Below are 114,826 nucleotides of genomic sequence, written 5' to 3'. Positions count from 1 at the left end.
TTAATTGTATGTTCATAATTTCAATTCTGATTATGTTTCTTTTACAAAATATATATATATATATATATATATATATACATATGTGAAAGACATCTTTGAAATTATAAAGTGATTTTGCACACCAAAGTAACTGTGTTTAATATAGTAGATAGATAGTGTAACACCCATTCTCCAAACAAAAAAGTTTTAAAATTTTTCTTCTTATCGCTTAACTTAAATTTTTTAATAAAATTAATGTTAAGGTTGGTAATCAAAAGTAACAAACGGACCATATCCTATATTGTAATTAACCTAATGAAAAAGTACATAATTTCAAATATGTATTCATTTAAATATAACTTCAAAAATACATCAATAAAATAGAGAGTTTCATAACTATATCATCTAAATCGAAACATAAACGAAAGTTAAAATGATATGAAATTATAAAAATGTCCCTTGTTACTAACTAGTTGTTCACCTGACATATGTAAATATGTTACATTAAATGGTGAACTATTTAATGAAAGTTCAATTTTTTTTATTTTTTTGGGAAACGATGCATGAGTATGATATGGCTTAACGTAGTCATAAAGATCAATTCTCTAATACTATTAATCATGATCAAGATTGTAACGTCCCTTTTTTTCAAAGCATGCATTAATTTGAAATTTTAAATATATATATATATATTTTTTCAACATACGTTGAACGTAAATTAAATCCCGACAATTCCGATCTACCATCAGGGCATATTAACTTGAAAAAATAAGTTAAGACTAGTAATATCATCACATCAACGAAAACAAAATTAAAATCTCAATAATACATGACCGTAATTCCTTTATTCATAATATAATATTCATACCATCAATATTCAATATGACATTATTAAAATAATACATCTATAGTTGAATATCTCGCACGTAATAAAAGACTTACAAAAGATATAATATGTAACTATTAGCTATCTCTCGAGAATCTCATTTCATTTGGCGACGCTACTTTCACCTGGAACGTTCGAATATTCCAATAACAAAGTCAAAATTAAATGATAAATCATATAAGTAAGAGTTCAAAAATATTTTTATGAATATATGCAAAATAATGAAAACAAACCAACATATTTCGACATGCCCCAGCCCAAGAGAATCTCACACAGCACTTAACCATAACGGGGGAAAATGCAATCTTTATAAGGCAACACAACCTCATTGACACATTGGCATAACACAATCATGCTTAAGGGGGACAACCTCAACACATGAACTCGGGTATCACCCCACTATCACGTCAGGCTTTACTCTCACTTAAAAGCATTTTGAATCCCAACATAACCCTAGCCACAAGACGATCAGCACTATTCCCGAAATCAATATCCACATAGGCAATAATGTTATTTCTCAAAGAAACTTATGGTGGTGTTCACTCTCAAACCCGCCATTTGAGTACCATAGAGTGAAGTTCGTCTCAGTCCCGTCCCAAATAGGTCACATAGCATTAATCCTTGGCAAACATCCCGAGTGCTTTCGCTCAAGTGCCACACACAGGTTAACAATCCACATCCCACATGGACCACATATAAACATGTCAATGCCACAACACAAAGTTCAATGCACAGGTATAAAACAACTTAGGAGGAACCTCCCACATAAAACTAACCTATCGCACGTCAAATTGTTTGTATAAAACAAATTAAGTATATGGTCGAACCACCCAAAATAAATTAGGTTTTCAAGTAAGAACACTCATAGTAAGCCAAGTTTTCGGTAGAACGACTTACCTCAAATAACGTGTCTGACCTCGATTTTCATGTCAAACCTCAAGTAATCATACTAATGCTCAACCTTGATCCTCCCCGATCCCTAGATATCATATTCATTCTAAATAATATCAACATCTATTTTTCATAATTTTTCTCATAATTTCTTCTTTATTTTCTTTTCATTTTCTCCTCGAAAATTTCAAAATAAATATTTTCTCAAGGTTTTTCTCAATTTTTTCTCCACCATAAATCATAAAATATGTTTATAAAAATATTAAAAAATTTCAAACTCACCCTAGGCCTCACATGCCCTCACACGCTGGGTTTCGCGCGTGTGTGATGCACGCGGGTCTTCTTCTCCAACAGCCCCTTCTCACCTGCTGGCAACTGAAATTCTTCCGATGGTGGTTTTGCTTCCACCATTTGAACCTACTCCACGAGGCGACCTCAATGATACCCTTTGATACTCGAATCAATGGCCGAAGATGCCTCAATAGAGCATTTTAAACCTCAGTTTCGATGATCTTGGGTTTTTCCAGCCATGCCCCAAATCACCCTCAAAACATCTCGAAAACCCACCAAAACTTTCATAAATGATCCCCAAGACCTCTAAAGCAAAAGCCCTTTAGCAAATCTCTCAAAACACAGACCAATTGATGTCAAAAATCTTTTGAAACCCTTGGTCGAATTCTTGACTATTTATAGTTGATTCCAGTCATCCTTCTGGCCAATCAGAAGCCTTGCTTGCTTCCCAATCTCCTAGGCCCATGCTCGGCCATACCCTGGCAAAATTGATCGTCCCATCTCCGAATTTTGGCTCCTATGGGCAGTGATCAAACTACCATGTTGTTTGGTAAAAGTTTTGGATTTTGCACTTTGTCCCCCTTGAAATTTCCTTTTGCATTTTCGTCTTCTATTTGAAACCCCTGAGTTATCCAATAATTTCACTAAGCCCCATAAGTTCCAAACCTTCATCTTAGCCCCGAATATTCATGAAAAACCATCATTTCAATCTCATTTGGCCAAAATTAATAAATTACACTTAGGCCCAAATATACGTAAGATTGTGTCTTGATCGAAATTACTTTTGTTTCTTCCTGAAACCATTTAAGGGTTGTTGCTTATGCTAAATATGAATCTAATCGGGGTCATGTTGACTCCCCATAAGTCTCTTACTATTATTCAGTTTCTCAAGTCGAATCATAGTTATATCGAAAATTGTATATAATTAATCTAATTTCTTTCTGTCATAAATCTTGCCCCGAGACGCTAGTTGATGACATACTCTCATCTTTAGATATCTAAGTTTTAGGGTATTCTTTACAATTGATTCGATGACTTATTTTTACTACACACTAATTTTTAATATTTTAAGCTCGCTTAAATGACATGACAACCTCATGCCAATATGAGGTATTACAAAGATATTATTAAAATGTCCATCCCATTCATTCATTACTCTAGATTAATCCAAATAATTCTCCATACTTACTTTCTATTCCCAATATGATCAAATAACGACACATGCAAATATCCAAATAATCATAGGGCAAATACATAGATTTTGATGTATCATAAGCCATAATAAATTTATGTAACAATGCACATGAAATAAATTGATTTTTTTGAAAAATCACTAACTTGAGTCGCTATCTAAGTAACCAAAACTCATTTTCTTGATTTGCGCCTCAAATGATGTGCTCGTAATGCTTCTTTAACCTTGCACTTACCAAGCATGTGCCATATTTCAAAATGATTTTTAAAAAAATTTCTATATTTTTATTTTATATTTATTATTATTATTATATTTTTTGTCTTTCTCATGCATGAGGATCATGTTCCTAACTCATGTGTTGGCCATGCTTTCATTTTCTTACCATTGTTGCCCAGATAAATATCCAAAATTGGGTGATTGTAATGGTATTAGTTAAATGACGATTGTAATAATGATATGAATAATAAGATCAATCAACCACGATAACACAAGGAAATTTTTATAGAAGTTTGAACTCTCATAAGCCTACTACTTTCTCAAGACTAAGCTTGAGGATATCGCTAAGGAAAAGATAACAATAGCTTTTGGTTTGAGCTATAACCAAACATACAATTCTTTCTCTAAATAAGAACAATCACTAGCACACAACTAACAAAAACCCCTCACACAACAAGTAAATAAAAATAATAAATTTACAACCAATAAACAAAATCAAACAAATCACCACTTGAGAGTTCCATTAGCCAGCAACACTTCAGCACTTCAACATTCTCACTCTTATTTAAACGCTCTTTCAATAGTTTATTATTTATCTACTACTTTCATACTGACCTCATATTTATACAAGTATCTTTAGTCAACTAACTATTACACAGAGGGGTGAGAAGCATTTTTGAAATTTAAAAATCTCTTTAGCTTTTCCAAGTTGCAATTGGAATATTTCAACATTTGTTGGGATCTTAGCAAACAAATATATTAAGAAAATATTTTTGTGCAAAATAAAATCATCCTGAGAAAATCAATGAGACAACCTGGTAATAAGATTAATCATTAACTTTTCAAAAACAAAAAGACAAGAGAGTTAGAGATAACCAAATCATAATATGCAAAAACAAAGTCAAAAGCACATTTTCTCAAAAAGAGATTTAACCTTTTGCATTGGAACATCAGGCTATGATTTTGAGGTGCAAGGTAAAAGCATATTGTAAAAATGTATATTTTGTGTGCAACAAAAAAAGACACAAAATGCAATGTACATGCATAAATGACCGTTGAATTTCGGTCGATGAAAGTTTCCACTTCGATCAACCTAAGTTATTCGATAGGTTAATACCTAACGTCGATTGAAGAATTGGTTGACGTAAGTCAATAAGCCAACATTCTGGCCTACTTCGGTTGACATAAGACACAACTTCGGTCGACCAAAATTGTCTTGTAACCAAAGCCACAACTTCAGTCGAAGACTAGGTCGACTTCAGACATGAGGCTAAACTTTCTAGCTAATTTCAATGGATCGAAACTAATTTTTTATTTTTTTTACCGAAATTGAATTTCAGTCGATCTAAATGACATACAAAAAGATTTAAACATTATGCCTCATTTCAATTTACTTAAGCTAGATCGCAATCAACTTACGATACATAGACACAAAAAAATAAAATTTTTACTTCACAAGAGGCTAATAAAATATATTGATATCATAAAAGCATTTTTATTATCATCAAAATTATATTTTTTTGTTGTTATTTTCTCTAACATTACTTATTTATTTGATTACGTAACTATTTCATTAATTTTTATTAAAATGTTTCAAAATTTTTAAAATCATCAAATTCACCCCTTATGCGGTGTGATTGTCACATCACAACATTCGGCGCCCACCTTATCTAGTTTGTCGTGTCATTGCCGATGAGTATGACAATTTTTTTCTTTGTTATCTCTTCCTTATTTCCTTTTCCTTGTTATTCTTTTTCCAAATTTTTAGTCAAAAAAAAGTCATTACAACTTCAACTTTTCATTGCCAAACTATTATTATTTTTTTTTTTTTAAGGCCCCATTTATTGCCGAGCCTACGACAACTTCAAATCTCAGCCATTTTTTTCAAATTTATTTTAAAACCTTCATTCTAACTTCTTGAATAATTAATGCCACTTAACCAGAATAACATTTTGTCCCTTGTAGATTGGTCCTTCAAGTTTAAAATGTTAGATTTGAAATGTTATGACACACACTAAGAGGGGATGTAACGACCCGCTCCCACTTGCGAATGTCACCGGTGAATAATTGACTGGATTAGTCACATGACAAACCATCAACTGAAGGGTTGAACTATGTTTCAACGGGAAACGCCCTAGATGGGCATTAGATTTCGTCATTCCCTTCCTTCCACTCGAGAAATCGATCCCAAACACAGACAAAAAATACAGCAGAACGGAACCCAAAACCCGAGTAAGCTACACCTTTCTCTAGCTCGCCTCACAATAAGTCAAAGGTGACCTAGGCACAAAGCTAACATAACAAACACTTCGCTGAGTATTGGAGATTTATAAGAACATACATTTTGAACTTTACCTGATCTGAGACTCAACTCCACCAACTAAAGCCATATACATAAAGTAATCTCACAAACACCAACCACACTATGATAAATTACAACAGCTAGAGACATCTAGCGCTCAATAACGATGACATTCAGTCAAATGAATACATACAGAGGATAATACAATTTACAAAATCGACAACAATACTAGTCACCATATCATTCTTCCGACGCCATCCTTGCTCGTATCTGGACTCGCACATCTACAACATGAGGTAAAACCTTATGAGTTATAAAAAATTAGTAAGGGTACAATGTATGTAAATATGAATATAAACATGATTATGTATGTTAAGTGCATGCAAATGAGGCTATGTCATTTCATCCTCACAATCCACCAAGGTTTGAGGCATCAACCTACCTCTTTCCCCAACACTAGTCCTCCATATGGCCATAGATACACTAGAACCCATATCATGCAGGTGTTAACTACTACGTGCAAATGCTACATAAAAACTTATAAACCATATTTACCAACTTGCAAGGCCACCTCCACATGGGGATGTCCCTTACCTGGCTTGAAACCTCTCATACCTTGGCAAAAACTCTAAGTTCTTCTAGGATCACCGCCTCCCCGGTCGAATCTAGATGTAACCACACAAAAACCCAACAACAGACATTAAACCAATACCTCAATTTTTATTTTTACTTTACCATGCACCGCAAACCAACCCATCGACAACTACTTCCAACCAAACTCAGCCATAGGTTTAATCCAACCAAAACTTATTCCACATTATCTCAAATAATGGAAATTAATTCAAAAAGAAATTTAATTAATTACCTTAGCCAATTTGGAGGAGAAATCCGAAAAATGCCACACTAGCGCTGCCTATTTGACTGCCATCTAGCTCCCGAATTCCCATATCAAAGCCTCTAGAGCCTCGAAATAATTTTCAGAATTTTTCTCGAAATTTTTAGAATTTTCTAACATTTTCCTATTTTCTCTCCATTATTCCAGATTTCTTTATATTTTATTTCTTTTCTTTTCTTTTTCTTTTATTTCTTCTCATTTTTCTCTCCACATTCTTCTTCTCTTCTCCCGTGCACTGCGCACGTAGCATACGCATGGCTGGCTGCTGACCGCCGCCGCCTTGCTCCGCCGTTGCCGCCTGCCAGCTCGCCTCCGCCGGCCGCCTTGACCGCCGTGCGACCACTGCCACCGCCCGTCCGCCGTTGGGAAATGCCGATTAGAAATTTTATTTAATATATTGCATACTAAGCCCCTCTTCAACTCATTAATTCCACTTAGAAATTTTATTTATTGCACTTGGGCCCTTGAAGCCTTAAATAATTATCATCAAGCCACACAAAAACTTGATTTCTCCAAAATTAATAACCAATATTTACTCAAAAATGTCGATTTCGTCCCTACGACTGCAAGGGATCTCGATCCCACCCAAAAACACTTCAAGGTTGCCTTACTAGCAAAATCGGACCACCCCTAGGATCCTTTCAACTTCTCAGAGCTCCCTGCAACCATTCGGTACTAACACCAATTCAGGCTTATACATAATTTATTCTGAAAATTATTCCTGATCGGACTGCTTCTAGCGTCATCAGTCTCACCTTGAGATTCTTACCAATATCATGCCCTCTTCCTCGGACAAAGAAGTCCCGAGGTATTTCCTGTCGTTGATTTGATAATTTTATTAATTAATTTCTCGAAATTGACTTCCGACATTCCGGGATCACCCGAGGTCTTTTCCAAATCACTGTAAATTATTTATTTTCCAATACCATGAATACGGGGTATTACATGGGGTGAATTGGTATAATAAAAATTTGATATAACTTAAAATTCTTTTGGTTGGAAATAAAAATTCAAAGCAAGTGAGGATTGGATAGGTGCTTGACAATTAAGAACACAAGCACACAAGAACACCAAGATATATAGTGGTTTGGCTTAACCCAAGCCTCATTCATTTCCTTAGTTCCTCACTAAGAATTTTCCAAACAATCCACTAAAACCCCTACTTAAACCAAGTAAGTCTTCTAGTCATTGACTAGGAAAATTACAAAACCTCTCACTCAAATGGGCCCTCTAGCTACGCAAGCTAGGAAATATAAGAAATGTAATAAAGAGAGCATCTAAGAGATAGATAAATCTCTTAATTACAATATCTCTCAAAATTAGAAACAAGGCTTGAATGAATTAATACAAATAAAGATTAAAGTCTTGAAGAGAGAAAAATAAAACACAGTCGATGTAAAGACAAATAAGAATAACAGTAAGTTCAAATTATCTCATTCACGTCCATTAGCCTATTCTTGGTCTCCTTGATTTGTATTTACAAGTATCCCAAGAGTATTGCCCAAAACTAGCCGTTTTGTGATCGTTGGAGACTAAGAAACTAGCCGTTATAGCTTTATACGAAAAGAGTTAGTCGATAAAAGACAATAGAAAATCGACAAATTCATAAATAAAACAAGATATAGTCGACAGAATATATGTGATAATCAACAGAACGAAAATATGAAGAAAACTTCTAACAACTTACACACATATAGTCGACATCATAATTTTCATAGTCGACAGATACTTGGACATAGTCGACAGATGCACAACACATAATCGACAGATGCCCGGCATAGTCGACAGAACATAAACACATAGTCGACTATTCACTTAGAAAAACTTAACACTTAGACGACAACTTTTAACTTTATTTTCCAATCTCTTAAATCATAAACAACACATATATATTGGAAAATACTTTGACCACAAATATTTGAGATTGCTTAAAGTATCATTTAATTTGGAACATTAAGATAATAAACATTATCAAAATACAATGGTTTTTTATTAACAAAACTATATCAAAGGCAAAACATCAATGAATGTTACTTGGCCCACCTCAATTTTTCTGATTTTATTTTCATCCCATATTCTCTCAAAATTTACACTAGCATCCTATAATCTTTGAAAAATTACATATGCACCTCAAAACTTTTGATGAATTACAACTAATAGTTCAATTTACACCGTTACCAAAATAGCATTGGGATGGTAATCCAAATTCCAAGCATCCCTTCTTTTTAGAAAATTTGTCATATCTATTTTTCAAGGAAAGGAAATCTATATAATAAAACAAAATGATTTTGAAAATGTCTAAGATACATTTTTATCCTATGGTTGAGAAGAATTTTGAATGTTGATCAATGCCTGAGATCAAATGCCAATATATTTTTTCCTCCCAAAATCATCCCATCCTCCCTTACTGCCTCTCTCTTTTACAGACCCACTTGCCTACTCCCTCACTTACTGTTTCTCTCTCACAGACCTCCACCCACGCCATCGCCAACCCCCTTGTCACCCCCAAACACATACATACATATATACACACACATACACATACATATATACACTCACATACACATATACACTCGTGCGATCACCAGCCCATCGCCCTCACTCATTGCTTCTCACATACGCATACACACACACACACACAAACACTCTCTCTCTCTCTCTCGATATATATATATATATATATATATAAAGCAAGCAGTGGGCTAGGTACGACGATAGTGAAAGGGGTGGGAGAGATGATGGTGGGTGGGGGCGAGGTGCTTGTGGTCTGAAAAACGGTGTGAGAGAGGAACATTAGCCATGGAGGTTGCAACGGCCAACAGCAGGGCGGTCGCGACGTCAGGCGATGCGACAACTAAGGCGACGCGAGGTGGCGCATGGAGACTACCAGTGGTGGTCGCGGTGACCAGTGAACGGTGGCGGTTGCCCACAGTAGCGGTCCATGCGTGCTGGTAGAGGCGCAAGAGATGGCCCACGGCAGCGACGATTGATGATGGTGGTGGTGTGACGATTGGTGGAGATGGTGTTGGCCGCAACAAGGGCCGACGGAGCCCAGGTTAGCGGGTGGCTGGTGCTATGCGTGGGCGGTGGCCGTGCGTTGCAAGAAGAAGAAGCGGGAGGAAGAAGATATAAGGAAGAAAGAGAAAAAAAAATGAAAAAATAGAGAAAATGTCAACAAATTGGAAAAAAATTTAGAAATCAATTTGGGCCTCGAGAAGGAGGCTTGACTCCAAACATTTTTTAATTTTTGAAAAAATTAATATATATATTTTTAATTTTTAAATATCGATACTTAATTTTACTTAAAAAATTTTAAATAAAAAAACACCAAAGTGTAATTTTTTTATATCGACTCTTTTTCAATTTTTTTTTAATTTTAATTTATAAAGTTTTTAATACTTAATTTTTAAATATTTTAAATATCAACAGTGTAAGTTTTTGAAATATCACGTATGTTTTAATACTTAATTTTTAAAAAAATTTAAATAAAAAAAACACCACCCGTGTAAATTTTAATGTATAAGAATTTAACATGGATGATCAAAAAGAAATAAAAATTTCTTTTTTAAATCATTAATGATTAAATATTATTTTTAGTGTAAAACTTTATTCAAAATATGAAACTTAATTCAAAATTTAATATTTTTATTTTTAGGTGTTGAATATTTGATACTTAAAGAAATATGAAATTGGTTACTCTGTTCTATTGAATTACTTAAAGGTTTAAATATTTAAAAAGAATTTATTTTTATAAATTTTTTATTTTATTAATTTTTTAATTAAAATAATATAAAAATAAAAAAATCTCAAACGCATGGTCAAAAAACTCTAGGTTTGGGAACACAAGAGTTCTCGACCACTCACAGTCGAAAAACCAAGGTTCTCCAACACTGAACCGAACTCCCCCCATTGATGGTCACAGCCACGATGAATGATATATATTGTTTGATATTTAATTTTTAATTTAATTTGTTCATATTGTAGAATTGATATATTTTATTATATAAATTTAATAATTTTTTTTATTATAGAACGTTAACAAGTATATAATAATTTTAATTTCTATTTTTTTATTCAATGTTGATAATTTTTTTTTACTTATTCTTATATTTTGATTTGTAATATTAGTAAACATTATAAATTTTATATGTTTTGATTTTTATAGAGCATTTAATATAAATAAAATTATTATAACATAATATATATAAATTATAATTATATTTTAATCTTAATATTATTTATACCATATCTTTAATCATACGCTAGTAGATATATATGACACCATTGTGTAATTTTATTTTTCATACTTATTATCTTAATTTTTTATGGAACAATAATATATAAATTATTGTTATTTATTTTATAAAGAATAATTTGTTGGATCACATAATATGGAGATATTTAAAGATTAACAAATAATATTGGATAGTTATTTTTTATTAAATGAATATATAGTACTGATTTAATTAAATTTCTATCTCATTCAGAAATAAAAATTGATTTTAAATTTTAATTGGTGACATATATTTAAAGATTAACAAATAATATTGGATAGTTATTTTTTATTAAATGAATATATAGTACTGATTTAATTAAATTTCTATCTCGTTCAGACATAAAAATTGATTTTAAATTTTAATTGGTGACATTATATTTCAAACAAATAATTAGATTTCTAAATGGAATTAAAATTCCGACCCTGAAGGAGCTCCTGGCTCCAAACGGGCTGTCAATGTGTTAGGCTCGAAGGTCGTACCATTTCTATCTCTCTCTCTCCCTTCGCTGTTTTGAAGAAGGCTTCAGCTTTGTCTCGCTTTGCAGTCTTCGATCAACGTCCCTTGAAACCTGCCTTCTGGTTCAGATCTGGTTCTGAATAGCCCCGAGCAAAGCGGTTTGAAGAAGGCTTCAGAGCTGGTTTTGAACATCATCCAGCTTGATTTCATCCCGGAGCTGCGAACCCTAGGATTTACCCGGTAATCCCCCTCATGATTTCTCAAACAGTCCGTTGAGTGGGTTCGTGCATTCCAATCTGATTCAAGTTTCGATGGTTTTGAATAGCCCTAATGTTCTCTGTTCTTCATTCGAGTGATAGAGAAATTTCTTGCCCTGATTGAGAAATTTGCTTTATCCGATTGATGAATTTGTGAAAACTGAAATTTCTTGCATATATTCGCAGGAACGCATTTACGGCACGCAATCACATTTATACCCATATGCCCTTGTAGCTCCCGTCCCCCTAGCTTTTTTATATTTCACGACAGGGAGAGGAGAAATTATTTTCTACCAAACCTGAGAAAGCTCTCTGTCCATTGCGCTCTCTCTCGTTCTCGTTTTCTTCTTCAAAATCCACGATATCCAAGGTAAGCGATTCTTTCTTTTGAGATCTCTTTTCGACCGTTGCTACGGATATGAGTATATCATACATATATATATATACATATATATGAGTATCTACATGTGTATGCGTGTTTACCCGTTTTGACTGACGACCCGTTTACCTGGTAATTTCGGCTGCCTTAGGGTTTATGTTTTCATCATTATTCTGGAACAATTACACCTTTGTATTTATTAGTAAGCACATGGATAAGCTCAGAATCCAATTTGGACGCCTAGAAAATCCACAAAATGGGGATGGATTGGAGAAGAGAAACTGAAAACCGCTTTATATATTCTGTGCTTGCTTGTCAAAAAAAAATAAAAAATGTCTCAGGTTTGAAGGCTAATGTAACGTTAGTTGCCCCTGGAAGAGCTGAAATAGGAGTTTGTCTTCCTTGCTCTTCAAATAAATGAAAATTTCTGGCTCAGATTGTTTTGTTCTTCCTGTATTTCATGTTCCCTCTCCTTCAAGCTGTATAATTATTCTTCTCTTTTGTACTTGCACCTTTTGTTGTCTTGCTTGTCAGTATCATTTCTTGTTTGTGGTTTAATTAACAGCATTCAGTTAATTTGTGCATTAGTGGGAATGGGGGAAGAGCCATGTCTATGATTTTCATAACTTTGTCACTAGAGACAACCTTGACCTTTTCAACTGGGAGTTTTGTCAAAAGATATTGATTTTTAGTTACTGTGTTTCTTTTTGAGGTGTAATTCAAATTTACTGAAAAATCTCATCTTTTTTTATTGTTAGAATAACTTCCAAAAAATTAAGATAACGAGCATTTGTAGCTGGTATGAGAAAAAGGCTTTACATTTTTCTTGTTTACATATTTGAAATCTGAAACTTCTTCACGAGTGAAATTGATAATTTTATTTACTGAGGATTGGGGAATGAATATTTTACTGAACATGGGTTTCGAATGGTTCCTGATCCATGCCTTGTCTTGTGCCTGGCAGATGGAAAGAGACCAACATGATGAAGTTATGCAAGTAAATGAATCCACCATGACTGGGCAGGACAACACCACTTTGAATTTTCCTATGTTAAATGTACATTCTGAAAGCAACCTAGATGAAGTAGTGAGGAATCTGCAAAATGCCAATTGCGTTTATAGACAAGATGTTGTAAGGAGCAAAAGTAGTGGTATGTTTGGCATTGTGACGGAAGTTCCAGGTGATTCAGACTCAGAGTCTGAAAGCAGCATAACTGATGATGAAGATGAGGATGACGAGGATGATAATGATGGGGATGGATTTCGCGAGGAAGGTGGCAACCATGACAATGATAATGCTAATGGGAGCGATAATAACAGAAGTGGTGGCAGTTGGAATAGCAACTCTCTTCCCCCTGACCAGATTCGAGTGCTTTGGATGGATCAGTCTGAGACAACACAAAATCTTTGTGAGGTAATGGTTGTTGATCGGGGATTCTTACATGGGGATTTTGTGGCTGCAGCTTCAGATCCAACTGGTCAAGTTGGTGTTGTTGTTGATGTCCATATTTCAGTTGATTTGCTAACCACTGATGGGTCTATTATAAAAGGTGTATCATCCAGAGACTTGAAACGTGTAAGAGATTTTGCTGTGGGTGATAATGTAGTACTTGGCCCTTGGCTAGGCAGAATTGATGATGTTCTAGATAATGTGACGGTGTTGTTTGATGATGGCTCTGTGTGCAAAGTTGTGAAAGCTGACCCACTTCGTCTCAAACCAGTGGGCAAGCAGACTCTTGAAGATGGCCACTTCCCTTATTATCCTGGGCAGCGTGTGAAGGCAACCTCTTCATCAGTTTTCAAAAATTCAAGGTGGCTATCTGGTTTGTGGAAACCCAACCGGTTGGAAGGAACTGTAACTAAAGTTACAGTAGGGTCTGTATTTATATATTGGATAGCATCTGCAGGGTATGGACCTGATTCATCTACTACCCCGGCTGAAGAGCAGAGTCCCAAGAACTTAAAAATATTGTCTTGCTTTGAGCATGCAAATTGGCAATTAGGTGATTGGTCTCTTCTTCATACACCTGCAATGTCTTCTCTCCTGGAAAAGAATTTATCAAATCTTGAACTCCATGATTCTACCAAAGGTGAATTAGAATCTGCTCAAATGGGTCATGAATGTGAGTCAGATATGGTTGTTTCAGAGGAATCAAATGGAGTAAGTGAGACCGTGGACATGGATGTGGATGGTCCCTCTGAAAGAACTAGTGGAAATGTAGATGGTAATTCTTCACGAGCATCCAGTTCGTGTAGTAGTTCACTGTCAGTTTCAAAGGAGCCTGTCCATGAAACTTGGCCCCTTCATCGCAAAAAGATTCGAAAAGTTGTGGTTAGGAAAGATAGGAAGGCTAGGAAGAAAGAGGAAACTTTTGAAAGGGCTCTTCTTATTGTCAATACGAAGACAAGTGTTGATGTAGCATGGCAGGATGGAACAAGAGAATGCCAACTGGACTCAACTACTTTGATTCCTGTGGATAGTCCTGGTGATCATGAATTTTTTGCAGAACAGTATGTGGTGGAGAAGGCCACGGATGACAACAATGATGGTTGTGAAGTTAGGCGAGTTGGGGTTGTGAAAAGTGTTAATGGAAAAGAGCGGACAGCTTGCGTCAGGTGGTTAAAGCCAGTTGCCCGGGCTGAAGATCCTCGAGAGTTCGAGGAGGAGGAAGTGGTGAGTGTTTATGAGCTTGAGGGGCACCCTGACTATGATTATTGTTATGGGGATGTAGTTGTTCGGTTGTCACCTGTTACCATAACTTCAAACATGTCCATTGGAGATTCTGTTGAGGAAGAGAAGCAGCTGGCTTGTCCAAATCCTGTTAAGCGAGATTCTAAAAAGCGCTCAGGAAGTAAGAAACTGGAAAGTTCATCTACCAAGGAAGCTTGTGCCAACTTCTCAGATCTTTCTTGGGTTGGGAATATTACTGGTCTCCAAAATGGTGATATTGAAGTTACATGGGCTGATGGGATGGTTTCAATGGTATGTTTATTGCAAAGGCCTTGCGAAATGTTAATGCTTTATGCTTATATAGATTATCTTATATCTCTTGATTTTTGTTGCAAGTGTGTAGCCAGCTGGCCTTTTTTGCAATAACACCATAAGCATTAATGCTGATATTATCTTATGTCTCAAGTTTTGTTGCAAGTGTGTAGCCAGCTGCCTTTTTTTGCAATAACTATGCATAGAGTTTATTACTCCTTCAGTGTGATTCCCTCTGCAATTTTGATTGCTTAAAGTCATACTTCTTTGTTTGGATGTCTTTAATGAGATTTGATTTTCTATATTCTTTTTTCTCTTCTGAAAAGTTCTGGGTTTGAACTGAATTAAGAGACAAAGGTTGTTATTTTCAGTTCATCTGCATGTTTGCTTGTATGTTAACTGTATTCTTCTTGTAAGGATGCTCTTGTTTTGTAGTTTTTAGAGGGGTTGCTTCCTTGAGTTCCTTCTTGTGTGTTTTATGACATATCACATTTAAAAAAGAAATGAAAAAGAAGAAATATTTCTCCTGGAATTTTTGTTGACAATTACTCGTTCAAAATCCTTGTTTTTTGCAATAGGTTGGCCCTCAAGCAATTTATGTTGTTGGTCGTGATGATGACGAGTCAATTGCTGCTGGAAGTGAAGTTAGTGATGATGCTGTTAGCTGGGAAACTGTTGATGATGGTGAAATGGATGCCCTTGAGAATGCAGACGAGGTTGGTTTCTGCCTGGAATAATATTTTCTGTGACCTTTATTTAATATCTTTTAGCTTTAACAAATAACTTGAAATCGGGTATTGGGTGGTTTTGTTTGATGATGTCCTCAATGAAGTGAGGTAGTTTATTGTTTAGCTAATGGTCAAAAGGAAAAGTGAAAATAAAAGAAAATTAGCTGTATGTCAGAAGAAGCTGTTGCCATGTTTCCTGGGGTGAGGGATGGCAGTGATGCTGTCTGCTTTGGAATTTTCATATCAAATTTATTGAAATTTTCATGGGCTAGGTGATCATCAAGTCTGCTGACTGTTTTAATCAAGCTGCTTGTATGTAGAACAAACAAGTGGTTGGTTCCTCCCCAGATATATTATACATGCTTAACCATCCATTCGTGGATCATGCTGATAACTTTTTAAATACTAACTAGACAATCAACAGATGTGTAGGTTAGATTATGACGTGTCTCCTTGTGGTAAGGTGAGGAATTTTTCTCATCCATATTCTTTCTTCAGGAAAATGGGCTGGAAAATGTTGAAGACATCAGTCCTAAGTCAGAAGAGAGCACAATGATTGGAGAAAATTCCGGAAGTAATGGACCTCTTTCTCTTCCCCTTGCAGCACTTGGATTTGTGACACGTCTAGCTACTGGAATATTCTCACGAGGAAAAAAACAGACAGATGTATTTTATTTGGACTCTGTTGAAGAGAATGACCTTCAGTCTCAAGGGACAGATAACTCTGCCTTCAGAAGTGATCCTTTTGAACAGTCTAGCTCTCTAACATATAATCCTGGTGATAATTCTGGTGTGCAAACTGCTCATGGAAAAGGAGATGAAGGTGTTGACACCAAAGATTTATTGGAGGCAGCAGAAGCTCTTTGTAGTTTGAAGCCTGAAACACAGCACGGGTCTTCACAGAATGAGGATGATATTCCCAGTTTCAAAGGCTTTGATATTGCAAAAGATCCTTCTGACCATTATTTTCTTGGTGCAAATGGGCAGGTAGCTCTTATGAGCCCTTTTCTTAGTTAATGATTTCCCTTTGTATCAATGTTGCAAAAAAAGATGATTTTTGCAATTTGCACTCAAAAAAGATATCGTCTTTGCAGTAAGATACTCCTCTTTTTGTTATTAAGCGAAAAACATAAAGCAAATAAGTTTTGTGAGTTGGAATTGGAAAATCACTGGGTCTATCTCTGGTTTTCACTTTTTTGAAATTGGTTATGACCTAGCTTCTTTTAAGTTCATTGTTAAGAGGGGTGATATTTGTTGTAGGTTCTGTAAGTGCCTCTAACGGGATAAATAATTTTTAATATTCAAACTAGTAGGAATTTCCTGATAAAATTGATTTTGAACTTTGTTGCACTGATGGCTTTAATGATTTGACTTTGGATGTCTTAAAACACACGCAGAATAATGCTGGAAGGAAATGGCTGAAGAAAGTTCAACAAGATTGGAGCATCCTTCAGAACAACCTGCCTGGTATATATTTTTTGTTGTTTTTAAAATTCTTGTAACCAAATCAGCATAAGGATTGGTTAACTGGTTTACAATGCTTAAACAGAGGGGATTTATGTACGAGTTTATGAAGATCGAATGGATCTGTTGAGGGCTGTGATAGTTGGAGCATATGGGACGCCTTACCAGGATGGGCTTTTCTTTTTTGATTTTCACCTTCCACCTGAGTACCCTGATGTTCCTCCGGTACATATAATTGGTCATGTTTATTTCTGGATAGATTGTTTGGATTTGATAAGCTAAAAAACATCCAATCATGCCAAACTTGTATCTCTGAATTTGAGATAATGAGTAACTATTTATGAATCTTTCTTTGATATTGCAGTCAGCTTATTATCACTCTGGAGGGTGGCGAATAAACCCAAACTTATATGAGGAAGGCAAAGTGTGCCTTAGTCTTTTAAATACCTGGACTGGCAAAGGAAATGAAGTCTGGGATCCATCATCCTCCAGCATCCTTCAAGTTCTGGTTTCACTGCAGGGGCTAGTACTAAATTCCAATCCATATTTTAATGAAGCTGGGTATGATAAGCAAGTTGGGACAGCTGAGGGAGAAAAAAATTCATTGTCTTACAATGAGAATACATTCTTGCTGAACTGCAAGACAATGATGTATCTAATGAGAAAGCCACCAAAGGTGATAAACCATATTTGGTATATTTTCCCCCAATTTGATTCCCTTTTGCTTGTTGTCATTATGAAATGGAGGAAATCTGTAACAAAAGAGTTTGGAAGACCAAATAAAACTTCATGGAAAACTCTTAAACATGCCATTGGATATAATGGCCTCACAGAGGGTATTCCATGGACCCTACAGGAGGTTTAGAATTCATATTTGCCAATCCCACCTAGTGGGATTAAGGCTTGGGATTGTTGTAATAAATTTTCATCTTCTGGGTGTTTAATGTGAACGTGCTTTAAAAATGCTATGATTGTTAATTTCCGCTCATGTTATTATGTTTCTAGGACTTTGAAGAGCTTGTTGAAGATCATTTCAGGATGCGCGGTTATTACATCCTCAAGGCCTGTGATGCATATATGAAAGGCTACTTAATAGGCTCTTTGACAAACGATGCCTCGTTAAGTGAAAAAAGCAGTGCAAATGCAAATTCAGTAGGTTTCAAGCTAATGTTGTCCAAGATTTTGCCAAAGCTTTTCTTGGCACTTGATGAAGTTGGAGCTGGTTGTAATGCGTTTAAGCATCTACAGCAGTCCTAGCACATCATAGATGGGCTAATCTCATTGCTGCTTCAATGGGCAAACGAGGTAAGCATATTTCTTTTTATGCTATTATTTGAGATATTCCCAATCCCTTCAATGTAAAAGCTGTAGATGCTCTAGGATTGTTTCATATTTTTTCTTGGATGGGAAACATTCTTTTCTCATGTTTGAAAAACAAGGCAGCCTGAACTGTAAGAGCAAAGATGAAATGGTCTACTGAATATGCCTGCCATGTGAAAAGTTTTGTCAGGTAAGAAGGAAAGATGGGTATAAGTAAATACCCTGAATTTGCCTGCTCTTGTTGTATTTACCATTTACACTTGTGTTTCTATATTTTCCTCTCCCTCGGGGGATGAGGGGGCAGTTAGGTTTTGGATTAACTGTCCAATTTACTTTTATTGAGAAGTGAAAAATAAACTTCGCTGTCACAATTCTATACTTTTTGACAACTTCTTGTATATTAACATAAACTTTGTAAAGCACTTGCTTTATCACAACTGTTCCGTTTTAACAGATACCATGGATTGTGTGTCTTCTATGAATCTGATAGTGTCAGCTCTCTCAACTAATGTACACGAACTGTATAGTTTCGATCTGTTTACATCCAACAAATGGAAGCAAAAATACTGAGTTTGTTAGATGTTTTGATGGAGAGAGTAAACCCTCTATTGTTTTCGTTCTCTTCTCGTTCTTGGACCCTTTCTTATAGTTATGGACTTGCATAGGTTTTGTGCATTCTGTATATACGGTTAACCCATTAATGATGTCCTTTGTTTTAAGTATTACTCACCAAAATAAATAAATAATAGTTGAAGGGTTAGTGGAAATTTGCTCTGTTTGGTTTTGAAGGGAAATGGAAGCAATATGGAAAGAAGGTAACTTCTCCTTGTTTAGAACACTGGAGATGAATGAAAAAATAAAATTTCCCCCACCATTGAGGACCTTAATTCGAATTTGAACTTTCAGAAGACTGAGCAGCTCAAGGACATATTGTCAACACATGCGGAGGCAATGTTATGTAAGAATGCTCAGACTTTTCAGATTTCTTGTTAAGTGACAATGTGTAAAGATATGCAGAGAAGTTTCACGCTCCTGATTGCGCTTTAAGCACTATCCTCCATGATAAATATTTTGGAGAGTTCAGTTTTGGTTGGAATTGCGTTGACTGCAACTTTCCATGGCATCATCCTTAATCTTCCATTCATTTTTAGCTTTTCACATTAGTTTCTACTTTCCCAGAATAAGAAAAAGAAAAGTTCTAGGCATCAAATGGTTTTATTGTTGTCCTGAATTTCAATGACAAACTGAAAAATCCCAGAAGAATGACATGAACTTCTGCATGCTCTGTTTGCATTGTAGTCAGATAATTGTGTGCAAGTGATGAGACCTAATGGCTAATGCTGCTTATTTTTGTGAAAGATACCTGCTTCTTTGGAGGAAGTTTGTAATTGTGTGTTTGAGGATTAAGACCAGGGCGTCAAGTTGGGTGTGGCTTTCTTTGAATGGTGAGCAGAGTTTAGTGGATGTCATTGTGGACTTGCATAGGTTTTGTGCCTTCTACGCTTAGGGGTAGCCCCATCATTGATATACTTCTTGTGAGTCTACCCACCTTCAATATTTTCTCTTTCTTTTTAAATTTTTTTTGAGATATGAGAGAGACGTGAGAGAAACGAGAGAGATCTTTGTTTTAAGGGTAAAATATATTATTGTAATTTTTTTAAAATAAAGAGGTTTTCTTGATTTGCCTATATTTTTTCAGAGATTTGTGTAATTTATTTCTTAATTTATTCATATTATTATTTTCCTAACCTAACAACGTTGCAAATAAAATGACGTTGTCAATGGTGCGTAGGAAATAAAGGCAATATTAATTATAGTTTGACACTATATATATCGGACAAAGTATTATAATTCACTGCTGTGTTTCATTTCGAATTTAAAATAAATTAATAATATAAATTATAAAAAATATAAACACTAATATATATTCAACAAATATTAGCATAATTCAAACAAAATAATAATTTTTCCCAAACCATCCATTAAAGATTAATAACTCTGCATAAGCAACTAATTTATCATAACGTATAAAATTAACTGTATGTCCAAACTAAGTAATCAATAGAAGACGTGAAGAACGCGGGCATTCTAGCACAATTTAACATAACTGAACAATATAATAACCTTCCTCCTTGGGGTTTCTCTGCAAAGGACTTGATAAAATCATGAAATACACAAATTGAACTTAAGCAACTCAAAATTTTCAATGGCAAGAGTAGATAGCGAATATGTTGGTGAATATGTTTGAAGTTTTAGATTCGAAATCTTTTGAAGGTGTTATATAGAGATTAATTTATGATTTATTTGGGAGTGGGTTAGGGTAAGGTTCACCTCTTTTAAGAATAGTTGAGTGCAGGTTTTGATATTTAAATTATTAAAAAATATTTATTTATTTAATTTTTGTTCAGCTTGAGGTGGTCCAACGACATCCAAGAAGAGTGCGGGGAAAAGGCAGCAATGGAAAGAAACAAGAATTATATTATTGTTTGGATTAACAAATGCCTTATTATGGTGGGCTTTTTTCTTAAAATACAAAGGGTGATGGATAATTAGAGTGGCATTTTTTTTTTGGTTGGGTGTATTATGAGATTTATCTCACATTAGAGTATGTATAATTTGAGTTATAATTGTTATGTATAAAGATAAGTCTATTAATTTAGCTCTACTATCATATATATTATGGAATTTTATATTTTTTTATATTTATGTTTATTATCATACACAAGTTTGTGTTTAAATATATTATGATTTAATCCCTAACCACTAATAGCAATTGGGCTACCACTATAGTGGTGATATGGTGAGTTTTTGATAAATATCAATTCATATATTAATAGGAATAATATCTAAATTATTTATTATCATTTTATAAATGACACAGATATGAATAATTATGACATAAAGTTTAGCTTTTAAAATTAAGATAACTATTATCATTGATCAACATATTTGAGAGATATTTGTTGTTAGATTAAGATAGCTTTCAATTGGATTATTTGACTATTTCATTTGTTTTTTTGAAAATTAAAATTGTGTTCTCTTTATTATTTTCACTCCATTTTAAGTTTTTAACTACTTTGCTATTTTCAAAATTGTGTTTTTAAAAATAAAAAATATAAAGAAAATCGATTTTTTTGAGTGTTTTCGATCAAAATACACAAAACGTGAAAAAAAACACCCCCAATCTCGCACACTTAGATTCTTTTATCTCTCTTATTTTTTCTTTATTCTCTCTCATCTTTCTCTTATCTTATTTTCCTTAACCGTTGATCGTGCCCACTATCGCCATCTCCTCCGTCAATTGCGCTCTCTATGATCTCGTCTGATTCCTCGAATACGATATTTATGCTAGAGCAAAGAATCTAGATCTGGAAATTCTACCCGATCCGATGATCTTTGTGACTCACATGTCGTACTCGATGCTTCTGAGCTCCATTACCGAATCGAAATGTCAAATCATTTACATATTGGAACCTTCTGGATACAGTGATTTCAAATTGGCAGTTCACAGTGGCATTGTACCCCAGGGAAAGGGAAGGGAATATCGTTGGACAAGGCCTTGGAGATGTTTTGTGAATGGGTGGACAGGTTCGGGCCTTTTTGGGAGCATCTTCTAGGGTTTTGGAACAAGAGCTTGAGGGGGCGAGAGAAAGTGTTGTTTTTGAAATACGAGGAGATGCAGGAAGACATTGGGAAGCAAGTGATAAAGCTAGCAGAGTATTAAATTTATTGTTTTATTTTAATAGTATAATTTTATTATTTAGTAATTAAATTTATTGATAAAAATATTATATATATTTTAAATAATTAAGTAAATGTGTTTTTTAGTCTTTTATTTTAAGAAATAATTTTTAAAATGATAAAAAAAACATGTTTTCAAAAATTTCAAAACATAAAATTAAAAATAAATTAAAAATTAAAAATTAAAGCACAAAAAAGAATGCAGCTTAAAATTTTAACAATTATTTGGTTATTCTATTATTGAAAGTATTTGATTTTATATCAAAATTCGAAGTAAATCTGTACTCAAAAAATAAAAATAAAAAGCAGCCAAAAGAGAAGGATTATTTGAAATAATAAAATTAAAAATTTAAATATATCAAATTACGAATTTAATTTTAAATGTTGTCTACTTATCATTTAACAGAAATTCACAGCACAATTCGTCAAGCGCGTGCGAATTCCCTATAAAGGGCGAACATAAGCTGGCTACGGGTAAGATATACATAGCGATCAAATCTGTATCTTTTCTTCATCAATTGCATTCAAATTATACAGCGATCAAATCTGTATCTTTTCTTCATCAATTGCATTCAAATTACATAGCGATCAATCGCGATCTCCATGGAACCCCCGCCATTCCAGGAAGCCTCGAACTGCGATGTCTGCAATTGCACCTTTAACACCTTCAGGCGGCGGGTATTTGTCTTCGATTCTACCTTTTTCTTTCTTTTTCCCCTTTCAAGTGTATAATAACTGCGTCTTCTGCAAGCTACTTGTAATCTTTACATAACCGCTGAATTGAATTGACAGCGGAATTTGGGTATGGGTTGCTTTTGTTGGTCAATAATATTGCGTTTGCTCCCAAGTGTGCTTTAGCCCTAATAGGAGCATAATTGTCAGATCGGAATGAAATTTGGATAGGAAATAAAAGGTTCAGTCGGCGAGATTTGGCACTGCCCATAGATTGTTTTCCATCTTTGGCAGCATTTCTGATAGCGTTCGACTGTATGTTGACTTCCAACTGGGTAACTTGTTCCAAGACTTTGTTTCATTTCCCAACTATATTGCGGTGTATTATTTTGTTTGGCTTATTTACATCACAGCTTGAAAACCAATTGCATCTAGTTGTTTGGCTGTTGATTAGCTGTCCTCAGCCTGTGGAAAGTTAAATGGCATGTGGGTGATACTTGAGTTGCTTTGTTAAGGTCTCGAGTTCGATTATTTCCAAGTGGCAGGTTAACCCCCTAGCGCATGCGGCGGAATATGTTAAGACGTGGTATTGACCCAATTGATTGTTAGATGTCTAGCATTTGTTTGAATGTAAGGAGAAGACCGATAATCACACCAAACCTGTATGTATAAAGGATGGAATGCAAAACCAGCAAAACCCTTTGAACTATATTGTTTAAAAATAAGTAGCGTCCTCATAGCCTAAAACTGTTTGGAAAGGCCTCTCTCATGCGGTTGATGGGAATGCCATGAATCACCCTGAAACTCCACTCTACCACCATTACCTATTTTTAGTTAAATCCTTCCATGGAACTCAGTCTAAACCATCGTAAAGTTTTTTGGGTTTAGCAGCAAACTCACACAATATATGTATGCACAATTTCTCAATATATACTTCAACTCCTCATTAGCCAATGCGAGAGCAATATATAGGATATTAAGCAATTTCACCCTCCTAATTGTTCCTGCTCTTAGAGCTAAAAGCTAAGGGCTAGTGGATGATTTTGCGTTGTGAAATAGGCAAATAGATTTAAATTAAGGTTGTGGGTAATTGTGGCTCTTGAGTGAGTGATGTAATCCTTTGCCTCCATACCTTGGATTGCTGTAGAAATATCTGGAACAAGACTAGGCAAACACAATTACAGAACACTGAGAGGAACTCCTCTAACAATGTGGAAATCTTTTGAAATAAAGAAAAACTGAAGATTAGACAGTAAAGAAATTGCAGCCCACTCGGATAATCTGCCAGCTCATTCCAATAGCTGGCAGATTTACTCAATTAGGTTGATTGTATATTGAAAATTCTGCAGCAGCTCCTTGATTCCAATTTCCTATTGCAGAAACATTCATTTTCATTGTATAGATAATGTTTCTTATTCGGTCAGTTTCCTTAGATGCTTGTTGACTTTGTAATTAATTTCCTTGTAGAGGTTCCAGGATTAACCTTAAAATGCCATTGCAAAGTTTTTCTGATGTTGAGAAAGAAAGAATCAGAAAATTCCCACAAAATCAATAACTTGCTAAGCCTTTGTCTCTATAAAATGACTGATCCAATTTGCACACAAAATCTTGAAGCCCATTTTAACCATGCAAATGTGGATCAGCATGCATGTAAATGAAATTTTTTAGCCATGCAACAAGCTAGTTTTTAAATACAATAATGAAGCTTAATCCTTATTTACTGGAATGCTGATTCTGGAATTTAAGTAAACCTCTATTAGAATTAGCTATGAATTTGGTAATGACTAATGAGGTTAATCATGACTAACTCATGGCAGTCGAGGATATTGGCATAATAGTTTCTTCTTCTCATGAGTTTGTTTATCGATAAGAAAAAAGGAATATTTTTTTTTCGTAATCATTCAACAAGGGTCTATCAAAATAATTGCAATGCATTTCAATTACTAGCAAGAACGACTGGTTTAGTTTTTATGTTCTACTTATTGATGCTGTGATGTGATGATAGATATGAGATGGTGAAATTTTATGTGGCATAGATCTTGTTGTGCCTTGCACAAGTCAGTCCTGTTTAGGCTTAACCTACCCTTCTCCCTCTCTATGTTTCAGCATCATTGTCGATGTTGTGGTCGGACATTATGTGCTGAACATTCATCAAATCACATGGTATGAGCTATACAGAACCTGTATATATACTTAACTCAGTTATTTATGCTTCCTTTATCTATTCCTTCCCAGCCCCCCCCCCCCCAAAAAAAAAAAAAGTTGTTTTTTTTTCTTCAATGCAGTGCTGCCCATGAATTGGTTTTTAATTATGCTATTTTTTGTTTTCACTGTCATTTTTGTTTCAGGCCTTACCACAATTTGGTATTAACTCGTGTGTCAGAGTTTGCTCTGACTGTTTTAATGACGCCTCTGGGTAATTTGTTATGTTATTTTCTATCTGCTAGTACACATTTAGATATATTTTGGCGTTCTTATTAGTCCAATCTAAGTGGAAATTATAACCAATTGGAGGCATGCTCACAGAGGATGTTGGGATGTACATTGCTTGTGCTCACTTGCAGCGTGTTTCTGAATCAGTAGATAATTGAGCTTCTGCAATTGTCTGTTGGATGAATAATATATTGTTGAATCTATAAATAAATTGCTCAGTATAAGTTTTCTTCTTCTTGTGTTTGAAAAATATGCTGCTTGCAGCGAACTAAATATCACTTGCAACATTGATTTACGTTTCAAAGATACAGGGATGTTGATCAAATTATAATGGCTGAGATTTTGAATAATATAAAACCTCCAATGGAAAATGACAAGAATGGTGAGGTGCAAGATGATAGACACCAGATAAGATACAATAGCAGGCAGTTGGATGTATAAGTCAAAGTTCTATTAGATGCAATTTAGCCAACCATTTCAGTTATGTACTCATTTAGTTCTATAAAAAATTGTTTGAATGCAAAATTCTGTTATGTATCTTCACTTCCTGCCAAAAAAAAAAAAAAAGAAGCTAATAAAGCAGTGAATCTATTGTAATTAGGGCCGGTTGGCATGGGATGTGGTGTAGAAAAAATCGTCTTTACTGCACATTTTTGATAGTTGTATGACATTATAATGTGCCATGTACAATCAAATTAGTCCTTTGCTTGAACATGAACTTAATAAAACATTGCACACATAATTTGGGTCTTGATGCATGAGGTATAAGAAACAAAAAAGGTGCTTACAACTTTTCCTTACCCAGTCCTAAAAAAATAGACAATGAATAATGAAGAATGATTCCTTCTGAACAAAAATGTTTATTGGCTATTGAAGTAGCCTTCTCAGTAAATTTCCATCAATCGTCTATCTAGGTGTAGAAATTTGATTAATCAGACCAGACTGTCTAGGCAGAAATTTAATAAATCAGACCAGACTGTCTTACTACTGGTCAGTTGGTCACGTTTGAAAGAAACCGTTGAGGTTGCTGCTGCTTTCATCATTTTTGCTCTCCACTTTGTCCTTATTTCGCCTTTTTCATTTTTCTTCCAATGCTAAAAGTATCAATCTGATCAAGTTGTTAATTCTTGTTTATTTCTGAATTTTGTATTTGAGATAGATCAAAGAAAAATGATGGATCAGCTTCTTCCGCTGGAGTTAATATTGTTACCGACACAGTTTCAAGATTAGACATTAATGCAGTTTCAGAGTCCAATTCAAAACCAAATACTGAAGGCATTCCCGTTTCAGGCATTTTAGAGTGCAAATGTGGAATGCCTTTATGCATTTGTGAAACGCCATCTCCATCCAGGGATGCAGCAACCTTTCAGGTAAAATGTAATTGCCTTAAAAGGCATTCCCAATGGAATACAGGAGCCCTGCAGACTTTATTTATGTTTCTTGCAGAGCAAAAGTACTTTAACTACTGCAGCTCAGTCAAACTCAAAACCAAGGAAGGTAGATGCAATTCCAAAGAATAGAGGTTCTTCATCAAATAACAAGCAATTGTACGTTCTGAGTTTTCTTGTTCAAATTTATTGTCCATTCTATATGCAGACATAAAACTGGGATTGCATGTATGATTCAGCTGTATGTTATCTACAATTTAGGCCAAGGCTCAGTCGTTGATGGTGTTCAGGGTTTTATGGCCCATATCTTTCTACCCTTATGATGAGGCCTTGGATGGCTTAGATTTGAAAACCAAATTGAGTATTGAGTTGAACTCATTCTCACATACGAGCTTCAGAGCATTGTTAAATAATCCATCCTTAGCTATATCACTTGGTTCAATTCCATATTTCTTAGGTTTGAGATGAATGTTTCCAGGTTCTTGTTTCTGTCCTTTCTTTCTTGGTAAACATTTAGTCCTTGTTACTTTCTCTCATCCTGATAGAAAAAGAAGCACTATAACTTATATGCATTTAATTTTTCCATTTGTGCTTCGGTATGTTTATTACTTCAAGGGGATAAACTTCTCTGAACTAATCTTTTAATTATCTATCTGTCTATATGTGGTTATTTTCTGTGGTTCTGCTGCCATTGAGTTTTTTTGGAACTTTTCTTTTACTCCTTTTAAGTGTTAACAATTCTGTAGGCATTAACCTTGTGCAAAAATTTGCAGTGTAACTTTTGGGCTTAGTCAAGTGACCAACAGTAGTCTGGAAAAATCTCTAGTGGATTACACAGTTGATGGAGAGGTACAAACCCCAAAAAATGACATCATAAAATAGCAAATGGAGGTTAACACTTCCATATTTTGTTCTAGAAATCTTAACTCTTGAATCTTCTGTTGGTTTATTTGTTGCTTTAGGGGTTAAGAGAAGCAATAAAGAATGGTGACACTTTAGCTGTCAAGGAACTTTTGAGTAAGGTACTTCTTTTATTTACTTCATTATTTTGCTCCTGTTATTATGGCTGCAGTCTTTTCCCAAACCAATTAATGCTTTGATTGGTTGCATATCAACTGTTTATCCGTGGCCTGTTGCTACTTGGGCTTGGTGAGATGCTAGTCATGTTGTTACTTCAATATTGTCTATATAATTTTATGAGCCATAACAAAATTGGCAGGGTGTGGATGCAAATTACTGTGACAAGCAAGGAATGTCTTTGTTACATTTGGTACACTTCTCCCTTTTTGTCGTGCTTGAAATTACATTTGATTTTTTTGGTTACTTGTTCATTTCTTCTCTCAGAAGATACTATTTTCTGACTGTATTCGTTGGATGCAGGCAGCACTTTTTAATCGAACTGAGATAGTTTTTAATCTCATTGAATATGGAGCTAGCATGGATCACAGGAATCAACAAGGTAACTGGTTCCATCCCTGCCCTGACTATATCACATCCATTGTCTAGGTGAATTAATCAATATTGTGTATAAACTCCATGGAAATGTCTCGGCGAGCTTTTCCTGAGTAGTAGAACTCTATTTGACTTCCTGTTCCCTTGTGGCAGTGGTTCTGTAAAATATTAACAGAGAAAAATCAGTGCTTAATTCATCGATACCTTCCCCCCTCCCCCCTCTTCAAAAAGGCTATCTGATAAATAATATTGAATTTGTCATTCAATGGGTAGATTGCAATATCCCTCATTCCTGTAGTTCAAATCTGCGATTGCTAGGAGTCCTGGTCCATTTGATACTATTGGACTGATTATCCTCTTCCGCTTCAGGGGAAACGCCGCTGGATTGCGCTCCTGCCACATTGCAGTACAAGATGCGAACAAAGATGGAAGAAAAGGCGCAATCGGGCTCTGACAGTGCTAAACTATCTTGACTTGTTTGCTTCCTTTTAAAATGGTGATTGCTGTCTAGTTTTCTAGAGCTTTATAATAACATACATCTTTGCAATCTGTAATTCGGAGAGAGAATTTGGAACATTTAAACACACTCTTGTTAAGAGTCATTCGATGTGGGACATTATCCTTAACTCTCTCGCCTTGTTTACTTGTACTCTTATGTATGGTGGCCAACTACTCGAGCGATTTGATAAAGTTTTCAGTTTTTATTTTTGATTTTTTGTATTTAGTTTTTATTTTTATTAAAAAAAAGTGTTGATAACCCTGTATTCATTTTTAATTTAGTATTTTTTTTTTAATTTTCTTTCTTACTCCAAACGTTGCCAGCATCTAGAGAAGATGTCGGAGGTTATTAAAAACTTGTCTTCTCCGCCTTCTCCTCAATTGCTAGGGAGCAGACGGTAGAGGTTTTCGTTAGCTACATTCTAGTTGATGGTAATACGGAAGAGGAAAGAAATGAAAACGGTATCACAAGGTAAAAAGCATATTTATGATTTTTTAATTTTTATTTTTTTTATAGAATTTTAATTTTTTTATGATTTTAAATGTGCATCTGAATTTTGGTCAAAACTATATTTATATTTTTTAATTTTTACATTTTTTCTTGTGGAGCTTTAATTTTTTTTGTAATTTTAAATGTAAATTACTCATTTAAACACAAAAAATGTGTCCCTACTTTATTTGTTGTCTAAGTTTTTAAATGAGTAATATTACAAATTTAAGGGCATATTTAGAATTATAAAAAATTTAGGGTTCTGTTAAAAAAATTAAAAGTTCAAAAGTATAAATATGTTTTTTTGGCTAAAATTTAGAGACACATTTAAAATTACAAAAAATTTAAGGTTTTGAGAGAAAAAAAAAGTAAAAGTTTAAGGATATAAATATTATTTTTGTCAAAAACATCTTTTTAGAGTTTTAAAAAAATTTCAAACCAAATGCCATTTTTTATTTTTGTTATCAAAACGATTTTCTGGCTAAAAAAACATGCTTGTCAGTCATTGCATGAAACAAAGATTATGAAACTTTAACTTAAAGTTTTAAATTTTGATGAAAGAGTATCATCGCATAGTTGCCTCTTAGTTGATATTTATTTCCTTAGTTTTATGTTGTTTATTAATTGTAAGTATTACAATTGAGAAAGAGAGCTCTGTTGATAATCATGAATAAGGTTGCAATCAAATTGAGGTGAGTCAAGTTTCGTTGAGCTTGGCTCAATAGGTAAAGAAAGACATAGGGTGTGCAGCGGAAAGCGATTACAACAAATATTCGCAAAGAGGAAAAGGTGTATGAGGCGATAGAGGGTTGGGGATGTGCGATAACGATAAACAATGGTAGCGCAATGCTCAACTTTAGAGATATAGAGAATGTGTGACGATAATAAATGATAGTAATCAACAACAATTTAGCTTGAAGTTGAGGCTTGCAATGACAACGATTGTGGATTGGGATTGTGGGTTGCATGGTGTCTTCTTTGTTGCTTTCCTCTTCAATCTTCAATTCATATGTCTTGATTCATAGCTTGTTTTTTAGTTTTAGATTTTCTAATTTTAAGTTAACTATTTATATAGTGTGTTTAGCTAAATTTAATCTATTATTTTACTTTCTTATATAATATATATTATCATGTTAAATGATTAAATTAATATATATAATAATTATAAATATATTAAATTTAATAACATTATTAAAATAATTTAAAGTATGATAATTTTATATTAAATAATATATTTATAAAATTATAAATAAATTTATTAATATACCTATAAACAAATATATTCACGAACTTTTAATTGAATATGTTCATAAGCCTTTAATTAAGTATACTCACGAATTTCTAATCAAATATATTTATGAACTTAACGAGTTGAGTTTTATTAAAATAAAGATTAACTTATTTATATATTAGGGTTTAATGTTAAGATCAAGTTCGATTCGTTTATTTTAATGAATAAAGTTGAACGAGTTTTTATCGAATTAAACATTAAATCGCCTCTGAACGAATAAATTCATTTGCAATCTTAGTCCAAAAATATCAAAATTAACTTTGACCTAAAAACTTTGAAATAATTAGTAAACACATGATGTGATGATATACAATTATAATTATGCCCACCTCCCACTAAAATATAAGAGAATTTTTTCATGGTTATCCTAGCTGACAAATCCTTTAATTAAGTTGAATTAACCAAGTAATGTAAGAATACTTTCAAAGGCAATTGAAGATAACATTTAAGTTTTTATTTGAATTAACATCTCAGTAAATTGATAGCAATAACTTAAAAGATTTTGATTTCTCCTTTTTGTGTGTGTTAATTTTCTTATAATATATTTTATTATTATAAATTAAATTTAAAAAATAACGACATTATTATAAAAATTTAATAAATAATCTGCTCTATCAATGAACGTGACAAGTCGTCACCTATTATATTATTACAGTGAAAAAATTTGTTGACGTTAAATTATCCTTGAACTTGCATTTTTCTAAGATAGTTTTTATTAACTAAGATATATAAAAAAAAAAGATATAAAAAGTATTACAAACTTTTATGATTTTAATGTGTTTGTTAAATTTATATAACGATTTATAGAAAAAAGGTCACGTGATTTCTTATTTTAAATTTTTTAAATATATTTATTTATTTTTCCTCAAAATAAGCATATATTGGTTTGTATAGATAAAAAAAAAAATGCTCGTGTCCTTTAGTATATTTTAAAATTTTTAATAAAAATATTTAAATATTTTTAAATATATTTTAATTATTTTATATCTTGACTAAAAATTATTATAATCTTATTTTAATTATTTTTTTTTAACAAACGGTACCTAACCTTATATTTATTTAACAAACAATATAAAAACTGGGGCAAAATATAACCAACCCGAACCCGGTGCATTTTAGACTTTTAGAAGTACTACATACACTGCCTAGTTCCAAAATGGTCTCCCTTCCCCTTCCGTTCCCAGATCTCTGAAATTCTCAGCTCCACTCACCACCGCCACCGTAATTCCGTCAATTTACTCTTCCTCCGCCTCCGAAGAAGGTACATCTACATCTCTCGCCCCTTCCCTTATCATCTATCTCTTGCACACAAGCCTTCGGTGGCACAGCGCGAGATTGATCGTTGATCGATGGAATTCATAATCACGGACAATTGTCTAGACTTCAGATCTCCTGTAATCGCGTCGATACATTCGTTGCTTTGTCTCTGATCACATCATTGAAACGAGTCCGTCTGTTTTTACTCGACTTCAGGTAATAAGAAAGAGAGCTAGGGCGTGGGGATTTCATTTGGTTTCTGATAAGCTGAATTACGTTAGATCTTTTCTGCAAGAAGAAAACGATAATGGCTGGGGGTGCTGCGGGTGGTTTCGTTACTCGAGCGTTCGAATCGATGCTCAAGGAGTGTTCCGGTAAGAAGTACGCTGCTCTCCAGACTGCCATTCAGAACTATCTAGGTTCGTTCCCCCCTCTCTCTCTTTCCCAGATCTGATTGAAAATTTCATGTCTTACGCAATGAAGTTTAATATTTCTCCACGCAGAATACCGTGGATTTGCATTTTCATTTCCCGACTTCAGTATCTCAAAACTGCTCCTTTTTTATTTGGACAATTAAATCCGAAAAGATAAAAAAAGGCAGTGTTAATGGACTCGATGTCTGAATGCACAGAAAAGATAAGTATGCAATAGTTCTTAGAACCCAAGCCAACCGAAGAGGCTGTTTTTCCAACCAATTAAACTAGGAGGTTCTTCTAGTTTTTTTAAGCTAGGGATGCTATTTTATTTTTCTGTACACCATCTTCAGTCAAACCGCATGTCATTCTTCTTATCTCAGTTTAAGTTACACAAATCATCGGAGTAGATTTCCTTTAATTTTATTTTAGCTATATCTATATTCTCGTGAAATCATAGCTCATGTCTTCTTGGTTTACTTCCAACACATCAAATCTAATTTTAGCTGCATTAGGTTTGTTAGCACTTCATTTCTTTGCTTGACACTCTCGTAAAACATGTGAAACTTGTGAGACTTAAGACTATAATCTCTTTATTGGACTTTTGTCTTGATTGCACTTAAAGAGTTCCTTCACTTTGAACTATGAATGTTTTGGTCTCCTGCTCTTCCTTTCTATATGAAAAATTGTGAATTATGTCATGTACAGGCCTTTCTAGCTCTCTCCCTTCTCTGTTATCCATTGTTTACAGGTTTTCCTTCCAGATTTTGATGAGTCTTTACAAGTTTAAAGTTAAAAATGATGAATAGAGATTTATATTTAATGGAGACGTATGCAATATAATCTGGCATTTCCTGTACTTTATGGCATTGTTAGTATGCTGGCCGGGGTTATTGGCTATTTCCTCCATAATATTAGATTTAGGTACAGCACCTGATGGTATACATTCCTCTGAGTCCCATTTAATTCATTTCCCATTGCTTGAAATGGTTTAAGCTAAGCTGCTTAATACAAACTGCACGATACACAGCAAAACCCAAACTCCATATAAACTTGACAAACTTAAAGCAAACCCAGCCCCACCAGGCCACCATTCAACCAGAAAGGCAGTCCATCAATTTTATTGGAAGTGCATATATTACAAAGAAACCAATGAAACACAAAAACTCTAAATTAAGTAATTTTGGATGTATACTGTAGTAACAATAAAAAAGGGTTCTAAATTCAGTAATTCTAGCTGTTCATTAACCATTTTATAAAGATTAAACGCAAGTTTTGTTTTGTTTTGTTTTTTTTAAAGATGGTGAGAATTTATCAATAAAGCTAAGACCCCAAAACAAGTACAGCTGATATTGTACAACAAAAGCAAGAACACCAGAAAGCCCTAAAACGTACTCCCCAAACAGAGAGCATAGTCTGAATAAAAAGGAATCAGCAAACATTGAACTAAGCAGCAGATAATATGGAGTGCTAAATTTATTCCAAAACCCATCAAAAAATCAAGCCACATCAAAAGCCCTAAACCGATTCCAGAAAACCATCTGAGAAATATAGCTATTTCAAAGCCAGAATCCTATCAGCAAAAGCAAAAGCCCTCAATCAGTTAGCAAAAACAAACCCAAAATCAAAGAAATATGGGGCACTGTCTCTGATCCCTAAAGTGTGAAAGGACAAAACACATATCTGATCCATGATTAAGTGCAATTCTGTGAGTGAAGGAGAGGGAGGCGAGTGAGAAAGAATGCCCCTGGTCGCTGTCAGTCCGCTCGCTCCAGTTGTCTTGATTCTTCAGAGACCAATCAATCTGCAATCACTGTCCCTGGATGTCTTGAAGCACACAATATTCCGAACAAGGAGAATAGTTATCCTTAAAAAGTACTATTTGTAAAGGACCTAGGGACATGACCTGGACTAAGATAGAGAGCAACAATAGGGCCATGAACTCACCTCTATGTGGGTCGAGAGGAGAATTGAGTTTACCTTCTTAGAAAGGTCACCTTAATGACTCCAGGTTAGGGTGGTGGTTACACTTTAACTCTGAAAAAATGACTTATAGCTCTTGGAGGAGATGATGTTTTTAATGTTACAGATGAAAAATTACTACTAAGATGTGAAGCATGGATGCTTCTTAATTACTAGTAAGCTGTGAAAAATTGCTAATGGTAGCAGGAAGTTACCTGCATTGTATTTATACTGGTTACTTCTTGAATAATTATGGATAGCATCTGCTTGCTTTAAACGCATCCATAATTTGAAAAATAATTAGTTTTATAAATGCATAATAGATACTTTTGGATATCAATTATCTTATTAATATTAAAATTGAGATGTGGCATCATTTTTGTACCATAGAAATATGACAGAGAAGAACAATTGGGATAAGACAGCCGAATCTGCTCCAAATTCATTTTTACATAATATAACCTTAACCTGTCCTATTTAGTATTTTCATTTTAAGATGAACTGATTGGGGCAAAAGATTGTGCTATGTTGTTGTCTCGAGTATAGGATAAAGTCAGTCCTAGAACATCAGTGAAGGCAGTTCACATAAGTGACTATTGAAGATTTAGATAGGAAATTGTATCCCATGTGAAATTAGTGAAAGTTATGGGGTTAAACTGTAATTATCTAAAGTCTTCATTGGGATATCCGCCTTCTATTATAAATAGAAGGCAAAGGGAGGCATTTATGGGTATGAAATTCTGTCGTGTGCATGTGTATTTTCTGAGAGGAAAGGCTAGATAATCGATAGCGCTTTGTAATCTTGGGAGACAATAGAGTGTATGTACTTGGCTAAGGAGGGACTGCTGTACTGATCGATTTCTGGATAAATCAAGACTGCTCTCGGGTGTTTGAAGGCTGGATGTAGGGTTATCCATATTGGATAATCTGAACCAGGATAAAGATCTGTTTCTATTGTGTGGTTTGCGTTTCTTTTACTGTTCTGTTCAATTGTTTCTGTTGATTTCATTAATTCTGTTCTTAAGTTTAAATCCGTGAGTGAGTAAGTGTTGTGAGGCTTAATTTCTTTTAAAGAAATCTAAACCAGTGAAGCCTAGTGATAACAACTGTGTTATGAAATTGCTTATCAATTTGAATGGCATACATGTATCAGTGACATACATTTATACTAACATATTAGTGCCCTGGATTTTAAGAATTTGTCATATTGGTCTATTCTATATCTGTATCTATCCTCCATATTAGATGAGAGATATTTACTCCATATTTGCCTTGGATGTTGAGTTTTGTGAAGCTTAATTTAATTAGACTATTAGAGTCATATGATCCCTGTCCTTCCCTTCTTTAAATGCTTTTTTAAGGATTTTTATTGTTTGGATATTCTTGCACTGATTAAACATAGAGGAGGATGTGGGCCATCTTGAGGGGGTTGGACATTTGGTTGTATATGGTGGTTATTATTGGAGTAGTCAATCTATTTATGTCCTATCTGTTCTGAAATGAAGCTTCCAAGCTGTGGTGCATGAGGCTTTTGAAAAGTTTAACATTTTTCATTCTTTTAGAGGATTATATTTTGAACTTACTGCCTATCTTTCTTTCATGTTTTTTCCCCCATGTGCATTCAGATAGTACAAAAGAGGTCAACCAGCAATCTGTTTCCAGCGAGGCAATTCAAGTGCCAACTTTGACCGGAGAACAGAGGTGAACCCCCATGTACAAATTTCACAATTTGCCACATTTTATCTCTTTGTGCAAAACACTATCCACAATCAATCCCTCCTTCCCCTTCTGTTTGGAGCATCTGTTAGAATATCTTGGCTGGTATGACTCGGGAATATTATGATTTCTGTCGTCCATATCCCTATGTGTGTTCTTTTCTATTTTTTTGAATGCATTATTGTTGGTTAGTGGGAGTTGTGCTCTCTGCACTTCATGTATTGTTATAAAATATAATTCTTATATTGTTGCATCTGATCAGATTCATGTTCAGATGGAGTCAATCAACTGCCTTAGATTTGCTCTAACTGTATGCATAAGTTGATTGATGCTAGTTTTATAGTTGTTTCCTGAAGCCATCTCTAATCAGATACACTTTCCATTTCTTATGTTCACTGTTCCTGTAGTTTGCCTGGAACTGATGCTGGAGTTACAAAGAGTGGAGTGGATTCAGATCAGAATGGTGATGAGGTGGAACAGACTAACAAGCCGACAGGAGGAAGGGAAACTATTGCAACTGCCTTAGCAAATGCTGGACATTCTTTGGAAGGAGATCAGGCTGATCTTGTTTTAAATCCACTCCGACTTGCATTTGATACCAAGAATTCAAAAGTCTTTGAGCTTGCATTGGATTGTCTGCATGTATGTGCTTATGTTGATAGTTGTTACTTGAATTTGAGAAGTTATGTCTGTGAGTTAACGGCTTTTTTATCCTTACTTTTGGCATGATGAAAATTGGTGTTTTTGTAGAATTTCCAAACTTTACTGGGATGAAATTCTGCACCAACAATGTTTTGGTACTTACAATGCGTGTATCAAGTTCACGGTTTTTCTAACTTATGCTAATCAAATTCTATGAACACAGAAACTGATAGCATATGATCATTTAGAGGGTGATCCTGGTCTAGATGGTGGTAGAAATGCGCCGCTATTTACGGACATTTTGAACATGGTCTGTAGTTGTGTGGATAATTCATCACCGGATAGGTTTGTGCCTCTGCCTGCCTGAAAATATTTGCTAGTTAACATGTCTCACATTTCCTCTTTTTGATGGTCTAGGGCTTCCTATTTTTTAATAAGTACATATCTAGGTTTTCCTTATGTAACTTCTTAGGTTATATGGCATGCAGTACTGTTTTGCAAGTGTTGAAGGTGCTTCTTACGGCTGTAGCTTCCACCAAGTTCACAGGTTTGTTACAACGGTAGTCCTTGTGCTTTACCTAGCATTCTGAACTGAATCTTTGATTTGTTCTGTTTTCTTTGTCATCTTGATCATGGTTATGTCTAAAATGGCTAAATAGGGCGTCTACCATTTTCTGATGTACAGCTGTTATTCTTCTTAAACCTGTTGTCAGTCTTTTATTTTGCAAGGACTCTTGGTCTTCTCTTGTAAGTATCTCATGAATATCTTAGGTGGCACTGTCATTAACCAAGTCTTTTGATCTAAATTTTTCCACTGGTTGGAATATTAAAAGATTTTATTGGGAATCTATCCATGTGGTTCAAACTCATCCTGTCTTAAGGTTAGTCCCAATTTTGTATAGTAGTACGCCCTCCCCCCTCCCCCTCCCTCACCCAAACAAAAATGGAGAAAAAGAATTAAAAAATGTAACCCATTGATTGTGGCATCCATACCCCTATTATCTTGAACTTCACCATCCAGGATTCGATTCACTTTTACCCATATTTACCTTAATCATGAAACTATAAAAGCAAGTCCACACATTTGAACTAACCTTAGTTGCTTACATGCTCACTAGAAATAATAATATTGTTGGAAGAAAGAAGTAGATGTGATACATCTACCAGTGTGCTTTTGCATTCACACACCTCAAATCCTGTTCATACTGCCTTGCTTTATTTGTCAAAGGAGATAGGTGGTCTCTCCTTGCCTCTACCCCTTGTAGCTGGTGGAAGGGCCAGGAGGAGAACCACCATGGACTAACACGCATTAACCTCATTGTCAAAATACCATCCAGGTGACACATTTTATCCCTTGCAGGGAAGCCCTTTGATGCATCACACATAGCCAAGCTGTTCTTTAAAGATATTGTGAGATTGCATGGGGATGCTAAATCCATTACCTCTGTCAGGGATAGTAGATTTCTTAGTTACTTTTGGATGACAATTTGGAAGCTTCTTGATTGTTCTTTAAAATATGGTAGCACCATGCACCTGCAATCAGATGGGCAAATTGTAGCACTAAACTGAACCTTGGCCAACCTGATTCGTAACCTTTGTGTTTAGTTGTTTACAAACTGAAACAGTGGGACTTTGCACTAGCTTGAGTTGAGTTCATACATATGGTTTCCAAACATAGTGCTGTTGGAGATCCCTGTTCTTTCTGTTTTGCCCCAAGAGCCCCAATCACAAACTAGATTTGATTCACCTTCATAAAATGCCTGTTTTAGCATTGGAGCAGAAAATTTTGACGATCAGGTTGAGGCAGCTGGCAAGTGTAGGAGAGCCAAAGTTTTCCAAGGAGACATTTTGTGGTTTTCTTCTGTATGGAAAACTTTCCAGTAGGGACTTTTAGCAAATTACAACCCAAGAAGTATGGTCCATACAAGAATCATAAAAGGGTAAATGACAATGCATACATGGTGGATATCCTAGAAAGTCTCGGAATTTCTAAAACTTTTACTGTTGCTGATCTTTATCAGTATTACCATTCAGTGTAATCAGTGTATACAGACAATTCTAGTAGAGGATGAGTTCTTCACAGGTGGAGGGGGTTGATGCAGAACCCACATCATAAATTTTAATTATTCTAATTTTAATATTTTATAAGTAAATCTAATTTAATTGTTTATCTTGTTGGATAAGTGTATGGGATTGATTATCTTATTAGTTAATTGTATCTATTTGATTATCTTACTGGATAAGTCCTATAAAATAAGATTTACTTTGAAAAATTTTAAAATTAGAATAATTAAAATTTATGATGTGGCTCCACATCAACTCTACTCATAAGCAAAGAGTTATATTTGTGTATTTATATACTCATGTCTTTCTTTTTTAAACTTGTTGTATCATGCATCTATTTTTGTATCCTTTTCACACCCATAATCCGCACCTATGCTTCTTAGGTGGAAGCACCTTAACCCCATTGCAATAGGGTATAATCTATAACCTCTCTACTCCATGCGGGACAAGGGAAGTCCTATTCCTTGGAATTTGGAAACCTTTTCAACTATCTCCAAACAATAGTCTTACTCTTTTCCCTTTTGGGTGGTACATTTACATAGACTTTTGATTGTGTTTTCACATTAACATTTATTCTCCTTTGATCTTCATCCCAGCGTGTCTTACATGGACTCTTCTATTCCCCTGTTTGCACCGTGTCCACAGAATATAAAAAGGATAAGGGTATATGGGATATATATCCAAAGCATGCACAAAATTAGAAATTTGGATCATGTAATTTTAACAACATTTGAAAAAAATGAAGCTAATATTTCATGTTAATGGATAAGAAATCAAAATCTCTTCTTCATTTTAAGATAGTTTAATTTCAAATACATTTCTGAATGGGGCATTATCATACTTTAAAATTGTATACTCGGCACATTTTGTTCAACTCTTCACATCCATGCACCAGTACCCAACTGGATATGCACTTCAATATTCTAAAATTAAATGTTTAAGATCTGACACATGGACATGTGCCACCTGATACTCTTATTCAAGCCCATCTGTTGTGTATCCCATGCCATCCTTTATGGAATTGCACAATACTCCTTATGATGCTAATACTCGGCCTTGTGGCTGTCTTATGCATACATTCTTGTGATTCCACTTGGGAATCGTGTTATCTTAAGAAGCACTTCAGACATAAATAATTGAGAGGGAGGGGATAGCGTGAGATCTTTCAAGTATCTTCTAAGATTGATCTATCTTGACATCCAAAGGTTTTACATGGATAAGGGAACCTTCTAAAACCATTCTAACTGAGAGCATAATAGTACTCAAAGTCCAAATTCTATGACAACAGATTCTAAAACTTTTGGAAATTAAATTAGGAAAACTTATGTGGATTATCAAATTTTATTGAACTTACAAATACAAACTGCAGTTCAGTGTGTTTCCATGTGTATTGCCTGGTATCTCTAAATTTTCTTGGGGTGAGCTCTGAAAAGTAGAAGAGCCATGGTATTAGATTGCAGTCCAATGTCTTTACTTTTCCTTATGAATGATGAATCCAAGATAGCAAAATAGTCCAATTTTATTTTCTTTTTCCATCAAACTGTCATGTAATTATTTCTGCTAGTAGTGTTACTAAATTTAGAAGAATGGTTTCTATATGCACATAATTCTGAATGAAGATTTAAGCCTGTTCAACTTTTCGATATGCAGTTCATGGTGAACCATTGTTAGGAGTACTCAGAGTATGCTATAATATTGCTCTTAACAGGTGGGGAGGTGTTCAAAATTTTTCTTCTAATAAGAGTTTATTATCACCTTTCTATCAAAACTGATTGACCCTAGTTTGTATTCTTAGCAAGAGTCCCATAAACCAAGCAACATCAAAGGCAATGTTGACCCAAATGATCAGCATCGTCTTCAGGCGAATGGAAAGTGATCCGGTATGAAATTACAAACTGTCTTGAACACTTTTCTGTATAAATACTGAAAAGATGAAAACAGTATAGATTGGCCCACTGATTCTAGAATGCTTATAATGTCACCAGGATGTTCAGGTTACTAGCACATCTAGCTCTGTCACACATAGAGAAGCTGCTTCAGAACACAGTTCAAACTCAAAACTTGAGGATGCTTCAGAAGACCAAAACAATGAAGGGATGACTTTGGGAGATGCCCTTTCTGTAAATCAAGTCAAAGATGCTTCTATTGCATCTGTTGAGGAACTTCAGAATCTTGCCGGGGGTGCTGATATTAAGGTGCTTCTCTTCCTCATCTACATCCCAAGAACATCCACTCAGACGAAGTCTCTTGCAACTAACTTGTCTGATGCCAAGTTTTAGCTGTCTGTGTGTGTGTGGCAAGCTTGTATGTGTTGACTGCGTTTGTTTGTATGCCTCAAGGTAGTCAGAGGCCAAAGGTGCCCTTAAGCCACTACGACATCATATTGCTTGAGGCACTAGGTGCCCAAAAAAGTGCTTGCCCATGTGAAGCAAGGCACTTAAATTGACAAAACATTAAGGGTGCGTTTGATAGGGGTGGAAAATGGGAGTGGAATTCATTTTCCATCCAAATTCTAGGAAATTCCATCAAACAGTTTTATTTTCCCATGGAATTCGAATTCCATCTTAGTCAAAAAGTGAAGATTTTCCTTGAAATCAAGGAATTGAAATTCTTAGGGGGTGGGGTGAGAATTGGAATTCCATGGAATTGGATTTCTGCCCCACTTTCCGCCCCCAATCAAACACACCCTAATAAATATACTTAACATGAAAAGATTGTCATAAATGTATATAAGACTTATAAAATACTCTCAAGTACAGATCCTTTTAATAGTGTTCAAGCATATAACTTTAGAATCTTTCAAAAAAATGGATAATGTTTAAACAAACATGTTTGGGATCTTGCAAAAAATTATATTTCCAAATTGGATCTTTTTCCCACTTCCACTTAATGTAGCACATTCCGAAGCCATTTGTTGTAGTAATGATAACAATACTAAAAAAATGTAATTATTATAATTCAAATAAAGAAGAAACGGAAAGTAACCTGATCGTGTAATATAATAGCAATCAATAGCTCAATTATAACTCCAAAGAGAGCAACACGCTGGAATTTCAGAGAAAAAGAAACATAAAGATTGGGTGTCAGTTGCAAAACTAAGCCACAAATGACAAATACTAGACTAGAGGGAGAATGAGGGAGGGATGGCCATCAGAGTAGCAACCTGGAAGGTTAATATGTGCTGTTCACGTGTTATGGGTTCATCAGTGAGTGACTCCACTCATCAGAACCCCTTGGCGTGTGAGAGCTCTGGCCAACCTTTGATAACTCTTCTTCAACTTGCCTTCTTGTGATCTATGTCATGGTAACTTTCCCAGCTACACAAGAAGAGAGAAGAGAGAAGAACTTGAGAAAGCAACTTATGGAGATCGCACGAGCAATAGCAACAACTCCATAGTGATCTTCTTTCTTTACCATTTTGTTTCAATTTTCGTCTTTGTTTTCTTCTTGTAAGTGCCTCTTTTGATTTTTAGTGCCAATTCTTCTTTACCTTTTCTTTACTTTTTACGTCTGGCAAGCGCCTTCATCCCTTGTTGCCTCATTTGGGGCACTAACCTGATTGGAGCCACCTCTAGGAGAGGTAGACAAGGTGCTTCCATGGAGCCTTGAGGGGCCTTAGTGCCTCGGCAAGCAAGGCCTTCGCCTTTGATTACGTTATGCTTGTTATGCCATTTCATTTTATTTTACATGGCACTGTTATATGCCTACAGGGTTTAGAAGCTGTTCTTGACAAAGCTGTTCATCTTGAAGATGGTGACAAGATAACCAGGTAGAAATGCTTAGCTGAGAAATACGCTTCTTTTTTTTTTTGCTGAAAAGGCAAGGTAGCTGAGAATATGACAATATGTTGTTATATATTACGTGTCAACTCAATTTGTAGCCAGAATGAATTGTAATAGATATATATTCTCATTGTTTGGGTTCCTTGGAATTATAAATCATCTTCACCTGCAGAGGGATTGACCTAGACAGCATGAACATTGCCCAGCGGGATGGTTTACTTCTTTTCCGCACCCTTTGCAAGGTTTGTCCTCAGTATCTTCTGGTAATTTGAGTTTTGAACTTTCTAGATGGAACTCTGATTTTTAGATAAAAATCTGCAGATGGGTATGAAGGAAGACAATGATGAAGTTACAACCAAGACACGTATTTTGTCTCTTGAACTTCTGCAGGTAAGTCCTTAGACTGATCAATATCTTTTTATAGCATCAGAATGATTGGTATTTTCAGGCTGAATTGAACTCCGTATGCAAATCTCCAGTTTCTTGCTTTTGGTGGTATGGCTTCTTTTTCTGCTTGGGCCATATCAAATATCCATGTAGACATAATTTTTTGGTTTATAAATCCATAACATGTAGTTAAATAATTTGTATGATGATATTTTATCAATTTGATTGGTGGGTTTACACCTGAACATTGATCTTAAACCATATCTAGACTGTTGATTTTTTAAAAAGGTTGAGATGACACGAGCCCTGTATACTGGGAAAATGAATCAAACTAGCAACTGGAGCAGGAATAAGAATGTGAAATGTCATTTGTTGTAGAATGTTGTACAATAGGTTAGACTTGTAGATATTACTATCTAAGATATTTTTGGGCTATTTACCTTTTTGGCATTTAGATATACAGCAAAATAGTACAATCTAGTCTATTATTTGTTGAAATTAAATATAAAAGAACATATTTGTTTGGAACATGGTGTCAAATTTCTTTTTTCATTTGTTCAAGTCAAATCCCTTCTATCATCTACAGATGTTGTTTGTTATAAGTCTTTATTTGCTTTTTAAGAGACCATTTAAGATAATAGATATGAAAGAACATTGTGATCGTTCAATTCATCGTTTTGGTATGAAAATGAGTATATTTCAGATCATGCATACCAATTGGTGGTCTGCCAAGGGATTTATCATTTTCTCCTAGCACAGTTAATGAGCCTTGGTTTTCAGTTTTTTTTTTTCTTCTAATTAACAAAAAAAGGGGTGTCCCTTGTGCATGAGGCCCACTTTTTTGTGAGGCATGATAGGTTGGTGGCAAGGCATGGCAGGGTTAACCTTCCCCTGCCCTTGCTTGGAACCTGTTAAGTTCTACTTATTGCTGGACCTGCTTGTATAATCATTAAAAGCTCTTTGAAAATCTGTCCCATTATCTTCAGTACAGGTTTTGAACTCGCTATTCTGGTGTCTCATGTATCTTGACTTTTAGCTTTATAATGTTGTTTGAGTTCTACAAGCTTTAAGGTGTGCTTCAAGCTATTATATTTGCAGGGTTTGTTGGAAGGGGTTAGCCAATCATTCACTAAGAACTTCAATTTTATCGACTCAGTTAAAGCTTACCTTTCATATGCATTGTTGCGGGCGGCAGTTTCTCAATCACCTGCAATATTCCAGGTTTAGTTGCCCATTTGTGTCCTTTCTTTTTACTTTTAATGTTGCCAAGATCTGCTTTAAGGATCTTGATGGTGATGATTTTTGATCTTTCCTTGGCAGTATGCAACTGGAATCTTTGCTGTGCTTTTATTGAGATTTAGGGAAAGTCTTAAAGTACGTAATGCTTTCAGCTCACTTCTCTACTGTTTGGGATCTCTTTCTCTTCCTCCCTCTTCTTTTCTCCTCCTTCTTGTCTTTCTTGTTTGTGTGTATGGGGGGGAGGGGGGCTGGGGAGTTGTTAATCCTTCATCTTTCCTACATGCTGCATATTTTATAAATTTCAGGGTGAAATTGGCATTTTCTTTCCATTGATTGTTCTACGGTCGCTGGATGGCTCAGAATTTCCCCTCAATCAGAAATTGAGTGTTCTTAGGTATGATTTGTATTTGAAATTTATTATGACATTGTATTTATATTCTCCTTGAGGGGCATCCACTGTAAAATTTTGCGACATTGTTCTTTTGTTCGGATTTGTATTGTCATTGTAACTTCTAGAAGTCAATTGACATTATGAATGTCTTGCCACCGACCCTAACTTGGTTAGATAAGGTGCAGTTGATCATGATGGTGTATTTATACTCTCCTAGGTAGCAATTGTAAGGTTGCTCCTTTATGACTAAAAGGCCATAGAACAGCTTCTTTGCAAAGCAATGGTAAGACTGCATACAAAAATGACCTTCTCCCAACACTTGCAAGGCAAGCAAGCCTCATGGTCCAGGGAGCCCTATGTTGTATTTATATTCTCATTTAAAAAATGACTAAAAGCTGTCTTAGTTAGCTAATGCTTGTGACAATTTCTAGTCCTTCTTAAGCTTTCCAGGTCTAATTTGGGCTTCTTCTCATGATCTTATAATCAAAATTATTTTGCAGAATGCTAGAGAAGGTCTGCAGAGATCCCCAAATGCTTGTTGACTTGTATGTGAATTATGATTGTGATCTTGAGGCCCCTAACTTGTTTGAACGCATGGTAAATCTGACTTAGTTTTAATTGCCTTTAGTTTATCTTTACTATTCCCTTTTTTTTTTTTTATTTCCGTAGCCTTCTTTCATCTTGTTCAGGTTAACACTCTATCGAAAATAGCCCAAGGGATACAAAATATGGATCCCAACTCAGTTACTGCTTCCCAAATGGGATCTATTAAAGGTTCTTCACTTCAGGTAAGTTTATTTGTTGACCTTGATTGCTCCAGCTGCCAATGACTTTGTCACCCTTGTACTCGTGGCCCTTATTAAGAAATTACTGTTGACCTCTCTTCCTTGATTTTTCTAGTGTCTTGTGAATGTGCTAAAATCATTGGTTGACTGGGAGAAGATGCGAAAAGAATTGGAAAAACAGAGTAGAGGCAAAGAATCTTCTGAAGGAGAAATTTCCACTAGAGAAGATGAAACTAAAATCAGGGAGGACTTGTCAAATAACTTTGAGAAAGTGAAGGCTCATAAATCTACAGTGGAAGCTGCTGTATCTGAGGTAATTGATAAAATTCTGATACCATTGTTCATGATCTATGAGTGATACCAAAGAAAAGGCTTCAGTTTTTTTCACATATATAGGATGATTGTTCCTCATTTTCTTATGCTTGCCCGGTATGACTTCTTGTTGTGCTGAGCATTACCCCTTTCCTGAGGGACTGACTTTTAGTGCCAAATATGTTACAGTTCAACCGGAAATCAGGGAAGGGTATAGAATATTTGATATCAAATCGTTTGGTGGAGAACACACCTGCTTCAGTTGCTCAATTTTTGAGGAATACTCCCCATTTGGACAAGGTAGAATTGCGGTTTGTCAGTAAAATTAGTTCTATTGAAATGGATTTGTCTAACTTTTTGGCTTGCAGGCTATGATAGGTGATTACTTGGGCCAACATGAGGAATTTGCCCTTGCTGTCATGCACGCTTATGTAGATTCCATGAATTTCTCTGAGATGAAGTTTGATTCTGCAATCCGCGAATTCCTTAAAGGATTCCGACTTCCAGGAGAAGCACAAAAGATAGATCGGATCATGGAGAAGTTTGCAGAGCGGTGGGTTTATATGACTATACTTCAAGTTTGTTTGTAACTGTGTGTGTGTGTGTGTGTGTGTGTGTATATATATATATATATATATATATGCACGCCAAAGTTCCAGAAAACACTGGCATATCAATACTTTGCATTACAAAAACCATTTTTAAGGCATGCTAATTTTCTGTTGTAGAATGTTAAACTTGGGAATACAAAGCATTCTTTTTTATCTCTCTTGTTAGTGTTCTATTTTATGAGGATGAAACATGAAAAGCCATATATAGTGCCAATTGAGAAGAGGGGCTTTGGATTTTAGATGAGTAGAAAGAAAATCCCTTACTGCTAAATTAATATAAAATTAGCTGAGTGAAAAAATTAATCTAGAATGAACTATGGAGTCAGTTATATGCTTTTAAATACGTAAAATATATGAACAAAGATAGTAGACAACTTTGGCTATTCAAAAATCTCATTTTTTGTTGATTTTCTCTTGCCCTTGGAGGATAGATCAATGGAGTGGATTTCATTCCCCAATTAAGAGGCTTGAGTTTTGGTCGAAATATGTTTCCTGTCAAATGAAAACAAAAAAATCCCTATGTGAAATGAATGTATCACTCTTGCAATTGAACCTACTATTTTTGCGTTGATCTATGTGAATAATTGTACAAACCGACAGTGTCCCAGATACCACATTTCTGTTCTTGTTTGCTTCTGTGTACTTTCTGATATTTCATCTATGGTTCACTTGGCACTTTGGCTTTCTTTTCTTTAGACCAAGATCTGGTAACTTGGATGAAGCTTACTCTCTCTCTGTGTTACAAAATGCACTTTGTAGACCACATTGACCATCTTGTGCAGACAGTTTAAAGTTGAGCTTGTCAATGTGATTCTACAATGTGCATCATAACAGGACTAGGCCCATGTACGTTGCAGGTCACCTCATTTATATCTTTACTACCTTTTTTTTTTTTTTTGCTTCATATTGTATCAATGGCTTTTTTATATCCATGACTCTTCTTTGTTTGCTTCCCTTTTGCAAACTGCTGCCTTTCTTCTTTAAGTTGAAGAAGAACCATAATTGCCATTTATTTACATGGAAAACAACGTAGCTCTGGAGGCATAGAGCTGTCTCCATTTAAAGATCACTGCTAGTGCTAGTGTATTGTGCCCTAGCAATAGAGAAATCAAACCTTTTCCTAATTCATTGATAATGTTGAGCTGGGTGAAATTGGGATGCTTTGTGATCAGGTGGCATCCCTTTTGATGCTTTGGCTTATAAATTTTCCTGAAAAGACATATGGAGTATTTTTGGTGAAATTTTGGTATAGGGGCATTAATTTGTATTTATCATATTGTCAATTTGATTAAGCCCTTTCTGTTGCTGACTAATAATTTGATTTCCTGTCCCAGTTATTGTGCAGATAATCCTGGATTGTTTAAGAATGCAGATACTGCATATGTTCTTGCATATGCAGTTATAATGTTGAATACTGATGCACATAACCCTATGGTGTGGCCTAAAATGTCCAAGGCTGATTTTATACACATGAATGCCACAAATGATCCTGAAGAGTGTGCTCCTAAGGGACTCCTGGAGGAGATCTATGATTCTATTGTCAAAGAAGAGATAAAAATGAAAGATGACCTGGCTGCTCTTGGTAAAAGTAAGCGACAGAAGCCAGAAGTAGAAGAGAGAGGTCGCCTTGTCAGTATTCTTAATCTGGCTCTCCCAAGGGGGAAGTCATCAACAGATGCAAAGTCTGAGGGTGAAGCAATTGTTAAAGAAACACAGGCTATTATTAGGAGTAAAGGATTGAAAAGAGGAGTCTTTTACACTTCATATCAGATTGAACTTGTAAGGCCAATGGTTGAAGCTGTTGGTTGGCCTTTGCTTGCTACTTTTTCTGTTACTATGGGTGAAGCAGAGAATAAGCCAAGAGTTGTTCTCTGTATGGAAGGATTTAGGGCAGGGATACACATTACCCATGTTCTTGGAATGGATACCATGCGATATGCTTTTTTGACATCACTAATTAGGTAAAGTTCCTCTTTTCTATTGTCTTCTTATTCTTATTCTCTCTCTCTCTCTCTCTCTTGTTGTCTCTTTGTATTTGCTTCTCTTTTGTGCTTTTAAACAATGATTATGTTTTGTTTCTTTTGTGCACTAAACTCATGTGCATGTTTTCTTTCTTTTTTGAAAGAATAACATACCATTATCATGTCATTGTCCTTGTGAACAAGGTGTGGAAGCTTTTGATGATTATCAAATGATATCTAACATTTGACATTAACTTAATACCCTGGTATTCAAATATTTCAGATTCAATTTCTTACATGCACCAAAGGACATGCGTAGTAAAAATGTAGAAGCATTGAGGACTCTACTCACATTATGTGATTCTGATACTTACGCTCTTCAAGACACATGGAATGCTGTTCTGGAGTGCATTTCTCGGCTTGAATACATAACATCTACCCCTTCTATTGCTGCTACTGTCATGCAAGGATCGAACCAAATTTCCAGGGATGCCATTCTTCAATCTCTGAGAGAGTTGTCTGGGAAACCAGCTGATCAAGTATTTATGAATAGTGTTAAATTGCCCAGTGAAACTGTTGTGGAGTTTTTTACCGCTCTCTGTACTGTGTCAGCTGAAGAACTCAAACAAACTCCTGCTCGTGTCTTTAGCTTGCAGAAACTGGTTGAGATAAGCTATTTCAATATGGCTCGTATACGCATGGTAATCTTGTTAGCCACTTATTTTCAAGTTGTAGCGTGGATGCAATTTCTTTTTTGCTTGATGCTTGCTGTTGTAAGTGTATGTTGTTCATTCAATTAGACTACTAATTGTTGGAATATAGCCCTAGAGCTGCAGTTTCGGCCTTTGTTGTGTGGCATAAGTTGGCTTCAGAAAAATAATCGACCAGAATTTTAGAGGAATAAGAGTATGCATTTTGATCGATAATCCTTGTGGACTATGTTTAATTTGTTCACGATTGCTTGAGGTATTGATTCTTATGATTATGGTTCATGTTAAAATGTGATAATCAGACCAGCTGTCCATTTTGTTGCCTGCTGTTTGAGGGCACTTTTGTCTTCATTTGATGAGCTATTAATTTTCTTGATAGCAAGACATGTTGATCTTCTGTGAGGTGTCTACTCTTGTGTACCAGTTAAAATGCTACCTATGTCTGGTGGAGTTCATATTTACACTGGTACTGTAGTAGGTAAACTTGAAGGGGAAAGAGACGTCAGTTTGGACCTCATTGATTTACTGCATGATGATTATATTGAAAAAAATTGGAGCTGTGGTATATAGTCAACTGAAGGTTGGGTCTAGACAAACTATGATCTGAATCTATTATAGCAACAACAGTTACAAGCCTTAATCTCACTTGGGGGGTTCAGCTACATGAATTTTAGACCTTTAGCAATCTCTATTCATGGCTACATCCTTTATAAGGCCATAATGTTGTATGTTACATTTAAGGGTTTCCAACCAAGATTTTTTCTTTGGTCTTCCTCTCTCTTTTGCTATGAACTCCCTTCATTTCATCCTCTTGCCTCTCAATAAATATTTTATTATCTGTTTTTACTTTAAAATGCGTTTCATAGAATTGTCCATAAGACTGATGAATGTGTTGCTATCTTCACCCTAAGAATTTTCAAGAGCCGTTATTATCTCAAACATCCTTTGAATTGTAATGAGCCTAGTAGACTTAGATGCAAATGCAAAAGAATTATTAGATGTGGTAAAGTCAATAGAACTTTTAAGTTTCACAAAAAATACAATGACTAAAATTTTCATCTTAGGTAATAATCAAATTTGTCTTTTTTGTGCTGAGAAACTTGTCCTATTTATTTGCTTATGTTGAATCTATATAATCTCTAACCGTTATTTAAAAATGTTTATTTTCATATCTATTGTTTTACAGTTGTCAGTCAGTCATATGTTTTGATTAAATGTTGTTACCAGTTGGATTAATCTCCATCTAAGCATTTGTATATAATCTCAGCTTCTCACCCCCCACCCCCTACCTGCCTGTCTTTCTAGATAAAGTGATCTTCTTGATTATTGGTTATCTTCTTATTTGGATCTTCTGTTTATGTTTGCCTCCTTTTCTTGTAATTTGCCTTTTCTTTCAGATTTTTGGTTCTTTCTCTAAATTTTTGTGAGGTGCAACTTTAAAGGTGTTGTTTTGATGTGCTTAGTTTTGCTACATTTATGTCAACAAAAAGCATAAACCATGGTTTAATATCTGACAGAGAAACTATCATGTTTATGTACATCAACAAGCATAAACCATGGTCATCTTGCAGCCAATGTATGCATGTTTAGATCACTGCATGACATATCTCTTTCCAGGTTTCTGGTTAAGTGACTGTTAATGCATTTGTTTGACATATTATTTGTTTTGAGTCATCGAAACTTGTATCTTTGAAAAATTTACATTTGGATAGGAACATCTCTACATGTATCTTTATTAACGAAATCTGATAACACATTTCTGTTTCTAATATTAAAGTTCTGCAATACTTTCTCCAGGTATGGGCTAGAATATGGTCTGTCCTATCTAATCATTTTATTTTTGCTGGGAGTCATCATGATGAAAAAATTGCCATGTATGCCATAGATTCTCTGAGGCAACTTGGTATGAAGTACTTGGAGCGTGCTGAGCTTGCCAACTTCACATTCCAGAATGACATTCTGAAACCCTTTGTCGTTCTTATGCGGAGTAGTCGAAGTGAAACTGTACGGAGGCTGATTGTAGATTGCATTGTTCAAGTATGTTTTGCCATCAGATTTCTGGAAGTTGGTTATTTTTATTACTTGTATTAGATCATGTTTTTTGGTATAATTGCAGATGATAAAATCTAAAGTTGGAAGCATAAAGTCAGGCTGGCGAAGTGTTTTCATGATTTTTACTGCTGCTGCAGATGATGAATTGGAACCAATCGTTGAGGGCGCATTTGAAAATGTAGAACAAGGTGAGATTCAAGCACTTTCTCATAGAGTGTTTTTGTCTGATGTGTTGTTTTTTTCATTTCTACTGCAGCTAACTGTATTCTATACCCCCCCCCCCCCAAAAAAAAAAAAAATAAAAATTGCAGTTATCTTGGAACATTTCGATCAGGTTGTTGGGGACTGTTTTATGGATTGTGTCAACTGTCTTATTGGGTTTGCCAACAACAAAAGGTCCCCCCGCATAAGTCTGAAGGCTATTGCACTCTTGCGAATATGTGAAGATCGTCTTGCAGAGGTTGTTTCACCAATACTAATTAGGAAGTCATTTTCTAGAGGACATATTTGGCATAATTTTTCTCTCTTGAATGTTAAAGTAAGATATTTTAACTTCATTTGGCTTGGCTAAATAGGTAAAGTTTTAATTTATTATTATGATAGATTGATTATAATGCTAACATTTGAGAATGAACTTGACTTGCTTTATACTGGCTTAATTTTATTGATATTAGGTGCAGAAAATAAGGAGCAGTGATGTTTGATTACCAGCACTTTCCCTAGAGTGCCTGTTTTTCTAGCTTGATCAATCACTAGGGGTCAAATGCATGAAGTCTAATTTAAATATGGATGAAGTTGGGATGTATTTATGGAGTCAACCTTTATGAACATATTCTCCTAAGAAAAATCAAAGGAAAAATTTCATTAATGTGATGCCACATAGTGGGATAAAGGCTGGATATGTTGTTGTTGTTGTTGTTGTTTTGATGCCATCTGCACATAGCATTGCAAATTTTGGTCGTTGAATGAACAGTAGATAATTTAAGTGGGAAAATGAACAAAAATAGAGGTGTACTCTAAGCTATTACCTCTTGGTTCTAGTTATGGATGAACTCTCAAAGTACATCCAGTAAAATGTTCCTTGGTGTATGTTATTTGTAGACGATAGTTTTTTGGCGGATAAGGCAAAAGAAGACTTGAATAATAAGTTCAAATTGTGGAGGGATATCTTATAATACAAATGCTCCAAGTTGAATAGTTAAAAAAATGAATATATAGAAAGTAAGTTTAGTAAAACAGAAGTGGGGATGATAGATTTGGTGAGACTTGAAGATCAAATTATTTCAAGAAAAAGTCAGTTCAGATATCTCAAATCAATTGTTGAAAAAAGAAGAAATTTTTGAGGATGTTACTCACAGATACAGGGCACAGTGGTTAAAATGGGTAAGCGTTTCCAACATTTTATGTGATTGTAAATCTTTTAAAGCCAAAAATGAAGTTTTATCATATATTGAAGACCAACTTTATTTTGTGAATATGGAATGCTAGGCAGTTAACCGATATGTGCAAAATAAAGGTTTACTTGAGATTAGGATGTTATGGAGAATGCCAAATCAAACAAGAGAAGACAAAATTAGAAACGAGATTATTAAATAAGTCCAAGTGGCTATTGATGATCAGTTGCATTAGATGCAATTGAGATTGTTTTTGGACATGTGAGAAGAAAATTGATAGAGACTTTTGTAAGGAGAGTGGATGGAATGGAAGAAGTTTATGGCAAAAGAGATTGAGAAAGATAAATGAAAATAAAAAGAAAAGAAGAACACAATGTGAAACTCCTAAGTTTGACATTGTTGGTCTTGCCCCTTGTATTATGGTCAGACTCAAGAGAGGGGGTGAATTAAGTCTTATAAATTTTTTCTCAAATGTTAAGTGCTTACCCAGGTTTTAATAGTTGTGTTTAGATGACACAATTTATCCTCAATAGTAGGGGACTTATGCACAAAAGTGATGGTGTATTGCTAGCAAGATTAGCACGACAAAAGTTAAATATAACACACCACACAATGGAACAAGATTTATAGTAGTTCAACACCTTTGACTTCCTATGTCTACTTATTAAAGCAACACATTTTGAGTTCCAAAAAAAGATGCCAATTGAGTTTTCATGTGTTTACTCCAATAACCTTTTCATCTTGGTTTTCACAGGCTCACTACAAACCTCACTTCCAGTTTTCTTTTTCTCCCTGAGATCTGTCACTTTGCAAGCATGTCACAATCCTTACCGCAATCAAAAGTATTTATATTTATGATAAGGATGCCTCTAGACATGCTGATATGTATCCAAATCAAACAGACACAAAAGACGAATAGAGATTATACTTTACAACTGCTTCGCAACTGTTTCTCTTCAAATGGTAGCTGTGTCTCAAAATGCCTTTGAGAAACTTCTGATTTGAAGTTGTGTCGACTTCTTTTTGGTGCTCTCTTGAAGAGGAAATCAAAATTTGTTTTCTTTAAGCTCATATATGTTTTTCTTTGTAGGTCTATTGAATAGGCACTGTAAATGCCTTAGTTCTTCAATGAGCCTAGAGGAGGTTCTTGGTTCAATGTTATATTCCTTGAATCTCCTATTTGATGCTTGCCCTTATATATGGATTTAACTTGTAGAGGTGCTTGGTGAATGTTGTGACTTATTCCCAACATTCCTTTGCCTTTCATTAATGCTTTGCAGTGGGTAGATGCCATTATGAAATTTGAAATTTTCTTCCAGATGAGTGATGGATGCTCCAATCAGGCCATTGATGGTTTTGCCTGATGGATCAGGTGCCGTGAACAGATGATTGATGCTTCAGCTTATGATGCCTAGAACCCAATCTTCTTCAGTTGGCATTTAGGAAGTTGATTGATGAAGTGGTTGATAATGTTCAGAAATAAAAAATCATGACTGAGAAAGCCTCAAGACAACTAAACAAGTGACTGTTGATGTCCAGAATCTGAATTGCATCGCCTGATCAAGATTCAGGTGACTAATCGACTTGCTGATCTACTCCAGTGGCTAAACATCAAAGTCTGAACGTTTAGGCAGTTGATACCCATCAGTTATTCCATTCCAGTGTTAAAGTGTAGCGCCTGATAATATTCAGGTGATTAGTTGATCGACTGATGGTTGGACTGGGTTGGTGGCAAGGGTCTTCCTGTTTAGGCAATGAACAAGACTTGAATTTGAATTTGATGCTTCAGTTGATCCTTTAGGTGACTGAGCTAGTAGCACCTAAGGTTGTCCAATATGTAACTTGTAATTGATGCTTCACCTGACTACTCCAAGCTTAAGGAAAATGTTTCAGCTGATTGATGCCTCTTGAGAGCTGCAAGCCTGCAACTTCCGTGCACTTAAGACAAAACCATTAGATCTTCATCCATATGAGTTTTTCAACGTAAAAACATGGAATAGGGGTGTACTATCCTCAACTTATATAAGTTGGTTATACAGTCATGGATTGTAATGGCTTTACAAAATAAATGGTCATTGATATAGATGATTGATGATTTAAAATTTATGTAGCGTACACTAACTGGCGAGGCTTAGTGTTGTGTTCTCTCTCTTTGTACATATGGCTGATTTTCGTCAAACAAACACCTATGGTTTATTATCCAATGTCTTCCAGGAAAATAGTTATTGAAATATGTTAGTAGGATACCATTTCCATGGCTTGATAACTTGTCAATATATTTCATTTTGAAGGTAGGCTACATGTTTATCCTTTCTGATATCTTCGCATTAGAGTAATATCTGTTTACACCTGACCTGGAATCCATTTTTCTTTGGAAGAGGTCTATTAAATATGTTGCTATTTTATTTTTTAAATTTCAGGGCCTTGTACCAGGTGGTGCTTTGAAGCCCATTGATGTCAATATGGATACAACATATGATGTGACTGAGCATTACTGGTTCCCGATGCTGGCTGGTTTGTCTGACCTAACGTCTGATCCTAGGCCAGAGGTCAGAAACTGTGCATTGGAGGTCTTGTTTGACCTGCTGAATGAAAGAGGTAGCAAGTTTTCATCACCATTTTGGGAAAGCATTTTCTACCGCGTCCTATTTCCCATTTTTGATCATGTGAGGCAAGCTGGAAAAGAGAGCTCGTTCTCTCCTGGCGATGAGTGGCTTCGTGAAACTAGTATTCATTCGCTTCAGTTGTTGTGTAACCTTTTCAACACTTTTTACAAGGTACCCAAATGCTTTTTTTTTTTGTGTGTAACATTTATGGATTACTTTTGCTTATTAGCCTTGGTTTCTGCCATCTCTAAGCCCTAGACTCCTAGGAATAGTATTTTCCTCTTATCATGGATGGAGTGAATAAGAAAGCTCTTCCAAATACTTTAATTTGCTTTGCAAGAGGTGTTTAAGTTATTCTTTCAAGATATTTCATGGTAGACTGGTGGGAACTGTGCATTCACTTGTTTTCTTGGACGTGTTTTGACTTTTGATATGATTTTTTTTTTTTTGGTTTTTTTTTTTTTTTTTGGGGGGGGGGGGGGGGGGGGGGGGGAGTCACAGCCTGAATTTTGCATCAAAATTTTTAGATTCTGCAGATGAAATCTCAGTTTCATCCTATAAAAAATAAAAATGGCATGCTTTCACGTGGATAAGAGCATCGGGTGTGGTAATCCTTCCCAGTCCTGGCATATAAACAAAGAATTTCTGTAGGTTTCCAAATAGAAAATATCGCACACAAGCACCTCATTTTAGAGTAATCTCCTATACTATGCTGAGTTGAATCTTCTAAACGTGTGAACTACCTGTACACACTTGTTTGAATTAACTACTTGGAGATGTATCAGATGAATATGTTTCCAAATGAAACAAGCACCTCATTTACTTTGAGACTATGCATAAAAGTCTCGTCCTTAGCATAAAAAGTCCCTGTTAGTTTGCAGACAACTTCCCCCCTGCCCCAACACACACATACAAAAAGTAAATGAAAGTATTACTCTTAGATAAAAGTCCCTCTTAGTTTGCAAACAACTTCCCCCCTGCCCCAACACACACATACAAAAAGTAAATGAAAGTATTACTCTTAGATATATGAAATGTCGCTTTGTCTTAGTTTGCTTGAGCATGAAAGATAAACATATCTGAATACTTAGACAGCCACACTCAGAACCATACTGAGTTTTTATATCGTAGTTTCTTCACAAGATCATTTTTTGGTTAAATCAAGTCTATTGCTGGAATATTCAGGTTTTGTATACCATCTTGTAGTGTTTTTGGGGCAACTTTAATGTGCTTTTGAATTGATAGTTTATTTTGTTTTCAAGTGTCAAGAGATACAATTCTTGTTTTTGCAAATGCTTTTGTATTGTTACACGGCATATATTCTGTTCATGTATACCAGAAAAATATCCCTCTGATATAGTCATCATTTTAGCAAGCTTGATTATATTGGCAAGTCAAAAAAATATAATAATACTTCAAAAGAATAATTTTCTTTTTTTGTCAGCAAAATAAGAATGGTTTAATTTCACAGTGCAAGGAGGATAGGTTTCACCAATTTTTGCATTTCATGTACTTCTCCAAATTCTTCGAGCTTTACACTTAAAAAGACTTTTTTGGACTGCCAAACTTTGTTTTTGTATGACCAAATATCTCCTCCAGATCCCCAAAATTGAACCATGATGGGATGGGATTTTTTTTTTTTGGTGGGGGTGGGTGGGGAGGAATATGTCTTCACCACTAATGATTTTTATTGATTTTAATCTTTGCGTTATCCTTCCAGAAATAATTGGTTGGTGCATAAAGCCTTATGAGCTGCACTGACATAATATCTTCAGCTATAGTGTTATTCTTGGACAATTGTTTTTTTTTTGGCTAAATATTCTTGGAATATTTTTTGATTGCTTGTTTGTATCTGAGTATTCGGATACCAGTGATTTTAAAATTTAGTTTGATTACTGTTTTTTTTTTTTTTGCTCTCATTAGTTTGATTACTTTTAAAATTTAACTTCCACGATAGAGATTATCTTTCTTCCCCCACCCCCATGTAGGAAGTATGTTTTATGCTGCCTCCACTCCTGAGCTTGCTGTTAGATTGTGCCAAAAAGACAGATCAGTCAGTTGTTTCATTGTCTTTGGGTGCATTAGTACATCTCATCGAAGTCGGAGGACACCAGTTTAGTGACAATGACTGGGATACCTTGTTGAAAAGCATAAGGTATGAATCTCTTTGTCTAATAATTTCTTGCATTTGTTTTTAGTAATACTTCTTATCTTGGGCCAGGGATGCTTCATACACTACACAACCCCTTGAGCTGCTCAATTCTTTGGGTTTTGCACACTCCCAGAAGCATACAGTGTTATCCGGAGATTTAAAGATCGATAAAAGTGATGGTTCTCCCCTGAAGTTAGAGGAAAATGAACCATCGGCTAAACACCAGCTTAATGCCAGTGATAATGGTGATGCTCATGCTTCAGCATCCATAAACTTTAGTATGGACGAATCTTTAAAGGATCCTAATGCATCAATATTACTGGACCACAATCAAGAAACAGAGGATTCTGAAGGTTAGTTTAAGTAGAGTTTATGTGGGATTCTGAAGGTTAGTCTAATACATAAGAAACTGAAGCTGTAGCAGTGGAAGTTGTTTGCAGGCATATATTTAAGCTCATGCCTTAAACTAAAAATGCTCTTTTTCTGTAGGTGCAGTTTCACCTTCTGGAAGATCTCGGAGTCGTTCTGAAGCTGGAAGCCTCCAGCATAATCAAACAATTGGTCAAAGAATCATGGGAAACATGATGGACAATATCTTTACCAGAAGTTTTACCTCTAAACCTAAGAGTCCTTCTGCCGATGTTTTGATACCATCTTCACCATCCAAGGTATTTTGCAATTGGGTTTCTATTTTAACTGGTTGTTGTCTGTATGGTACCCTGTTCACCGTCATTGCTGTGCTTATATTTTCTATTTTCTTCTATAACTAGTGTATGCTAGTACCTAAATATGATGGTTTACTACTACTATTTCAATTTTGTTTTTCTATTCTTGGATCCTATACATTTAGTTGGGGAGAGTGGGGGTTGGAGATGCCCTTTCCTTTTTTAAAGAAAAACATATATAGAAAATTATTGACAAGATATATGGAGGGAGGATGATACCTGTATGCATATCAACGGGATGAAAGAAACAGCATCCAAAGAGATCCGACCAGACATGGGCGTCAGGAGAATAAAAGAACAGCATGGAAGTGAAAAAAAGTCCGCCAAACTTTCATCTTCTCACTTTTCTGGAAACTTTAATCAAAAAAAATTCAAGCATAAGACTCATCGCCCTGAGTACCCAATTAAAATAATAAAAAAATATGTGCTCTTGAACTTGGAGAGTCTCCCCAACAGGCAACCCTCGTCAATCTCCTTGGAATTTGCACTTCTGGAGCCACAGAATCTGGTTAGTAGAGTAGGTGGCTGGATGGACTTTGCAGCATGGTCGGTTTTGGGCAGCATGGACTTTGCAGATTTGTATGTTTCTTACAAAGGGTTAGAAAATGAAATTCAGATTTGTTTGAAACAGTTGAAGACAAATTGAGGTGTAGTGTTAGTAATGTAGAAACCCACTCCTGTTCAAGTCCGATTCCCAAAAGCTGACACCCTTTTGCCTTTCCCAAATCTGGCAACTGCAATGGTGCTGGACATGGAATATAAAACTTCTCAATCAATCCTGGGTCCACCCATAATGGGATCTCAAAGCACAAAAAGCCAATAGTAACCCTGATAGGTGCCAGATCTTCCCTCTTGGCCTCCTCACTAACAGCATCACCCTTCTGCAATGAGATTTCTGCTCCATGGCTTCAATTGCTTAAGAGATCACTTCATCTTATAGATGGATGGGCAGACGTGGATCCTGTGCCCAAACTTCTTTTGGCTCTGCTGGAAACTTGTAACGCCACCTCTCTATGGCCAGCAATTCTGAAGACATGGTTTCCTGTATCAAAATTTTATCCATCACCAATGATGTTATATATAATATTGCCCTTCTCTTTGAGAAACATGTAAGAAGATGGGTAGGGTAATTGAACAAAGATTAAGGAGAAAAATCAAAGGCTCTGAAAACCAATTTTGGTTTTATGTGTGGTAAGCCTACATCAGAAGCTATCTACTTACTGAAATGTCTAATGAAAAGGCCTGGAGATAAACAAAAAGATTTGTATATGGTATTTATAGATTTGAAAAACGATTATAATAGAGTCGTCCGGAAAGAGTTCTTGTGGAAGTTGTTGGAGAAGAAAGGAGTTCAAATTGCTTATTTACATGTTATTAAGTATTATCAAGTCGAAGGGTGTAAGACTTGTGGAGGTGAGGAGATATTGGAACCTTTTCAATTACAATTGTATTGCATCAAGATTTGCATTGAGCCATTGTGTCTTTGCTCTTGTGATATATAAATTCATAAAGCAAATCAATTGGCACATGTTATTTACAAACGATATTTTGTTGGTGGATGAGACAAGAAGACATGAATCATAAATTTGAATTTTGGAGAAACAACATAGAATTCAAAGGTTTTATTTATTTATTATTAAAAGAAGGTTTAAATTTTTATTAGATTAAGTTAAAGAGGACCATTACAAGTTTTGTAAAAATAAAAAGTGTGAGTGATGTTATTGTGAGACTCGAGGACCAAGTTATCTAGAAAAAGATCATTTTGGAATTCGTAGATCAATTGTTCAAAAAGATGGGAAGACTATGAAGGATGTTACTAAAATATAATGAATTTGGAATTTTTTGATCATAAAATCTCTTTAAAGCTAAAAGGTAAGTTTTAACTAGATGGCTATAAGACCATCTTTGTTTATGGCTCAGAATGTTGGGCAATTTAGTGCTAATATGTACAAAATATGGACATAGTTGAGATGAGACTGTTGCCATGGATGTGTGATCATAGAAGAAAAGACAAAATAAGAAACAAAATCATACATAATAAGGTTAGAGTGGCACCTACTAAATATGACGTAGGAGTTATGATTAAGATGGTTTGAATATGTGAGAAGAAGATTAGTAAATGCACATGTGAAGTGAGTGAATGAAGTTGAGGAAGTTTGTAATAAAAGAGGGAAAAGAAGACCAAAGAAAGCTTAGTGGGAAACCCTTAAACATGATAGAGGATATAATGATCTTGTAGAGGATGTGATTGTGGATAGAGATGCATGAAAGTCTACAATTCATGCAGGCTACTCCATCTAATGGGATTAAGGCTTTTGATTGTTGTTGTTGCTATTGTGGCCATAGACCTCATTCTGACTGGGTTCAATGTTTTGTCTAGGTTGCTATTTTGGCCAGGTTACTAGTAAGTGTTGTGCCTGGGCCCCCCATCTTTCAGAGAAATCTCTAAGACTGGGAGGTTGATTTGATGATTGCTTTGTTTGGTTTACTTAATGATCACTCTCTGGATGCATGGGCGTGGAGGTCCTGCTCAAGGAGAGTTTTGGTTAAATCATTCTATTTGAGCTTGGAAATTTATCCACAGATCAAGGGCTAATTTCAGGGTTGGTTTGCTTGTTTGAGTGGCCGCTTATAGTGCTATTCTCATAATTGAGAATCCAAGGAGTGCTTAATTTGTCATGAATTGGTGCTAAGGATGTAAAATCAGTTGCTGCTAAATTATCATGTAGCCAAAGAGATTTGCAGTTTTGTCATTCATTATTGGCTTACAGTGTGTTATGCCAGCTTCAGTAAAAGCATTCTTGTTGCCAATTGCATTTTTGGTTCAAAATAGATTTAGGTCTCTTATCTCTATATTTGTGACGTGGAAATTTGGATGGAAAGGATAGAACCTTTGAGGATGTGGAGCATTTGGTTGATACTCTTTGAGTGCTCTATTTTAGTTTTTACCTTTTTATGTGGTGCCATGGTCCTGCTTATTTTTCTTTGTTTTTCTTTGCTCATTCTTTTGATTTTTCTTTTTGGTGGTTGTTGAGGGGTGATTGAGCAGCATTAGTTCTTCTTGGTTGTTGCCTTTTGTTTTGTAAAGGGTTTGCTTTCTTTTGGTGGTGCATCTTTCCTTTATTCTCATAAAAAAAAGGCAAATGTTTTATGTGAATCATACCCCTCCTATATTTGTAAACGGTTGTCAAGTTGAGCTTCAGCAGCACCTTAAATTCATGATCTGTATAATTTGCACATCCTTTCATTGATTTTGTGACACTATGATTAAGTTGTTTACTTATTTAATGTAGCATTGCAGGTTTTTTTTTAATTATTTAGTAACTCAGGTCATTATCCCACAATGGCTTGGTATGCTGCTGTTGTAGTAACTTGATCATTTTACTTTCCTCAATATCAGTTAAGTTCCTTTTGGTTTTGCCTTTTGAACACCCCCCACCCTCCCCAAACCCCCCACAAAAAAGAAAAAAAGAAAAAAAAAAAAAGAAAATACTCTTTTTCTGCTAATAGGATCACATTTTAGAATTTAATGAGCATTTTTTTTTTTTTTTTTACTTTAACTGGGATTTGAATTTGTCACCTAACATTAAATCCTCCTACCCACAACCAAAAAAGGAAAAACAAATCTTGCTTTCACTGCCAGGATCACATTTTAGAATTTTATGAATGAGCATTTATTGAAATTGTCGCCTAACATTAAATACTGTATTGGACCTTTGTGTGGGCCCTTGCCAGTCATTCAGGCTAAAATTTTAGAACTGCAAAATCACTGTGATTCTTTCATGACGTGAGATTAGAAAATTTTCATGGCTGGTGCCTTACTAATGGAAAACTTTTGCAGCATGAATTCTATCCTGAGACCAATTAAGTTGCATTGCTATTTCACCTCACTTACTACTTCATTTAATGCTGTCTTCTTTAGCTTTCTGATGCTGTGGAGACAGATGCCACCAAAGATGAGGAGGATAGTCAATTACTGACAACAATAAGGAGTAAATGCATCACTCAGTTACTACTTCTAGGTGCTGTTGATAGTATTCAGGTATTTACCTATTTCTTGTATAATTTTTTCATCGTTCATAATTATTTTATAGTGTCATCTTTCTTCTCCCCATGAATCATGTATTTTCCTTTGCTGTTTCAGAAATTGAAATTGATATCAAACCTGATAAATTCTGTGCACATAAACTCAGTCACTCATGCTGATAAATTTATTCATAATATCTGGTATGGGTTTTGCCAGATCAGCAATTCTATTAATAATTTTATTATCATCAAAGGAGGACAAATACTCATTTAGGGTGCCATATCCATGTCTGACACATGTTGGACAAGATACATGTTAGAACTTCCTATCCGCAGCCGACCTCAAATCTGAATAGAGGAGGATTGTGTTACGTAGCAAAAACTCATCAGATCACACAACATGAGTTCTAAACAAATGATAAATAGTTAGGGAATGGCAAAAAGTTGGCACTGTTTAGAAACATTCTCAGTGAAACAATCGCTTCTCTTCACAAGAAGACCCAGAATAGATACTGGCTATTCAAATGTTTAGGATCAGTTGAAAGCTTAGATGAATTTAGCTTCTCCATCCACAACTGGACTCAAATGTCTCTTTGAGTCTCAGAGATTGGACAACTTAATTAAATGAATGAATGGGCTAAAATTTCACATCTGCTTTCTTTATTATGACATGAGAAAATCTTTTACATTGTCATCTTTAATCTGCAGAAGAAATACTGGAACAAGTTGAATGCATCACAAAAGATCGCCATAATGGACATTTTGTTCTCTGTGTTAGAGTTTGCAGCATCTTATAATTCATATACCAACCTCAGATTGCGGATGAACCACATACCTGCTGAAAGGTAAGCATTGCTGTTCAAGATTATATATATACATATATATCATCTGTTAATCTGGCCACTGAATTTTGTTATCCATAAGCTGTGAGAACCTTGTCTTCTGACTGACTTTATCATTGAACAGGCCACCTCTGAATCTTCTTCGCCAGGAATTAGCTGGGACTTGCATTTATTTGGACATCCTGCAGAAGACAACTTCAGTGGATAATGGCAGAGAGGACCAACTCGTTAATGATGTTTATGAGGATGCTTCTAGTACTTCGCTGAAAACTGATTCAAGTCCCACTGGAAGTTATAGTGTTGGGGGGAAACTTGAAACACTAGCAGAGGAGAAGTTAGTGTCCTTTTGTGGGCAGGTTCTCAAGGAGGCATGTGATTTCCAGTCTAGTATTGGGGACACTACTAATATGGAAACTCATCAGGTTCTAGAATTACGTTCCCCAATCATTGTCAAGGTATGATTGTGCTATTTTGGGACTTTGATATCTGCTGTCTGTAGTCCTGTGTGATCCTTCTGTATTAGAGACTGTCTATGCCCTCCCATGAATAGATCATGTGGTTCTATTAGCTAGTGGATGGGATACATGTTCAAACTCCAATACGTACCCTAAGAATAGGAAGAATCAAATGAAATCAACAGTGCTTCAAGTGTCAGGAATCTCAAATTTTCAGGAAAGCAGTAATGCATGTGTCTAGATGGTCAAACTTTATGTTTACTGAATTTTAGAACACAAATGTTATCAGCTGCTTTATATTTTCTCCCATGAAGCATTTTGGTCTTCTAGAAATGTTTTGAAAATTCTGTTCAACCACATTAGTATTCTTTTAGAATGAGAAATTGATATGATCAACCTTCATTTTTTTTTCCCAACTCAAGTCCTTCTACCTCACCTAAACACCTGAGTTCTAAATTTAACTAGTAGGAAATTCACCATACAAATCAGGCACATCTTTTTCTTCTTCAATTTTCTATGTTGCATTTAGGCCCTAATGTTTGTTAGCCCTGGAAGCCTTTGGGTGGACTGGTAAGATATATATTTATTGGTTGTCTCGATGAATTGCTTCTTTGATTGCATTGCAGGTCATATATCTTAGGTTGCGTTCTTTTTAATGTTTTCAAGTCATTTTTAGTTTTTAATTTTCTAAAATAATAAAAACGTGTTCTTTTTGTTATTTTTAAAAATGCATTTTTGAAAACAAAAAAAAAATTATAAAGAAAACTCAAAACAACAAAAAGTTGTTTTGAGTATTTTCATCCAAAACAAACTCTAAACTCAAAACACATTTATTTATTTATTTATTCATATTTTATTATTGTAATGGGAAAAAATATTATAAAATTCATTAACTTTAAGATGTATATATTTTTTTAATAATATATTAACGTTAAATATTTATAATTTATTGAATAATCAAATTTATTTAATAAAATATTATTAAAAAAATATTTTCAAAATTTAAAAGAGAATGTATTTTCTAATTTTCTGTTTTGAAAAATAGTTTTTCAAAATGACAAAGAGAACGCATTTTTAATTTTCTAAAAATAGACTACCAAAACAAAAAATTAAAAATGAATTCAAAACTCAAAATTGAAAAGTAAAGAGAATGCATGCTTAGGGTGCGTTCTCTTTGCTTTTCAATTTTTAGTTTTGAGTTTTGAATTCATTTTCAGTTTTCTGTTTTGGTAATCTATTTTTAGAAAATTAAAAACGCGTTCTCTTTGTCATTTTGAAAAACTATTTCTCAAAACAGAAAATTAGAAAACGCGTTCTCTTTGAAATTTTAAAAATAATTTTTTAATGATATTTTATTCAATAAATTTGATTATTTAGTAAATTAAAAATATTTAATGTTTATAAGTTATTAAAAAAATTCTACATTTTAAAGTTAATAAATTTTGTAATATTTTTTTCATTATAATAATAAAATATGAATAAATAAATAAATGTGTTTTGAGTTTGTTTTGAATGAAAACACTCAAAACAACTTTTTGTTGTTTTGAGTTTTCTTTATAAATATGTTTTTTGTTTTCAAAAATGCATTTTTAAAAACAGTAAAGAGAACGCGTTTTCATTATTTTAAAAAATTAAAAACTAAAAATGACTTGAAAACAGCAAAGAGAACGCAACCTTAGTTTCTTGTTTTTCAATTTAACTAACTCTGTGTGTGTGGTTTTTTTTTTTTTATTTGGGGGGGGGGGGGGGGGGATTGTGTTTGTTACTCGTAACTTCTTTGTGTTGGTTTCCTCAATCTCAGAACTATATCATAAAGATGAGGGAAGAGTTTAACTTGTCTCTTGATTATTCACCGTAAAGAACTGTAGCATTAAGAGGCTGGCTTTTATGCTTTTTTTTGGTCTTTCAGGTGCTTAAAGGAATGTGCTTTATGAACAACAAGATTTTCCAAAAACACCTGAGAGTATTCTATCCCTCTATGACAAAACTTGTATGCTGTGACCAGGTAATCTCTCTCTCTATTATATTTGTAGTCACATTAGCTATTCTCTTTCCCGAAATGCTGTTGTTTCTGGCCCATCTTTTCTGACACGTTTAACCAGTTGGCAGTTGTATATATGGCTATAAGTGTAGGCTGTGAAATAGTTAGCTTGAATTACTAATTCTTAGTTGCAGCAGCCATATGATGCACTTAAAAAATGAGTGTCTGACCTAGTTAGGAAGAGGTATATGATTACAGCACATTGCTGTCTGGAACTGAACCTTTTCAAGTTGAATAAACTTAAAATCTCAACTGGATTGTTCAAATTCGTATTTACCTCATTTACATTATTGGGTTGTTCTCCTTCATGATATTTAAGGTGCTTGGCTTTTTGGGATTTGATATTTCCAGGTTGGCTAATACTTTACGTGTGAGTGTCTGTGGGGGGTGAAAACACAGACAAACTTCTGTATAGAGTGGAGACTTGGAATGAATACATGGCCTATCCTCAAATCATAAATTGCTAATGATACAGACTAGCAGCTCCGTCTGTGCGAATCTAATTATCTTTTGTTTTGCTCAGATGGATGTTCGGGGAGCTCTGGGCGATCTCTTTAGCATGCAGTTGAATGCTCTATTGCCATAGATGATGCTGATGTATATGTTGCACCTTATTCGAGCTTTGCTGGGTAGAACTGTGTCGGCAGTATTACTTTAGAGGGCTGATGTTGCTCAATTTTTCTATTATATATATATATATATTTATATATATTGGCAGTTAACCAGTACGCTTGAGAAGCGAGGCACATTCCATTTTGTTTTGACGGGTGTGTCGTGGATTTTGGTTAGCGCACTGTTTCTGCAAATTGTTTTTGCAGTGTAGAGGACAATACAACACAAGATAGCTAGGATTATATTCCTCCTGGGTTTTTTTTTTTTCTTATATAGAAGATAATAGAAAAAGTTGCCGAACTGAAAACTAATTGCAGTTGAGCTAACTTAGCTTCAGGTTTTGGTATTCATGTATGATGGACTGCCCGAGCCCAATTATCAAGAGAATAATCATCCCTCGTCACAATTTAATTAGGGCTATTAATATTAGATTTGATTGTTGCTTCCAGTTCTGTTTTCATTTTCAAAATTTCGAGCTTCTGGCTGGATTTTTTTGCATTCGAGAAAGTGAAAATTTAACAGTCACCTAAGTATTCTATGCTGAAAAGAGGATTCCTACGTGGATTTTACGCGAGTAAAATTTGCCATTGCTGCTAGCGAGCTCAATATCAAGCATCCCAAACTCAAAAGAGTGTTGATTTTATGCGAGTAAAGCTAGCTATAATCACCAGCGATTTTATTAAGTTCGATGTTTGGTCAAATTTTGGTAACTTATTCAGTGTGTTGCTTTTAAATAGTTTATAATTTTTACTTGATAAAAAAAAATAAAGTTAAATTTGTTAAGAGAGGCAAGATATGATGGCTTGAATTGGATACCCTTAGTAGTTAGTACTGGAGTAACAAAAAAAATACCCGTATAAATATGATATTCAATATAGTTGAATTTATTTGAAGTATCAAAACTCTTTAGAAGCAACTTACTAGACAGTTGAACAAAATCTGACTTCAAGTGTTAGGGCATTAGAAATTCGAAGAAAATTATTTTCAATTTAAAGTGTATTTATTTTTTATAGTCCTGATCATGAAATGTTTTAGATGTCTTTTAATAAAGAATTATGCTAGATGTATAATCATTTTGTACATCTTAGGCTACATATAAAGGTATTATGACCAAAATATCCCTCGCCTCACATGTGCCTCACGCGCCTCTATGCGCCTCACGCGGGACTTTTTTGTCATTGGTACACCTTTATGTAACTCAAGGAGTACATAAAGGTGTATCAATAATATTTTCTTTTAATAAAAGTGTATAGAAATACAGAGTTGTTAAGAGTAATAAAAATATTTCATAACCCGAACCCTAAATTAAAAATAATAAACCTCTTATTTTAAATAGTTTAAAATATTACTTAAAATTTTCTTCATGTATTTATGTGTTTTATTTGTTTCAATCTCTTCCATTATTTCACTCATTTTTAAATAATTTTCTAAAATATATATTTTTGCTACTAATATTAAATAAAATTATACAACATTGAACTTACAAAAGTTATTTCAAGATGTGAAAAATAATCAATAGAAATAGATTTATCAAAATAATAGTTTTTATTTTATTATTTTCAATTGAAAACAACAGTAGAACACAAAAAATTTAAAAACTTAAATTGAAAACGAGAATATGAATATGACAACAAAATCAATAATAGTTAAAATTGGTTAGTCTTGGACCCCTCGGCCTCTCGGTTGGATGTAGGGTTGGCAATGGTTCGGTTTGATTTCGGTTTTTGCTAAAATCATAACCAAACCAAATTTAAAATACTAAAACCAAAACCAAATCATTAACCCATTGGTTTTAAAAATTAAAAATCATAACCAAATCATTCGGTTTCGATTTTAATTATGGTTTTTTTAGTTTGATCCATACCAACAAATAAAGACAAACTCTTGCAAATAGCATTTATTAAAACTTATTGATTTGCATGCACTACATTATGCCTTTTACAGTTGTGGCAACTAACAATAACATTATGCAAACATATATCTAACTATTAGATGAAAATCCTAACATTAACCTCATGCTTTTCGCTTCAGATTGACAGTGCCTCTTAAATTGCAATAATTTAATTTATTTATACATCTAAGTGACAAACACAAACACACCCACAATATATATTAATATTTGATCAAAAAAATTGATGCAAGCGCGAAGAGAGGAAACAAAAAGTTCGACCTTCCAATTCATTGCAGTAAGGGGAAAAAGAAACAAAACAGAGGAGTAAAGAAAGAAATAACAAACACAAACACATTCTTAAACATTATAGATTTACATAAAAATATATAATGGAAGTTAGATTTAGATTTAGGCATTTGCGTATCAATCGAACCAAAATAATAAATCAAGTCAGAAACCCTAATTTGTGAGTTGTCGAGAGAGAGAGGGAGACTTGTTGTCGGCGTACAGAGATAAATTGTATAAGGCAATTCAAGTGTGATGCTCAAAAAATGAAGGTCCACGACTCCCGACTCGCCTGGTCGATGCTTCTTGTGTTTCGATTATTACTCTCAAAACTGTATTTGTATTACAAAGAGGGCGAGGGAGGTAGCGAGCAAGAGCGAGGGCAAGCGGCCGAGAGCAAACAACAAAACGGATCAAGAGAGAAGGGGAGAGGGAGAAGGGTTTGCTGCTGTTTGCAGGAGGGGACGGAACGAGACCAAGAGAGAGACAGAGAGCGAGGGCGAGTGCGAGCGAGAGGGGCCGAGAATGAAGGCAACGAGAGCAATAGAGGCAGAAAGCGAGGGCTAGTGTGAGAAAGAGGGGCCGAGCTCTAGCGAGAGCAAGAGAGAGCTAGCGAGGGCAAGCGAGAGGGAGACTGCAAGAGAGAGGCAGAGAGCAAGGGTTAGCGCAAGCGCAAGCGGACGAGTAAGAGAGATGAGGCAGAGAGCGAGAGGCAACGAGGGTGAGAGAGAGTGAGAGCGAGGTTGAGAAAGAAAGGAGAAGAGAAAGGTTTGCAAGTGGACTGGGGTGGGGTGGGTTTGCAAGTGGGCTGGGCTGGGTTTGGGGCTGGGCTTCGCAGCCGCCCCTCTAATATATAATATATATTTATATATTTGATTCGATTCTGTTTGATTTGGTTTGGTTACCCATATAACGATTCGGGTTTTGGTTTGATTTTAATGAAAATCATAATCAAATCATACCCATTGAAACAGTGTTCGATTTTTTTTCAAACCAAATCATTACCTAGTCAAACAATTTTTAATCGCATTGATCAGTTCGATTTTGATTTAATTCTCCACGATTTCGATTACAATTGCCATCCCTAGTTGGATGGTTGAAAATTAGGTTCTTGCATGTATGTTTATTTGATGGATCCAAACTCTAGCAATATGCTGCAACCTTAATTTGGATTCTTCTAAATTCAAGGTGCGCTGCAACCTACGTTTGTTTGAACGTAAATGATTTTATATTTAAAATATTTTATACATAAAAAAATGGTTTATATGATTTGAAAATCATAAGTTTTTGTAAAAAAATAATTTCATTGGTGATGTGTATTGTATGGTTTTACCAATAGAGTAACGCGCAACGTAGACTCGTGAGAATTTAAATACAAGATTTAAGTTTCTTAATACTTTCACTTATTACATTGCATTAGATTAGTACTACTGAGAAAAAAATAAAAATACTTAGTTAAAGAATTAAAAAGCCTATATTAAGACTTGCCGGGTTACCATATTTCAAGGTGAGACTATACATAATTTTGTATGTTACGTGTTGTTTCATTGTAGATTATTAACATGAATTATTGTCCATAAAAATAAAAGTAAAAAAAGGCTTAGTCCTAGGAAAAAAAATAACTAGATGCTATATTGGTAGGTCCCAATATATAACTTCCGAGATAATGCTATTTGTATAGAAGGGTATACAAATTGCTTTACAGATTAGTAAAATAACCAACTTGCCCTTCTCATAAATGACCCAAAAGACCCAAAACAACACACACTCTCTCTCCTCCGTCTCTCTCTCGCTCTCGCCCTCTCCCTGGTATTCTCTCTCTTTCTCTCCTCTGTCTCTGTCTCTCTCGCTCTCACCCTCTCCTTGGTCGCTCGCTCACCTCGTCGCTAGCCTCGCCTTCACTCTCGCCGCTTGCAGACTATCGCTGCATCCTCGATTGGTTTGGGTGGTCACCGATTGCTAAAGGATGCAGCGGTGAGGAGGCAAGGCTATAGAGGCGAGGCGACAAAGCGACGGAGGCAAGGTGGCAAAGCGACAGAGGCAATGTGACAAGGCGGCGAAAGGAAACGAGGCGTCGGAAGCGAGAGGCAGCAGAGGCAAGGCGATGAGGTTGCAACGGCGAGAGGCGACGAGGCGGTGAGGTTGCAACAGCGAGAGAAAGTGAGGTGGCGGTGATAGCAGGCGAGGGCGAGGCGGGCAGAGAGAGAGAGGGAAGAGAGAGAGAAGGGGTGAACAAAATCGCGATATTTTGATGTCAAAATATCGTGATTTTGTTCACCTCTCTCTCTCTCTTTCTCTCCCCTATCTCTTTCTCTGCCCGTCTTGCCCTCGCTTGGTCTTGTCGCCGTCTCGCCTCCTCTCCCCGCTGCAACCTATCGCCTCGCCTCTGCAGCCTCACTTCCTCTCGCCGCCTTGCTATCTCACCTCCGTCGCTTCGCCTCCTTATCGTTGCATCCTCCAGCAACTGGCGACCACCCAAACCAACTGAGGATGTAGTAGGCAGCGGCGGTCAGCAAGCAATGGGGACAAAGGCGAGGCGGACGAGCGGCCAGAAAGAGTGCGAGAGCAAGAGAGAGACAGAAGAGAGAGATAGTGTTGTTTTGGGTCATTTATGAGAAGGACAAGTTGGTCATTTTACTAATCTGTAAAGCAATATGTATATTTTTTTCTGTACAAATAACTTTATCCTAATTTTTAGGAGACTGGGGGCCACTTGCCCCTTTCCATGCGGGAAAATGCTATTTGTACAGAAAAAATTTTACAAAATACTTACAGGGATGATATATCGCGATATTTTGTCATCAAAATATCGCAACATTTCGCGATATTTTGATCCCTGTTCATCCCTTTCCCTTGCCACTGCAACCTTACCCGTCGCTGTTCTTCGCCTCCGTCTGCTCTCGCCTCGCCTTGCCACAGCCTCATCTCAGTTGCCTCGCCTCGTCGCTACAACCTCCTCCGCCTCGCCCCGTCGCCTTTGCTGCCTCATCGCGTCGCCTCGGCAGCCTCGCCTCACCGTTGTTGCTGCTACCGCCAACAGTGTGAGAGGGAGAGAGACAGAGGGAGAGAGAGATGCTATTGGGTATTTGGGTCATTAATTGCAAGGGTAAAATGGATATTTTGATTCTTCTGTAAATGTTTCTGTAATATATGTTCTGTACAAATAGCATGATCCTTTCGTCCGACGTTTGTTACCAAAACATCTCCGTGCGAAAAACGCGGTGCCATTCACCGCTGTAATAACAAAAATGGCTCAGCATATTTTCCCTAAAGATGAAAAGAAAAAAAAAATGATCAAGAACATTCTCGCGACCTTCGGCAGAATTATCCGCTCAGAGGTTAATTACTAATGCAAATAGTCAACAAGAAGTTCACTCCATTCCTTTCTTCTCTCTCTCTCTCTCTCTCTCTCTCTCTATATATATATATATATATATAGACACACACATACATACACAGGTACGCACACACCCTCATACATATTATATATATAAAAACGTGTGGTGTAGGGTACTAAGTTGGTTCATGGGTGGGTTTACCCCTTCGAATCCAGTTCCTTGTTGAATCCCAGTGCAATTCCTTGCCTTTTCCTTCCACAAAAGGCCAAAAAAAATTAAAAAAAAAGACAGCCATATTTCTGCACTTCTATATCTAGAGCTTTAATCCCATAAGAGCTGGAAGTGGAACAAAGGAAATTAAGAGAGAAACCTAGCTAAGATGAGAGAGACTACCATGAATAATTGGGTTTTCATGTTAATCGGGCTCTTTCTCCCCTCCTTCATACTGCTGGCTGAAATTCTGGGTGTGGAGGGGCTGGCATGCAACTGGGGACTGCAAGCATCCCACCCCCTTCCAGCCAACATAGTGGTGAAGCTGATGAAGGAGAATGGGTTTAACAAAGTGAAGCTCTTTGAAGCTGACCCCGCTGCTATGAAGGCCCTTGGCAAGTCCGGCATCCAGGTTATGGTTGGCATACCCAATGAGCTGCTGGCTCCCCTTGCCGGCAGTGTTGCAGCTGCTGAGAATTGGGTGACCCAAAATGTTTCTTCTTTTGTTTCCAAATATGGGGTGGATGTAAGGTTAGTATATATATATATTCTTATTTCATGTCCCCTCGTTTTCAGGGTAATAATTCCAAATTATGTGTATACATAAACATATATAAAAATTTGTGTGTTGACTTAATCTCTAGAGAAGTTTTAAATCCTAAATACAAATAACATAGGAGAGACTACTCTAACCTCTCTCTTATCATCGAACTGACCATTGGGAGTCATGCACTGTTTTAGGTGTATAGATAGGCGCTAGAGTTTTTGTTCTATCTAACTATTAACAGGTACAAGGGGAAAGAACAGGTGAAGTAGCAGAGCATCCAAGCCAAGGAAATATATTGGAAATTGGATTAGTTCTTCTAACGAATATTTTTCATCAAATAAAGATACTGCTTAGCTTTCTTAATTTCCTTGTTCTATGCCTTAATACCACATAACACATACACACACGCATACTATATATATTTATAAATATAGCGTAGTCGAGCTTAATTTGCAGTATTTTTTCAGGTACGTAGCTGTGGGCAATGAACCTTTCCTCAAGACTTACAAAGACAAATTTCTACAAACCACATTACCAGCTCTCCAAAATATCCAAGCCGCCCTCATCAAAGCTGGGTTGGGGCGTCAAGTCAAGGTAACCGTTCCCCTAAACGCCGACGTCTACCAAACGGACACCGGCGTCCCCTCCGGCGGCGACTTCCGGCCGGACATCCACAGCCTCATGATCTCCATAATCAAGTTCCTGAGCAACAACGGCGGCCCACTAACCATCAACATCTACCCCTTCCTCAGCCTCTACGACGACCCTCATTTCCCGGTCGACTATGCCTTCTTCTCCGGCAACGCAACTCCTGTGGTCGATGGCAGCGTGTCCTACACCAACGTGTTTGAAGCCAACTTTGACACCCTCATTTCGGCTCTGGAAAAGAACGGCTTCCCGAACTTGCCAGTGATCGTCGGCGAAATTGGGTGGCCGACGGACGGCGACTCCAATGCTAGCAAGGAGCTTGCGAGGAGGTTTAACCAGGGGCTGGTCGACCGGATAATTCAAGGCGCAGGAACGCCGAAGAGGCGGACGCCGACGGATATATACATTTTTGGGCTGATTGATGAAGATGCTAAGAGCATTATGCCTGGGAATTTTGAGAGGCATTGGGGTATTTTCAACTATGATGGCACCATCAAATACTCGCTTAATTTAGGTAAAGTTTCTTTTTCTTTGTTTTCCTACAATGGTATTTAGTCATTGTGAAAAAAAAGGAAAATTGTTAAAACCCAAGAAAATTGTTTTTTCTTTGTTTTTTGATATTCTGTACGCTGCGTTGTTAATCTTCATATAGTCAGTCATACGCTTTTTTGCTGTGGTACACTCTGTCGTTGTGAACAGGCAACAACCGGAGACTGGTGCCGGCCAAGGGGGTGAGGTACTTGGCTAGGCAGTGGTGCATAATGGCTCCACAGGCGAGCCTTTCGGATCCAAACCTGCCCAACAGCATCAACTACGCTTGTACCTACGCCGATTGCACCACTGTCGGCTACGGCTCTTCCTGCGGCGGATTGGACGCCAGGAAGAACGCTTCCTACGCTTTCAACATGTACTACCAGACCATGAATCAGCGCAACGGGGCCTGCCAGTTCTCCAACTTATCCGTCATCACAACCATTGATCCCTCCGAAGTTAACTGCAGGTTCGAGATCATGATCGACATCGGCAAGCATGAGAAGGCCAAGAGTCCAACCACTTCCTGGGCTGGAGAAAATAAGTTTGTCTCATTGGCAGTGGTGGTGTCATCTTTGGTCATTGGGTTTCTGGGTATATGATTGACACTATCGTCAAGCGATTGGCCGCATTTCTAGTCCTTGATGTTTGTGATATTCTAATGGTTCTTCAAGATTCTTTCGAGTGTTTTTCTGATTAAATCCATTAAGATTTTCTTATTTTTTTATATGTCTAGGATGACGTTTTCCCCCCCTCCCTTTTATTAAAGCAGATGTACAGGCTAGTTTTTATGGGATTCTGTTCAATGATTGGTTCATCTTCCATTCGTGATCTAAATTCTAAGTTTGTTATCTTCTATTTTACTATGGTTAAGATTATTGTTATTATTTTGCTACGAATTTGGGTGTAAATTCAATAAACCTTGACCTTTTTATTTTCAGATTAACCTTGACTTTTCATTGAAATCATGGCTCTCGCCATTATTTTTTGAAAATTTCTAAATGCCGAGGAATTTAGTGAAATCTTTCTGCTGTTATTTAAAAAGTACATGAACTGTAACATGTATCACTCTTTAAGTACATAACATTGACAGATTGTCCTATTTTAGTAGTATCACAGACTTTAATTCCATCAAACTAATAGTCTATCTAATCAGAGCACCACCAAATTACAAAATACAGGAAAAACTTACTCATAAAACTCGAAATACAAAAATATCTAGGAAAGGAACTCAAATTTTCCATTCCTGGACATTCTTCTGTAGCAATTCGCTATTATTTACTCTCCAACTTCCACTTCAACTTCTCAAAAGAACTATACTACTGCTTCTAAAACATAACCGTGAGAGAAAAGAGCAGAGAGGGAAGGACAGAGCGTCGACGTAAGTTCAAGTATTGTTCTCTTCCCCGTCTTCATATTACTCATCTTGGAGAGCTTGAATACTATTCCTAATTAATGTTTTTTTTAGGAAATGCTATTGATTTACGTGTCATGTGAAAATAAGAGTGTTCAATCTTTAAATAATGAAGTTCAGTTTGAATTAGTGGCATGATCTGGATGGGAGGATAATTTACATACGTATATCACCGATGTCGATCATGCATATGAATAACACTGTTGGTAAGTTACTTGATAATAATGCAAAGAAAGAACTTATTTAAATGTTACATATAGATTCATAGATATAGCAGAGAGAGAGAGAGAGAGAGGTAGTGCCTGTTGAAGGTTAAGAACGTCAGACAGGTCAGGAGCGTAATTGCGAAGAGAGGCACCATTGACGAGACAAATATGATTTCAGAAGCAGTTGACCGACAAGTGCATTCTCTGAAAATCAGCGATTCGTGAGGGCTTCATATGAAGAAATCTTCTCTTGAATTCAAGAATATATAAATCCAATCAACAGGTGAACTTTTTTTACTTTTATCTTAGATCTTCTGGTTCCCGAGTAATCAAGCATCGAGAAGAAGCAATGAAGTCGATAGATCGATTATGATTCCTCAGTGTTCCAAAAAATGTAAGTATATATTCGTTATACAAATCTAGTTGAGTGTATGTATATATATATATATATATAAAGAGAGAGAGAGAGAGAGAGTACCGCATCGTGTTCTCCATTGTTCGAAGTATGGCATCTCAAAACATTGAGAGAGAGTTGATTGAGAAGTAGAAAACGATGCGAGCGTGACAAAGAGTCTCTGCTTTCTTCTATTAATAACCAATTTATATAAATACGTAAAACATCTAGAGTACTTAATATAATGTAAAATTAACGAAAATTAATAAATATATTTTTTAAAATTATCATCCTCCTACGGTTCTTCGTATACTTAATTTAGACAAAAAAAATAAATTATAAATAAAAAATTTATCTCATTGCACAAGATAAAAAATTAAATCCACAATTTATCAATGCAAATTTTAACTTATCGTAACTCAACTATTTGATTTATATGTTAAGGGTAATAAATTTTTTGAATGCACCATATCACTTAACATAATTAAGTTATATTTTATTATAATCTTTTTGTGAGGCCGAAAATAAAAATAAAATTTATCTTCAACCACTGCTAATTAATTTTTTTTATCAAAACCAATCACCATTAATTGATTAATAATATATATAACAAAATATAATTAATTTTGTGATCAAATTAGCTTTAAAAAATAGAACTAGTAATATGGTATTGACCTGTCACCTCTAATTAAAAAATATAATAAACAAATAAGACATATAATACAATCTGATTTGAACAAACGTCACCTTAAAAAGTGATTATAAAATGATGTGTAAAGTACAACCACTTGGGTGAAGAAGAGCGGTTATGTGCTGCCTTACAGTGGAAGTAGACGGTAGTTTACGTGGCAAGCTTGAAATGGACACGTTTTAATATTAAAAAGGTATTATTCTTCTAAAAATCTCTCAAAATAAAAAGACGAGTGAAACTGTGAGCTCAGGAAAAAAAAAAAAGAGAGAGCGCAGTGAAACTGTGAAAGTAGCGCTTTCACTGACATCTAATTCAGGTTAGGGTTTGTGCGCGCCCTGAAGACCACAGCTCGACTTGTATATCAGCATATATATATATATATGTATATATCTATAGATATGTATCTCCAGCTTAGAGTTTGGGGCGGTGACTGCGAGCTACAAAGAGATGTTGTGATAAACTATGTTCTTGCGAGGCTTCGCACTTCCTACCACTTGATGCATATCATTTTTGCGTGCAGTGATCTGTGGATCTCTCTGCTCTTTCCTTTCCCCCATTTTTACTACTGTTTCTGAACAAATCACTCGATTTACGAGCTTCTTTTCGTCTTCGTTTTCTATATCTTGTTGCTATATATGTACGAGTTCAATCAGACATCACATCGGATTGCTAATTGATGGGGTGTAGGAGGGAAGGGAGCGATTTCATAGATCACTCGCGCAAAAATGATATAATTAGTGGTCGGTATTGCAAGCCACGGCCATGATCTGCAACAATAGGAGCAGGATAAAATTTACCGACATTCGTGCTAAGATTTGTTAGTTATGTGCTGCAGGGTTTCGAGGTACGAACTTTTGATGAGAATTTCATTGCAATTGGGGCTTTAAATGTAAAGCTCTGGTGTTTGATGTCTTTAACTTCTGCTTTTGGTTTAGAACTGATGAACTGTTCTTCGTAGCTGTACCCAATATTCTTTATTTGGAAGACCTGGAATTTGCACCGGTGGCTTGTTTCTTTTCTTTTTTTTTTCATCCGATCGATTGTGAGTTTGATTTTCACCTATGAAAGGGCAAAGTTCTAACTTGTAATTTACCTCCTATGAAAGGGCAAAGGTCTAACTTGTAATTTAGCAAAGGTTTAACTTGTAATTTACCTCCTGAAAATAATTGAGGAGACATAATTGAGGACATGAACGCAGGAGACCGGACAGTCATCCAAATAGTTTCATCTATATTCCGATTTAATTGGGATACATGTAGTAATGGCATGGTGGAAAAATGGACATGGTATTTGGGTACCTGAGTTGTGAAATACCTTATCAAAAAATTTAGCTAACATTTCTAGGTGAATTGATTCTTCGCCAGAACTGGATGCCAGAGGCTGCACTTCTGTTATCCACGGTCGGTCTTTTTAGATGGTGTTTGGTGTTTTTGAGTGTTTTATGTTTTCATCTGTTGTGTTTATTATTGTGGTTTTCTTGGTGGGGTTTTTCGGTTATGGTTTTTAAGTGAATTGTAGATAATTGCATTAACTCTTACCGCAATTTGTTGAGTGTTGTTTTATGTTTCAACAGTTCTGAATCTTCTGATACTTACCGAAACTGGTAGTCTGATACTTGTCAGGTTGTAAAAGATACATGTTACTTTAGTCTTTACCCACCACCTTTGATAAATATTAATTAGACTACAATTGTATTTCACTATTTTGTGTCAGTCCGAATAGCACCACTGTCGTAGCAACTGTGATAGAGGCTGCGGAGATGCAGGGCGGCATCAATTGAGTTTGGCAGATCCGTTACAGAGCTTGGAAGTGAGTCGCGCGACGAACATTGAGCAGTTTGATATGCTGGCCAAGGAGGGCAAGAAGAGGGTGAGTGAAGATGTGTCGTCGGATTCTGCCAAGGTTGCCCTCGTATTCCAGCTCTCTTTACATAACCGGAGTGTTCTTGGCAGGGAGTCTTCCCTGGAACATGTTGGAGTACATGGGTCACACCATTCATGTCAACCAAGTTGTGGCTGAAGAGATCATTCACTGGTAATTAATTTTGACCCTTTTTTGGCTTAGCTTAATGTATCTTGATTTTAGTTTTTTCACTGATTTTTTGTTTCATTATTGGACCGTACTAATTCCGCTAGGCTCGGCCTAAACAGTAGGCCCATAGTTTGGCACTGGACCCGATCCTTAGGCCCGATCTCAGCCCAACACCAGCGCTGCAACACTCGCATGTCGTCAGCGCCCTCCGTGATCCTCGCGACTGTAACAAGCCTCATCAACTCCAAATATCTCAACCCCCAATTCTCATTAGCACCGAAAATCTCGGCTCTCTATCCTCTCACAATGACCAGTGACACGCAAGGGGCTCTCCCCTTCTCTTATATAAATTAGCCGACCACCAATTAAGGTATGTTCTTTTCAGTTTTATAGAAACTCATACACTCTTAAGCTCTTACTTATTTGAGCATTGGAGTGCTTACAGGTGCTACTCCCATCGTGTGGATCGCCGTTGCCTTAAGCTCCCCGTTCGATCACCTTTTGGGCTAAAAGGATAATTATTATACTTACCAAATTTATCTTGTTGTTGCTGTTTGAATTTAGGTTGACGAAAGGGTTGTGCAAACACCCCCCCCCCCCCCCCCCCCCAAAAAAAAAAAAAAAAATGTGAAAGATCTTATGACATTTATTTTCTTTGGTCAAAATGTTATTAGTAGTTTTAATGATTTAGTTTTTCTATGTTGATGTAACAACATATCCGGCTTTCATCCCATTATGTGAGGTCGACTACATGAATTCTATACTTTCATGTATGTCTTTTGTCATATCTTCATTTAGGCCCATACACTTCATATCAAAATTTAATGTCTCTCCCAAAATCTTCTTGGGTATGCCTCTACTTATTTTTTTAACTAATTGTTCCATTTCATCAACTCTCCTCACAGAAGCGTCTCTCGGTCTCCTTCTTATAAGGCCAAACCATCTTAGTTTAGTCTCTATCATCTTCTCCTCGATTGACATTATTCCTATTTTGTTACGAATAACCTCATTTCTAATTTTATCTTTTCTTGTATGATCGCACATCCATCTTAGCATCCTCATCTTCGCTACGTTCGTCTTATGCTCATGCTAGTATTTGACTACCCAACATTTTGAGCCATACAATAAGATTAGTTTTATAGTTGTTCTATAAAATTTTTCTTTCAGTTTTAATGGGATTTTACCATCATATAACACTTCCGATGCACTTCTCCATTTTAGCTAACCTACCTTAATTCTATGCGTGACATCCTCGTGAATTTCTCCATCTTTTTAAATCACTGGTTCTAAATATAAAAAATGGTCTTTTCTTTGTAGATTTGGTTTTCCAATTTTATTATAACATCCTCCATTCTTGCATTCTTATTGAACTTACATTCTATATATTATGTTTTCCTTCTACTTAATTTAAATCTCTTAGATTTTAAATTATTTTTTCACAACTTAAGCTTAGTGTTAACTCCCTCTTTTGTTTCATTCACCAACATTATGTCATTTGCAAATAGCATACACCATGACACCTCTGTATGAATGTATTTAATGAGTTCGTCCATTACTAAAGCAAATAAGTACGGACTTAGTGCAAAATCTTGATGCAGTCCTATTATAATTTTAAACGGTTCAGTATCCCCTCCACATGTTCTGACATTTGTCCATACACCGTGATACATGTCCTTAAAGGCTTGTATATAGGTTATTTAGACTCATTTATTCTCTAAAACCTTCCATAATACTTCTTTAGGGACTATCATAGGCTTTTTTTAAAATTTATAAACACCATATACAGGTCTTTTTAATGATCTTGATACATTTTCATTAGGCGCCTCAGTAGGTATATAGCTTCTATTGTTAACCTATCAGGCATGAAATCAAACTGATTTTTCGAAACATCTGTTTCTTTTATGAGCCTTTGTTCTATTACTCTCTCTGAGAGTTTCATGGTATGACTCATTAACTTAATTCCTCTATAATTTTCATAGTTTTGAACATCTCATTTGTTCTTGTATATAGAGACCAAATTACTCTTCCTTCACTCATCTGACATCTGTTTTGATTTAAGGATTTTTTTCTATGTTGATGTAAAAGGATAAAATGCTCAGAGTTGTGCTATTTGTACAAAAAGGGATTTACAAAAAGGTTGTTTGGCTTAGCGTTTTTTTATATATAGCTTTTAAGCTATTTAGCTTCTAAATTAAAAGTTGGATAATGTTTAAATTAATAATGTGTTTTTAAGTTATCAATTAATAGTTATTTATGTGTTTGATTTAAAAAAATTAATAAACTATCAAAACTTGATAAAAAGACTAAAATAGACATGGTGTTGAATGATGTAAAACTTTATCATTAAATGTTGAGAAATTATATATAATTATTAAAAATATATTAATTAATATTATTATATATGTTATATATATAAATAATATATATTATTATGTATATATATATGAGCAGTCGGTGGGGGCGACAACACAATTAGACAACAACGACGACAACGGTTATGAATGAGGGGTGACGACGGCAGCGACGGTAATGATAGAACATAAGCGAAGGAAAGATGATGGGAGCAAATAGCAATGGAGGAGAAGATGTAATAGCAGAGACAAGTATGTAAATATGGAGAATATTTGAGGGCAGAATAATAAATTAGTTGGTCAAAGTAGTAGCATTTTTTGCAAAACGCTATTATAATAGTTTTTAAGCTAATTATTATTGTCAAACACATAACTATAAAATGTTATATAGCTTATAAGCGACCAAACTGCTAAGCCTTATAGCCTCAGAATGCTTTACAAGGACAATAAAATGACCAATTTGCCTCTTTGATAACTAACTCAAACCCAAAAGATCCAAAACTATCTTTTTCTCTCTCTTTCGCTTTCTCTCTCGCAAACACTGTCGGCCCTAACTCTCCGGCCACCCGCATTTTCCTCTCCGAACACCATCGCCCCAATTGCCAGCCACCCCTCCCCCTCTTATGGCCACTGTTTGGCTCTCGTCCCCATTGCGGATAAGGGCGGCTGAAGTTGGCAGTTAAGGAAGAAGTATGGCAGATTGACAGGTTAAAATTACGGTCATTCCTAGCTCAAGTTGAGAATCAGCCATGAGAGGGCGATAGTTGCAAAGCAAAGCATAATGGGACACCATTCAATTCATTTATCAGTAAAAATGGATTGGAATTGGTAGATTTGCAGAACACCATGTTATTCTCTTCTTCATCCAAAATTTGTTCCAAATCAGGAACACCTCCCAAATGGACCCAAAACTCACAAATTTTGTAAATAAAAGAACAAGAATCAAAGGGAAAAAGAACAGATTGAATTTGTACACAGCCATGAAATGAATATCTGAAAGAAAATAGAAAGAAGAATCAAATCAAATTTGAATGCGAAGAAGTTGACAACCTGCTTCAATTTGTGATGTTGCTGGAGATGGTATAGATCGTTTGGCTACCAGAGATAATCCAAGGGGCTCGGGTTCTTCATGTCGAGTCGGGCCCAGGGTTTGCCCTTCCCGCTCCAATGGAGCAAGCTCACTGGACCTGGGTGGAGCGACCAACAACTCCCTCTCCGATTGTCGTCGTCGAGCCCGTGCTGGTTCCACCGGTGGTCCACTGCCTCCACGTCGCCCACGAATACAAGTAAGAACGACGTCATCAAACCCAACTCGTAGATTCGCCGCTTTTTTCTGGAGCTCCATCTAGCTCTCGATCTTGCTCCGGTAATGACCCACTTGCCATTTCTCCAGGTCCATCACCATCACGCCCGTGTTGAAATAACAGGCCTTTCTTGACCTGAATACCGAAGAAGAATGGACAAAAATGGACACTAGCTGGAACCCGAGGCGTGACAAACGTCACTGTCCTTAAGAGTATTTTCCACCCCTCAATGAAGTGCAAAGGCTCTGGTGGATACTCTCCTAGGATACAATGAGCACTTCCAAGCCCACGTGCACTCACGGTGTTTGGGAAAAAGAGGAGAGCAAGAAAACAATGAACTCAGCAACAAATTACAGCGGCAATAATTGAATGAAGAATAGCACATACAACAACAACAATGAGTATATCACGAACAGAAATAGGAAGCAGCCAAGGAATGCATAAGTAAGCTGCCAAGGAATGCATATTGAGAACAGAAACAGAAAGCAACAATGAAATATATATCTGGGAGATTACTAATAGTAAGCTAAAGCAAGACTTGCTTGTTGTTTTGTTTACAAGTGCAGCGAAGGCTGCCTTTCATAGCCGAAGAAGTGTACATTGAAAGAGAGAAATAATTGGCCAAAGGATAAGAAGCAAGACTAATTCAAAAGCAAAATGATAAGAGGATAAGACGCAATTGAAGCCAACATGGGAGTCTTGGTCAACCATGACTTGGTCTTCCTCAACTGCAGAAGACCATTTGAAATATTATTTGTTTTACAACAAATACAAGGGACAAAACAAGGTCGGACTAGAAACTATTGGTGAAGTACTTGGTGAAGTTGGCGTGGCAGTACTCCGGGGCGCCAATCACCCGATTTCCAGCGAGGGTAATGTTCCAAAGCTTCTATATGTCGTCTAAGAGGACGACGTCAGAGCCTAGGCCACGAGATTGTCTCATCTCTTGTCTCCCTCTTTTCATTTAATCCGATTTATCAGCAATATATCATGATGAATTGCTCCAATTTATATCCTACATATTGTTAAGTTCTCGCAATATATAGTCCCAATAAAGCATTCTGTAAATCCGTTTCTGTACAAATAGTACAACTCAAATGCTGAAATTTAAGGTGTTTGATAGTATTGGATTGATGTTTGGCAAAACTGGAATTTATCAACAGATTAAGTAACTTCTTAATTGGGAATGTAATTCTGTTACCTGCATTTAAAAAAAATTAAAAAAGAAGAATTGCAACCGCAATGGTGGTTGCAGAAAGGTATGTGCCAGGGGGGAGGGGAGATTTGCAATGCAACTGAATAAACAAAGGGTAATAGAGGGGGAGCAACCCGAAGCATTCTTGAGCAGTGTTATCTGCTCCAACTCCAGTTGCAAGGGAGATTTTTTCGTATGGACCATGTTTAGTAATAGTTTGTGTCCATTGAGTAATGTATGGTTCTTTGCTCAAGCCTCAAATGCTGAGCATTAATTATCATCAGCAGTAAGCAATCCAAGCTGGTTCTTCCATTAAATTTGCTGGGTGTTAAGGTTCTGGATTCTGGAATGAAAGTCTATCCGACATCTTGCCCATCAATGCCCTAGCAGATGTAGTATTCTTGCAATGAGCGCAAAGGTACCGGTGAAACCATCAATCACAAGTATTGTTGCCCACAGTACAGAGGTGAAAAGGTTGTAGGAGAGAAGAAAGTTCTGGAAGTCATTGTGGAAAAAGGGAACGCAGAATGGACATAGAAACACTTTCCTCAAGAGGCTGATGAAGCTGTAAGCCAATGGATTATATGCATACATTTGTATATGCTTTCTTAAAAGTTTTGAATTCATTTGTGTTTTTGCAGCCAGACACCGTTATAGGGGATATAGTGTTTGTTCTACAAACAAAAAGTGCATCCTAAGTTTAGTTTAAGAGAAAGGGCAACGAGTTATTTGTCCAACACACCTTAGACACTTATGGAGGCACTCTGTTTCTTTCAGTTTACTCTGGTAAACCCTGGTAAATTGATTATCTTCGATAGCATGTAATGCTTTGAGATAATACATTTTGAATGTGCCATTTAGAAGTTATTACTGAAATAAATTGTGCTCTGCATTTTAATTTGGTTAACGAATAAATTGACTGTTGCAATAATACTTCTCATTTCTGTGTATTGCACACACAATGTTTCTACTTGATTATTAAGACAACTATCCTCTCTTCTTGGTGTGTATTTTAGTTTTTGATTTTTCATTTATTATTGTATGCTATTGAAACTTGATAACTATGTGACTATGAAATGATCTCTCTCTTATGGTTGTTCATCTTGATAATCAGATTTCCTGCAGCTTCTTTTTTGGTTCTTGGTCCGTCCTTGATCATCTTATTTGTTCAAAAACCATTCTATTGTATATGTTCATCGATCCAGGATTAATTTTCATCCTGTCACTTTATTGGAACAAATTCATACCATTCATCACCAACACATCGAACTTCCCTTCCAGATTCAGTTGGATGAGGAAATTAGAAATGTATTTTCCAACAGCCACCATAATAACACCTAGCCTGAGTCCTACTATGTATAAGGCTGTTTACATAGATTTTCACTTGTCCACTATCTTTGACTATGGCCACGTCTTTTATAAAGTCATAGTGACTGGTATCATGTCTAAGGAGTTTTTTTACAAAGGTTTTTGTCTTATTGTGTTTCTTCCGGTACAAGTTTCATCATTTTCATTCACTTTCTTTACATGTCCGTCTATGTTTTTTTTTTTTTTTTCTAAGTACATGTCTAAACTATCGTAAACATGGAACATTTTATCTCTTGTATATGTTACCCAGAACACAAATTTTAATTTTAATTCTATCCTTTATATATGTTTGCACATTCACTTTAACGTGCTCAGGCGCTCAGGGCTCATATTTAACAGTTAGGCCAGTTTGATATATTTTTTTTTTTATCTAATTTTTCGCTTGTGCAATGTTTGATAGCTATTTTTTTTTCAAGTATCTCATTTTTCTATTTATGCTCACGTGATGGGTTTTCCTTCAAATCAAGAAAATAAAGTTGGGGGAGGAGCTCTGATTTTTCAGACAATTGAAGCAACCAACTTACTAAACGAAAAAGTCAAAAGAGGCAGTAAGCGAGAGATCGAGGGGAGAGCCAGTGGCCGACCAGGGCGAGCAACGATTGAGGGGGCTAGGGGGGCGACTGGTGAGGCTGAGGCTGAGTCTGCTTCGACAAACGACAGAGCCAAACAGAGGCCGAATCATCCGATAGAGACAAGGAGACCAGAGAGGAAGAGGGGCAGAGGGGTGGGAAATGGCTGGTAACGGGCACCCGAGCGAAACAGAGAATGAGAGAGGGTTTGCAAATTTTATATTGGGGAATAATTGATAAATACTAAAAAATAAAAAAATTATGTACAAATAAATTTGGACAACAATTTTTTTTTAATTTTCTGGTTTCATTTCTTCGAAGAAATGATTTAATTAATTTAAAATATATTATTATTTTAATTTTTTTTGTATAGAATTCAATATTTTTAATATATTTTTACAATTGAATTTCATGAAAAATAATAACTATCAAATATGAAATGCCAAGAAAATGACCAAATTTTATAGAAAATATTACCAATCAAAACATCAAAAGATGAAAAATAACATTATTTTTCAAATAGAAAATTATATCAATCGAATAACTTAAACTTTCAATTTTTAGAAATTTATTTTTCTTATAATTTAATTTTCTGGAATTCAATTTTCTTCCGTCCAAATTTTACCCTTACAATCAAATGCACATTTATTGTTGCTTTAACTTGGAACCTTAGGTAGTGTTCTCTTTGTGTTTCATTTTTGAGTTTTGAATTCATTTTGAGTTTTGTGTTTTGAATGTTTGTTTTGAAATTTCTAAAAATGCATTCTCTTTGTCATTTTAAAAAATTGTTTCTCAAAACTAAAAATTGAAAACACATTTATTTTGTAATTTTTGAAAAATTATTTTATGTTTTATTTCTTTTCTTTTTTATTTCTTTCCTTTTCTTCCCTTTCCTTTTTCCATTCCCCAGCGCTGCATCTTCTCCGGCCAGCGGTTCTGTCGCCAGCGACCACCGATCAGAGCCTACCATTAGAAGCTCCAAGCCAAGACAGTTAACATACCCAAAAATCAGCAAGATCCAACGGACATGTAACGACCAGTTTTCTGAGCGCGTTATAACTCAAGACAATTCTGAGATAATTTTTTTTTTTTTAAAACTATTGCTAAATCATATCACTCTTTAAATAAATTCCAAAAGCTCCATTCATTTATCTCCAAGGAGAATCATCATAAATATCAAATGGGGAAGCTAGAATCAAACTCAACATCATAACATTAATCATAATTCAGTGCTTACATCTTGGGAACATAAATTTCTCAACATGTCTTAATACATAACATAAGTTCTCAACTAACATTAACCTTAAATAGAATTCTACATCATCATTCCTCAAAATGTTCAGAATTCGAAGTAGTAGAATTTAAATACATGAGCTACATAACATACATTCAACTGATCATACAACTCATCATGTACTTTGCTAAGTGCCATTTCATGCCTCATTCATTCTTGTTTCTGCTACAATTTTCATCTGGAACGTTTGAATATTCCAGGGGCAAAGCCCAAGTTAGATGATGAATCATCTAAGTAAGGGAAACAAAACATTTAATGCTCATGTATGTATGTAATGTACTTAACATTATAACTTTCATGTTTTGGTCGACTGCACCTTAAGATTACTCGCCATTTTTCCAGTCTCCTTGCCAGACCGGAGTGTATGGATGCACCCTTAACAAAGCAACAGCGCCAGTACCTAATCTCAAACCCATGCAACGTATGATCGTGAATCTTATCATGCTCATATGCATAATTCATAAATCAAAACATGTAAAATGCAATTTACATGACATACTCATAACAAGGCATGATAACATGATAAGATCATAAAACCTAGTCTAGTTGGGAAGCACCACTTACCTTGTAAAAAGATAATTTTGCCCCTAACGTAATTTTGCCACAAAATTTGCGTCGGACTTCCAATTGTAGTCAATTATGAACCTTGACGTACCCTGACACCATAATTACTTAAGAAAATCATATTTCTAATTTTTCTCTAATTTTTCTAATTTCTCCAATTTCCTCCTATTATTTCCTCAAGATTATGAAATAAATAATTTCTCATAAAATTTTCTCAATTTCTCTTCACAATAATTTCTAAAACAATATTTCTAAACCCCAGAAATTTTCTCATAATTTTAAAATCCATGTTCTATTTATTTCTCATTTTTTCCTTTGATTTTCAGGCATCTATTGCCTCAAAAATCCATAATAAATACTAATCATGCATTTCTCCTCCAATTTTACTATTAAAAATTCTAGAATATCATTCTAATATTTCTGAAATTTTTAAAGAATTTTTTGAAGATAACTTACTTTCCCTCGGAGTGATTCGGTATTCTTCCATAATGCAATGAAGTCTCGATTTGCGTATCCAACAACGTCTTTTGCCATAAATTTTCATACGAATTACTAAACTCAACCTATAAGATTTTTCTAAAAATTTTTGGTATTTTTTTTCTCTATATTCTTTCTTTCTCTTTCTCAAATCTCTCTTTTACTCTCAAATCCTTCTTTCTTACAACATTTCTCTTTCTAATTCAAGTCCTCCAACCTTTCAAGTTTCCTCTATTTATAGAGGTTGAATTAAGTTTAGTATAATTGTAGTGATCCACTATCTTTCATTTTTTTTAAATTATTTTTCACTAAATCTCATTCATAATCTCTAATTATTTGTCCATACACTACTTTATCTTCCACATTTCTCCATTAATTCACCCATTATCTTTTATTATTTGGCCACACTGTACTTTGTCTCCCACATTTCTCCATTAATTCATCATTTATCTTTGATTATTTGTCAACACCATATTTTATTTCCCACATTTCTCCATTATAATTCACCCATTATCTTTGATTATTTGTTCACACCATATTTTGTCTCCCACATTTCTCCATTAATTCACCCATTATCTTTGATTATTTGCCCATACTCTATTTTGTCTTCACATTTCTCCATTATTTCACCCACTATCTTTAATTATTTTTCAACTAAATCTTATTTTGAATGGACTATTCTTTCATTTAGTCAATAAATTTAAGTCCACTTTATTAATCTACTAACTCTAAGCCCATTTACTTAGCTTTTGTTTTTTTTCAATTTAACCCATTAATTCTAAACTCATTTACTTAACATTTCTTCTTCTTTTTTTTTTCTTTTTTTTTAACTTAATCTACTAACTCTAAACCCATTTACTTAACATTTCATTTTTCAAGTTAGCCTACTAACTCTAAGCCCATTAGTTTTTTCAATTATAATTTCTAATGATGTCAAAAAATATTTTAAGTATAAAATTAATTATTATTATTATTCTCAAAATACTATGATATTATAGGACAAATCTCTGTAGATCTAAGATCGATGGTGGCGGCTTTCAAAAGAACCAGCAAGATCGACGGTGGTGACTTTCAGCAATGGTGAGCGAGGTTGATGGCGGCTTTAGAGGTGGCAGGCGAGGTCGATGGTGGCTTCAGCGGTGGCGAGCGAGGTCGATGGCTTATGCTTGCGAGAGAGAAAGCAGAGAGGAGAGTGGCAGCGACATCGATGGCGAGGTGGTTGACGGCCGATGCTTGCGAGAGGGAGAGCAAAAATGAGAGTGGCAGCGACGGAGATGGCAAGGCGGTCGATGGCTAATACTTGCGAGAGAGAGAGCAGAAATGAGAGTGGAGATGGCAAGGTCATTGATGCTTGCGAGGGAGAGAGAGAGCAAAGAGCAGAGAGAACAGTTCTATCGAGAATTTGGGGGGTTGGGGGAGGGGTTGAGTGTTTTTCATGTTTTTGAGTTTTCAATGTATTTTCACTGAAAACGCCCAAAACAACAAAATGTTGTTTTGGGTTTTCTTTACAAATTTTTTAGTTGTTTTCGAAAATACGTTTTTAAAAATAACAAAGTAAATGCGTTTTTAGTATTTTGAAAAATTAAAAACTCAAAATAGGCTGAAAATGTCAAAGAGAACAGACCCTTAATGTTTAGGAATTTCCATTCAATTTCATAAAAGGGCATAAATCATTGAGTCAATATCAAACTCTAAAATGAGGGATAAAAGAGGCATTAGAAAGGAAAGCGAGGAAAAAGATGTGCAAGTATGACTAGTCATTGCTTATTGGTGGGGTGTCATTCATATATATTTTTTTAAGATAATATTTATTAATTAAGATATGAGTTGAAAAAAAAAAATATGATAAGTATTTCAGATAAAAATATTTTTTATTGTATTTGTTAAATTTATTTGGCAACTTTTAAAAAAAAAGTTACACGATTTTTTATCTAGGATTATCCAAATAAATTTATCTCTCCTCCGTTTAAATAAATTTATTTTGGACTTTACAAATAAGAAAAAATGACTCATATGTCCTTTAATGTATTTTAAAAAATTTAACAAATAATCTGATAAAAATGTTATAATACTTCTTATTCTTATCTTGACTATTTCATATTTTGGTCCGTAAAATATTTTAATTTTATTTTATTCATTTTAACAAACGTTATCTAAGTGGGTTGTATTTGTACTAGCTGTAAGGCTATCTCTAATCAATCGCCATTTCCTTTGTTGAGCTAAATTTTTAAGACAACCTTCACATTTCTCTACTCCAACATTGCTTGCCATTGTAAATCTTTATAAAAGAAGTCATGTGACTTCTTATCTAGGATTATCCATATAAATTTATCTCTCTTCTCTTTAGATAAATTATCTTAAATTTTACAGATAAGAAAAAATTACCCATATGTCCTTTAATGCATTTCAAAAAATTTAAAAAATAATCTGATAAAAAATTTGGAATACTTTTCATTTTTATCTTAATCAACTATTTCATATATTGGTCCGTAAAGTATTATAATTTTATTTTGATACAATTTTATCTTGCTCATTTTAACAAATGTTACCTAAGGGGGTAAAGTTCGTACTAACTATAAGGCTATCTCTAACCGATCACCATTTCCCTCGCTAAGCTAAATTTTTAGGGTAACCTTCACATTTCTCTACTTTAACACTGCTTGCCATCACAAATTTTCCTCTTTATATTAATAGAGATCTGCCATCGCCTCACTAGATTTGTCGATCAAGTTCGTTGCTATAGCCCTTGTCATCTTTTACCACAACAGCCATCTCAACGGCTCGCACCCCCACAAATCGTCGCAGCCCTTGCCATTGCTGGTTACAACCAATTTGCCATCGACTTTGGAGACAGAGGGTTCAAATTAAATGGTCGGACATGATGAATCAAAAGAGACCTACGGCCGGAGAAGATAAAGAGTCAACGGCAAATGGGCGATGGAAGATGAATAGACACAGCGATGAAATATGAGCAGATGATAGTGATACAAATGGTTTGTGTATTTGTTATTGATTTTGATTATTGATTTGTGTATTTGATTATTAATTTTGTGTGTTAGTTATGGTGAATCCTGATTACAAATTGGTTTGATGGATTTGTTTGATTATTGATTTTGTGTATTTATTATTATATAATTAATTTGAAAAATTTTGTTAAATAATTTTAATTAAAAATATTAGTAAATTTATTTTTAAAAATATATTAAATAATATTAAAATTCAATGCAATAATATTTATTATTAAATTAAAAAATAAATATTAAATTTTAATAATAATAAATATGATAGGTAAGGTAAAATAAATTAGAATTAAAATTTATTAATAAATAAATAAAATAAAAAGTTAAATAGAGAGTAATAGGAAGTGTGGTTGGAGTAAGCATAATTTTTGAGAGATATTTGTTCTTATCAACGTATTTATTAAATTTATCTTTTCTTCTTCAAAAAAATTATCACATAACTTCTTATCTCACTTTTTACAAATAAATTTATTTGACATGCTCTCTCAAATAAAGTTATCTGACATTTTATAAAAAAAAAAAACCTAAATTACTCATATGTCCTTGTATTTTCTTCTATTTTTTTTTCTTCTTTTCTTCTTTTCTTCTTTTTCGGTCATTTTCTCTGGCAACGGTGACCGGAAACGATCTCCGATGGCTGATCTGACGACACCTCCTAGAAGATCTCCTCAACCCAATCACAATGGCACCTTTCGATTGCCGAAACACCCACCAGAAGTAGTCGAAACGGGCAATTTTTAGACCGACTCCGACGATGTTTCTGCTTTTTCCGATGAGCTTCGAATACCCCTTCAAACCTTCATGAAAATTCACCAAACTCTTCAAAATTGCTCCTCAACACATGGGGAGTAAAAACCCCTTATCCACGACTCCTGATTTGCTCTCAAATGCTAGAAATTCGAAATTTAAACTTTGATGAATTCGGCCACTTTGAACGCCTCTATATATACACGATTTGGGAGCCCAATCAAGCCATATTGGTCAAATTGACACCTCTATCATCCTTACAAGTATTTAATAGCCTCAAATCGTGATGATTCGATACGAACGTCCTTCTCTCGAATTTTCAGTGATCGCGACCTTGTCTCGCCATTTTCTGTTAAATCACAGCCATGCTAGGCCATTCGTGACCCTATACCTTGCCCAATCAACTCACCATGTCATGGGGCCCATTTTCGTGCCCTCAGATGACCCCAAGGACATTGGCCGAGGATGGCAATGGCCAATGGCGGCTATGGCTGTGCTTCCTTCTTTTTTTTTTTTCTTTTATTTACACTTTGGCCCCTTTAATTTTTAAAATCTCTTTTAAGCCTTTCCATGAAGCCTATCGAGTTCCTGAAAATTCCACTATGATCCTTAGAATTTCATCTTTCACATTATGTTTTTTGAGACCCGTTTTACCACTTTTTGGCTAAGATTCAAAAATTACACTTGAGGCTGAAACTTATGAAAAATCACGCTTGATTGAAAACTCAATTGTTTCACCCTAAACCTTCTTCGGGGTTGTTCCTTATGCAAAATTTAACTCATTTCAAGGTTTCGTTGTCTTTTTGGAAGTCATTTACGATGATTCAGTTTTTCAGCTTGAATCGCAGCTATACTAAAAATAGTCTCAGATTTGATTTTTTTTCGGCGTCATAAATTCTGCCTCAAGACACTCGTCAATGTCGTACCCTTATCTTTAGGTATCTAAGTTCTGAGACCTTCCATGCCATTGATTCAACAATTTATTTTACTATCAAACTAACTTTTCAATATTTTAAATTCATCCAAATTATGTGTCGACCTCACACAAATATGGGGTATTACATCCCCTAGCCCTCTTCAAGATGAAGTTTGATCGAACTTGAAGTCAATCAGACTTCATCTATGGATGAAGTATGATTCCATTTGGGTTTAATCTGAAATGAGTTTCATCCACAAATGCTCAGAAACATTTCCATAAATTCTTAAATGTAATTAAAAGCTTGATTTTCAACTCTAAATCATCTGGAAAATCTAAAAAACACACACAAAATGAGAAGAAGATAGATCTTACTTGATGAAGTCTGATCGGACTTCAAGTATCTCAAACCTCATTAGAAGATGAAGTTCTAATGATGTCCGATTTGATCGGACCTCATGAGAAGATGAAGTCCGACTTGAAGTTCGATTCTATTTGGGTTTCACTCGAAATGAGTTTCATCCACAAATGCTCAAAAGCACTTCCACAAACGATTAAATCTCATCCTAAACTTGACTTTCAACTCTAAATCACTTGGAAAATCTTTAAAACACATACACACACAAATAGGATAAGACAAATCTTACCTAAAGATGAAGTCCGATCAGACTTCATCCCATTTAGGTTTCATCTGAAATGAGTTTCATCCACAAATGCTCAAAAACACTTTCACAAATGCTTAAGTCTCATCCTAAACTTAATTTTCAATTCTAAATCACTTGAAAAATCTAAAAAAAAAAAAAAAACCCACATAAAATGAGGAGATATATTTTACCTAGTCGGTGGGTTGCGACAGGGTGTGAGTCGCGGCGGTCAGCAATATGGCTAATAGTAGTGTTTGGCTTGAGAAGGTAGCACATGGTTGCAGATTGGGTCTTATGGAGATACGATCGGACTTGATTGTGAGGGAGTCATTGTATTAGGGTTGTTTTGTTTTGTAATGGTGAGGGTATTTTGGTCTTTGTACAATTCACAAGAGCAAAATTATCATTTTCTCATTTCGCTCATCCTTTAGTAACCCAGTTTGTACAAGTAACAAGGTCCACTGCAAAATTCCACATACCCATTTGCCACCCATTAAGAAAGTTAAACGGGTTGGGTTGGGTTTATCCTTATTCCTTACCCAATTTAATTATTCAACGTCTTAAAGTACTTAATTTCATGCTTAATTAATATTTTATATTAATATTTTATACATTTATATTAATATGACACAAAATATAAGATATCAATTCAAAATATGACTACAAATGTCAAACTTAACTATTCAAACAACATTTCAGAATACCCAATACTTGATTTGCTTATTAATTAGAACAAATAATTTTTTAATTATTAACCTCGTTAGATAATTAAAAAAAAAAAAAGTGAGTTCCGTGAGTAAGAAATTGTATTGTCTAATCTTATGTATAATTTTTAATAAAACAATAAAAAATTCAATACAACTTGCACATCTGATCACTTGGGCATTGTGCTTAATCAACCTCAATTCAAGTGGGGCTTGGTGTGTTAACCCAAGTAAATAAGTTGTATAGAATCAACGAAACCCTACAACGCACTTTGAATGACCAATATTACGTGGAGGAGAGGTATCCCATTGATGGCTTGAAATGAAAAAATAGAGAAAAATGTGAAAAAAAATATATATAACTACTAACCCTAATTAGTTCATAAATAAATAAATGCAATTAAAACTCTAATTTATCTATATTAAAAAGATATAAAACCAGTCCGTCTATAATTTAAGTGAAATTTAATTCATCTTTTAAATTACAAAAACAAATTAGTATTCAATTTATTTTTGAATTGTGAAAGCTTCAAAAAATTAAATTTTCTTATTTTTCTTTCTCAATAAATACGGTTTTGTTTAAATTTTCAAACACTATATTTGTGTTCACAATTTCAAAAATTTATTAACTTTCTTGTTTTCTTTTTGAGTTAACGATTACATTCTTCTTTTGTTTTTTTTTTTTTTTTCCCCTTAAATCATAAATTTACATCACTTTCCTTCACCTGGGGTAAGTTTGGTATTTTTACTTTTAATTCATTTGTATAATGAAATTATGTATAATTATAACAATGCGATCATTTTTAAATTTAAATGATGTATTAAATTTTGATTAAATTAAATTTTAAATATTAATTATAATCAATAAAATACTAACACATAAATAAATTTATAAATTCCCCAACTTTGCCGTGTCATATTTTAAACTAAGTACTACCTATTGTTATTTGGTGAAACGATATGTCAAGTATGAATCCAAATGGAATGATATGTCGTCATGAGAGAATTCAGGGCCAGGCAGACTTATAGAATGGGGATTAAAAGATTAAAATACCCTCACTTACATTATATTAGAAAAAATATAATACATTATAGACAAATATATTTTAATCTTTTAACTCTGATTCTTAAGTCTCTCTCTGTTTCTCAAGTATTCAATAGTGTTAGAAGATTGCACTGAAGAATTCAATACTGTTTGGATTTGGGCCAACGAGACAACGACACGTGAAGGATCAAGGAAAGTTCCCCCTCGCCTACCCTTCCCCTTCCCCTTCCCCTTCCCCTTCCGTCCTCCTGCATTTGGATAGTATAATATAAAGATGACATGTTAAGGCTAAGCTGTAAAACCGCGTTTTGTACGTGTCCTTTTCCAAAAGCTGATCCTTTTGATATTGATTTGGTCTCTCTCTCTCTCTCTCTCGATGACGTTCCCGCGTTTATTCTTCTTCTTTCTCAGCTGCTGGTTTGTTAGACGAAGCTTTCTATCACCGCCAAGGAAATTATGTAAGATGGAGACCCCAAAATTGAATTTGGCTATATGGTTATCTAAGTTCATACCCCATTATTTTATTGAATAAATTGGTCTGATTTTTAAGATAACATTGAATATACCTATAAATTGGTAGCAATCCTGGACTCATTCTTTGTGAACTAATACAATTAAATAAATCAGCTGGTTTAAAGATTTCTTCTCTTTAATAAGGGCATAAATTTTAGTTTTAGCCATGTATCAAATTCCCTGCTCTCTCAGGAGTCAGGACAGAGCCTCCTTCTTTCCTTAATCCGATGGCCAGAATGTTTTTCTTTGATTTTCCATTTCTGGGTAGTTAGTTCCCTTTACCTTGTGATGTTACGTTAGGTCAAAGTCGGCAGGGAGGGGAAAGGGAATGGTCATCCATTAATGTGTAATGGCCGGCCAGCCCATGAGAAGTGAGAACAGATACAGAGCATTTGTTTAGACACCCAGACAGCTGACCCTTCATTGATGGAATTAAGGCCTTAACTGCCACTATATATATATATATATATATATATCTCAAAATGAATTTGTTCTTCCATGTGAATGGTTTTTTTGCGGCAAAATGAATGAGTTTCATGCACCAATCATCCCCTAACTTGGAACCCCTTAGAGGGCCTGCCCCGGGCATGTGCGTGCTTAATTGCCAGTGGTGTGACCAAATAAAATTGCTAAAAATGCCGTGCCCCTGTTGCACCCTGACTCGTCACCATGTCCGTACATTTTTTAAAATTATTTCGTACACATTATATCGTTTATACTTACCTGCTTCCATTCACCCATTCATTAGTTTTGACTTAAGACATTAAACAACCTTCTCAAACACGCTCTAAACCAATTTTTCTATCGTGATTGCGAATCTTATAAATACTAAATTAAGTCCATCTACTATTACTTAACAGTAGTGATTCATCATACCATAAATATATTCTTCCTATAAATCTTGGATTGTATCTATATATTTTAATCTTTGGACTTTGCTAACACATAAAAATACTTCTTATGACTACGTGTTGCAATCCAACACTATAAATTACTATTATTTAGCATTCAATGGATCCATAGTATTCTCAGTTAGAAATATAGTATTCATTGTTCACCGAAATGTGATTTATAATAGCAATTACTTTTTTTTAGCATATTGAAAATAATTAAAATATATCAATATGGAACGAGAAAATTAAAACTCATAGTTTTATGAGTTTATGATTCAGAATATTGATATATTATTATGAATAATTTATAAAAATTATACTTGTGTTCAAATAGTATTTTAGTAAAGATAATAATACCACCAATTTTATTAGGATACATTTACGCTCTAAATTGATAATGGGATATGATTGAATTGAATGATTATGATACATAAGATCGATCACAATTAAAATGAATAGTTTGTAGTATTTAAGGGCGATGATGTATGCATCGCAACACCATGAAAGGGAAGGGATATGGCAAGACCATTCATATTGATTAACGACAAAGCCACAGGGCGTGCCGTCTCGCATAGGACTGGCACCGCGTGCTATGCCATCGCACAACGTAACATAATTAGGAACATGCTGGCAGATTGGGCCTGGGCGGGGGGGGCAATGTCATCATCATATATGGGAAATAGAAGCAAGCAGTGAAAGAAATAAAGAAGGACAGAAGGCCCATAATTTATATTGGGTGGTATTATGAGGATCGCTGTGACTGACTCTTTTTTATTTATTTATTTTCTTTCTTTTGCTGGATTGTGATTTCGACGGTAGTTTAGAATGGAAGCCTTTAGAAGCAGGGAAAGCAAGCAACATGGCCTGGCGGGACATGCATGAGCGAGAGAGAGAGAGAGAGAGAGAGAGGGGCTTTTGGGTTGGCAGTTGGCACGCAACACGAAGATACCCGCGTTTCGGGCCAAATTCCGCCACTCCTTGCTTTCTATGGCGGCCGACACGACCCGTTCAATAGAGAAAAATAAAGTAGTAACGTCGCTTCCCAATTAATAAGTGATTATGATTTTAGTAAAGTTTTATCTCAGGCTCGTAGATAATTTAATATAAGTGGGGCTAATTGTACAAAGTGCAATCTTCAAGAGATCCGTAATTTATTAACCTTTAAAAAGTTCATGCAAAATCACTTTTTTTTTATATATACGATATTCCCGTTTACGAGCTGCCAGTCCAGTGCCACCCACAGAGATTCCTACAAACTTTATTTTCTGGGGGGCATGAATGACATTTACATAAATAAAAATTGTATGTAAAAATAGTATAAATTAAAAAAATAAACATAGATAATCCAACTATATACGATTATTATCGACTTTCGATTTCAGCCGATCGTGATTCGTTTAGGGTTGCGGTGAGTAAATCCAAAATACTAAGAAGAAGAAAAGAACCCAAATTCCAAACGCGAGTTAACGTCGGAATTTTTACGTGGTTCGGCCAGAACGATGCCTACTCCACGACTGCATCCTTATTATTCTCTTAGAATCACGGTATCTGATTATTCTTCTTGTCCCTACCCCTCATGATATCTACCATTCTCCTTTATACTAAGGGGCTTTTACAATTTAGATAACATATAAAAATACAATGATTGTATAATGGAGGATAAACTGACCTTATCGTTTACATAAAATTGGAAGTGAGATCTTCATTACGAGGGGTATGGACTCTTGCAGGTAAAGTGAATAGTCCCTACCTCTGACTTCTCAGCAGGTTTACCACTTGCGCGAGCTGATGATCTTAAGCCAGCGACCTGAGTGGTATAACGAACTGAGGGTTTTATAGCGAACTCGTTAGTCGATCGTTGAGAGCTCGCCAAGAATTTTATTAAGGGCTCGTAAGGTGCTTGTTTTACAGGCTTCAGGTTTCGGTGGTCTATAGATTTCATTTGACGAGATTCTTGGGATTTTTTTGAACTCTCGATGATTGGGCCGGCCCATTGATCTAAGCTTGACCCGGGTGATGCTGAAATAGCGTATAAGAGTTGTAAAAATGTATTTATTGTTTTATGAATGTAATTTTTTATTAAATATTCATTAATAAGTGAAGTATTAACGCGTATTTTTTATTAAATATTCATCAATAAGTGAAGTATTAACGCTCCTGCCGCCATTAATGCCCTGCATCTGCCCCCTACCACTTACCCCCCTGACCTCTTTCCATTACCTATTTATGGCAGTCTCCTCTCCACCCTCTCACTCTAATTCTCCATGCACAGTCAATAACAATCTCTCTCTCTCTACAATCTGCTCTGCCGCTGCTTCTCTTCAATGGCGGCTTCACGAGACCTTTCCGTGTTCTTCATCATGCTGATGTGGGTTCTGTGTTTGTGCGCGCCTCTGGGAAGCGCAGGCTCCAATGTGGCGCAGTCGGAGTGCTTGAAGGTTCCGGCGGCGGAGTTCGCGAGATCGGTGAAGTCCGCCATCGACGTGGTGCAGCAGGTGGTGAGCCTCGTCTCCAAATTCGCCAGCGCGTCCGGCGATTTCCGACTCTCCAACGCAATTCTCGACTGCCTTGATCTGCTCGATCTCTCCGCTGACGAGCTAAGCCGCACCCTCTCCGCCTCTCAAATTCGCAACGGTACTGCTGCCCCAACTCTGTTTTCTCCTTTCATTCCCTTTTCCCCCCTCCAAATCGTTGCTGCTGTGTTTGTTAATTAATGGGGTAATTCTGGATTTTAAGGATGCATGCTTCAGTCTATCTATTAGGTTAGGCTACGGGGCCAATTCCATATTAACTTGCTGTAATTAGGAGTCATTCACGGAGCGACAGTACCTCACTAGATTTTGATGACACATCATCATCTTTTTCTATTTTTGAACTCTTAATAATGTCATACATCTCTTGTAAAATAAGATCATTTAGAAAACTCAAGCTCGACATTTTCGAGATATATAATAATAGTACCTTCGCCTATGGGTTCCACCCAGGTGGTGACTAAATGCAAGATTGTGATGGCCCTGTTCTTATGGATCACCATTGTGATTGGTGGTTTAATTTTTCAGGCAAAGATAACAGCACCGGAGATTTGGCCGCCGATCTGAGGACGTGGCTAAGCGGAGCGCTGGGCAACCAAGACACCTGCATGGAGGGATTCGACGGCACCAACAGCATTGTCAAGAGCTTAGTGGCAGGGAGCCTCAACCAAGTCACCTCCTTGGTCAAAAGCATTCTCACCCAGGTCCGGCAGGAGCCCAATCCCCCTTCCAAACGCGGGAGCCCCGGGACAGGTGGCGGCCACCCGCCGGGACGGAAGCTCACGGCCGGAGACCCTTTCCCTCAGTGGCTGAAACCCAGTGATCGGAAACTCCTGCAAGCGAATGGGGTGGCGGCCGATGTCGTTGTGGCGGCGGACGGCACCGGCACCTTCACCAAGCTGATGGATGCTGTTTCTGCCGCTCCTGATTATAGCAGCCGCCGGTATGTTATATACGTCAAGAAAGGGATTTATAATGAGTATGTGGAGATCGATAAGAAGAAATGGAACCTCATGATGGTCGGCGACGGGATAGATGTCACTGTTATTTCCGGCAACCGGAGCTACATCGACGGTTGGACCACCTACCGAAGTACAACCTTCGGTAAGAGCCCTGTTCGTTACACTAAACATGATTTTATCTTATTACGACTAAATCACTTTATAGAATCCAAAATCAGGTAATATACTAAAAATCACTCTACTAAACCATAGATTAGTTATGTCGTGACAAACTGTTCTGTCTTTTAATTCTTAGCATACTCATCAGATCAAAAATTCATATTTAAGTATGATTCAAACTAGTTCGAAACCTTTCCACTACTCGTACCTACTCTGTAATGGTCTTAAAGTTGGCTCTGGCCTTGCTCAAAAATGGTAATTGACCCTGATTGTTGGGTTCTTTAGATCCAAGACTGTTATAGGGGAGTACGGATGTTACTTGAGTCGTGAAAAAATTTTCGCACACGTATGAAGTATAGTTCCTTCAACAATTGTTTGCCACTTTTTGGGTCCCTTCCATCTATCTAGTACTCAGTTTCACCATTAATCTCCACTATCTTTACCACTCAATGCATACACCCGTACGCTATTATTGCTGGCGGTTTCTCCATTTTGGCAACCGTCACACCATTGACGCCGACATCTCACCTCAAACTCCTGTGGAAGTTTGGGACCATCAAACGTTTGATCAGAAACATTTTACCATCCGACCGACTTTCGTTCGTGAATTTCACCTCTAATATTATAATCAAAATGGTGCCATAGAATTGTCTAGACTTGCTCTGTTTTCTGATGATGGAAAACAAATTGTTGCAGCGGTTAAAGGGCAAGGATTCATCGCCCGGGACATGACGTTTCAGAACACCGCCGGGCCGGAGAAACACCAGGCGGTGGCTTTCCGGTCAGACTCCGATTTATCGGTCCTGTTTCGATGCGCCATGAGGGGCTACCAAGACACTCTCTACGCCCACTCAATGCGCCAATTCTACCGAGAATGCGAGATCACTGGCACCGTCGACTTCATCTTCGGCGACGGCACCGTCGTCTTTCAAAACTGCAGGATCCTGGCCAGAAAAGGCCTGCAGAACCAGAAAAACACCATAACCGCCCAAGGCAGGAAGGACCCAACTGAGTCCACTGGGTTTTCGATCCAGTTCTGCAACATTTCCGGTGACGCAGAGCTACTTACTTCCGGGAACTCGACGTTGAGTTACCTCGGCCGGCCATGGAAGCTGTATTCAAGAACTGTGATTATGCAGTCTTATATAAGCAATGCGATTCGGCCGGAAGGGTGGCTGGAATGGAACGGTGATTTTGCTTTGAACACTCTGTTTTACGGCGAGTACTCGAACTACGGCCCGGGGGCCGGAACGGGGAGCAGAGTGAAGTGGGATGGTTTCCAGGTCATGAACGACTCGGCTCAGGCGAATAATTTCACGGTGTCTCAGTTCATTCTTGGGAACTTATGGCTGCCGTCGACTGGCGTCAAGTACACCGCCGGATTGGAGGTTTAAGCAGAGAAATATGCTCATAGAAATTCATTATCTATTACATCGATTGTGGGTTTTGAAGCTTCTTGTTTCTCTGATCTTGCGGAGACGTCGTTTTGATGGTAAATATGCATTCGGCCAAAGGAATTGATTTCTGGGGCCCCCTCTCTCTCTCTCCCATTCGGCCAGATGAATTGATTTCTGGGGCCCTCTCTCTCTCTCTCTCTCTCTCTCTCTATACACTTGTTTGTTGTTGTATGACGGATGCCGAGGCTAGATGATCATAGTCAATGCCTAGATTTTTGGGCAATAGTTTGCTCACTTGCCAAAGTAAAAGCCATATTCGCATGTTTAATTGCATTGTGAACTTGTTCAAGTGTAAGCATGTATAAATCTTGACTCGAGTGCAGAATTACACTATTATTATGCACAATGATATAAAGTACTCCTTAATTAAAGTCATTTGATTACAATAATATTATTACTTATTGTTAGAATGGACTACATACAGCACACAAAAATAAGTGAGAGAGGGTGTAGAAATTTAACCTTATTTAATTTCAATAGGCCTTCATTTACAATAATAATAGGATGAAGGTGTAGTTCTTGAACTAAAAATGCACTAAAAATACAAATTCACAATAAAGATATTAATTAATTATCAAGTAATAACACGCTCCGTGGATGAATTCATTAGCAAAAATGTTACTACTAACCACCAATTAAACCATAAAAGTAAATCATGGAAAAGCAAGAGGAGATGATCTGTAGCTGCGCTGTTCACTTCCAAAATAAAGCATGCTGCTGCCAAACAGATTCTGGGGCCATGAACAGCAGAGGAGAGGAGTGGAGAGGAGAGGACTCATCCCCACAAACAAATATATTTCTTGACTATGTTTTGATCCGAATGTTTCTTCTGTTCACGATCGATGTCATTGAATGCCCCTTCCATGCCATAAATGGTGCTATCAGCCTCTCACTATCAGAAAACCCCTAAAATTCGTGTATTTTGATCCATTTCTTTCACGAGTTATGCTATTTGTCCAAAAGAGTTTTTATAAATTGATTTACAAGGGGAGAAATTGACCATTTTACTCTCTGTGTGAAATTAACCATTTTGCCCCTATCTAAAGTCTCACTCTCTCTCCTCCCAAAATCTGCATTAACGCCTAACTTAATATCTCTTCCTCTTTCAATTTTGTAAGAAGACCTCTATAAATCACTGATCAATACTGTGTTCATTAATATTCAGTAGTTTCAACTTTCAAGTTTCATTGTTGGAATCCTTAATCTTCTCCTAAGAGAATACTTATCTTTGCATAAATATACCATAAATCAATTTATTCCTAAATTTTGAGTGCATGAGACACCAAATTTGATAAACAAATTCCTAATAAGTAAAATGATTAGAAAAAAAGAAATGGACAACAAACATGAAGCTATTTTCAATCTGAAATTTTGAAGAATAATATAAAAATAATAAATGATCGTAATACAAGACTTGTATCCAGAAACAATGATAAGAGGGAGGCAAATCTAAATCATCAAGTAGCAATGGCCTTGTAGTGTTGTTCGAAAAAGGGCATCAATGGCCACTTGAGGTAAATCCACAGAGAGATGGAGAGGGAAAAGTAGGTGACAGAGACCACTAGTGGTTCCGCATTGGCAACGCCTTCACGGGGAGCTTGGAGGCAATGGCTATGGCTTGGCTATGGCGATATAAGAAGAACAGTGGCGTTATAGCTCGCGGTCAAAGAAGGGATCTTGAAAAGTTGGAGACAAAAGGTAGAGGAAGCAACTCGTAGAACAGAACCTAAAGCGCACGACCAGTTGGGTCGTCGCTGTAGGCTACAAGATTGGGGGAGACGGGAGCAATTGTGGGAGGCAAATCAGCTGGAATGATGGCACTGATCCAACAGCGAGTCGGCTTGTCCTACTTTCTCTGTGATTGGTGAAAAATGGTGGCTTCGTCGCTGATCACGAGAAATTTTTCATAAAATTGCAAGTGAGTAAAGCAAAGAATGGAACTTGATCGATTTCCATTTAGAATTAATTTATCACAATAAATTACTTTAATTTAAATTTAAAATATCATCAATTTATTGTAATATTCCCCACTTGTAAACTAATCTGTAAACACATTTTGTAGAAATAGCATAACTCTTCTTTCACCATATATGCCACCGAGAGAAACCTTTTTCCACTTCAATCTATTTGACTTATGGGATCACGGTTATATAACATGCCCTCATAATGAAATCACAGGCCCCCAGTTTACTGATTTCATTATGTTATCTAGCTGTCACATTGATGCTTTATGATCTAAAATTAATTTTTTAATTTAATAGAAAAGTAAAATGATATTTTTACAAAATTATTATGCATTAAATGTTATTAAAACATATAATAGGTAGTTAAATACACAATGCGACCCTAAGTTCTAGTGTAATTACATTAAGAACCCCCCTCATGTTTCAAAAATTAGATTGCCTACCCTTATCATCCAAACTCTATTAGTTTACTCCTATTGTTAACTTTCCCTTGCACCCTATTTCCTTGAAATTTTATATACTCAACTGATCTCTTAAGGCATAATATTAGCCTCAAATAATATAATAACAGTATTTAGATAATTAAGTAATAAAAATCCAAACATTTTCATTTTTTTTGTAATATAATTCAAACGTTTTAATTTTGACAATAATATTTCAATTTGATTGATTGAGTCTAATTTTATCCAAAACTCAATCCGATTGGAGAGGCACGTGCATTTGCTAACATGGCACGTTATCTGGCATTTTAAAACATTTGAGTGGACCTCACATGTACATATGTAAATAAAATAAAATAAATAAAATGTTATGTTAAATATATATGTTATATATATATACACACACACAAAAGGAAAGGCAATGAACGAACGATGACGACGACAAAGCTATGACAACACTGGGCTAGAAGCGACGATTGATCTGAAAGGTAGAAGTGGCGATAGAGGCCAATTTGGAAGAAGAATGAGGAAACCTAGCAACCGACGACAAGGACGTCATCGAAAGGCAATAGCAAAGGCCATCAATTAGTTTCTGTGAGATGGCCTTAAGTAGGAGGAAGACCATATTAGAAACAAGAAAGGTGGACTATCACATAGTAAGGAAATACTGCAATCACTAGGCTTCATTCTCCTTCTTCTAGATCGGCCTCCATCACTGCCTCTAGTTTCCAGCTCAGCCATCGTTGTGTGTCCCTTTCCTTTTCTCTATGTGTGTGTATATATATAACATAACACATACACATATATATATATTTAAAATAATATTTTATTTTTTTTTATTTTTTACACATGTACATGTGAACTCCACTCAAATATTTTAAAATGTCAGGTGTCGTGCCATCTCGGCCAGGGGCGGAGCCAATGTAGGCCCAATGAAGGCCTTGTTCTTCACTGGGCCTTGGTCCGCCATTGATTTGGCCTACACTCAAGCCTAGGTATAAAATCTAAAACCCTCCCTCAATCCTTCTCTTGCTCAAGCTCCCGCCGCCTGCCTCCCTGGCCCCTGCCATTCTCCCTCTCTCGCTCTTGCTAGCTGTCGGCTGCAGGCTTCCTCTCTGTCGCTCTCACTCACTATGGTCTTCGTCCGACAACTCGGACCATCCGACCATCGCTGAGGTGAGGTCGCTGACTCGCTCCGCTCACCCTCCCCTCATCTCCTCGGTCTACGGTTCCTCTCGCTTGCCTCGCTCAGTCCGTCACTGTCAGTCACTCATGCTTGCTAGTTGATGCCTCTTTTCGGGCCTCTGGCTCCATCGCTCACTGGCGGTCAGTCACTCATGCTTGCTAGTTGATGCCTCTTTTCAGGCCTCTGGCTCCATCGCTCACTGGCGTCGCCACCTCGGCCTCGGCCTCGCCAGCTCGCCCCTCAGTGCTCTGGCCCTCTGTCGCTGATCGCTCGTTGGAGCTGGACGCTGCCTGCCTCTCTGACTCCAGCTCTCTCTCTCTCTCGCTTAATCAGTGAGCAGTAAGGTCTCACCAATTTTTGTCTCAAAAAGGTATTTATTTTTCATTTTTAAAATTAAGGTATTGATTAAATTATGTTAATTTTTTTGTATATTTATATTATTATATTATTTTTTATTTTTTAATTTTTCCTTAATAAATTTTGCCTTCACTAAAAAATATTGCTAGCTCCGCCCCTGATCTCGGCAAATGCACCCCATCGATCAAATCAAGACATTATTAACAAAATTGAAACGTTTGGATTACGATGCAAAAAGTGAAAATATTTAGATTTTTATTGCTATTAAGTCAAATAAAAAAATTAATCTTGAAATGGACAGTTTTTTTGTGTTTTATATAATTACATTATACAAAATTTTCTTGCAGTACTCAAATCTTACCCACATCTCATTGATTGCGACATTCAACTATGCATTCATCGTTTCATGCCTCGAAATCTTCATGAACATGCATGCACGATGGCGATATATCAGTTGTGCTTGGTTGCATGGAAATTCATTCAGTCCCCACCCGATAAGACATCCAATCCAACAACATTAAATTGAACACTGTATATAAACACGAAGGGCCGTTGTGCTGTTGTTCTCACCCATTTGCTTGCTCAAGTTGAGATGTGATATATATATATATATATAGCTACAAATTAGTAAATGACAATATTGATGTAGAAAATTAACAATTATAAACACTTACGATTTGACTTGGATCAACAGTTAAACAATTCGTTGTTAAAACTTTATAATAACGGCTTTTGAACATGCAACCACAACTAAACCAAAATTGTCTAAATATGTCTTGAGATGGAATGGTTCTCACTTAATTAAAGTTATGAGAAGAGATGAGAAATAATAGGTAGGATCCTGCAGTGACACTTGGAAGTCTACAACTAATATTTAAGATGTTCTCAATTTAGCCACTATATATATATATATATATATATAGTAAGTTGTTTATTATTACAATATTGCTTGTTGGCAATATATACACTACTAGTGTGCTTTAAGACTAGAAGTCTACAACTAGTCGCTGCCCTCGCCGTCGTCGATAACCAGTCTGCCGGCGACTAGTATAGTTTTGCGGCAAAAATCTAGCCAAACTCACTCACCCTCTCGTTCGTTCTTCTTGTTGCTTTGGTGCGTTCAGTTCAGAACTGACTAACCCCCATGCTTTTATAGGCCAAATTAAATTGTCATTTTTGAACCTTCCACATATGTGTATATACGTACGCATATACGATCACATATTCCCTATTCATTGCCAAATTTCCTTCAATTTCTGCTCCTATTTTGATCTCATCAGATTGCTTCCAATCACGATTCAATCTCAATTCTTGAGATTTGCCAGAGATATGGTAACTTGCGGTGGTTGATTTGGAGTCAAAACTTTCTGATCTTGACGAATTAAGATTGTTTTTTTTTGTCATTTTCAACCTCTAATATCTTTCTCATTCTTATTCAAAATTGGTGTTGGAATTGCCTGAGTTGTTCTCCTTCGCCTCATAAATCAGCTCGCTCCGATTTAAATTTAAAGTCAATTGTTAGGAATTTGAGTTTCGTTGTGTTGATCAAAATTTTCACAAACTTAATTTGGCGTAGAATTACGTCTCAATTATATTTTTGCTTCAGTACTTAATCTTTCGTTTGGTCTTTATTAATTACCCGAATTTGTTCAAATTTTACTCTCATGTTTAAAGCATGCATATTATAACTTGACTAGTTAATTATGTGTTGGGATCAATTTTAAGTTTAAATCACGACTAGTTAAACTGCGCGCTTAGTGATTTTTCGTGAAGTTGGGTCTATAAGTTCCCCCTCAATCCCTAATTAATGTGAAATCGTGTATTAATTAGCTAGGTTGCGAATTTGGTTTATTTTAATTATAATTTTAAATAAATTACACTTAAGTCTTTTTATTATTATTATTATTATTTATAAATTCTTTTACGTACGTACTCTTCTCTTCCTGCTGCTCATGCCATGTTAACAAGTAATTTTAAATAAAATAAAATAAAAAATTAGTCACTATTAATAAATCACATTAATTAACGACAATTAAGTTAATTAAATGGAGAGGCGGAGCTAGCTAGGATCGATGAAAGGATTGGCGAGAAAGGAGGGAGGGTGAATGGGGGAGCAAAGCTTGAAATTGCCCACGTCCAAGCATTTGACTAACGAACCTGTGAAAAGAGCTCCTAAAATCCCTCCAATCCAAACCTTATTTTCTGAGAAACGAAGGTTCAAGAGCCGTGGAATTTTATTAGAAAAAAAAATAAAAAATAAAAAACGGGAGGCAAATAAAGGAGTAGACCATCAGGAGAAAACCGTCTGCTTCCATCCCAACCGGATTGGTACGTAAACCTTAAGGCAGAGACAAACCATCTCTGCCTTGAGTTGGCAGCATCACAACCACCAAGCTCAATGGCGTTTCAGGATTTCGATCACATCTCCGAACGGCGAAGGCGTGAGAGGCAGGCCAAGCGCAAGAAGATCATCATCATCGCTACTGTCTCCATCCTCGTCGTCCTCCTCGCCGCCGCCGCAGCCGTCGCCGCAGTCGTCTACAACCGCCGCGACGCCTCCTCCTCCCCCTCCTCCTCCTCGACTTCCAAGCATGGCAGCAGCAGCAGCAGCAAAAATAAGGAGGCGCCTGTGAAGGAGATTGCGCAGAACCAGAAGGCGATTAAGATGATCTGCTCGCCCACAGATTACAAGAAGGCATGCGAGAGCAGCCTCTCGAAGGAGGTGCCGGAAAACTCCTCCGCCTCCCCGCAGCCGAAGGATTTCCTCAAGGCCGCCATTTCCGTCACCGCGGCCGAGCTGAAGAAGGCCGTCAAGGAGATCAACTCTAAGCTGAAATTCGACTCGCCGGAGGAGAAGGCCGCTTTCGAAGACTGCAAGGTGCTTTTCGAAGACGCCATGGAAGAGCTGAACAGTTCGATCTCCGACGTCGAAGTCGAAGACTTGACGAAGCTGTCTTCGACCACGCCGGATCTGAACAACTGGCTAAGCGCCGTGATTTCTTACCAACAGACCTGCATCGACGGGTTTCCGGATGGAGAGTTGAAAACTTCGATGCAGAAGAGCTTGAAGAGCACGAAGGAATTGACGAGCAATGCCCTCGCTATTATCGCGAAGATCAGTTCTGTGTTTTCTTCTTTCTCGCCGGGATCCAGCCGCCACCTCCTGGCCGATCAACCGGCCAGCTCGCCGCCGGCCGTTGACGAGGATGGGCTTCCGAGCTGGATAAGCCATGAAGATCGGAGAATGCTGAAAGCAAAAACGGTTAATCTCGCACCCAATGTGACTGTTGCAAAAGATGGCAGCGGAAACTACAGCACCATCTCTGCTGCATTGGCCGCCATCCCTGAAAAATTTGAAGGAAGGTATATATATAAATATATACACACACATATATATATATATGGATATTCCCGCCAGAGTTTCTTCTTGTTTAAACTGCGTACCAATCTCTTCACGTAGTTTCGAAAGCGGCATGACCATATATAGACCCAATCAGTTAATTAAGTCGGCTCACGGGTAGAATCAGAATTTTATTCTGTACGTCGGCCAACACACAATTGAGTCGATTAATTTATTATCATAGGATAGGATCTTCTTAAACACTGATCAGATAGAACTATATATATATATATATGCGTTAATTAAATTTTCTAGATTCTGTTGTGAGATCTGATGTTAAGACAAACATCAGCCAATAATATATATTGTCAAATTAAATGGATATTAATTGTTTGTTGGATTTCATTCATTCATATTTGGCCCAATTTAGGTACGTCATCTACGTGAAAGAAGGAATTTATGATGAGACCGTGATAGTGACGAAGAAGATGGTGAACATTACCATGTTTGGCGATGGATCCCAGAAGTCTGTCGTCACAGGGAATAAAAATTTCGTGGACGGCGTTCGAACTTTCCAGACTGCAACTTTTGGTATGCTGCTCATCATTAACGTCTAACCGATCGAATGGTTGGAAAATCATCTCATCTCTCCCTCTAATTAATTAGTAATTAAATAATTTTCAAACGAAGGGATTTAATTTCCTTCCCTCACTTTCCCTCCATCCAAACGGAAGTTTTAAAACTCCATGCATGCATGAAAAACTATATATATATTAATTAGAAAGAACTGAATCATGCACACCATCACATTAATTAATTTCAACTTCATTTTTGGCTTAATATTTTCTGCAGCGGTTATAGGAGAAGGCTTCATGGCTCAATCCATGGGATTTAGAAACACCGCCGGCCCCGAAAAGCACCAGGCGGTGGCCCTGAGAGTCCAATCCGATCGCTCCATCTTCGTCAACTGCCGCATGGAGGGATACCAAGACACGCTCTACGCTCAAACCCACCGCCAATTCTACCGCAGCTGCCTCATCAAAGGCACCATCGACTTCATCTTCGGCGACGCTGCCGCCATCTTCCAGAACTGCATGATCTACATCCGGAAGCCATTGGAAAACCAACAGAACATCGTCACCGCCCAAGGCCGCGCCGACCGACACGAAACCACCGGCATCGTCTTGCAGAACTGCAAGATCCTGGCCGACGAGACGCTCGAGCCGGAGAAATCCAAGTTCAAGAGCTACCTCGGCCGGCCGTGGAAGGAATATTCTAGAACCATCGTGATGGAATCGGAGATCTGCGACCTGATCCACCCCGACGGCTGGCTGCCATGGGACAAAGACTTCGCCTTGAAGACATTGTTCTACGCGGAGTTTAACAACAAAGGAGCGGGTTCCTCCGTTTCCAAGAGAGTGAAGTGGCCCGGTTACAAGGTGATTACCAAGGAAGAAGAGGTGATGAAGTTCACCGTCGGTCCCTTCATTCAAGGCGAATCTTGGTTGAAACCGGCCGGCGTTCCCGTCCGAATCGGCTTGTTTTAACTTAAACTGGGTGTTGTGAAGGGTGGGTCATGCATGGCGAGGCGAGGAGAGGGTTGGAAGAATTACAGAAAATGTAAAGAGGAATTGAAGGAAACGGAAAGCGGAAGGAAGGAAGGAAGAAAGAAAGAGTGAGTTTATGTGCATTCTATTTGTAGTATGTGAAAAGAAATAAATGTATCGCAACTTAATCAATTTTTTTGCTACTTTGATTAGTTCAATCCAGCTTCCCATCTTCACAACTTAATTTCAACTGGGATTTCTCCCATCATCTACTTATGCGTCTCCGATCTTCTTCTTCTTCTCCTCTCTTGTTCAATTATATACATATACGAGAGATGATCTGTTGCCGTCTCGTTCAACAGACACAGGCTAGCAAGGGGAGTCCAGACCAGATCTGCTCTCCCTTCCCACCACTGTCCCATCTTTTTCTCTCCAATCAAATTATGCCACCACACTAAATTAATACACATTACCAAATAATAATATATATTAATAACGACAAAAAAATTAATATTCTTCTTCTGAAATTTATTTTGTAATCAATAACAAAAAACTCATTTCTTCCCAATAAAGACATAGGTTTTTTTCCAGATAGAATATTTGTCTGAAAGTATCTATTAAAAAAAAAAATCTCATTTCTTCATATGGAAGAGATGAGTTTTTTTTTCTATTAATTACGGAATGAATTTTAAAAGAAGAATATTAAATTTTTTGTTATCACTAATACACATTACTATTTGATGATGTGTATTAATTTAATGAGATGACATAATTTAATTGGAGAGATAGTCAAGGAGACAAGAAGAAAAGCAGAGGAAAGGAAGCAGATCTCAACTAGGGGGGTTGTGGTGTGTGGCCCCTACCACCCCCCCCCCCATGGAGCCCATGTTCTATATCTGAAATTGCTCGTATTAGGCAATTGTAATATTTTGTCTGGCGTGAGCAACATAACAATTCTGATACATATATATGCGTTGGCACGCTTGCTTAATAAATGCACGTTTTATTCCACTAATATTTAATTATAATGACTATAATAATTATAATTCAAAATTCTAATTAATATGTGATTAGATTTTCTAATTTGACTACAATTATAACTTCAAATTTGATTGTAATTAGAATATTGTTTAATTCGATTTTGACTAAGAATTATCTTATTTAAAGGAATATCCTCAAAAATTATTTTTTGATCAGGATACGATTTCATGTATATATCTATAAATGATTTTAGATCTATAAATAGACGTCTAATGCTATTGAATTTTATGTGGCAACATCTCTTATATTGTTGTTGAGAAATCTGTGACCTAAACACACAACCAGATTCGGCAGTATCAAGATCCAAAACGAATAATCGAACAAAATCGAAAAAATACAACACCATAACACCACGCACACAACAGAAAAATAAAGAACACAACATATACGTGTTCAGATCGAAAGATCCTACTCACGGCAGAGATTCCGCCTCTAGTCAATCCACTAGAAATGTATAGGTGATTACACAACCAAGATTACATCTGAATCCCTCAAGAAACAAAGCTATCAGAATCAAAACAGAAGCAAACTACAATGAAAATACAACTCGATCTCAGAACGAGTAATAGAAACGAAATAAGCTTTTTACCGACCAATCTCACACGCCATAGGCGATTTGCACCGAGATATACAGATACCTGAAGCCGATTCTTGCCAAAGAACAGAAAGAATTCATGATGTGTCCATCGGTTGCAGATTTAGGGTTTCAAACGAGAGAGAGAGAGAGAGAGAGAGAGATTGCAAAACATCTGCTGGTTAGGGCATGAACAAGCCCTTATATACTTGAGAGCTGAAGACTTGGGCCTAAGCAATAGAGACATGGGCCAAATGCGAGCTTGGGCTAGGCTGCTAATAAAAACTCGACCCACCATATATATATATATCATCATAATGTATATACAACAGATAACCAAATGAAATGCAAATGAAATATAAATGCAAATTCACATGAAACCCAATTGCAAACATAAAATGTAATAATCAAATACATTTTGAATCACCTAAAGTATTAACAAATTCCACCTTGATTTAAGAATGGATTGATAGTAGACTTTGACCAGAGACCCCTACAACTCTCTCATCTACAACAGGAGAACATTGAGCAACGACCAAGCTTGCTCAAACTATTGACACGGGACCAACTCAACTAATACATACCTCACCATGGACAACAGAAACCTCTATCAAGACTTCTATGAACAAGACATTAGGACTTTCATTAGACTCGAAAATTTCCTAAGGTTCCACCTTAAGGCTAACAAATTTCCACCTCAAACTAAACACTATCAGTTTGATCAGGTTTGTCTAACTCTACAAGACTAGGCACATATCAACTTCTAGACCTACATTCAGCTTTTCAAACTCAAATTCTCTATCTTATTCAATATTCAAAGACTTTCCACTTCTTAGACTTCTCAAAAAAAAAACATTTTTACACCTAAGAAAGAATTCTCAAAATCTTTACAGAATATTTATCAACAAAGGAAAGAAAATTATCAGGCCCTAGACAGAAAACAGGGACTTGGGAAAACTCCACAACAAGGGAAAGCAACATGCCAACAATGGGATTTACCCATACCTTAGGCATCCATGGGATCCACCCATAACACAAGGCATCTATTGGGATTTACACAACCCACAGGATTCACAAAAAAACACTAGGTTATCAACCTATCGGAATCCAATCATACCTTAACAAGCTTAACTCTAACAGCCCTATTATGACCAATGTGCCCTAGCCTTTACATGCCTAGAGTCCAAAGACAAACTACCCATCCCCATTCTCACATCCCTCTGAGAGATTTGCATTTTCTTCCTTATTTTCTTTCTGCCTCGAATGACAGATCCTCCTAAGATGACCTTCTTTCTTACAAAACCAACAAGTCACCGGTTTAGAATTCTCTTTACTCTTTGACTTAGACTCACCCTTACCTCTAGAATAAAATTTCTTATTTGACTTATCCTTAACATATAGACCTTCACCTAAACTAGATTTTTGTTCACTCTTAGTTTCAAGGTCTCTTGATCTTAAGGCTGATAAGACATCTTCTAGAGTTAGAGAAGTTCTACCATATTCTATTACAGTTCTTAAATCTCTATAGGATTCTGGCACAGAATTCAACAGAATAATTGCTTGATTTTCATCTGATATTACATCATCTATGTTAGCAAGACCTATGGTAATTACATTGAAGTCATCTAAATTTTCTTCTAAAGACTTTGAAGAATCCATTTTAAAACCAAACAGTCTTCTTTTCAAATGAATTTTGTTAGTCAAGGATTTTACCATATAAAGAGACTCAAGTTTTAACCATACCTTTACAGCAGTGTTCATGCCAGTGTTCATACCATTTACCTGTCATAGTACCTTGTCAGCTAGGTTTAGGATGATAAGGCTATAAGCCAATTCATCCATTTCCTGGCTTTCCTCAAAAGGCGGCGTAGCTTCCTTATCCTTTCCATCCGTTGGCACAACCAGTGCCTTTGAGCACCAATTTTGAACCAAAATAGCCTTTATTTTCTGCTGCCACAACCTGAAGTCACTGTGACCATCGAACTTTTCAAGTTCTATCTTCATAGGTGCCATCTTTGGTTTTGTTCTTGCAAGGAAAAACAAAAAACCAATAGCAACACAAGATGGAACAAGAATAACACAGGATGGATAGTGCACACAGAACACAAACAGCAAGGAGAAAATCACAGCCACAAGAACAGTATATGGATCAGATTGCAAAGCTTCAAGAACACTAAGCAATACAATCAACAATAGCTAGAGTAAATACAAAACAATAGCAACAGAAAACAGCAGCAACAGTTAATGATTGAAAGAAATAATCCAATCCAAAAACTACAAAACTGACTCTCCAAATCCTATCTTGATTTACAAAACAAATTCAAGAACACAGTAAGGATTACGACAAAAATAAACTTGCTCGTTACAATCCTAACTAAGTTCAAGAACAACAAGAAATCAATAGTAAGGAACAAATCTCATAAACGAAATCAGCAAGCATAATAGGATAACAAAAAACCAATATCTTACCGAACAACAAGATCAAAGGATACCAAATACTTATAGAATCGGATAACCGATTACGGCCTTTGATCTTCCGAAAGCGACGTGACCTTTCAGATCTTACCGATCGCCTTCAAGATCGAGTTCTCGGATCTAATCGCCGATGGATCTGGTTCGCCCTCGAGTGGCTCTAATACCACTTGTTGAGAAATCTGTGAACTAAACACACAACCAGATTCGGCAATACCAAGATCCAAAATGAATAATCGAACAAAATCGAAAAAATACAACACCACAATACCACGCACACAACAGAAAAATAAAGAACACAGCATATACGTGTTCGGATCGAAAGATCCTACTCACGGCAGAGACTCCGCCTCTAGTCAATCCACTAGAAATGTATAGGTGATTACACAACCAAGATTACATCCGAATCCCTCAAGAAACAAGGCTATCAGAATCAAAACAGAAGCAAACTACAATGAAAATACAACTCGATCTCAGAACGAGTAACAGAAACGAAATAAGCTTCTTACCGACCAATCTCACACGCCATAGGTGATTTGCACTGAGATATACAGATACTTGAAGCCGATTCTTGCCAAAGAACAGAAAGGATTCATGATGTGTCCATCGGTTGCAGATTTAGGGTTTCAAACGAGAGAGAGAGAGAGAGAGAGAGAGAGATCGCAAAACATCTGCTAGTTAGGGCATGAACAAGCCCTTATATACTTGGGAGCTGAAGACTTGGGCCAAGCAATAGAGACATGGGCCAAATGCAAGCTTGGGCTGGGCTGCTAATAAAAACTCGGCCCACCATATATATATATATATCATCATAATGTATATACAGTAGATAACCAAATGAAATATAAATGCAAATTCACATGAAACCCAATTGCAAACATAAAATGCAATAATCAAATACATTTTGAATCACTAAAGTATTAACAATTGTAATAATATTTGTTTAGTGATATTTTGTTCTTTCTGCCAGTGATTTTTTTCAGTTTGAGCTTTTCACATAAATTTTTGTGTTCGTGTATGTGATTAATGGTTTGATCATAGTTTGTATTTGATCCAATTTCGAACAAATTGGTATCAAAGTTGTTGAATCAAACCATCTTTGGCAAATCTTAGCCGTCATATCTACATCATCTTTTAGCAAGGGTTTTAAAGCTTTTGTCGCCTCTATCTCTGTTGCTGACAGTCGAAGAAGCCTTCGCCACCGTTAGCTCGATCTTTCCCGTTGCTGACTGCCATTGAGCTCTCTCTTTTTGCTCACAGTCAACCCACAACACCTCAGATCTAGTCGCCATCAACTGCCACATCGTCGATCTGTTCTTTTCTGGCCGCCTTCATCTTTGCCTCCACCTACCGTTGGCCACCCCCAAGCTATTTTTGTCGTCGTTCAC

General features: G+C 36.0%; 6 protein-coding genes, 1 long non-coding RNA gene and 1 pseudogene across 15 annotated transcripts; 7 read left to right on the top strand and 1 right to left on the bottom strand.

Annotated features, from left to right (window-relative positions):
• Nucleotides 1–11,357: 11,357 nt before the first annotated feature.
• On the top strand, nt 11,358–19,768 carry LOC127794924 (probable ubiquitin-conjugating enzyme E2 23). Of its 3 annotated transcripts, XM_052326237.1 has the most exons (10): nt 11,358–11,625; nt 11,829–12,012; nt 12,986–15,004; nt 15,583–15,720; nt 16,231–16,719; nt 17,130–17,199; nt 17,282–17,421; nt 17,561–17,872; nt 18,202–18,501; nt 19,306–19,768. In XM_052326237.1, exons 3-9 carry the CDS (start codon nt 12,986–12,988, stop codon nt 18,451–18,453), a joined length of 3,420 nt encoding a protein of 1,139 aa, XP_052182197.1. In that variant the 5' UTR covers nt 11,358–11,625; nt 11,829–12,012; the 3' UTR covers nt 18,454–18,501; nt 19,306–19,768. The 3 variants fall into 3 exon arrangements, with proteins under 3 accessions (XP_052182197.1, XP_052182196.1, XP_052182198.1); XM_052326236.1 differs by lacking the exon at nt 19,306–19,768 and having other exon boundaries at nt 11,359–11,625; nt 18,202–18,976; XM_052326238.1 differs by lacking the exon at nt 19,306–19,768 and having other exon boundaries at nt 11,359–11,665; nt 18,202–18,976.
• Nucleotides 19,769–22,663: 2,895 nt separating this feature from the next.
• Nucleotides 22,664–28,911, top strand: LOC127794923 (uncharacterized). Of its 5 annotated transcripts, none has more exons than XM_052326232.1 (11): nt 22,664–22,731; nt 22,843–22,935; nt 25,036–25,092; nt 25,278–25,345; nt 26,522–26,732; nt 26,809–26,909; nt 27,524–27,599; nt 27,713–27,772; nt 27,970–28,020; nt 28,131–28,209; nt 28,572–28,911. In XM_052326232.1, exons 2-11 carry the CDS (start codon nt 22,861–22,863, stop codon nt 28,673–28,675), a joined length of 882 nt encoding a protein of 293 aa, XP_052182192.1. In that variant the 5' UTR covers nt 22,664–22,731; nt 22,843–22,860; the 3' UTR covers nt 28,676–28,911. The 5 variants fall into 5 exon arrangements, with proteins under 5 accessions (XP_052182192.1, XP_052182195.1, XP_052182191.1 ...); XM_052326233.1 differs by lacking the exon at nt 22,664–22,731 and adding an exon at nt 23,140–23,264 and having other exon boundaries at nt 22,810–22,935; XM_052326234.1 differs by lacking the exon at nt 22,664–22,731 and adding an exon at nt 23,140–23,244 and having other exon boundaries at nt 22,813–22,935.
• Nucleotides 28,912–31,587: 2,676 nt separating this feature from the next.
• LOC127794922 (brefeldin A-inhibited guanine nucleotide-exchange protein 5) lies at nt 31,588–66,042 on the top strand. Of its 3 annotated transcripts, none has more exons than XM_052326229.1 (34): nt 31,588–31,742; nt 31,955–32,157; nt 35,739–35,814; nt 36,237–36,471; nt 36,695–36,816; nt 36,960–37,018; nt 40,186–40,243; nt 40,331–40,415; nt 40,521–40,730; nt 42,246–42,304; nt 42,490–42,559; nt 42,639–42,707; nt 43,803–43,925; nt 44,025–44,078; nt 44,249–44,337; nt 44,835–44,931; nt 45,024–45,122; nt 45,235–45,432; nt 45,621–45,731; nt 45,800–45,984; nt 47,377–48,003; nt 48,287–48,704; nt 50,511–50,750; nt 50,830–50,953; nt 51,077–51,225; nt 54,580–54,936; nt 56,754–56,920; nt 56,987–57,270; nt 57,407–57,585; nt 61,565–61,684; nt 62,377–62,513; nt 62,635–62,965; nt 64,875–64,970; nt 65,530–66,042. In XM_052326229.1, the coding sequence occupies exons 2-34, from the start codon at nt 32,046–32,048 to the stop codon at nt 65,590–65,592; spliced, it is 5,403 nt and encodes a 1,800-aa protein (XP_052182189.1). In that variant the 5' UTR covers nt 31,588–31,742; nt 31,955–32,045; the 3' UTR covers nt 65,593–66,042. The 3 variants fall into 3 exon arrangements, with proteins under 3 accessions (XP_052182189.1, XP_052182190.1, XP_052182188.1); XM_052326228.1 differs by having other exon boundaries at nt 31,603–31,954; nt 32,037–32,157; XM_052326230.1 differs by having other exon boundaries at nt 31,602–32,157; nt 57,413–57,585.
• Nucleotides 66,043–71,483: 5,441 nt separating this feature from the next.
• LOC127795333 (glucan endo-1,3-beta-glucosidase 5) lies at nt 71,484–73,914 on the top strand. Its single transcript, XM_052326941.1, has 3 exons — nt 71,484–71,873; nt 72,357–73,051; nt 73,237–73,914. The coding sequence occupies exons 1-3, from the start codon at nt 71,512–71,514 to the stop codon at nt 73,668–73,670; spliced, it is 1,491 nt and encodes a 496-aa protein (XP_052182901.1). The 5' UTR covers nt 71,484–71,511; the 3' UTR covers nt 73,671–73,914.
• Nucleotides 73,915–76,026: 2,112 nt separating this feature from the next.
• On the top strand, nt 76,027–78,404 carry LOC127793781 (uncharacterized). Its single transcript, XR_008021489.1, has 3 exons — nt 76,027–76,617; nt 77,487–77,807; nt 77,924–78,404. It is a non-coding gene; the product is annotated as an uncharacterized LOC127793781 (long non-coding RNA).
• Nucleotides 78,405–80,935: 2,531 nt separating this feature from the next.
• LOC127794627 (probable galacturonosyltransferase-like 9) lies at nt 80,936–89,197 on the bottom strand (annotated as a pseudogene).
• An 8,409-nt stretch (nt 89,198–97,606) lies between these two features.
• LOC127795999 (pectinesterase/pectinesterase inhibitor PPE8B-like) lies at nt 97,607–100,892 on the top strand. The gene is made up of 3 exons (XM_052328014.1): nt 97,607–98,042; nt 98,468–99,043; nt 99,757–100,892. Exons 1-3 carry the CDS (start codon nt 97,733–97,735, stop codon nt 100,452–100,454), a joined length of 1,584 nt encoding a protein of 527 aa, XP_052183974.1. The 5' UTR covers nt 97,607–97,732; the 3' UTR covers nt 100,455–100,892.
• Nucleotides 100,893–106,862: 5,970 nt separating this feature from the next.
• On the top strand, nt 106,863–109,351 carry LOC127795825 (pectinesterase). The gene is made up of 3 exons (XM_052327738.1): nt 106,863–107,827; nt 108,235–108,395; nt 108,657–109,351. Exons 1-3 carry the CDS (start codon nt 106,863–106,865, stop codon nt 109,349–109,351), a joined length of 1,821 nt encoding a protein of 606 aa, XP_052183698.1.
• Nucleotides 109,352–114,826: the final 5,475 nt, after the last annotated feature.

The sequence above is a fragment of the Diospyros lotus genome, chromosome 2 (genome assembly GCF_014633365.1).
Source record: "Diospyros lotus cultivar Yz01 chromosome 2, ASM1463336v1, whole genome shotgun sequence".
Taxonomy (NCBI): domain Eukaryota; kingdom Viridiplantae; phylum Streptophyta; class Magnoliopsida; order Ericales; family Ebenaceae; genus Diospyros; species Diospyros lotus.
Note: the sequence above shows the minus strand (reverse complement) of the source record. Positions and strands in the feature narration are given on the sequence as shown.

Bases quoted from the DNA above. Each gene is read 5' to 3' on its own strand.
- LOC127794924 (XM_052326237.1), top strand. From the start codon at position 12,986: ATGGAAAGAGACCAACATGATGAAGTTATGCAAGTAAATGAATCCACC. The intron at 16,720-17,129 runs GTAGCTCTTATG...AAACACACGCAG, and splicing joins TTCTTGGTGCAAATGGGCAG to AATAATGCTGGAAGGAAATG. The intron at 17,200-17,281 runs GTATATATTTTT...ATGCTTAAACAG, and splicing joins CCTTCAGAACAACCTGCCTG to AGGGGATTTATGTACGAGTT.
- LOC127794923 (XM_052326232.1), top strand. From the start codon at position 22,861: ATGGAACCCCCGCCATTCCAGGAAGCCTCGAACTGCGATGTCTGCAAT. The intron at 25,093-25,277 runs GTATGAGCTATA...TTTTTGTTTCAG, and splicing joins AACATTCATCAAATCACATG to GCCTTACCACAATTTGGTAT. The intron at 28,210-28,571 runs GTAACTGGTTCC...CTTCCGCTTCAG, and splicing joins GGATCACAGGAATCAACAAG to GGGAAACGCCGCTGGATTGC.
- LOC127794922 (XM_052326229.1), top strand. From the start codon at position 32,046: ATGGCTGGGGGTGCTGCGGGTGGTTTCGTTACTCGAGCGTTCGAATCG. The intron at 40,416-40,520 runs GTATGAAATTAC...TAATGTCACCAG, and splicing joins GGCGAATGGAAAGTGATCCG to GATGTTCAGGTTACTAGCAC. The intron at 48,004-48,286 runs GTAAAGTTCCTC...CAAATATTTCAG, and splicing joins TTTTTGACATCACTAATTAG to ATTCAATTTCTTACATGCAC.
- LOC127795333 (XM_052326941.1), top strand. From the start codon at position 71,512: ATGAGAGAGACTACCATGAATAATTGGGTTTTCATGTTAATCGGGCTC. The intron at 71,874-72,356 runs GTTAGTATATAT...GTATTTTTTCAG, and splicing joins AAATATGGGGTGGATGTAAG to GTACGTAGCTGTGGGCAATG. The intron at 73,052-73,236 runs GTAAAGTTTCTT...CGTTGTGAACAG, and splicing joins CAAATACTCGCTTAATTTAG to GCAACAACCGGAGACTGGTG.
- LOC127795999 (XM_052328014.1), top strand. From the start codon at position 97,733: ATGGCGGCTTCACGAGACCTTTCCGTGTTCTTCATCATGCTGATGTGG. The intron at 98,043-98,467 runs GTACTGCTGCCC...TTAATTTTTCAG, and splicing joins CGCCTCTCAAATTCGCAACG to GCAAAGATAACAGCACCGGA. The intron at 99,044-99,756 runs GTAAGAGCCCTG...AAATTGTTGCAG, and splicing joins CTACCGAAGTACAACCTTCG to CGGTTAAAGGGCAAGGATTC.
- LOC127795825 (XM_052327738.1), top strand. From the start codon at position 106,863: ATGGCGTTTCAGGATTTCGATCACATCTCCGAACGGCGAAGGCGTGAG. The intron at 107,828-108,234 runs GTATATATATAA...GGCCCAATTTAG, and splicing joins CCTGAAAAATTTGAAGGAAG to GTACGTCATCTACGTGAAAG. The intron at 108,396-108,656 runs GTATGCTGCTCA...TATTTTCTGCAG, and splicing joins TTTCCAGACTGCAACTTTTG to CGGTTATAGGAGAAGGCTTC.